General features: G+C 49.7%; 4 protein-coding genes across 18 annotated transcripts in view; 2 read left to right on the top strand and 2 right to left on the bottom strand.

Annotated features, from left to right (window-relative positions):
• LOC116946687 (receptor-type tyrosine-protein phosphatase kappa-like) overlaps positions 1–2,007 on the top strand; it is a 181,240-nt gene extending 179,233 nt beyond the window's left edge. For all 3 annotated transcript variants that reach the window (XM_032961896.2, XM_032961899.2, XM_032961900.2), the window contains one exon: positions 1–2,007. This exon is cut by the window's left edge and continues 7,216 nt beyond it. The gene's annotated coding sequence lies outside the window, so the exon portion shown is untranslated.
• A 34,052-nt stretch (positions 2,008–36,059) lies between these two features.
• Positions 36,060–72,779, bottom strand: ARHGAP18 (Rho GTPase activating protein 18). Of its 3 annotated transcripts, none has more exons than XM_076069987.1 (15): positions 72,330–72,779; positions 53,726–53,898; positions 53,048–53,340; positions 50,653–50,716; positions 50,099–50,256; positions 48,217–48,427; positions 46,930–47,021; positions 46,324–46,401; positions 45,308–45,467; positions 42,624–42,706; positions 39,648–39,848; positions 38,833–38,967; positions 37,581–37,702; positions 37,075–37,136; positions 36,060–36,219 (listed from the first exon to the last, which is right to left on the bottom strand). In XM_076069987.1, the coding sequence occupies exons 2-15, from the start codon at positions 53,889–53,891 to the stop codon at positions 36,125–36,127; spliced, it is 1,920 nt and encodes a 639-aa protein (XP_075926102.1). In that variant the 5' UTR covers positions 53,892–53,898; positions 72,330–72,779; the 3' UTR covers positions 36,060–36,124. The 3 variants fall into 3 exon arrangements, with proteins under 3 accessions (XP_075926102.1, XP_032817792.1, XP_075926101.1); XM_032961901.2 differs by lacking the exon at positions 72,330–72,779 and adding an exon at positions 63,517–64,068; XM_076069986.1 differs by lacking the exon at positions 72,330–72,779 and adding an exon at positions 58,021–59,122.
• Positions 72,780–78,764: 5,985 nt separating this feature from the next.
• TMEM244 (transmembrane protein 244) lies at positions 78,765–91,248 on the bottom strand. 4 transcript variants are annotated; one of them, XM_032961912.2, is made up of 6 exons: positions 91,072–91,248; positions 90,311–90,396; positions 89,445–89,515; positions 88,725–88,850; positions 84,227–84,271; positions 78,765–82,248 (listed from the first exon to the last, which is right to left on the bottom strand). In XM_032961912.2, the coding sequence occupies exons 1-6, from the start codon at positions 91,108–91,110 to the stop codon at positions 82,151–82,153; spliced, it is 465 nt and encodes a 154-aa protein (XP_032817803.1). In that variant the 5' UTR covers positions 91,111–91,248; the 3' UTR covers positions 78,765–82,150. The 4 variants fall into 4 exon arrangements, with proteins under 4 accessions (XP_032817803.1, XP_075926104.1, XP_032817802.1 ...); XM_076069989.1 differs by lacking the exons at positions 78,765–82,248; positions 84,227–84,271 and adding an exon at positions 84,286–84,481; XM_032961911.2 differs by lacking the exons at positions 78,765–82,248; positions 84,227–84,271 and adding an exon at positions 84,488–88,419.
• Positions 91,249–94,699: 3,451 nt separating this feature from the next.
• L3MBTL3 (L3MBTL histone methyl-lysine binding protein 3) lies at positions 94,700–142,723 on the top strand. 8 transcript variants are annotated; one of them, XM_076069985.1, is made up of 23 exons: positions 94,700–94,839; positions 100,917–100,996; positions 102,569–102,738; positions 108,353–108,440; positions 108,856–109,036; positions 112,022–112,139; positions 115,793–115,874; positions 116,721–116,812; positions 117,471–117,575; positions 118,107–118,242; positions 120,492–120,583; positions 121,082–121,233; positions 121,476–121,552; positions 123,135–123,220; positions 123,838–123,948; positions 125,836–125,950; positions 127,338–127,440; positions 128,993–129,166; positions 131,231–131,425; positions 132,966–133,036; positions 138,235–138,404; positions 139,273–139,335; positions 139,753–142,723. In XM_076069985.1, the coding sequence occupies exons 2-23, from the start codon at positions 100,948–100,950 to the stop codon at positions 139,882–139,884; spliced, it is 2,562 nt and encodes an 853-aa protein (XP_075926100.1). In that variant the 5' UTR covers positions 94,700–94,839; positions 100,917–100,947; the 3' UTR covers positions 139,885–142,723. The 8 variants fall into 8 exon arrangements, with proteins under 8 accessions (XP_075926100.1, XP_075926095.1, XP_075926097.1 ...); XM_076069980.1 differs by having other exon boundaries at positions 94,706–94,839; positions 100,914–100,996; XM_076069982.1 differs by lacking the exon at positions 94,700–94,839 and adding an exon at positions 95,666–95,791.
• Positions 142,724–143,620: the final 897 nt, after the last annotated feature.

Here is a 143,620-nt window from a genome sequence, read left to right as displayed (position 1 = left end):
ACCTGAATACTTCATTTTACCCTAAACCCTCTCGTGATGAAGGGTATTGGACTATGTAGTGAGGACCACTTAGTGAAGAGCCAACAGTGGTCATCCTATGGAAAGACTATGTCCTGTCATGGGAATGTGGAATCTCCACCATTGGCTCAGTAGAACGTCGTATATTTGACTCACACAGACATTTTTTCGGATATGCAAACGTCTGATTTGTGAACATCTCCAGCAAGATGACAGACCGTGCACAAGTACTATTGCACTGGGCACGGACCGTTATTGTACAGGGCGGATACGCGACGTCGCCCTGTTCGCCAGTGTGAGCCGGCAGACGTTGTGGTGCCATGGGCTGGCACGGGTCGCAGCAGCGCCGTGCCTCACATGCCAAAGAGACATTGCTCACCGCCCTGCAACTCGATTGTCCACCAAGCTTCCTGCTGTCATCATTCTCCACTGTAGTGCCAAACTGTGTTACCTATTTATTTGTGACATTAAAACCAAACGTACATTTGTTTACATCTGTGTGTGTGTGTGGGCCATCGTTGAGAACGCTGCTACATGCTCAACCGTGACATGCGCCGTACATGGACAGAAATATTTTCAGTTCAGTTTCGAGAGAGACGGGGAGAGAGAGACAGGGAGAGAGAGCTGTGCGTGGGCCCGGCTGGTAAGCAGGCAGCGCGCCATTCCAAATCCGAAGAGAAACATTTCGTTGCCTGAACAAAAAAACTTGGCCAGGTCCCTAGGCACTCCGTCGCCTCGCCAAACAATCCGAATTGAATAATAAATTTGGCTGTGAAACCTACGCGTTGAAAAACGTCGTGAATACGTACAGCACACTTGAACAACAAATTGATCAAACATCCGCATAGTATCCTCCGGTTAAAGAACGTCATGAGGCTAAATAAGACTTTCTCGACGAATAAATTACATCAATATTATTTGACTGTGATATCCCGTTCATTATTACAACTGGTAACATCATCCGAACCCAACAGCTGATTTTACCACTGGCAGTGACGCTTGTGCCAGGCTAGGTCCACTTTTAGGCCACGTGAACGGTGGAGGCTCGCAGGATAGACCCAAATGTTGTGCGTTAACTGCCCCACGTGTTGCACTACCACCGCCTGGGCTCCCATCTTTAGAAACTCATTAGTACAGATGTCTGCCTCACTGCCACGTGGACACGCCGACTCGTACCGCGTGCACTTCATTGTTTATTGAGAGATTCGGTGACGCTGCGGGCACAGGACGCGAGGCGGCAAAGCCTGACGGGACCACCACACATTGCGGAGTCGCACGTGAGCCAGCCAAACCTAGCGCCAGCCATGAGCTGCGAGTCACCCACGAGAAGGAGCTCCACACCTACCCCAGCCCAACTAATCAGCCCGATCCTTGACCACAGCTGGTGAGTCAAGCCAACATGAGTGGAGCTCTGCTCTTCCTCACCCGAGCCAACAGATCCCACTGACCCAAACCCCGACGTCCTCGCCCAGCGCCGTTGAAATGTTTGGTCCATTCTATAAATGTTTGGTTCAATCTGTAAATGTTTGGTGGTTCTCCGCTCCCAGTCCGTGTTCGCTGCCGGGTTCGCCATCCGGCGAGTGGAGTTTGTCGGCCACGCTGCGCGTCAGGCCACAGATCACGGAGCGTGAAGCATCCTTTGTGCGGAGCGCCGCGTCTCGGCGCTCGATTCGGATCCGCGTCTCCCTCGCGATGCCGCGAATCCGTCTCCATCGCCGGGCGCCCGGGGGCCCCGAGCGCCGCGCTTCTCCCTCGGGCGCGACGCGCGAGGAGCGCGGGCGGCGCTTGGGGGCCGCGGCGCTGCCGAGGGCTCCCGGGGCTCGCTTGGCCTCCTGCCGGGGGCCACTTTGGGGAACGACAGCCCCGGCGCAGATGATGATTTTTATTTTGTGACTATTGCCTACGCCAAACGCTATCGAGAAAACAATAATTTGATATTGTGACTGTAAACACTGCGCATGGTTTATATAAAAACAAATTTGAGGTGATTATCGGGGTTCTTATGAGTTGTGAGTTAAACGCCCCTTGTGCTGCTGCTGCTGCTGCTACTGATTATTTGCTTGGTGCCACATCACGACGACAATGATGCATGTGTGTCATGAAGATGAAAATTATGATGATTGGCTGGTGTCGCATCACAATATTGACGGCGATGATAATGATGCTCCAAGATGATTATAATGCATTTCTAAACCCTACAAATTCAATTAAATATGTATTTGATAAGGATAATGATGATTCACTCGTGCCATATCAAGAAGATGATGATGAAGATACAGTACTGTATTTTGCAGTCATTAGTGACCAAGCTAGGCCCGTGAACGCACTGCACCCGAGAACCCAAGGTGATCACGGGTGATTTCAACCTGAATTATGAGACTGTACAACAACAACCGCCATTCGCCACTAAGTGGCGGTGACGTCACCACGACGCTTGTGCCAGGGTATATGCACCTTGAGGCCACGTGAAGTGTCGAACGCCCGCTGGCAGGAGGGCACGGGGCAGACCTAGGTGCCACGGGTCGACTGACTGAGATGACTGGCTGATGCACCACCTGTGCCCCCTACTGTGCCAACCTGCTGTGCTTTAGCCACCCGGCGCTCCGCTCGTTGTTGTGAGCGTCGCTCCTCCGCCCTCCGTTGTTGGAGGGCGACTGCCTCCAACTGCCCAGTAGCGTCCTTCACGAGCCTCCTCCACAGAGGCCGATCTTGACACCGCTGGTACCAGTCATCGGCAAGTCCACTTAGCTCCACGTCCTCCTATACCACATCACTCCATCTCTTCTCTAGCCTGTGCCGCGCCCATTTAGCCTCTTCTATCCGGCCGAACAAAAGCTGTTTCGGCATGTGGGCTACATGACCCAGCCAACGTAGCCTTGCCTGTCGGAGGAGTTCACCGATGGACTTTACCCAGATCTTCTAGGATTTGTGAGTTCCTCACACAACCCAGCCTGGTTAAACCCAGGATGAATCGTAGGCAGGCCAGCCTAAATGTTTCCAATCTGCGAAGATGCTCCATTAGGGGGGTCCACATTTCGCAAGCGTGGAGAAGGGATGGAATGACTGTGGCCGAGAAGACTTGAAGCTTCCACACAGCGTTACGCAACTGATGAAAAGATAATGCCGCTCGACTGATTCTGAGTGAGACCTCTGCTGTCAAACCGGAGCCAGTCATGAGCACACTGCCCAGGTATGGGAAACTCTCCACTCTCTCCACAACTGCTCCATCACCGATTGGGAGTTGTGTGGGTGGGTTGCCCGATGGCAAAAAATACCCAGGCAGGTGCTTAGTTTTGGTGGGGCTGATGGTAAGGCCCCACCTCTTAGTGGCACGCTCCAGGTTCAGCAGCAGTGCCTCCAACTCCTCTGAAGTGAGCGGCAATTACCAGATCATCGGCATACGTAACATGGTTGACCAATAGGGAGCCATCTCTTGACCGCACCTGGGCATCGATCAGCCTCCCATTGTACAGTATCTGTACCAGATGGAAATTCCTCTGGTACAGCCATCAATGGCCTCACGGATTACGTGGTCGAAAAAGATGTCAAATAATGTGGGAGCCAGAGGACATCCCTGTCGCACCCGATGGTGAACAGGGAATGACTCCGACTCCCGGCCACGTAGTTTTACCCGGGCCCGCTCACCACCATGAAGGTCCTTAATGATCGTGGTCATAGAGTCAGGGACTCCAAAAGCACGAAGAACAACCCAGAGCCCAGGCCTACTGATGGTATAATAGGCCTTGACCAGGTCAATAAAGCAGAGACGTAGGTCTTGTTGGAATTCCCTACACTTCTGCTGTAGCAAACGGACAGAAAATATGGCATCTGTGCAGGACCGCCTTTTCCTGAAACCACATAGGGGCTCCGCAAGCCTCTCCTCAACGTGTCTGGCAAGGCGATGTTGAATAATCCTTGCCACCACATTATACACAACACTCTGTACACCCCACCTTACACACACCACTCTGTACACCCCACCTTACATACACCACTCTACACAACAACAAGCCGTCATCCATCATTGAATGACATTGACGTGACCACAGCGCTTGTGACAGGCTAGACACATTTTGAGATGCACGTTAAGGCCGTCACGTGAAGTGTGAAAGGTTCGCTGCTGGCAGGTCACGGGACAGACCCCGGTGCTCTGCGCTAAAAGAGAGAGCTCACTGAGAGCTGACAGAGCTCACTGAGAGCTGACAGAGCTCACTGAGAGCTGACAGAGCTCACTGAGAGCTGACAGAGCTCATTGAGAGCTGACAGAGCTCACTGAGAGCTGACAGAGCTCACTGAGAGCTGACAGAGCTCACTGAGAGCTGACAGAGCTCACTGAGAGCTGACAGAGCTCACTGAGAGCTGACAGAGCTCACTGAGAGCTGACAGAGCTCACTGAGAGCTCACAGAGCTCACTGAGAGCTGACAGAGCTCACTGAGAGCTGACAGAGCTCACTGAGAGCTGACAGAGCTCACTGAGAGCTGACAGAGCTCACTGAGAGCTGACAGAGCTCACTGAGAGCTGACAGAGCTCACTGAGAGCTGACAGAGCTCACTGAGAGCTCACTGAGAGCTGACAGAGCTCACTGAGAGCTGACAGAGCTCACTGAGAGCTGACAGAGCTCACTGAGAGCTGACAGAGCTCAATGAAAGCTCACTGAGAGCTGACAGAGCTCACTGAGAGCTGACTGAGAGTTCACTGAGAGCTGACAGAGCTCACTGAGAGCTGACAGAGCTCAATGAAAGCTCACTGAGAGCTGACAGAGCTCACTGAGAGCTGAATGAGAGTTCACTGAGAGCTGACAGAGCTCACTGAGAGCTCACTGAGAGCTGACAGAGCTCACTGAGACCTCACTGAGAGCTCACCGAGTTCGCTGCACTCGAAAGCAAGCATCCTGCACAGCTCGCTCGCCGCTCCGTCTCACATCGTTGCCCGACCTCCACCGCTGCGCCACGGATTCTCCCGATCGCCCCCAAAGGCTCCTTTCCCCAACTCCACAGCTCCCTTGACCTCGCAGGCTCACCATACTCCTCCCGTCATCGCGAACTCACACCTCCTACCCACCCACCAGCTCACCGCACGCACTCACCACGAACCAATTAATATTCTCTCGCATCCTTTGCTCGGTGCTGTTCACACTTCCGCACTCGCCCAATCAACCGACACCGAAGAACCGACACCCTTCGGCTGAGTCGACCTACGGGAAGCACACACCACGTTCAAGTGTAAATGTCCACCGGTATTGTGCATCACGACCTGTGTCGTGCCACCTCCTGCCAAGGTACTCAGCGATCACGGAAGACCTCTCAAGGTAAGCAGGGTTGAGCCTCGTTAGCGCTTGGATGGAAGTCTGCCTTGGGAATTCCAGGTAGCGTCGGCTTGGGCTTCGAGGTGATCAGGAGATGGCAGTCGGAGTAATGGATTCTTGAATCCATCTGTACGAAGCCTTGATTGTCACCCCGGTGTGAGGTAGGCATAGAGGGTTTTCCCAGGACAATGCTATTGCCTCCCGTAGAAATCCACTCCTGAATTTGCTAAACATCCCCAATGCAACTTGCGTGGATAAATGAACAGCATCATAAATAAACAACGTGATTATTATGAGTAGATTTCCTCACCTAGACGTGACTTGAGGTGCACACCTATACGGGCACATCAGCCATTAGCACGGTTAGCTACGTAAGGTGCGAAAGAAGTTCAACATACATTCATACATGGTCATCATCAGCGTTGTGGGAAATGGACGCCCATCCCCGGGCCTGAATGACGCAGTTTCGCGTGCCCACTGGCCACGTCAGATATACAAACACGTGTGCCGTTTTATCTTTTAATTATTGCGCTTGTGCCGATGGCATTCGAGAGGTGAAAACCAATCAATGGGTCCCAGAGTGCGATCGGGAGCGCGAACGAGAGAGGGAATGGGAGAGAGCCCACAACACACTTTCTGAATTCAGAATCAAATTCTGCTGATAATATTTGGACTCCCTCTTTAAAAATGTTTGTGGCGCAAAAGTTAGACTCGTCCTTCGCCGATTGAAGCTTCGGCGAGTCTCAAGACTGAGCTTCCGAGAGGGTCCTGCTTCCGATGTTTGGGCAATTTCATTTTCTTCTGGACGAACCCCACGCGTATGAGGATATAATCGTCATGCGTGTGTGTGACACAACGCAGTCATCAGCGTCGTTGGAGGCAACATGAGTAACACAGTAGATGAGCAGACAATACAATCCTGTCATAAATCCGGCTCTCCATTTAATGGTAATCTCATAATGTTCACTAGTAACACGCCGCCGAACAATATTCGCTCGCTCTGGCAGAGAGACGACTCGTGATGTGGTGAGCAAGCGCAGGCGAGCGGGAAAGACGGCAGCAGGCAGGTCCTGGGCCTCCACTAAGTCAACTCAGTCTTAAATAGGTACCCGATGCGATGTGTAAACAACGTGGCTAGGGAGACAAAGGGGGCCGGGCATGGTGCTGACCACCCACCCCCTCGTGTGCCGTGCCAGCCTACTCGCGAGCAGCACTTTCCCCAACAGTCTGTTAAGGCTACACGGGGATCTTTGTTTTTGTGATGATGATGATGATGACGTAGCTGCTGCTGGTGATTGTGCTGCTCTTGCTGCTACTATTACAGCTGCTGAAGTTGAGGGTGCAGGGAGGTGGTGATGAGGGCCCGGGAGCCCTCGCCTCTGGGTCGATAGCAATGAGAGAGGAGGGGTGAGAGACGCCGCCACGCGCCCCTGTCGAGCCGACATCGATTGCGCCGCCACCGCCGTGAGTCGCTGACCGCGCCGCATCTCAGCCGGACTCAACTTGGGTCCCGTGGGATCCTTGACTCCCCCTGAACCCCCCCCCCGCACCCCCCACTTTCCCCATTATCATTATCCCCACCCCTCTGCCAATCGACAGGCTCTCGCGGTAGGGCTGGGATAAGACACCGATGTGTATTATAGATCGGGGCGCACGTGGACGGAGTGTGGGCGAGAAGATTGGTGCACGCGATGAGTTGGGTAGCGATGGGGTCGTGGGGTCTGGGCTAGAGGAATGAGGCGCCTTTCCGAGCCAGATCATTTTTAGCCAAATATCAAAATGTATTTGTGGGGGAGCGGTGGCGCAGTAGTTGGCGCACTGTGCTATGAACCGGGCAACATGAGTTCGGTTCCCGAGCACGGCTAACATCAATGACGAGTTATATCTGAACCTACCCTGGACAACCCCCATTCATCAATGTGGTAGAGTATGGTCAAGCAATGCTCATGGGGAGACCTTCATCAAGCAGCAAATTGAATTTATTTCGCACCGTGCGTCGCCAACCATCAACAAGTAACCAGGCAAGAGCAGAGTTTCACTTTGGGTTCACAGTAAAGACAAAGATCACCAGTGTAGCTTTGACAGGCTGTCGGAGCAAGTGCTGTTAACGAGCACTTGTGAAGGCCGACGCGACATACGAAGCGGTGAGTCGCCAGCATCACGCCCGGCCGCTTTTGTCTCCCCAGTGGCGATGTTTACGCACCGCATCAGGTACTCATTTCAAGCTGAGTCGACCAGAACCGATTCAGATATATAATCGTCACTGGTGTTAGCCGTGAGCAGGAATCGAACCTAGATAACCGGGTTGGTAGCGCAGCGCGCTGACCGTTGCACTACCGCTCTTCATTCGGTGGGTTTGCTCCACAAACATGAGGCGGTGATCATTTGTTGCTCACAGCCCTGAGCCAGTGGTGGAAATTCCATGTTCCTATGGCGGGAACGATCCACTTTACAAAAGCAGCAGCAGCAGCAGCTATGGTCAATCTACTGCTGGATGAATGCCTCCCCAAGCTAACACGAGCTTCTTTCGTCGCTCCATCTCCTTGGGGGGATGTTTCGCGGATGCATTCAATTGCTGAGATACAACTCCCTTGTTTTAGATAGCCCTGGTAAATATAATTGCATTATAATCGTGAATCTTAATCTCTTCTCCTTTGGCATTTGATTATGCATTAACCATTGCGATCTTGTGTTAAATCTAATACAGTAATTATTCTCCCGGGTTCTCTGTATTCTGTTTATATATGCACACACACACATTTATATTTATTTTTATAGTAACTGATAGAGGGCGTTAACCGCTCTCTATCGACTATATTTTTTCACTCTACGGGAGGAATTACTTGGTTCACCGGTGATAGGAGTCGAAGACACAGTGTGTCAGTGGTGATAGAAGTCGAAGACACACAGTGTGTCAGTGGTGATAGGAGTCGAAGACACACAGTGTGTCAGTGGTGATAGAAGTCGAAGACACACAGTGTGTCAGTGGTGATAGAAGTCCAAGACACAGTGTGTCAGTGTTGATAGAAGTCGAAGACACACAGTGTGTCAGTGGTGATAGGAGTCGAAGACACACAGTGTGTCAGTGGTGATAGAAGTCGAAGACACACAGTGTGTCAGTGGTCATAGAAGTCGAAGACACACAGTGTGTCAGTGGTGATAGAAGTCGAAGACACACAGTGTGTCAGTGGTGATAAAAGTCGAAGACATACAGTGTGTCAGTGGTGATAGGAGTCGAAGACACAGTGTGTCAGTGGTGATAGGAGTCGAAGACACACAGTGTGTCAGTGGTGATAGGAGTCGAAGACACACAGTGTGTCAGTGGTGATAGGAGTCGAAGACACACAGTGTCAGTGATGATAGAAGTCGAAGATACACAGTGTCAGTGTCTTGGAGCGGTGTGGAACTCTCGGCTGGCTCGGCGCTGCAAGTGGAACCAATCCAAATCCAATCTATCATTTGTGGGGTGCACAAATACATTTAGATGTCTAATTATAAGCCTGGACTGTACTGCATATGTGCAAAATCTCAGCTTTCTAGGCCTTCTCGAAAACTGCTAGAATTTGGATCACTCAGTCGCAGAGATTTGTATATATATATCAGCTACAGCATTGATCGTCTACTCGTTTGCATTGATTAGTTTCCTGGTGATTACTTGCAGTGTTTTTTGTTTTTATTTCACGTATTGCCCGCGGAGATAGTCACTGAGCTCATTCCGTGGGCAGATACGGCTGTGAACATGCGCTGAATTGTCGACGGTGATGGTGACGAATCACGCGCGGTACATTCACCAATCAAGGTAATTGCCTCGGCAGTCACTTGAAGAGGCGCTCTGGATCAGGAGCATCAGCTGGCTCTGTGAAGCCGAGGGTCTCTCTTGCTGGAGAGACAAAGACTCGTGATGAGCAGTCGTCTGCTTACGTTGCAAATAGCGCGTGTGCAACGGAAGCCACCTGCCTCTAATACCGGCACCAGGGCCCTACATTGCTGCATGCACGGGCATCTCGAACGCATGGGAGTTACGATTCCACTCATAAGAACAATCACATTGATGATGATGATAATGGTCCAGGAGTGACGTGGGTCTCAGAACGAGGCTACAACACGAGCAGTAATAGGAGGCGACGCTGCCATGCAGAGAGAATGAGCCGTGGCCCTGGTTCAGTCGCTGCGGCTCCTCCCGTCCTCCAAACACCCGATCCCTCGTGTCCGTGTGCACACTCCATCGTGATGCTGCGCGCTCCCTTCACTCGCCCTGCCACCGTGCCCACTGTGAGTGGAGCCTGCGAGCGGGTTGTCGTGAAGATGCACAGCCCCCTTTGACTATACCTCACCACGCAACGCAGTGCAGGTTAGTGAAAGCTGGGTGCATAGACGTAGGAGTATAGTGCAGTATAACAATTGATTTTGCTGCAATGCCCTCTGCTGATGACGTAGCCCCGCAGTAGGGTGTAACGCTCGTGAAGGTATGCGTGGTGGTGGTCGCCCATTCAACACTCCCCAGGCTCAACCCCGCTTAGCACCCGCGATGTGACGAGGTGGGGTACACGCCGGGCGGGTTGGATGCTGTGTCTTTGTCTGTCTGTGCAATCGACGGCGCGAGTGAGTTCCTTGACGCGTAGATGTGCGCTCACAATTTCGCGAGCTAAATTTTTATTTGGAAGTCTGCTCGACCCATCAATCCCACCAGTCAACAGTAAGGAAATTCTACGTCGTGAGAATATTATTGTGTTATTTTATTCTATCAATTTATTATTTTATTCTCATTCTACGTGACTTTACCGAAAGAACCAAAGAAGAAGAATCCAACAATAGACGTTGTTTGGAAGAAATTCCTGCTCCTCATATAGGAATTGGAAAATCCCAGCACCAGTGACTTTGGGATCGCGAGACGAGCAGAGCCCCCGCGCCGGCTCTGACGACCGCCCCTTTGGTCTGCACTGTGGACACGAATTCTGTCTCCGTCCTTTACAAATACAGGAATTCTGCAAATTACAGAGGCGATGTTTCTTCCATTTCTCAGCACATTCATCTAGCGCCTTGACAATAATAACACGAATGGCATTTCCCAGAAAGGTCGACAACAACAACGTAGGCACGTGAGAGTTAAGACTTCATAATATGCTATTTGGGGGCTGTGGGGGCTACTTTTGGTTGCTTTTCATTTGCACGGGGAATCATCCTCAATCCAAATCATCAACGTCCATTAATAGATTTCGAGCTCAAGACACCGATAAGGACATCGGCCACTTTGCCTCTTACCTTCATCCCTCCTCCCTCCCCTTTCCTCTACACCAAATCCACTTGAAGAGCGTGGCTGGCGAGAGGGGAGGAAGGCGGAGGGAGGGATGGAGGCTGTGGTGCCCTCTGCACCTGGAGCCTGTGCACCTTTGAGGCCGAGAGGCGCTCTGTGGACAATCTTGGCGCAGGCTCGAAACCTCCGCAACGAAGACTCCGCTATGAGATGGGCGGCTCACGTGCTGCTACTGGGTGTGGAATGTCGCAGGAGCGTGACAGACGGCGCTCTTCGTTTCGCGGGTTAACGAAGAGCGCTGCCGTGCGTTCACGACACGGCGGTTGGCAGCGCTCGACCGTCACGCTGGGCGACCCGGGACTTGTTCGACGGCTAACATCAGTGACGAGTGATCACTGAATCTGGGCACCTCCCTTCAGACGATACTGACCTGCGTGGTGAAGTATGGTCAAAAAAATCAATATGACTGACACGGCATGGGGAAACCTTCAACCAGCAGTGGATCGATCGTGGCTGATTGTAATAATGATGATGCTCAAATTGGAAAACATGCACGGCAGCAGACTGGTGTGGATGCCTCGCGGCGCAGCTGTCCTCTGCACAACTTTTCCCGTGCAGTCCCGTACACGCTCGTACACACACACACGCATTCACACTTCGATGGATTTGTTGATTTGCTAAGGAAAATTTAACCAATCTCCCCGCGTTGCGTCCCGCTGAGTAATTTGTAAGAAGGCCCGCGAACGCACAACGACTGATTGGCAATTTGGGCGGCAAGCAGCTTACACTGATGTATTGCCTTGGTCTGCGTTGCCACCATAAGTCGCCCCCTGGGTTTGGTACAGTCAGCCGTGCATGGCCTCGCTCTTAAAGTCGCTAGCGCAGCAGTGAATTAAATTGTTGCTGCTTCGACGATTACCCGAAGGTTGATGTTGACTCTGAATATAATATAGGAAGAAAAAGTCGAATGTCCTGCTGAAACGAGCATTGTGATGTGGCTGTCCGCATGTCCCGTTTACAGGCCTGAGCCAGTGGTGGGAATTCCACGTTTCGATGGCAGGGGGAGAATCTAACCGTAGGACAACCACTGTTGACTTCCCCAAATTTTGTGGAACGTATTTTATCAACCCCGGAGATATTATGGGCTGAGTCAACCCCCCAATCAGGATTTTAACTCGCAAATTTCCGATTGCGAGCCACTTGCTCTACTGCTGAAACGAGTACAGTCGTAATCGCAACCCCAATAACACCACAATATACACGTGATTGTTTTTTTGCTGCAGCGAAGTCTAATTAACTATCTACTGTATTTGTTGTCGAGCAACTGGCCATTAGGAAGGTTTAGTGGTGGTGCTGAGAGGTTATGTATTTCTGGGAAGCCCCTTTCAATTGATGAACGCTTTTGAGACGAGAGATCTGTAGACGAGAGGTAAGAGAGAAACGTGGGCAGAGACGTGTCATGGGATTGCAGAAGAGAGAGCGGCAGATGAGATAGATGTAATGAGATGAGATGTAGTGAGATGAGATGTAGTGAGAGGAGATGTAGTGAGAGGAGATGTAGTGACATGAGATGTAGTGAGATGAGATGTAGTTGAGATGTAGTGAGATGAGATGTAGTGAGATGAGATGTAGTGAGAGGAGATACAGTGAGAGGAGATATAGTGAGATGAGATGTAGTGACATGAGATGTAGTGAGATGTAGTGAGATGAGATGTAGTGAGATGAGATGTAGTGAGAGGAGATATAGTGAGAGGAGATGTAGTGAGATGAGATGAAGTGACATGAGATGTAGTGAGATGAGATGTAGTGAGATGAGATGTAGTGAGATGAGATGTAGTGAGATGTAGTGAGATGTAGTGAGAGGAGATGTAGTGACATGAGATGTAGTGAGAGGAGATGTAGTGACATGAGATGTAGTAAGATGTAGTGAGATGAGATGTAGTGAGAGGAGAGAGTGCTGCGGACGAATGTCAGAGATGAATTTATTATTACTGTTCATTTATCATATTAATTAGGATTTTAATTCGTGCTAATATTTGAGCAATCCCTGTATCGCCATGAAGCCGGTACCCCTTGAGTTTCTTGGTGCACTGAGTATTTGCTTAATGTGCCCTCGCCCAACTGTGTCCAATGTAATTGTCTCCATCAAATACCACTTGTGTGTGATCAAGTCCACTCCGCGTGGAGCCCTGGCCGTGTTGATCCCTAGTTAACTGAGAATATCGGGTCGGCCTTATTTTACACGCAAAAAAATTGGACTACCTTTGTTTGTTGAACTAAACGATGGTGAAATGCTCACGTGATCCGATCAATATCGTCTCAGCAGTTGCTTTTCTAGGAATGCGATCACGAATCAATGTTTAATTAATTTAAATCTGCAGAAATTACGATTCGATTCACATCGAGGATTTTAATTAAGCATTCCGTGGTATGGAGCGGTGGCACAATGGTTAGTGCGCTTTTCTTTGAACTCGGCTGAGTTTGATTCCCGGCCACGGCTGACATCGGTGGCGAATGATCTTGACCGCTCATGTCCTTGCCTGCTTCACCAACCCACACTGATCAGCATGGTGAAGTATGGTTTACCCATCTCCCATAACCAGAACGGTGTTGGGAGGCCCGCATACATTATTCGATTGACCGTGGCTGATGGTGATGAAAGCGGATGTCTGTCAATGTGTTGGCGTGTGTGTGCGTGGCGCTGTGCTTATGATGAATGCACGCATACACCAAGGTATGCGCATTTGTATTGACGCGCGTGTGTGGGTGCGTGTGTTTGAATGCCTACGACCGATTTGGCCTATGACCTAATCACTCAGCATGTGTCCGATATCGTCAGATCTCGGCAGCTTAGCAGATTTGAGCATAGAGAGTGCTTGGATGGGTGGACCACAATGCGTAACAGGTTGTTATAGGCTGCTGCGGGCCTACGTTGCGGGCAGTGCAGCAAAATCAATTGTACCGTACTTGTAGGGCCCCCACGTCTATGGACCATTAGAGGGGTGGCGCAGTGGTTACCGCACTGCGCAACGAACCCGGTGACCTGAACTCTCATCCCCGCTACGACTGACATCGGTGGTGAGTGGCCTGTGGACGGATCGTGGCCGACGCACCTCATCACCAATCTGCACTGACGGCGCGTGCTGCATGTCGCCAAACAGCCTTGCGGCACGGAGAATCGGACAGGAGGCCTCAACCAGCAGGGGATTGACACGAGGGGCTGCGCGACTCGTGCCCCCACCCTTGCTGATGCCCCCCCTGCCGTACATTAACCCGCACGCTCCGCGACCATAATTGCGTTCGCCTGATAATGGAAACGGCGCAGCGGCCGTTTTGACGCGGGTATCCGTAATCATCGCGGGGTAACGCGGTGCGTTATTACGCGTCCCGTTAGCGAGGGATTAAGATGGATGTCTGTGTCGTCAACCCACCCCCCTCCTCCTCCTTTCCCGACCGTCACTGTTATTACTGGGAGCAATGAGTGTGCGTGTGTCCGCCGTCTTAGCCAGTCGTCTCAACCCAGAGAGCCTTCGACATTTCACGTTGCCTCGAAGTGCACCTAGCCTGGCACACGAGCTGTTGTGACGTCACCGCCACTTGTTTTTGAACCTGACCACGAAAACATTCCGTTCTGTATGTCTGAAGCGTTCCCGGAGTTCTCACTAGGTTGACTCACACTTAAAAGAGCATCTGATGCGGTGCGTAAACATCATAGCAGGCGGGGCCGTGCGTGGTACGAGCCATGCCACCCCCTCCAAGGTGGACCGTGTCGGCCTTCACAGATGCTGCTGCAGGCTCAAAGTTTGCACGGTTACACTGAGGAACGCTGTCTCTTGCATTGTGTCCATGTGCAACGCACCTGCAGGGCTAGCAGTCGGTGCATGTACGAGGCAGTACATCAAATAGGTTGGTGACTTGACGTTACTCTAGTACTCCCTCACTTGCATGATTTGCCTCCAAGTACCTGCTTATTCAAAATGCTGTCTGGATAAGCAATTGGTCTAACGCCTCAAGCGGAGCGGTTGTGCAGAGGCAGAGTGTGGAGGAGACTCGAGGGCGAGTGGGGACCCCGGGGTGATATTGGAGTGGAACCGGAGCCCGGGCGGTGTACGCGATGATAAATCGAGATCGGCTTCTTCGCGTAATTCGTGCGCACGTCACATCCCGACTGAGCCCGTGATTTAATGAGATCACTCTCAAATTAAGGACGTCCAAGGGCAGACGCAGCGAACCCTGCGTTATTACAAACGCAAGCACCCCGTCCCATCCTGCCCCCTCTCCTCGCCGACCCCCCCCCCCCCCCTCGTCTCCCTGCACTGCTCCCCACGTGGATACCGCCCAGCAGCAAATAGGCGGCGATGGCAATAAATAAATTGGCCACGTCCCGCTCACCACAAACAATTTTCCCTGACAGGGTTTGCAGCGCTCTGACGTGTCCACCATTTCAGGAATTAAAGAGGCCCCATTATTATGTGGATCTGAAACGTCGAACATCATGTCCACCAACACACGGCACAAGCCGAAGATGGCGCAGAGCAGCAGCGACAGCCCAGCTAAGCTCCGACGCAGCTCTTTAGCAAAGTTTGGGTCCAACCGCTTGGACGTGGACCTCCTCGACAAATGTTTTCCAACGGCGTTAATTTTCTTTGATTCTCTCGCGGCTCATCAGCAACAAGTATGGCCTTTACGCGTGTACGTGGAAGAGTGCGTTCCTTTGCCCTCCGCTATGATGGGGGCAGTTCCATAATTCCAGACAGTCTCTGTGAATGTGTTGGGTAATCTTTGGTATGGAGATGACACGGCTCTTTCACCCTCGCGTAGAATGTCTACGGGACGTCTGACAAAACATGAGCAAGCTGCAGCGTGTATAACATTCTTTGGCACTGCAAGTCCTCGCCATGTCCGTCCGGTGCTCGCTGAGCTGCATTGGCTTCCGGTTGCCGAACGACTATATTGTAAGGTCGCGCTTGTTACGCACAGCGTGTCTGCCACAAGTGAACCACACCACTTTACTGATCTCGTCAAGGAGCAAAAACCATCACAGGAACTCCGGTCATCCTCGCAGCGGCTTTTGGCTGTTCATCGAACAAAGACGGTCACAGCATCGCCCCCTTTCAGATGCGCTTCTGCGGCCTTCTGGAACGTTCTTCCTTGCGATATCAGGAAGCCACTGGGGTTATGCACTTTTAAATCATCTATATGGAAAACTCATTTCGTTAGCACTACTTTCTGTGTTTAGTGTGTTGTGCGGTTGGCTACGTACGGTGCGAAAGAAGATCAACCTTACACATATATACAACCAAATATGACTGTAATTTAGTCCCTGAGAGTAACACAACTTGAAACTCGAATGCCTCGTATATGGGATTATCTCGACGAGATTTACCATGCTGACCTCCCTCGTTGCGGGAGACAGGCGGACAGAGGTGACGCATCAACGCTTCCTGATCGTGCTACTGGAAAGCGTCGTGAGAAGAGTTGCAAGCAGAGCGCTGCGCCATCGGCAAACCCCGCAGAGGCGCAGAGCGCCTCGTGGTCTGCACCTGGGAACGACGCCCCCCGTTTCCCTTCCAACATCTCCCTTCTCCTCCCCCTCCACATGCCCTGGAGTGTGGCAGTCAATCTCACACGTCCTGCGCACCCTGTCGGCGCAGCCACTACGTTAATTGCAGGCTGTGGGGGTCACAAAAGTTGTTCCAATGCAGCCCCCCACCAAAAAAAATCTTTCACGTCATGGACTTGATTCGCGGTCAATGTTCTTAACTTTCCGCCCTTTTCAAGTTGCATGCTAAGCACGCGCGGTGTCTCTCTGTGGTGTCTTAAGACGCGGTCGATTGTTGCTGTCAACATTGTGAGCTTTTGGGAAGAATACGGAACACGTGGAGAAGCCGCACGTATCAGACGGGAGAACGTTCACAGATCTACCCGGACAGGTTCGCCAACCCACTTGTTGTACTGCCATCTCCTCGTCACCTCACAGCCCAGCGGCGGCTTTGGGAGTACTGTATCACAAATCTCTACGTGATTCACCAACCCCCGTCTGCACAGCGTCGGTTCCCTGGCGTGCTCCGCCAACACTCCGCTGGTTGCGCAGGCCACTCGTCATCATCAGCCATCGCCATTCCACTGCTGGATGAAGGTCTCCCTTGCATGCGATTAAAATACAAATGTAAATATCACCCGTATAGCCTCAAGATAGTTTTTGGGCAAGCGCTGATAGCGAGCACCAATGAAGGCTGCTTCAGTACCTACCGGGGGAGCACGCTCGCCTGCTGCCCCCCACTGCACGCCTACTCCGTACTCGCCGGAACGGCTCCCGTGCCAATTATTTCCAAATGCCAGCTGAGTAAAGGTTGGCAGCAGTGGCGCAGAGCTCAAAACTTGCAGCCAAAAGTTGAAGGTGCCCGGAGAGGTGTGTGGGGAAGGGTGATGGTGGGGTAATAGTGTGTGTGGGGAGGGGTGATGGTGGGGTGATGGTGTGTGTAGGGGGAGGTTGATGGTGGGGTGATGGTGTGTGGGGAGGGGTGATGGTGTGGTTGGGGAGGGGTGATGGTGGGGTGATGGTGTGTGTGGGGAGGGGTGATGGTGGGGTAATAGTGTGTGTGTGGGGAGGGGTGATGGTGGGGTGATGGTGTGTGGGGAGGGGTGATGGTGGGGTGATGGTGTGTGTGTGGGGAGGGGTGATGGTGGGGTGATGGTGTGTGTGGGGAGAGGTGATGGTGGGGTGATGGTGTGTGTGGGGAGGGGTGATGGTGGGGTGATGGTGTGTGTGGGGGGAGGGTGATGGTGGGGTGATGATGGGGTGATGGTGTGTGTGGGGAGGGGTGATGGTGGGGTGATGGTGTGTGGGGAGGGGTGATGGTGGGGTGATGGTGTGTGTGTGGGGAGGGGTGATGGTGGGGTGATGGTGTGTGTGGGGAGGGGTGATGGTGGGGTGATGGTGTGTGTGGGGAGGGGTGATGGTGGGGTGATGGTGTGTGTGGGGGGAGGGTGATGGTGGGGTGATGATGGGGTGATGGTGTGTGTGGGGAGGGGTGATGGTGGGGTGATGGTGTGTGGGGAGGGGTAATGGTGGGGTGATGGTGTGTGGGGAGGGGTGATGGTGGGGTGATGGTGTGTGGGGAGGGGTGATGGTAGGGTGATGGTGTGTGTGTGGGGAGGGGTGATGGTGGGGTGATGGTGTGTGTGGGGAGGGGTGATGGTGGGGTAATAGTGTGTGTGGGGAGGGGTGATGGTGGGGTGATGGTGTGTGTGGGGAGGGGTGATGGTGGGGTGATGGTGTGTGTGGGGAGGGGTGATGGTGGGGTGATGGTGTGTGTGGGGGGAGGGTGATGGTGGGGTGATGATGGGGTGATGGTGTGTGTGGGGAGGGGTGATGGTGGGGTGATGGTGTGTGGGGAGGGGTAATGGTGGGGTGATGGTGTGTGGGGAGGGGTGATGGTGGGGTGATGGTGTGTGGGGAGGGGTGATGGTAGGGTGATGGTGTGTGTGTGGGGAGGGGTGATGGTGGGGTGATGGTGTGTGTGGGGAGGGGTGATGGTGGGGTAATAGTGTGTGTGGGGAGGGGTGATGGTGGGGTGATGGTGTGTGTGGGGGGAGGGTGATGGTGGGGTGATGGTGTGTGTGTGGGGAGGGGTGATGGTGGGGTGATGGTGTGTGTGGGGAGGGGTGATGGTAGGGTGATGGTGTGTGTGGGGAGGGGTGATGGTGGGGTGATGGTGTGTGTGTGGGGAGGGGTGATGGTAGGGTGATGGTGTGTGTGTGGGGAGGGGTGATGGTGGGGTGATGGTGTGTGTGTGGGGAGGGGTGATGGTGGGGTGATGGTGTGTGGAGAGGGGTAATGGTGGGGTGATGGTGTGTGGAGAGGGGTAATGGTGGGGTGATGGTGTGTGGGGAGGGGTAATGGTGGGGTGATGGTGTGTGGGGAGGGGTGATGGTGGGGTAATAGTGTGTGTGGGGAGGGGTGATGGTGGGGTGATGGTGTGTGTGGGGAGGGGTGATGGTGGGGTGATGGTGTGTGTGTGGGGAGGAGTGATGGTGGGGTGATGGTGTGTGTGGGGAGGGGTGATGGTGGGGTGATGGTGTGTGTGTGGGGAGGGGTGATGGTGGGGTGATGGTGTGTGGGGAGGGATGATGGTGGGGTGATGGTGTGTGTGGGGAGGGGTGATGGTGGGGTGATGGTGTGTGTGGGGAGGGGTGATGGTGGGGTGATGGTGTGTGTGGGGAGGGGTGATGGTGGGGTGATAGTGTGTGTGGGGGGAGGGTGATGGTGGGGTGATGGTGTGTGTGGGGAGGGGTGATGGTGGGGTGATGGTGTGTGTGTGGGGAGGGGTGATGGTGGGGTGATGGTGTGTGGGGAGGGATGATGGTGGGGTGATGGTGTGTGTGGGGAGGGGAGGGGTGATGGTGGGGTAATAGTGTGTGTGGGGAGGGGTGATGGTAGAGTGATGGTGTGTGGGGAGGGGTGATGGTGGGGTGATGGTGTGTGTGGGGAGGGGTGATGGTGGGGTGATGGTGTCTGAGGAGGGGTGATGGTGGGGTGATGGTGTGTGTGGGGAGGGGAGGGGTGATGGTGGGGTGATGGTGTGTCTGGGGAGGGGTGATGGTAGGGTGATGGTGTGTGGGGAGGGGTGATGGTTGGGTGATGGTGTGTGTGGGGAGGGGTGATGGTGTGGTGATGGTGTGTGTTGGGAGGGGTGATGGTGGGGTGATGGTGTGTGGGGAGGGGTGATGGTGGGGTGATGGTGTGTGTGGGGTGATGGTGTGTGGGGAGGGGTAATGGTGGGGTGATGGTGTGTGTGGGGAGGGGTGATGGTGGGGTGATGGTGTGTGTGTGGGGAGGGGTGATGGTGTGTGGGGAGGGGTAATGGTGGGTGATGGTGTGTGTGGGGAGGGGTGATGGTGGGGTGATGGTGTGTGTGTGGGGAGGGGTGATAGTGGGGTGATGGTGTGTGTGAGGAGGGGTGATGGTAGAGTGACGGTGTGTGTGTGGGGAGGGGTGATGGTAGGGTGATGGTGTGTGTGAGGAGGGGTGATGGTGGGGTGATGATGTGTGTGGGGAGGGGTGATGGTGGGGTGATGATGTGTGGGGAGGGGTGATGGTGGGGTGATGGTGTGTGTGGGGAGGGGTGATGGTGGGGTCATGGTGTGTGTGGGGAGGGGTGATGGTGGGGTCATGGTGTGTGTATGTGGTGAGAGGGTAGTAGCGGTGTGTGTGAAGAGGGAGTGATGGTTTGTGTTTTTGAGAGGTGATGGTGTGTGTGGGTGGTATCGGCCACCCACCCTCTCATGCCGGCCTTCATAGGTCCTCGCTAACAGCACTTGCCCCAACAGTCTGTTCAGGATATATGGGGGATCTTTGTCTTTATCTTTGTATCGTGGGTGTTGGTGGGGTGTGAATGGATGTGAATGAGCGCTCTCACATTGCACCTGCGCGCGCGCAGCTTCGTGTGGGTGGATGAGACGGGTGAAGAAGCGCAGGTGATGGCAGCCACATTGCGGTTTTCGTTTAACTCGAAAGCCTTGCAGAGCCTCGAGACCCTTCGACAAGAGGGTCCTGCTTTGGTTGGGATGTCGAGCACGCGTGCAGCACGTGTTAAGGGACTGGTTCAGTTTGGGAGGAAAACGGAGTGCCCGAATATATCCCATCGCGCTTACGAAGGCAAAACGCGCGAAATGTCCACACGGATGGGTTAATGAACTCGCTTGCTGTGCCACTTCCGATGGCCAGATAGTTTTGCCATTTATTTATCCACTCAGTATTTCCTTTATAAACATACGACACGACTGTACATTACGAGGTGTTACGTTCAGATTTTTGCGCTGTGCCGCAGGGTAGCGTACTGGTGACACTCTCGTAACAAGACAGCGTTTGGGTTCAATTCCTGACTCGGGCGCATTGTGGAGTTTGTGCTTCAACATTTCTACAAGGAATTATTTTGGATACTCCCACAGGAAAAAGAAACCCCACAATGTAACTATTAGATTCGAAGCAATGTAAAAAAAAAAGTACCTGCAAATAATGTAATTGTTGGCTATGTACGGTAAAAAAGAAGTTCAACATACAATTGGGATTACACTCGGCAGCAGCATCGAGTGTAACAGGACCCCTCCTTGATAAAAGTTGAGATTCGGTGAGGCTTTTCTGTGTTAACTTGCGGAATAACGATGGTAAAAATATATGCTTGGCCAGGTGCATTTGTTCTCAAACGTCGAGTCCATCGCACGTTTTGCGAAAAAGCGGCCGTCTCAATCCCCAAGGATCCATCAAATCCCTCAGGCGGTGCTTCAAATGATGTTTCTTCAAGATGTGAATCTGGCTTCGTGTACTAATTTAAGGCTGAGTTTACCTCGGGGCATGTCCATGACTGCTTCAGCTATCGCTCGCCACCGATGTTACAGCCCATGAGCCGCAGAGATTGCGCGGTACCAACTTCGATGGTAAACACCGCGAACATCCACCATGGGGGTGGTCCAACAAGAGCAGAAGCATCGTGTCCACACGGCGTTTTAGAGACACTTCCTACTCCCATTGTTGCTATTCTATACGCGTTTCACGCCACAATTTCCATAAACAATATTCTCTCAAACATACTGCAATGCCATTCTCTTCATAGCATTTCCTCACATACAAATGCCGTCTTTACGTTGTTACAAGACACATTTGTGATCTGGATTAAAAAAAAGACTCCAATAAAATATTTGGTAGCATTTGCCATCCTCGGTGGTCCTAATAAAATAGGAATAAAATAGGAATACGCCAATGGCTCAAGGACCCTTAGCCGTGACAGGAAACCAAACTCAGGTAGCCGCGTTCACAGCGCAGCATACTAACCGCAGCGCCACCGCTCAATTAAACCACCACGATACTCCTACCTCCTGCCACTACCTCCTGCCACTACCTCCTCTTCCTACCTCCTGTCCCTACCTCCTGCCCCTACCTCCTGCCCTTACCTCCTGCCCCTACCTCCTTCCCCTACCTCCTTCCCCTACCTCCTTCCCCTACCTTCTGTCCGTACCCCCTGTCCGTACCCCCTGTCCGTACCCCCTGTCCCTGCCTCCTGCCCCTACCTCCTTCCCCTACCTCCTTCCCCTACCTTCTGTCCGTACCCCCTGTCCGTACCCCCTGTCCCTACCTCCTGTCCCTACCTCCTGTCCCTACCTCCTGCCCCTACCTCCTGCCCCTACCTCTTGCTGCTACCTCCGCCCTCCCACGCACGTGCAGCCGGGCAAATGTGCCACGCACGCGCGCTAATTGGAAGGTGTTAAGAGGCGCTCCCCGTGGACTCGCGGCGCTGGGTCGCCCGACCGCCTCCTCCTTCATCAGCGCTGGCCTCGGGGAGCGAGCGCGGCGCGCCCCACGGCGCTCATTATGTATTTATTTAGACCGCGGGGAGTGGGGGGAGAGGGCTGCGTGGGGCCTCCTTGCCGCGCCGATGATGCCTGCGACTCGCAGTCTGCGTGGTCGTAACTCGTGCGGCAGTGGTGACACTGAAGGTCCGAGGAGGAGAGATGGGAGGTAGGAGAGATGAGATGATAGAGAGGGAAAGCATGTTTGTGCCCCGTGTAATAGGCCACAAAGACCAGTTGATTACAATGGGATGGTGGTCTCTCACGGGGGACACCTGCGAACAAAGCACTATTGGGCTATATTAACACAAGTTTTGCTGTCTGGCTGGCTGGCTGGAGGGAGGGACGGACTGACGGTCGGACGCTTACGTCCAAAGGACGTGCGGGTTGTAAGTAAGAGTAAAAATCAAGAGAAAATCTAAACAACAAAAACATGCTTTTAACGTACCAAAGCTAATACTATGAAACATCTGCACGTACATTCCAGCCATGTTTCCATGCTGTGATATAATACACATGGAATCCGGCCACCAGTAGTGCCAACAAGGGATAGTTTCCATAGTTGCCTGCGTTGTGGAATTTCCGAAACAATTGCAAGTAATGAATGCCAGTGACTCAATCCGTGGGAATATAATTGACAGGGCACGTCCGGATGTGGCACAGATTACGCATCTTCCCACAGCTATAGTTGATGTGTGCCAATAGCACCATGCCAAACGATGAACATTCCATCGAGAACTCTCACTCAGCAAAACAATGCCATCACCTATTTTTGTAATCCCTTCGGCAAGTCTCAATATAAGCAGCCCCGTGCTCTGACATGGCCATTGTGAACCATCAGAACTGCCTTCGCTAAATTAGTTTTCAAGTCACTGCAGCCGGCCCCTGTATTCGCCGCTCAGTGCTCCTCTGACTCGGCCATTGTGAATTCCTGTCAATCGCCTTTGCTACCTCTTCTGCTCGAACAAATCTTACGTTATTGTGGACACATTTTGGGCTTGAAGCCAAACGACTTTAATAGCCGGGCTCGACCACTGAATACAGCCTGGGAACAAAAACCCAGCTCTGGGCATCATGGAAAAGCAAACTCATTGGGGCGGCGTTGGTGGCGTCTTCATGTCACGTACCCACCAGCGCGCAAACGTCAGGTGCCAACTCACTCGGTGAGCGCTCACGTAGTCCATTTCCTTAACCATTCACTAACCCGCAATCACCTGCGTGGTGAAGTATGGTCAAACAACCCCCATTACTGACACAGCGTGCGGAGATCTTCACTCAGCAATGGATTGACTAGAGGCGGTACATTAAAATGACTTTCACTGAATTTGACAGCCCTAACCCAGCAGTGGGAACCATGAATGCGACGTTCGTATGGCAGGGGAAAGCAATTTTCTCGGTGCACCGTTGTCTGCCGGTATTTAATTGGGAAGCCTCGTGTGGCGCGGTGGTTCGAGCGCTGCGCACCGAGCGTCAGAGAATTCCACGCACCACAGATTCTGCATCCAGAGTCAGCTTGAGTTTAATTACTCAGGGCCAGGACAGGTCCCCTGTACGAGACGGTAATTGTGACAGACAGATTAAATCTGGAAAGCCAGCGTGGAGTCTCATTGGTACCTGTTTCTATCGTGCGAGGATTATTTTGAACAAATGTTACACCGATGAGAACATCGGCGATATGGAACCAATTTCACAACGTGCGGTCCGCGCACATGTGATCCGGCGCATTGGAGGACAGGGTTGATGGATCGCATAGAGATTTGTGAAAATTTCAAATAAACTCGGGTTTGTGGTGGTGAGGAGGTGTCAGTACAACAAGTGCAGTGGGTTTCTAAACCCGTTTGTGCGTACTTTTGAGTGGTATCGATTCCTCATATGCTTGGCGATTCTCCAGATACTGCAATGAACAATGATTAACGGAAGTGGTCAAACAACTCCATGAAGAATCCTCCTGAGAGTGGAGTGAGACGCATTAAGGTTTTCCTGGATAAATACATGTCAATTTAACTTAACAATTAACTTAACATGTCAATTTAACGTAACAATTAACTTAACATGTCGATTTAACTGGGCGCGTCAGTGTGGGATCCAGAGCAACATTGAGCTCTGACGCAGTTTTGTCAGAACAATACAAATCAGAGGCGGGCGGGCGGGTGGCTCGGCATTGCTGAGATCCGGAGTTCAAATTCGGGCTTCAGCTGCCCAACTATGATTAGAGTAGGTCCCCCAAGTGATAACACCACAGGTCCCCAAAGTGTAGCGAGTTGACGATCTCAGCCTGGTTACCTATTGTTACAGAGATAAAAAAAAAAACATTCATTCATTTGTGACTTAATTTGGCGACAATTCTAACTCTGAATGAGAAAGCTGTGTTTTATTTACGAGAGACACAATTGTATTAAATCGCGTTGCGTAATAATTTACTCCGATTGGCGATCTTAAGTTGTCGGTACAACTCAAGAGTTTCCATCTTGGGTGGCACCAGAAAGTCACTTATTTAGCCTGGACCCATTGACCTAAATAGTTCAGTGCGGTCAGCTTCTAGGGTCGATCTCTGACACAAGATTGTGCACTGCTCGCTGCTCGATCAATTTGACAAAAAAGCAACAAAACGAACCCAGCGTTGCGAGAGCGCTCGGTGACCTCGCGAAATCTGCGCGGTGTGCGTCCGTCCGGCGTGATGCATTGAGCTGTCTGGACTGCGTCTCGCGTATAGATTAGTAAACAAATGGGGCAGACGATAAATGTCCGCTTGTGTTTAAAATGCGCGACTTGGCGAGGAGCGCAGTGGGAGGCGGTGGTGAGGAAGTGGCCCTGATCTTGCCGTGATCTTGCCGTGCGTGATCTGGCCGTGATCTTTCCGTGATCTTGCCGTGGTCACAGGTTGCCGAGGCAACGCAGAACCAATGCTGAATGCGAGCCGGTATAGTCCGCAATGCTGTCCCAGGATTTGTTTTGACATGCCACATTCATCTCGAATTATTTTGACCTCAGTATTATAATAATATGGGGTACAATGATACTTGATTATTATGGTTAGGCGTAACTTGCACTCTCGTGGTAGTGCCTTACGCCGAAAAACCCGACTACTTTGAGCCGGCCGAGTAACTTTTCGAGAGGGAGGCCAGATGAAGGACGGGAACATCGGACTCAGGGCTGGGTCCCCGTGTCCGAGTTGCTGCGAGCACGCACCACTGTTGAATCTCATCGCTAGCAATGGGACGTGTGTACTGTATGTGTGTATCTGAGGTGCGGTTGCAGGACAACAAACATATTGTCAAGGCAGCAGTGGTGTCGGTGAGAAGCGGCTGACCCCTCTTGTGATCTCAGTTCACAAACACATCATGCGGTGCCGTGGAGCGTTACCAGTAATGCGCGGTAATGCCGTCTTTGTAAGCAATGATCCACGGCATCGCATAATGTGCTTGTGCAAATAGAAGCGAAACTCCGCTGTCTCTCCACACGAACAGGTTTACTTTTAGTCTGTCACCCTATTGGCTTCCCAGACCAATATTTTCAAGCATCATTGACCGGCTTCGACCCTCGAAGTCTCACCAGCAGAGGCAGGCTTGTGAACAGATGCTGCTGTATGACCGGGTGTCATTGACAAGAGCGCTCCCTCTGAGCTGCGCACGCCGCGCGAGTAGACTCGTGCACGGGCCCGTGCCGATGGGTCGGTGTCGCGCACGCAAACACGGGCGCCATAGGGAAGGTGACTGCACCCCGTCCAGAGGAAGGACGCCATCGATAACCCGCATCATCCTCCAAGCCGTTCACGACTCAGGCGGGCCGAGCAGTCGTGCTGCCACACGCCACATGCGCCGTTACAACCCTCTCCACAGCGCTCGCACGCCACTGTGTTAAAATAAAAAATCACCATCAGCCATGGTCAATCCACTGCTGGCTGAAGCCCCCCATCTCCAAGTCGCTGCCACCTCTCGCTACCCCCGATGTAATAATCGAGGCAGCACCTACACGTGAATTGATCACCGTTCTTGTGCATGACCATCGGCCATGAATCCTCCCACGGCGTGCCCTGCCCACACGCGCTTCCCTTAGCAGCGTCATTAACCTGCGATGATCTCGAATCCATTCTCTCCATGTAATTCCAAGAATGCATATTTAAGACGCAACGCTTACGCTAATTGTGAAATTAAATAAAGTGCTCCAAGTGTTGTGTGTATTTTAATCCAATTTGCATTTGCTGTGCTGCCAAAAACCGACGTGCTAATTGTGAGTCCGCGGCTAGATAATTGCATCGGCTTTTCAACACCAATCACGTAATTAAAACCCAATTCGTCGCATTATTTTTAATTTGCAACTATTACAGTGTGTGTACGGAGCTGGCGGTATTTTGTGTTGTGAGTTATGTCATTTGTAAAACGAAGTGACTTCTAAACGTGTTCGGCGGCGTTCAACAGTTGTAACAAACTTTTTGGACAGAGTCAAGGTTTCTTTGTAATGTCCGTAATTATTTTCGTGTCAATTTCCCGTCTGCGTCCCAGCATCAATTATCGCGAAGCGGTGGCACCAGCGACAAACGTCGGGAGGGATGCTACGCTCGCCCACGGCCCTCCCGTTAAATCTGTCCCCGTGCTTGCAACAAACCCCGTGTTGGATTCCAGCCCGGCTCTCTCTCTCTGTCTAGCTGCTGGAGCGTCTTATACTGTTTTCTGCTTTGACAGAAACACAAAGGTGGCTCTTGAGGCGAACGATAATTCTCACTTGAGCGCTGCCATATGTAACATTTGTGCTTGGAATTAGCAAACATAATTAAAAACCGACGTCGTTTCTGTAGACCACTGTTGCCTGCTTATGTTTGGTGTATTTTAAGCAGCCTAGGTACGGTTGGCTGTGTATGCGAGAACGTGGCTGTGTGTGTGTGTGTTTATGCTTGTGTGTGTGTGTGTGCTTGTATGTGTAAGAGTGTTTGTTCGGTCGACTCAGCCTCAAATCAGTACCTGGTGCGGTGTGTCAACATCGCCACGCGGGAGATAAAGGCGGCCGGGCGTGGTGCTGTTCACCAAACCCCTCCTGTGCCATGCTGGCCTTCATCGGTTTTCGCTCACAGCACTTGTCCCAAATGTATAGGAAGGCTATACGGGGGATGTCTGCGTTTGTGTGCTGTGTATGTGTCCGTTCGTATTTGTGTGCGAGTGTTTACATGCCACGCGTTTCTGCGTGCGTTGTGTGGATGTGCAAAGTCTCTTGTATTATTGATGTGTCTGTGTGTGTCCATGTATTTCTCTGTGTGTGGTGTCTGCTTATGCATTATGGCTGTGTTTGCGCGTGTACGTGTGTTTGTAACTTAATGGGGAGCGGTAGTGAAGCGGTTATCGCGCTGCGCTATGAACCCGGCGACCCGAGTTCGATGCCCGCTCATGGCTACCAGCATCAGTGACGATTATCTGAATCGGTCCTGGGCCTCCTCTAGATCGACTCATCCTCAAATGCGTACCTGGTGCGGTGTGTAAACATCGCCACTCGGGAGATAAAGGCGGCCGGGCGTGGTGCTGGCCACCCACCCCCTTGTGTGCCGTTCCGGCCTTCATAGGTGCTAGCAAACAGAACTTGCCCTAACAGTCTGTTAAGGCTATACGGGGGATCTGTCTTTTGTATATGAATGCGCGCATTTGTACGTGCAGGTGGTCCATCAGCCAGTCATCTAGTTCACTAAATTCATGGCACCTGGGTTTGTCCCGTGATCTCCTGCCGACGAGTCTTCGACACCTCACGTGATAGCCTCAAGGTGCACCTAGTCTGGCACAAGCGCCGTGGTGGCGTGACCACCACCTAGTGGAGAACCGCGGTAGTAGTTGCCGCCGCGTGTGAGTGCGCTCCAACTGCGTGTCCCACACGCGCACGCGCGCAGCGGCATCTCGATGCCTGTGAATGACGCCGCTTCTCCCCACGCACCTACAGCCCAATGGGTCCCGCGAGGCTCGTCCATGGATTTAATTTAGCGACAGCCCCAGGCACTTGTCTCGACACCGACACCCCTCTACGAGTCTAGAGGGACCACCCAGCCCCTCCCCCATCTCCTCCCCTAAGGCTGAGTGGGCTGATATGAGATTGAGTTGGGGGGGAGGGGGGCTCGGTTTAGAGGTTCGATGGGAGATGGACATTGGGGGGACGAGAGAGGTTGCGTGCGGAGGGAGATCGTGGGGGAGGGCCGGGGTGGTCGGGTTCCCTGCTGTTCCCAGCGGGGCTCTCCGTGTCGACTAAATTAGTGGCAGTAATTAATGATGGGGACGTGTTTTATGAGCTAATTAAACGTGGCGAGGAGAGGGGCGCCTGCGATCATTCTGTCCCGCGACGCGTGGCTACGCGTTCGCGAGCAGTGCGCGTGCACGCGCATTCCGCGTGCCATGGCCGCCACTATGAGCCACGGTACATCACGTGGTGGGAGCTGACACATTCTCTCCGTGATCCACCAACCCTTACCTCCGCAGCACGGTGGATCGGTAGGCTCGGCTTTGAAGTGGGGGAGTAATTAGGTTCGTACAAACACAGTGAGTAGGCTGCGGCCGGGCTATGCGTGCGGTAATCCTCATGTCTTCTGTCTTCCCTTGCATGCGTGCGTTGGTTTTGGATTAGCATCGGAGTCTGAGCCTCCTGTGATCAAGCCGGCTGCTCCGAGGTAGTGAGTTGGTCTCCAATGGCTGCATTGAATTTCATTTTGGACTTAAGCTGAATCCAGGCTCTGAAATGTGTGAGTATTGGTTTGACTGCCATGCGACAAACACCTGCAGCAGGGCATGCGAGGACATGTGGAGAAGAGGCCATTGGAAGAAATTCAAAAGTAGTTGTGTGATATCATCTTCCAGAGGCCGTTCTCTGACACAGGGTGGTACGCTGCTTTCTGCGAGAGCGTTTATTTCGTCGTCATCACGTCAGTGGCACATCCGGGCTGTAATTGAGAGCAGAAAGCAATTAAAACAAAACAGAAGGGATTTTCGCCGTTTTGTTTGTGGGTGTGTGGTTGTTGTTGACGCCTGTGCACAACCCCAACAGCCACCCTCAGTGTGAGCCGATACTTCTTCAAGACGTTCAGAAGTCGGAACACGATCCCTCTCTCTTAATTACGTCGCAGTGGGATCATATCAGATTTGCTTTGCGGGAAAAAATGCAAATAGCAAAAGGAGACGTTGGCATGCGTCCGTGTGTACAGCATGTCTATCAGAGCCTGCCATTAATGAGAAGAGGGCCCTCAGAGATTAATTATCTCTCTCGCAAGGGAGGTGATGTAAATCTAATCACGGCAACCAACGCAGATCATTGAACACAATACACTATTCTTGGAACCGTAATTCCACTTGGCTCATGTGGCAAAAACCTCACTCCTCCCCTTCTCCAAAGTTGGGCCTACGATCCAGCGCTTTGGAGGCAAAGGTGAGTGGATCACGGAGAGATGTGAAAGGTACAATGCATCTGGATTTCAAGTAGTGGGATATTACAGTACAGCAAATCATATAGAGACTCACCGAGGCTCTCCCGGCGAAATAAATAAAGGGCATCGCAAGGAAGGGATTGTCGCTTGTGAGAGCTGGAACTTTGCCCTGAGAGTCTTCCTGCTCAAACAAGCACTCGGGCCCTACTCATTTTAATTATTCATCAGTGGAGGAAATTCTACATTCCAATGCCGGGAGCCAGCTTTTCCAAACTACCGACCCCGGGTGACTTCCCTCGTGGTGTAATTTGCCCTGCAAGGATTATTGGTGGGGGCCAACTCCGACAAGCGAACTGGAAGTGTAACCCTCGACTCCCCTGCGTGTTAGTCGATCGTGACCACCTGGATCTCGCTTGAACGTCTTTGTACTGACCACAACGCCGCGTGCCAATAGCCATCCCTCGACGAACATCCATCGTGTGCTCGGTCAATGTGCGCGGTAAACCACACGGGGTCCTTTCAGCGGCTGAGTCCCTCCCTGCTGTCTGCCTGAACATCAACAGGAATACATCGCGTCACTTGCGCAGCTTCAGACGGCCCCGCACGCCCGGCCCAGTTGTGCAACCTGCGTGATGAGAGCTGTTTGCTCTTTGCGAGGCACCGTCCTTTAGGAGTAATTAACGAGTTTGTCTGCTGCACAGATGATTTGCTTCCACCGCCGAGCCCCCGCGGCTCTGTGTTGACATTTAAGCATTTGACGGCCAATAATGTGCGATGCGAATGCCTCTCAATTATTAACGCGTGCATGTGAATTGATGTACATGATCTCTACGTATGTGTGTGCGCGCATGTGTCAACGTGTCTGCGAGTTGCATGGTAATCTGATCTGGTCATCCCTTGGGTTGACTCAAGGGATGACCTAAAATGAGGCGGCTTCCTGGCTCTGCGTGGTCAGATTGCCAAAATGTGACCCGGAATTTGTGGTGCTGCCCTTAATAGGTGCTCGCTGATAGCAATGCCATCCTCCTGTCGAATAAGATGTTTTTTTTTTCCTGACGAGGACTTTACACCCAAGTACAAAGACAACACACAGACGTATGAACCCCACACTCCCACAAAGATTTCGTGTAGCCTACAGCGCTTTCTGGGGCAAGCGCAGTTAGCGAGCGCCTCATTAAGGTCAGGAATGGGCACGAGCGGCTGGTGTGACCAGCCTCACAAATGGGCAGCCACATCTGTGTAGTCGGTGCTAATGTTCACATACGGCACCGTGTAACTCATTGAAGGCTGAGTCCAAGTAGGCGAGGCCCAAAATAGTTTCATGGAATACATGAAATTGTCATCCTTCACCCGTAATCAAACCCAGGTCACCAGGATCACAACAAGGACAACAAATAATCAGAGGCGGCTGACTGCAACTGAATGATATAAATTCTAACGATGCTCTACAAATGTAACTCCAGTGGCTTGGTTCATCATGCAGTGTGCTAACCATTGGGCTACCGTATTATCCACGTGGTGCATACTGGTGAAGCGGGGGGGGGCAGGACACGTCGAGGGATGATGATCAGTGTGTAGGAATAACAACTGCATGGTAGCCCAAGCAGGGAAGCGATTAAGGGGTCATCCGCCGTGGAGATGGAGCGATGAGATCCGTTCAGAGATGGATCGCAGCAGCATTTTACCGTGAGAGATGGCGACGACGTGGGGCGGCCTTCATCCAGCAGCAGATGTGTGTACACACACACGACACGAGCATGAGAATGCTGTCCCACACTCGGCATCGCTTCTGTCTCGACCCACAGCAAACGCGATGTCGTCGTCGTCAGCAGCAGCGTCAGGAGGTAATGGACGGCGCGGGCAATTGGCCTGGCATTGATTTATTCTGCTCCTCTTGTCGCTTGGCAGCGTCGCCCGGGCAAATCTGTCGCCCCGGGTCGAGTGACGGAGTGCGACTCGACTCGTGGGGTGGAGTCCGAGCGACTTCTCCCCGAGTCACAGTCGCCCGCCACGTGGGGTCACGCGAGGCTATGGGGGTCCGGGGTGCAGGCGAGCCGACTGGTCACAGCAGCCCCTACCCTGGGCAACCCTGCAGCGTGACCTTTCTTAATGGGGCAAAGGTAAACTCGAAACAACGTTAAACGCGAGACGGATTCAGTAACGATGCAATCTACGTCCGTCTATCGTTCTCTGTGTATTAAATTACTTGCCTCTCAGAATGTAAAAGGAGTGCTTGAACCTTCAGCAGGGTGGGGGCTTTGGGGTCAGGGGGCCCCCCAACCCGACGGCACGGGGCTGATGGCCTCGCTTGACTCGCCGACTTCAGTCAAGGGCACGTGGCGGTGTTGCTGCAGCAGGCGAGGGCTCGGGGTGGAGAATTGGACGAATTTTATTCGAGGAATCACCACCACCACTACCGCTCCCCCTCGCAGCTCGAGTGTGATCAGGCATGCCGCAATGCTGCGCAACTCCCGCACAAATCCCCCACTTGTTTAGCCCCCCCCCACACCCCCAATTTTTTTTTTATCAGTTTCTCTGTCGGTTTGTGCGTGAAATTTTCAGTCCGCCTCGATCTGTTTTTTTCCATTTCAATCTAATGCTCTGGTCGGTCTCAACGTCCGTCTTTGTATTTCATTTTCCCGTTTTTTCTTCGATGCAACCTTCTCCATGTGCGTCTCCAATTTGTCACACTCATCTCCGTTTCTGGCTTTCTCGTGCCAGTGTCTGCAATTATATGCATCTTTGTATCGAGATGTAGCAGATACTGTCCTCAACAACACACAGCCATATGTACTGGTTCCAATCCACACACAACTCCTTCCTTTATCCACAGCTCTCTCCTTTTCATCCATAGCGTAGTTCTCGCTTCACAGCTGCCGACGTCCCCTCTCATGCCAACGGCCCCTCTCCCATTACCTCCACCTCCCTTCATCCTCCTCTCATCTCCAGCCACCAATGTCCTCTCTTCGCACCTCTGGGTCACTCCTGGGCAATTCGGTGCAGGGATTGAATCAGCGTGTAGGGGTAGGGATGACTCGTACGTCTCTCCCTCCCTCCACATCTGTCTGCATATGTGTTCATGTCTCTCCGTCTGTGCACGTCCCAATGCCCTTACCGACGGTCATACCTTAAGTGTTGATATTGATCCGTTTGGGGTTTGGTCCCAGGTATAGAGACTGGGCGTAGACGCATCGCCCAAAGGCATTGCAGTGCATTCAGCCGGTTTTACATGACATTCGGCGAGCCGATAGGAGGGCCGTGAACGGCTCACAGAACGTTTCAAGTGAATAAACCACTTCCAGGTAAACTTTTGCCCAAAACAATGAGAAATACATTTCTTCCACCGCTTTGTCAATGCGCGGTTCCTTCCGATCCGGGTTGACATCCCTCGTGTGAACCTTAGGGCCCAACTCCTGCGACCGTGGCTCTTGCTGCATATCTCGCGCCGCTTGCGTAAATCATCGCACGCCGCGTACAGCGAAGGAACCGTTTTATTGACAGCAATGACACAACACGTGATAAACAACGCGAGAAACTAAAGCCACTGTAGTGTGAAAAAATATATAACTTGAAAAATGGACAATTTTGCGAGTTTGTTGCCATCAGTAATAAGTTACACCAAAACTTATGTCCAGGAACAAGAATCTGAGAGGTGGGCTGGAGGTGTCTTGTAGACTGACAACAGATTAGCACGGCGCCCCCCTCGTGACACTGGCTTTGAGGAGTGGGTGATTATGGGACTCGAAGGGTTGAGCGCTGATAAGAGGCATTTAGATGTTTAAAGAAATAATATCTCAACTGTGCTACCGGTGTCATGGAATGAATAATTGTTCATTCGGAGCTCTCGCAGAGCAACGTAACATCACCCTGTCGGAAGGTGATGCCACGGCAATTTGTGAGGTCTCTTCCATTCTCTCCTCAAGCTCTTTGGTCTCATCGCTAACAAGCTGACGTAACCCTCACAGCTGCAGTGTTCCACATCAATTTAGAACCATGATTATTATTTTAACACCGTCATCCCACGACTCCCGAGAACCCAGTTTAATTATGGGCGGCTGAACCCCGATTTGAACGCAGGGTGTCAGCGGTGTCACCCCAATGCTCTGACACAGCCATTATGAACGCCCCGAGCCATCTCGCACCCTCCACGAGTGAGGGATGCGAGCATCTGAGCTGCATCAGTTGGCTTACCAGCAGAGAAGACCCTTTGCGGTCGCTCTCTTTACAAAAGCGCTTTGATCCCAATGAATGCAGTGCCCAGTAGAGGAGCTTTTCGACAGCTCCCTCAAGCGGAGGCCATTCCTCTTCTCACCTGGGATAACAAAATGAACGTTGTCCGCCAACAGTGCTGTGAATAAGCAATTGCAGGGCTGCACTTTAACCCTGCCTAACGCAGCACCTTCCACATTCACCCTGGCAGCAGCAGCCGGATGTCCTAAACACAACATGCAACTCGTGGGGACTGCGCCGCTCACCGCTTCACCACTCTAACTTTATTCCACGGCTTTCGCAGACATTGGAGCCACCTAAGAAAGCAAAGCTCCAGCAGCATCAATTTTAGGCAAATAGACGCAAATGGAGTATTTCTCACCCAATATTTTCCAGGTTGATAAATCAGGCAGGTGGCATGGGACCGGCAGGCACAGCCACAGCGACAGCGACACTGGGTGAGGTGTGCCAGGTGTGGAACTATTTTCCAGGTCACCGACACGCACAGACTCGGGTGAGAATGTACCCCATGTAATTTGGGCCACAGGGTCTGAACTAGCGGGTTAAAATAATATAGTATTTTTACCCCAGGCACAATTTAGTTGTATTGGCCACATAGAAAAATGTACCACTCATGATTTACTTTATTGCTTAGTATTGACAAGTTCAACATCTGCTTTGGGTCCAAAAAAAGACATCTATCCGTACCGAGGAGTGACTGGACAAGCAGTCCTGCATTAGATTGGCTACTCGTGGGTGCCAGTGGGTGCTCGTGGGTATCCAGATACCCACGGGTGACCCACCAGGCAGACCGGAACCGAGTCGATTTGACGGCATGCCGTCGGGGTGCGGGTCGGGCGCAGCGTGGTGACCGTGATCCCACAGCGTGGTGACCGTGACCCCGTAGCGTGGAGACAGTGACCCCACAGCGTGGTGACCGTGACCCCGCAGCGTGGAGACCGTGACCCCGCAGCGTGGAGACCGTGACCCCACAGCGTGGTGACCGTGACCCCGCAGCGTGGAGACCGTGACCCCGCAGCGTGGAGACCGTGACCCCGCAGCGTGGAGACCGTGACCCCGCAGCGTGGAGACCGTGACCCCGCAGCGTGGAGACCGTGACCCCGCAGCGTGGAGACCGTGACCCGCCCCGAGCGACTTGGTCCTGGACGGGACCCAGGACTCCGTTCCATACCAACACGCGATTCGTAACATCGTCCCTGCGTCCGCTCGGACCGTTTGGAGCGCATGCCGGCGTGATCGGATAATTGGCTAAACAATCGGAGTGTGCGATTATGATGGACAGTGTCAAATAATCGTGGGCTCCGAACACGTCGCGTGGATGCCGCGTTGTACGGACACACGCACTGCGATTTGTAAAACAAATCCCACGTACAGCAAAACTGCCTTTCAGAAACGGCGATAGACAGCTTTTACAAAATGCACTGCAAAATGTCCCCCTTTTTGCTATTTAACAATGTCCCGCTTATTGCTATTTAACAAGTGCATGCAGCTCAGAAGAAAAACATCTCGATTCCTCTGTCCGTGTGTAATGGAATGGCTATCGTACAGACGGAGCACGCATCCCTGTGTGTCAACGGGAAAATTACAAATCCCACTGACAATGACTTTATACAAACAGTAATGGCCATTTCAATATATGGAGATGAATTCATTCCCTTTGTTACCCCTAAACGAGGCTGGAAAAGCAATAAAGGCGAAGGCATCTCCGTGCAACTGTACAGGGATTTCCTGCAAGCGATGCAGCAAGAAAATATTTTAATGAAACGTCGAGGCAGCTGTTAAACTTGAGAAACGAAAGCAGCTGCCAAATGACGGATGTCACAACGCCGCCGCGACGCAGACCGCCGGCGCCGCGGGAGGAGCGATGCCCTCGATTGCCGCCAGCCTTGCCGCCCACGCGCGCCAGCGCGGTCTGCTCCGACATACGCGCAACGTCGGCCACGTTTGACAATGGCCACGAAAAGTAAAAAAAACGGCGACATTCTAAACTCCACGGCGATAAAGCGACGAGGCAATTCAAAACTGGGGTTTCGCCGCTAACGGGGATCGTCCCGGCGGCGTGCGAAGGCTGCCACCTGCTGCTGGATTCTCGCGTGGCGCCTCCAGCCGCAGACAGACACCGCCCCCCCCCACCCCAAAACCACAATGCGGGTCAGGCAGCAGCAGAGAAACAAGCAGAACCGTGCCCCCCCTTCAATTCTAATGCAGTTTATTTTCTTCTTCATGTTTGTACAGAGTCTTGAGATGTGATGAGATCCAATTGAATTGTATGGAAAGTGTAAATTGTTGTCGTGGCGCCGCTCTTGAGATGAGCACTGTGGTCGGCTTCCTGGGTCGGGGTGCGTCTGTGGCGAGGGAAAAGGAGGCTCCTGGAGGTGGTGCTGTGCCCTCCGCCCCCTCCGCCCCCTCCGCCCCCTCCGCCCCCTCCGCCCCCTCCGCCCCCTCCGCCCCCTCCGCCCCCTCCGCCCCCTCCGCCCCCTCCGCCCCCTCCGCCCCCTCCGCCCCCTCCGCCCCCTCCGCCCCCTCCGCCCCCTCCCGTGGAAAAGGAGTCCCCGATTCGTGAGGGTCCAGAGGTCGGCGTTATGCGCTCGCCTTGGGCTTGATGACCCAGTCGGCGTGCGGGTTGGCCTCGTACAGGGCCCTCATGTGGGTCTCCGCGTCCAAGCAGCGGTCTCCTGTAGGGCAGGGGGGACACGGGAGATAAGGGATGGGGTACGGGGTGGACGCGGAGGGGGGTGCCACAGGAAGGAGGGCGTGAAGGATAGGGGACACGGCCGGGAGAGGGATAAGAGAGTTTGGCGCGTGTCTGCGTGCGTCACCGGGGCCATACACCATGGTGGAGTCACCGTTTCCCATCATGCCTCTGAAAGGCGGTAATTTACATTTAAATGAAGATTGTTTATTTGAAATGAACACCGTGAAAAATGACATTCCGGGCGCAATAACTCGCGCTTAAAGGGACTGTCGTAAAACACGATGACTTTCAAACGCGTTGGCCCTCAAGCCCCTCCACTTCAACATTTCACTCCCACCACAAAACAGACGGCTCTCATCTTGTAGCTACACAGCTCTGCTGCACATCCCTCACCGTCAGCCATGAGTTTAAATCTTCGTTCATGAGAAGAGGACACTTAAAGCGACTCGCAGGAGCACCCCGGTGACGTCACGATGGGGTGACTTCCATCACTTTCAATACAGAACTGCAATTATATTATTAGAGGGTCAGTGAAAGTCCTGTAAAGGTTTATGGGACCCTTTTTGGTGTTATTCAAACACCAAACCTCTTGTAATGCATCAAATCTGCGTTAACCACACGCGCCTGCAGTAAAACATGCAAAGTAGGTATTGTCTATGCAACCGCTTGTCCTTCACCAGAGAGCCTCCTGCAATTGCTTGCTCGTGACACTGCGACTGGAAGGATGGTCCACTCGAGGGCGCAGGACAGCCCTCGCGATATGGTGTTTGGCCTACTCTTCCCACGATATGAGAAAACTGCCCATTTGTTGGGTGGAACGTTTGAGGAGGCTCACCGATGTTGCCGCCAATCTCGTGCAGACAATATTCCTGGTGCTCCACGATTTTTCCCCCCTCGCTGTGGGCAAAACACAGTTGGCATCTTTTACATCACCGCACCACGGCACCTCAGCACCACGGCGCCACCAGAGCCACAAGCGGTGAGGCAGCAGCTAAAGCAGAAATGGCACTCGGCAGCTGAAATAAAAGTCCCACAGTCACTCAAGGTCAAAAGTTCATCACTACCTTCCTTCTGCTAGACCCCACAGGTTTTGCATGTAATCTCCAAAGTCCGCTCTCGGGAGGACAAATTGACGAGCGAAGTTGACAGGAACGGGTACCAATATTAGCATCATAATATTAGCATGATTATAAAATCGTAGTATAATTTGAGAGAAGACCAAACAGCAACCGAGGCGAGGAGACGCTAATAAACAATGGCATCTCCCTGCACCCCCAACTCCCATGGCCCTCCTCCCCTCCCCGCCCCCCATGGGCAGGCGAGGCGGAGGCGTCGCCGTACCTGTCGGCGAAGAAGCGCGCGACGAGGTCTCCGGCGCGCACGCCCTCGTCGAGCTGCACGGCCATGGGGAGCTTGGAGAGGAGTGGCGCCGCCACGCGAATCGTGTATGACAGCGGCTCCACCTGCACGCACACAGACAAAGACCCCCCCCCGTAGCCTTAGCACACCGTCGAGGCGAGTGCTGTTAGCGAGTAGCACTCATGAAGGCCGGCACAGCAGACGAGGGGGTGGGTGGCCAGCACCACGCCCGGCCGCCTTTGTCTCCCAATTGGCGATGCTTATGCCCAAGGGGAGGCCCAGAACCGGTTCAGATATTCGTCACCAATGTTCGCCGCGAGCAGAAATCAAACTCGGGTCGCTGGGTTCCTAAGCACAGCGCGCTAACTGGTGTGTGTGTCCACATGCATACACACACATCACTGCATGCACATAGCATATAGTGTATGCAGCATGCACGTGAAATTGTTTTTGCTCAGATTTACATTTGCATAATCCTGGTCCCTTTAGTTCCCACCTGGTTCAACAAAATACAGAGCATACACGGTGTGTGTGTATAGCAACCAGTGTGAACTGACACTCAAAGCATGTGCACAGTAGTCAAAGTATGGACACAGTACATAGCACACACATATAGCATTTACGCATGCACATAGCACACACACTGAGTATGTTCACTCAGTGTGCAAAGCACACCAAGCGCACACGGTATAGTATGCATTGCATGCGCATAGCAGACATAGGAAAATGCGCAAAACACACACACGTACACACGTAGCAACACAGTGCAGCACGCCCAGGCTGATGCACACACATTGGTGCAGAGCGAGCGTACACGATACCACAACAACGCACACTAATACACCATCAGAAGCCCACGCGTGCTGTGCGATTAGCTGCGGCCCAGAGCCAGCAGGCAGCTGTGCGTGCTGAGGAAGTCCGTTTACTTATTTGGAAACGGGAGTCGCCGTTTTGTCTCAAACCATTGGGAGCAAGACGCATTGGCGAAGGCCATTTTCTAAAAACGCGTTTGGAGAGCAACTCTGCTTTCATGGTCACGTTTCAAAGTCAGCACAGAGTTCCCTCCTCATTTTGTGTACACACGCAGCGTTCCACAGCCGGCCTGCCCCACACAAACAAACAACCGAGTTACCCTGCCATCAAACAGCGGGAGTGGGGCAGATAAAACGGGCTGGGGAGGTGCCGGGCGCCGTGCCGCGGGAAGCGATGGGTTCGTTATTTTTAATGGCCTCACCTCGCGCCTCTCCGGCTTCTTGTCCTTGTCGATGCGAGTGATGCGCAGGAATCTCCTCACGCCGCGCTCCTTCTGAGGCTGCCGCTTGTTGGCATCGTTGAGCTCCCGCACTTGCCTCAGCAGGAACGGCGGAATCTGTGAGCGCACGACATAGCGGGTTCGCCGTGCGTGCGGGGACTACCGAGGCTCACGCTCATTAAGGGCGGCGCGGCACACGAGCGGGTGGCGACGAGTAGGGTCGCCATCTGTCCTCGTTTTCTTCTTACTGATGAACAATATAAATAAGTAAAGTCCCCTTCATGTATCCATTTCGTCTGGAAAAAAGCTGGCAGCGCACCACCTCGGCAGCATTGTTTCAAGAAAGCAAACTCTGGACTGGTTTTGACATACAGCGTCTCATCAGCAGTGTCAGGCTCACTTGTTGAGGTAGTTGCTGTCGTTGAAATCTGCCTTCAAGAAGAACATTAAATCTCCCGTGTTTTGCCGGTTGAGCGATCATAAAGAGATGGATTCACTACTACGATTAATCCACACGCAGCTCTCTGCTTTTCTGACAACGCAAGATATTCTCTTTCCCACGACGTGTCGCAGTTCGTAGCCCAAAGGTGGCCAATTTCTTAAGCCTTCCTGTTCCTTCCCAAGGTCGACTCAACCTGGTATGTAGTGCACTGGTTAAAAACGTCAGCAAATGGGGAGGTAAAGGCAGCCGAAAATGCACGAGCGTACCATACGCCGGCACTTGGCGACTCGCGTGCGTTAGGGTCCACGCAGCCTGCACCTGTACCCGCGGCGAGCGTGTGATCGAGGGTGCTTACGATCCAGAGCTTGCGCTGATCCTTGATGAGCATGCGCACAAGCCCCGCGTACGCCGCTGCGAACTGGCGGTTGAGCGGCTGCAGCAGCGCGCTGCCCGACGACATGAAGAGGTTGGGCGCCATGATGAGAGACACGTTCCACAGGTCCATGCGTGTCGCCGTGCTCGCCTCAGACACCTTCAGTAGCAGCTCCAGGATGGCCTGCAGGAACAGCAGCGGTGGCAGCACCCTCCCATTAGTTTGAATGCAATCAATTCTCCCGTTTAGAGCCCTGAGACGGTGGTTGGAATTCCACATTCCATTAGAAAAGGGAAGTGCCTCGATAGAACCACTGTTGATCGTCCCAAAAAGTAGTATCCATTTTATCGACCCCAGAGGGATCATGGGCCGAGTCAACCACCTCCACCCCCCAATCCAGGATTTCAATCTCGACCTGCCAATTGCGAGCTGCTCACTCTGCCGCTGAGTCACCCCGCCGGATTGTAATCTTGCTTTGCCGATTAGCGATTTTGAATACTCAGCAAAAAAAATGTCTCGATAGTTCCCACGTGTGCTGCTGGATGGGAGGTAATGGTCGTCGTTTGGCATAATCAGCTGCGTTATTCTGGGCGCGGCTTGTAGGGGGTTTCCTACCTTCGGGATGCAGGATGTGGGGGCGCCAGCAGAGTCTTAAAGGGGCCCGAGTATTCTACAACAAGTTGTTGATATTCTATGGTTCTTTCGGCAGATAGAAAAAAATCTAAATAAAGCAATTTTAAAATATCACGACGTTTCGACCACAACACAAGCGGTCGTCATTAGGAACAAGGTTACACTCAGAGGGCAAGCTGTTTATAAAGGTTTAGAGGTGGGCGGGGCAGCTAATGTTAATGTAGGAGAAAGCCCCGACACCGGCAGTAGGTCTACACCAATTAAAGCACTGCACCTCGCTCCACACACCCACACTGCTAACGGTGGAGGTTGATAAGAAAAAACAAATCAAGTCAGGATCCAAAGTGGTTGATGGCATATTTCCAGTGATTGCTGAGCTTATAACTATCCTCTCGGTTGAAATTGTGTCTGTCTGGAAATTTGGATGGCTTCATGAACGAATCTTTGTTGATAGTCAGTAGGCTTGTAAAGTACCATCGTCTTAGAGAAATCTAATTCGTGTGAGCCAGCTGCATTAAAATAATGATCAGCCACGGCAGAAGTATTGGTCCTACCGTGTTTCCAATCTGCCTTATGCTCACGAACACGGTCCGAGACATGTCGCTTAGTTTCCCCAATGCAACTACTGCCGCAGATACAGCTTAGTTTGTAGACGCCGGGATATTGCATGTGAGGAATCTTGTCCTTCACAGATGGAATCAGATCACGAATTTTATGTACTGTGTTAAATCGGACCTGGATCTTGTGTTTGTTTATGATTTTGAAAATCTTTTTGGTTACCCCTGCTATGTATGGCAAGGTAATGTTTTTGATTGGATCCTCAGATGGCTCGTTTCTCATGGTTGGGGTGATGGCTTTGCGGATTGTGTAGTCAGAGTGATTACTGGTTGTACTGGTTGTATGGGACTGATGTGGTTGAGGAATGGGTTCAGAGCCAGTCGGCCATGTGGCCAGATGACAAACATGGCATCCACATACCTCTTCCACAAGAACGGGCGTAGAGTGGATGCCTGGATGGCGTCCGTCTCAAATTTTACCATGAAAATATTGGCTACATCCGAAGATAAGGGAGAACCCATTGGGGTGCCATCAGTTTGTTTGTAGAATGTTATATTCCAGGTGAAGTATGTATTGGTGGGGCAGTCTCACCATGGCCAGTACATCAGCATTCAATCCTTGTTGGACCAAATCTTCAATGATTGCAATGGCTTCGGGCACAGGAACTTTGGTAAACAAAGAAACTACATCAAAACTAATGAGCAAACACCTGGGGACAGTGAGATGTCTTTAAATGACGATACCAGGTGAGCTGCGTTAAGTACAGAAGAGGTGGTCTTACCAGTGAATGGCTGCAAGGTCTCAGACAGATATCGGACCAGTTTGTAGGTGGGTGAGCCAATTGTGGAAACGATGGGACGAAGGGGTGTGCCTTCTTTATGGATTTTTGGTAAGCCATCTAATCTGGGTGGTCTAGCAGCAGAAGGTTTTAAGGAGAACCATTTGGTCTGTTCAATTAAGGAAGCTGAATTAGTGATGATACTGATAGTTTTTGTAACGAGGCTGTTGGTGGGATCTCTTTTAATTTTTGTGTATCATTAAGAAGGTCCTGAATTTTGTTATTATACACGGTTTTGTCCATGATGACCGTGGCATTGCCCTTGTCGGCTGAGAGGATGACGATATCATCCCTCTATTTCAATTGAAATAACTCAAAACGCTTATCCTTACTGATGTTGCTGACTGGTATCTTAGCGCTTTTGAGGGTTGCAGCGATTTCAGATCTGTTGATTCCAATTGTAATGTCGATATAAAAATCCACTTGCATCCATAACCCAGATCACTCTTGCAAATTATTGTCTTGGTGTCTTGAGTTCTCACTGGTTAAAAAATAAAAACTTGACTCGACTAACTTTAAAATGTGCCCTTGAACCATTGTGTTTTAGCAGCAAACTTGACTGGTTTTGACTTTTATGATTGTCATCAGCTGTGACCGGTCATACGCTGCTAGGTTGCCCGGTGTCATAGGGAGGGCATGCATTGCTCTCAGTTGCACGGCGAATTGGAGAGTGCTGTCCCCCAGTGAGTGAGCCTGAGATCACTTTAAGGGAACTCAGGGTGGCTCTGCGATATCCGTTCACGTGCGCCATTTGCCAACACGAAGCGTTACCCCGCTATACGAGAGATGCGACGGATCCTTGGTCACATGGTACCAGCGGCGCGAATGGTAGCAAAGGCTTCAACCTGACAGATTGGGCCCTCGGCCAGGACCGCAAGGCCGACCGCAGGAGAACGGCCGTCGGCCGTGACGGATGGCAAAACGCTCACCTTGAGCACGTCTCGGTTTGCTGCGGGCAGCAGGATGATGAGCAGGTTGAGAGCTCTGATTCTTTGCTTTCGAATTTCAATTTCTGTAAAATGAAGGGGATAAAAAAGTAAGAAGAAAAAAGACCCGCCGCGGTTATTGGACGAGCAGCCGAAGTGCGGCACTGACGATCGGCGCTGCGGTGCGAGGGCATGGCCCTCTCCTGGGCCTCGTTCAACCAAAACCCACATCCCACGTGGAGACTTCCCAAGAGACCAACTATAAAAGATGCACATTCCTCAAAAAGAGCTGTCGGTCGAGATGCCTATTTAAATTTTTTTATGCAGCAGTTGATTTACTTTCTCAATTTCAATATTTTTTATTAATGTCTCTGCTTTAGAGTAAGAGACAATAAACTGTAACACATTGCTGTAATAACAGTAATGTAAGATTACATGCCAAATCATCTCGCTTGGCGAGTGATGGAGTCAGCCCGCTTGTCGCCTGACGAGACGCAGGGGAACAGAACCCCTCCAAAATTACGACTGCCCCACAGCAGCGACACACAACGTCTGGTGCTCGAACAATTAATGAGAATTTCTCCGTGTGTGCATGTGTGCAGATTTGCTCAGCATTTCTGTGAGGTCTTGGGGAAGGGGAAATCCCTCAGCCTGGAAAACATCATGGGGCAAATTGGGGATGACCCTGCCGAGGATGCGGTGCCTCAAATATTGGGAGAAGTAGTCACCGCCTGTGAGTGGCTGGCTGAGTTGCCATCTGCTGAGGAAGTACTGAAGGCGATCCAGAGTCTGAGACCAGGAAAAGCACCGGGCAGAGATGATCTCCCAAGCTAAATGTTGAGGTAGGGTGGCGTTTGTGCACAGACTGCCCCACATGACATCATAAACACAGTCTGCACCACTGGACGGGTTCCGCAGGATTGGAAGGATGCTCTGGTGGTCCCCCTCTTTAATAAGGGGGACCGCACAGACTAACAACTACAGGGGAATCTCAACCCTCTGTGCCGGGAAAAATCCTGACAAGGATTATTCAACATCGGCACGCTGAGGAGAAACTTGCGGAGCCCCAATGCGGTTTCAGGAAAGGGGAGTCCTGCATAGATGCCATATTTTCTGTCCGTCTGCTACAGGAGAGGTGTAGAGAATTCCAACAAGACCTACATCTCTGCTTTATTGACCTGGTCAAGACCTATGATACCATGAGTAGGCCTGAGCTCTGGGTTGTTCTTCGTGCTTTCGGAGTCCCTGACTCTCTGCTCAAACATTAATGACCTTCATGATGGTGAGCGGGCCCGGGTAAAACTACGGGGCCGGGAGTCAAAGCCAATCCCTGTTCACCTTAGGGTGCGACAGGGATGTCCTCTGGCTCCCACATTATTTAACATCTATTTCGATCACATAGTTCGTGAAGCCTTCGATGGCTGTACCGGAGGAATTTCCATCTGGTACAGATACAATGGGAAGCTGATCGATGCCCGGTGCGGTCAAGGGATGGCTCCCCATTGGTCAACCATGTTATGTATTCCGATGATCTGGTTATTGCTGCTCACTCAGAGGAGGAGTTAGAGGCGCTGCTGCTGAACCTGGAGCGTGCCACTAAGAGGTGGGGCCTTACTATCAGCCCCACCAAAATTAAGCACCTGGGTATGTTGTACCATCAGACACTCCACCCCACAACTCCCAATTAGTGATGGGGCAGTTGTGAAGAGTGGGAAGTTTCCCCCATACCTGGGCAGTGTGTGCTCATGACCGGCTTCGGTTTGACAGTAGAGGTCTCACTTCGAATCATTCGAGTGGCATCTTTTTATTGGCTGTGTAAAGCTGTGTGGAAGCTATCTGGTCTGTCACTCCACACTAAACTTCAGGTCTTCTCGGCCACCGTCATGCCCTTCCTTCTCTACGCTTGCGAAACGTGGAACCGCCTAATGGAACATCTTCGCCGATTAGAAACATTTAGGCTGGCCTGCCTACGATCCATCCTGGGTTTAACCAGGCTGGATTGCGTGGGGAGCTCACAAATCCTTGAAAGATCTGGACAAAGTTTTATCGGTGAGCTCCGGCAGGCAAGGTTGCGTTGGCTGGGTCATTTAGCCCGCATGCCCAGCCACCGCATGCCTAAACAGCTTTTGTTCGGCCAGATAGAGGGGGCTAAACGGGCACGGCACGGGCTAGAGAAAAGATGGAGTGACGTGGTACAGGAGGATGTGGAGCTGAGTGGACTTGCCGATGACTGGGACCAGCGGTGTCAAGATCGGCCTCTGTGGAGGAGGCTCGTGAAAGACGCTGCTGGGCAGTTGGAGGCAGTCGCCCTCCAACAACAACAGAGGGCGGAGGAGCGACACTCACAACAACGAGCAGAGCGCCTGGCAGCTAAAACACAGCAAGTCGGCACAGTAGGGAGCATAGGTGGTGCATCGGCCAGTCATCTCAGTCATCTCAGTCAGTCGACTCATGGAACCTGCTGGGTCTGCCCCATGACCTCCTGCTGGCTGGCATTCGACACTTCACGTGGCCTTCATGTGCACAGAGCCTGCCACAAGCACTGTGGTGACATCACCGTTACTTAGTGGCGAATGGCGGTTGTTGCATGTTTGTGCGCCTATGCACGATTGTACTCCCGTGTGTGCAATCGCGCGAGTGCACTTGTGTCTGTGCGCACAACTGCTCGTCGGTGCGTGCGCGCGTACTCTCCACGCTGGTGAAGGCGGTGAGGTACTCGGCGGTGAGCAGCGGCGCCGGCAGCTCGCGGATGAAGAGCTTGAGGAGGCTGGCTGCGTCGTGTGGCCTCACATCATCCCAGGTGACGGCGCCGTCATAGAATCCGGCCTCCAGCTCCTGCCGCAGACTCTGAGCACGGGGAGAGGAGCAGGAGCGACCGGCGGCGAACGAGAAGGTGAGGGAGGAGGTGAGAGGGGGGCAAGGGAAAGGGCGAGGCAGCGGACGTGGCTGAACGATCGCCGCGAGGGGTCGTTCACCTGTGCAGCATAGCAACCTCAATCTTGATTTGAAGCTTTTGTGACTGCAGGAATCCATACACTCTGGTTCTTTCGGTAAAGTCACGTGGGTAGAAGAAATAGCAACTCCTCAGTTCGATTGGCTCGGACTTCACTCGAATTATCTTGACCACGTGGCTCAGGGACTCCAATTAGTCGGCGCATGGCCGACTTCCACGGCAATCGGCTCTGGCTACGGCCGATCTGCTTCTGGCAGTGTGATCCCCAGTTCCAGACAATCTTCTCTGATGTTATAGAGACATTTTGTTATCCCTGAACACCCTCTGATCGTTGTTCTACTGAGAGATATCTCTCGTCCAATCGAACTGCGTGAGAAAAGGTTGTCTCCTTTGGACGAGGTCTAAGATGTCCCTTTTTAAACCCAGAATTGGTGCTTGAACACTCAGATACAATACCGGATTCATGACTATGACGGCAATGATGATGGCAATGATAGGAATGGATGATGAATATTACTATCGTTATACTACATCGTGACAGAGATGGCGATGACAATGAATATGATGATCATCGTGAAATGACAACAATGACCACTGCAAAATGACAATGCGAAGGACGATGCATCCTGACCGCAAAGCTGCATATGATGTAGCGGTGTGTTGGATGACGATGATGGTTGACGATGGATCGGGCACCTCGGTAGGGGCGATGCTACGTGCACCACGCCCGTCACCTGCGGGCCACGCTACCTTAATACGCGACGATGATCCGGGGATCCTGAAGATGCCCTCCGTATCCAGCCCGGTCTGCTCCAGGTGCGTCAACAGCTGCACGGGGACACGAGGGCCGGTGGGGGTGACCGCAGTGAGTCGAGAGCCGCATAAGTGTGTGCGTACGTGCGTGCGTCCGTGCATGTGTGCTAGGTGTAATGAGTCGATGAGAGGCACCGGAATAAATATCGCTCAATTTTTCCTCCAAATCTTAATTTAGATCGTCATATCACTGTCGTGTCATATGACAAGCCATTGTTTAGAGAATGGCCGACAGAAGTGTACCTCAGAGAACTACTCCTTAAGATGCCTTCAAGTATTCTCTCGTCCATACAGCAGAGGGCAGCAATTTCACCCGCTCGGCACATGAGAATAATGTACACGTAAGATTTGAATCACCGAGATAGAATTGTCAGATTAAATTAACAACACATTTTATTGTGATGGGATTTTCTGGGTGCAGTCATTGGTAACTCCATTTAATCACAGGCAGCAAAACCTGGATTTGAACCCAGAATTTTAGCGGTGCCGGCTCAGCGATCTGACCTCTCCAAATACTCCCAACCACCTCTGGGAGCCACTCACCTCTTGAAGAAAGAGCGGCACTTTGACACCGGGCGAAATTTTCTGATCCTGCTCCAGCAGAGTGCTTAAAGGAACCCCAAAGAGCCGCGAATCTGCCACCGGTCCAGAGAAGGGAGAGAGGCGATGGGCAGAGTGAGCACCACGGCAACGGTCCGCCAGCTTTGACGTTCTACGCCACCAAACCTCAGCGCCTTCTGACCTCGTCCGCGGGGTCCAGGCCACACAACATCACAGTGACGGCTCTTTAATAACAACTTGGGCGAGCCTGTAACGTCGTAGTTGAGACATCTCAGGTCGAGAAAGGCAAAATTCCATTATCTCGCCGTGTGTGAAATTGCTTCGTGGAGGGCAGGTGCCAGGATGGTTTGAGAGGTTGGCAGACTGGCGCAGGGGTTGCGGAAGCGTCCCCGACAATGCAGACGCTGTTACCGCAAACGATCGGCGTGGGCGCCAAGGGGGACCGTTTTGGTTTTATTGCAATCACCAAATACCAGCCCGCAGATGCCGCATGGCAGTGAATGACGCAGAGCGAGGTCAGAAGGCCTCCTCCAGGAAGAGGGACGTTGGGATAGGTTTCACGGTCGCCGAGCGGAGAGATGAACAACAGGAACAAGAAAAATGTCGTGTCCCTGAGGCCTTGCATTTAAAGCCTGGCACGGATAAGAGCAGTCAGTCTTGTAGGTCATGTCTCTGGTAAGCATGGGGCTATCAACGGGTGAATGTCAAGAGAAAAACGACCGTGGTTTGAAAGTTAAATTTAAAGGCCTAAAATTGAGATCACTGCTGGTGGAACAGCCTCAATCGAGGGTATCTGGTCTGCTCTCCCACACTGGCCAGACTTGTTGGAAGAGATGGCATCCTCTATAGTTAACCCCACCACGTGCGACCCGGTGGACTCTCGTGGTGCTGTGCCCATGGTCACTGCTAGGTGGGCACAGGTGGCAGGAGCGGGGATTCAATAAACTTGTGCCGCTGTTTAAACTGCAGTGCCGGAAAGTTGTATTTAACCGTCGCCCTCTATGGCACGTCCGGTATGCCGATTACCACCACAGCTCTGCTCTAGCAGCTCACCTCATTTCTCGGGTCAACGTCAACAACCGTTACTGCTCTGGACATTCCTCAATGTGCGGCGACCGGTATTTTACCGATATATTGGCATTCTACCAATATACTGTCGTCACCGGTAACAACTCTCGTGCTAACCGTTAATGCCATATTAGTAGCGTTCAAACAGTGACAAGGAAGCGAGCGGACAGGCGTCCGGGCATGGGGGCGTGGGGGTAGCACCTTTGGCGCGCACTTTGACGGGCCTGTTGCGCGTGAAGTCAATGTGCAGCGCATCGAAGAAGGCGGCGAGCTCGATAAGCGCCACGCGGTGCACCTTGCGCATGTCCTCGGGGGACAGGTCTCCGATGCGCGTCACGCCCAGCTGGTGCTGCAGCAGCATCGCCGTCACTGCCGTCGCCGCTGCAGTCGCTGTCGTCGTCACCGTCGTCGCCTGCAAGGGGAGATGGCGAGCGGCGTCATGAGGCCCCGGCGAGTGGTCGTGCGCCACTGCGTCGATCGGGGAGACGCGACCCACACGTAGTAGCTGCTCGTCTGGTAGCGACACCTTGGCTGCATGTCCCACGCTGCCCGACAGCATGGCCGAGTCACTTTTAAGAGCAACGTTGTGGGGCACTCGGTGATGTCACCGTGGTGATGTCACCGTGGCAGGGATTTTAGTGCGGCTACGTCGCAATGCCAGGCAGTGCGACATCCATGACGGCGGTGCTACAACGTGCGGTACAGCACGGGAAACCTCAAACCCACAGTGGCGACACTTGGGGTCTTCGCACGTGAGGGGCTCACAAGTGACACCATCACATTTATCCCTGTATTTCAGGAACGATACAGGAGGATTTCTCCATAAATCTGGCTGTCGCCTGATGCTAGTTGTAATTACTGGCGAAACGTCGTACTCGGATTGTAAATGTTGTGGATTTAAATCTTGACTCAAAGCTTTCGTGACTGCAGGAATTCATATTCTTTGGGTTTTTTGGTCAAGCCACGTAGATAGATACTTGGCTTTACCGAAAGACCCAAAGAATATGTTGTGGATTTACTCTCCAACACACCGGTGTGCTGTACTAGTGTTGTATCCTGTAACTAACCACACGGAGACTTGGGCTGGAGGCAACGCGATTATTGTAACAACTCTTAAACTCTGTTAACACTACTCTGTTAAACACTACAGTAACACGAAGGGTTACGGCCCCATTCACCCGATAGCCTAAGGGACAGAGCCTCCCTTCTAGCGTACTCTACCCACTCCGGGCTACACACACGCCGGTCCCTTGCAACGGCGGCTAGGGGAAGGCTGGACCAACCGACCCACCCGGGTTACGGGACTCGCCCTGAACCGCTTCAACCCCGGCTTAGCGAGAGCCTCGGGAAGGGTCCCAGGGGGTCCGAGCGACCTCGGCTCCGCTACAGCCAGCTTCACGAGAACCATGGTTGAGGGTCCCCGGGTCTTCGAGCTTGAGTTGGCGAGTACTGCCCCGATCGTCCCGAGGGCTGCCCTTTTATCCCCAGGTCGGGGTCACCCCTCCCCTCATGACCCCCCCCTAGAACCTTCTGGAAGGTCTTATCTTAAGGGGTCTTAGGAAGTGGTGGGGGGGGGGGGGTCTCCCTCAGCCCCCACCCCTATCGGCCCGTGAGCGTGGTGGCAGGTCAGCTGCCCACAGCGCCTTATTACGGTGCAACACTAGTAATGAATTGGCACGTTCTATTAACGTGACAAACCTTACTAATTGTATGTGTCAGGTGGTGGCGGATTTAACGACACATTTATATTCATGCGATCTCAACCAAAAAATGTGTATTATGGACTTGGGGTCTGTTCGGCAATGTTTTGGCGGGAATCAAATTGGCGATCCTTAATTTTAAAAGTGGCCAGAATGAGAAATGCCACCACCAGACGTCGCCAGCGCTTTCTAACTTCGGCTAAATCCGGCAGCTGCTGTCCAGTCGACACACGACTTTGTCCCCTTGGTCACTGAACTCAAGGAAACCACTCCAATGTCATCATGCACAGCGTGACATTTTGCTGCTCATACCTACAACACGGAACGTTGGACTTCCAATCCCCACACACGGCAGGCACAGGGAAGACTCGTGGTGGACTCACGTTCGGTGTGCCGGCAGCGGCGGCGTTGCCCCGGTGTTTGTGCCGCCCCTGCGATGCCTCCTCCGAGTAGGGCACGTCGCAGATGATGTCTGTCTCCGACACCACCGAGTTGCGTGACCGTTCCCTCTGCAGCGCCGCCGCCGCTGCCGCCGCCGAGTCTAGTATGAGACAACCACAATCATCAAACGGCTCCTACACTTTACTTTGTACCGGCTTGATTTAACATTCCGTACGCATTCACCGATGCTATATTAAGTTGGACTACGTCGGCCGTTACCTGCAATTTACGAAATTGCTTCCGAAGTGCCACTGATGCCAGCAGTTAAAACCTTTATCATAGAGTTCTACTCTCTTCCTCCGTAGTTTCTCGAGCTGTCCGTCCTCCTCCCCAGGGGTTGGTTAACTTTACACTAATGCCGACGTGACGGGTTAGCTCCGATCCAAGTTAGCTCCGTGTGCCGGGGGAAGCTGGTGGGCGGAGCAGAGCGTCGCGGCCGCTTGCCGGCTCGTGCGAACGATGGAGCGAGCGCAACGCAGGACGCGCGATCACTCACCATCGTCCGACAGCTCGTCCTGTGAGCTGGGCTGCATGCAGCTCATTCCCATCCCGTCCGTGTCCTGCCCGACAACAGAGACAAGACAGCGTCGCCTACGATTCGCGAGAACCCAACTCCACATCGCACCGAGACCCAGGAGCCACCGAGGGTGACACATTTAAAATCAACATGCGTTGAGTATTTGGCTGCTATAAATTTCCACATGATAAACTACTTAATTGAGCTATCCTTTGTAGCCAGGTCGCTTCTGAAGGAGCTATATAGCTCAGTGGGCCTTACCTGGTAAAATAAAAAGTTTAGTTTCTATTTTATTTTGGGGCAACACTCGTGTCTGTTGGCTCAAGTCTGGGACTGCAGTTCGTTACTGTCGCCACTCGGGGGCGGTGTCATCACGGCGAGTGAGCAAGGACGGAGAGCAAAGGGAGACGGGGATCTAGGCACCGAAGTGTGTGCAACAGGTCGCTCCCCCAACTATCAACGGCTTCCACGCCCCTGCGTCCCTTGCGCTTCTTAAGCTTTCATTTCTACCACTCAAGGGCCGTGAGCCTGCGGTGGAAATTCTGCATTCCTACAGCGAGCGCAAGTGCTTCCACGTGACAATCACAAATAATGTTTTCACAAAGTGGTACTAATTTGATCGACTCTGGGAGAAGATGACGATGCATTGAGTCAACCTTTGAAAACCTTCAGAATGTGATCCAAGCACACAAGGCTTTTTGATCTTAGTTCTTCGATTTCATATTGGACTTTGTGTAAGCGCACGATTGAGTCCCGTTGCTGCTGCCTATCGGTGAACAGGAAACGGCCCCTGCCATTGCCAACGGTCGATTCCAGTTGGAGGCCAACCCAATTTCAAATCCCACTTCAAATTCTTAAAAGCACTTAATTTATTTTTAATGACGGTGTGTGTGCATTTCAAATATTCCTATGCTGAAACCTTTGGGCAAATATCCCAAAGCAGAATCCTACTTTATGTTTCTCCAGCCCTTGAGAGTATTTGGCTGGCTCCTGGTAAAGTTTTTGTTATTTTATGATTTTGTTTCATCTGGAAAGAGCCGCGAGATGTTTATTATGCATTTTACATTTTTAATTCCTCCCAGTCTTTTTTTAACGACGGCACCTCGTCTCTCCGGGCTGCGAGCCACGATAATTTACTGCGCCACTAGAGGAAGCGGCGTGCGTGGCTGGAGGAGATAAGCGGTGCCGAGCGAGCGGGGAGAGTGAGCAGAATGGCAGGCGACTCGTGTGGCGCGTTCGTCTGGAAGCTCCAAACCAACAAATCACCTCGGGCGATGGGAACCGTTCGTTTGGTGGAGACCAGGCCCAGAAGGACAGTGGTGCCTTGTGGGGTTGCTACATGAACGACAGGTTGAGAAGCCACGAACCAGAAGTTCCGACGGTTACGAGACCACCAGCACCGATTTGTGCAAAGTCCTAGACCAGGGAAGTATGACGGTCACGTTGGCCGAGTGAACGCGACTTTGTCAAGCCCCAAACTCGGATAATGCCCACGTAAACAAGGAGCTATACTGCTTAAAGCTCCACGCAGATGGATTCAAAGAGGCTATTTCTGTACTGCCATTTCCTGATCGCCTTACAGCCCAAGCCTACAGCCCCTGGAATTCCCAGCCCATCTAAGTGCGTAATTAACTTGGCTCAACCTGCAGGTAACAGGCCGTCAACAGGATGAGCTCACGAATGGCTTGGTGAATCCCCACCACGTGGCGAGCGTTCTGTCACGCGAGTAGGAAGGCAGCGCCGTGCACGAGCGGCACAAAGCACGAGCGGCGCAGAGCACGGCCACTGCGCTGCACCCCGTGACACCATCTCGGTAATCGGTGATGCTCAATCTCGTTACTTTGCCATTTTCCCAAGTGACAAATCGACAGAATTTGTGAGAGAAGGATGTGATGTCGATTTAGGAGTCGTTCCAGGTGAGTGTTGAAGATTCTTTATTAGTTCCCGAGGGGTAGTGCCAGGTAAACTGTTGAGTGACATCACGCCGGGCCCAAGCTCCTCTCGGATTGGGGGGCCAGCAGAGCTGTGGTGTGGGAGAAGCCACCAGTCATTCACCGCTGACGAGGAGAGCAAACTTGGGGAGGACAAACGGACATTTGTTGATGCAGTGCCCACGCCAGCACGCCCCTAGCACAGGCCTGAATGACGCGATCCCAAGTAGGTATCACGGGTCCTGTGTCCGTTCACCACGTTTAATGCCTGTTCTTGCCGAGCGAAGTATATGAGAGCTTGGGCGGCCTTTCCGACCGCATCGAAATACTTGTTCGGAGTTCGTTTGGCGACACCACACTGTCCGGAAATCTGAGGAGCTGGCGAGGGATCGGGCACCACCAGCAAGGGCGCGGTTTGTCCGCGGCAAGGCCGCGCTGCTCACCACATTGCTGCCGAAGATGTCGCGCACGTCGCGCACCGTCTGCTTGTTCTTGCGCCGCATCGTCTGCGTGTACGTGTTGATGCGGCGGATGGCGGCGGCCGCCTGGGTGCGCGTGAGCGTCGCGAGCAGCGCCTCGGCGTCCAGCGCCCGCTCTTCTTCCGCGGCGGCGGCAGCGCCGCCATCATCGGCGCAGCTCCCAGGGCCCTCGGCTGCGGCCCCCCCCGCCTGCTGCTGCTGCACGACGAGTGTGGAGAGGCCTGTCTCGTGCAACCAGTCCGCCTGCTGCTCCTCCTCTGTGAGAGACGCGTGCATGCGAGGGGCAGGGAGAGAAGGGGGAGGCACACACATTCATGCGAGGTGTGTGAGAGTGGTGGTGCTGTGGTTGGCGCGCCGCACGGGAGATCTTTGGCTTTGTTACACAAACTCCAGCTGGGAGCACTGGTGGCGCATCTGCCAGTCATCTCAAACTACCTGCGAGCGGTTTACACTTCAAATGGCCTCAAGCTGCACCTAGCCGGCTGTAGTTGTGTTTACAGGTGCATGTCATGTGTTCGCTAACAGCACTTCCCCTCAAAGTGCATGAAGCCTCTATGGGATGTGTGTTTGTCACAACATGAAATCACTCCTCGGCATCTCCGACACAGCCAGTGGTACCCGCGCTGCAGCGGGCCGCCTCACCGTCCGCGGGTTTGATGAGGGCCTCGTCGTTGCCCCGGCTCTCCTTGATGTCGTGGACCTCGGTCCAGAAGTCTCGCTCCGAGAGCTCATCCAGCGAGTCCTGGGAGCTCGAACGGTCGAAGGAGGGACGCGCGGGCGACACGGAGCGCCGGGAGGCCGGAGTCATCACGTCCCTGGTCACCACCCAGGAGAGGGGCGGTGGACCGGACAATCCAGGTGAGTTGACATTGTTTGTAAACAGTTTCCGATTTTATGAGACCTCCTTTGCCAGAAACAAGATATAGGAATAGGTTTTACCCTTTTAACTGGCACAAAAACTGACACCTTTATTCAAGGCATCATGTTTGCAATGACCACAACACAAGCAGTCAAAATGCAAACAAAAAAGACAACTCTGATAATAATATGCACTGTCCTTGAATTTGATTGGTCCACACCCGAGACAGCTTTTCTTAGAGCCTAGGTCCAACACCAATGGAGACTAGGCTCTAAGAAAAGCTGTCTCGGGTGTGGACCAATCAAATTCAAGGACAGTGCATATTATTATCAGAGTTGTCTTTTTTGTTTGCATTTTGACTGCTTGTGTTGTGGTCATTGCAAACATGATGCCTTGAATAAAGGTGTCAGTTTTTGTGCCAGTTAAAAGGGTAAAACCTATTCCTATATCCAGTTTCCAATTTCTTCTGTAACGTGGTTGCTTTCACTCCGATTTATATTTGCTTGATTGTTGTGCTTAATTTAATGTTTTATAATATATATTTTTTTGTAATTTTGGAGACCCAGACAACCCTTGCATCCGGCATGTGGAACAATTCCCCACTTTTCATTCTTATCCTCACAAGCTCGGTGCAAGCTCACTACCACTGGTCCTCTGGTGCCACTGCAACATGGAACTCCATTGCTGCTTCGCTGCCTGTGCGTGACTGCCTCCATAAAATTAAAAACGCCCACTGATTCTGTGCAGCTTCTCGAGATGCGTTCCAGTTTAGAGACCGTGTGTCTGGCAGCAATGTAAGGACACAATGCGGTCTGGTTAGCGACATCTACAGTCGTAGCTGTCTATTGCGTGGGCCTCACAGAGCCCACGGCTCCATCACCGGGGAGGCAATGCTCCATACCGCTAACGCGTCAAGAACGCAGCTGCGTGTGCCACGGGAGGCGGAAAAAAATCGTTTGCCCGCTGTGCTTTATTCTGCTGCCACGAGCAGTGAACAGCATGGCCACTGCACGAGCGGCACAGCCAGCGCGGCGAGTAGTCTCTACAACACAGGCAAGGCCGCCCCCTGTACACCGGACGCATAGAGCAGCTGCACATAGCCACCACGATCTAACGCGCCGTCATGATTCAGGGCCATCATTTTGATTCGAGAATCGATCCTGTTTCTCTGCAGCATCTCATTCGTACCGTTCTAAACTCCATCTCATTCCATAATTTGTACTTTTTTCTAGTCTGTAGTGACCGTTTCATTCGTACTGTTCATCTAATCTGTATTCATCTTCTTGGTTCTTTCGGAAAAATCACGTAGAATGGAAATAAAATAAAACATGTATTTTATTATGTTTTATTTTTATTATTTTATTTCCATAATGCGTGACTTTACCGAAAGAACCAAGATAAATCCCTGCAGTCACGAAAGCTTTAAATCGAAATTTAATCTGTACTCGCCATCTCGTTTGTACTGAAGACTAGCAAGCGTATCGTGGAAACGCACGCACGAAGCGAGTAGTTCAGTACGTAGTTTGTGTGTATGTAGTAGCGAGTGAACATGTGCTTATGAAGTCGTGTTTCAGACGCGCTACTTAAATATCCATGGGGCATGGGCATGGGCCCCATGGATATTTAACCACCGGTCCCCACTCCCAAACCGTCCCCATGCATCCAGACACAGCCCTGGTCGCTCTAGGACAGGGAGTTGCGGTGTGGCGATGACAACCCCCGGCGAGATGGAGCAAGCTCCGTCAACTTGAATTGAGAATGCGGTACATCCGTACCTGCCACCGGCAGGTAGTGTCCACTGCAGTGGTCAGCACGACGGCACTTACACATGCACTAGTCATACACACGCAAGACAGCACTTACACATGCACTAGTCATACACACGCACACCACGCACAACCACACGACACACAGCAGCAACACTACACACACACAGCAGCCACACAGCCACACTACACACATCAGCCACACTACACACATCAGCCACACAGCAGCCACACAGCCACACTGCCCACACTACACACAGCAGCCACACTGTCCACACTACACACAGCAGCCACACTGCCCACACTACACACAGCAGCCACACTGCCCACACTACACACAGCAGCCACACTGCCCACACTACACACAGCAGCCACACTGCGCACACACAGCAGCCACACTGCGCACACACACAGCAGCCACACTGCCCACACTACACACAGCAGCCACACTGCCCATACACACAGCAGCCACACTGCCCACACACACAGCAGCCACACTGCACACACAGCAGCCACACTGCCCACACACACAGCAGCCACACGGCCCACACACACAGCAGCCACACTGCCCACACACACAGCAGTCACACTGCCCACACACACAGCAGTCACACTGCCCACACACACAGCAGCCACACGGCCCACACACACAGCAGCCACACTTACACTACACTCCCACAGTCACATTCCACGTGTTTACTCCCAACAAGACGCAGACACCTGCGCTCACAAATAGGTACATACCTGAGAGCTACACACTCACAAACACGTTACGTCCATATTTACACACACACATCGACACGCAAGCTGTGCATTACACACAAAGATACCCGTATAGCCTTAACAGACTGATGGGGCAAGTGCTGTTAGCGAGCACTTATGTTAGCGAGCAGTATAAAGACAAAGATCCCCCGTGTAACCTTAACAGACTGTTGGGGAAAGTGCTGTTAGCGAGCACCGATGAAGGTCGGCACGGCGCTTTCGGCGGTGGGTGGCCAGCACCACCACCGCACACGCGCGCGTTGTACACGTGTTGATACGTACAACAACAACCGCCATTCGCCACTAAGTAGCGGTGACGTCAGCACGGCGCTTGTGCCAGGCTATGTGCACGTAGAGGCCACATGCATACACACGCGCGCTGTGCACATTGGCACACATGAACAATGTGTACAGTACCATAACTGTCCTAACTTGAACTGAAACCGTTATCAACTGAACATGATTAGATCAACATTTCACACAACTGGCCTCCCTGCCTACTGCTCTCAATGCAATTCTTTACCTGAACCGTTAGCCAACTCTATAGGCTATAACATCTGGAACTTCACCAGCATTGGTTCAAGCGACCGACTGCGGATTAGACACTGTCGAAGCCCGCCCAGAGTTTGCTTGTATTTAATGGATGCTGCTGAAATGCACTCCCAAAAAGCCTTGTAGACGATGGGAGGTGGAAAAAAACCGCACCTCGTTTTGCACCGAGGAGCACGTGCGCGGAAGAACACGAAGTGTCTGCATATTTGTTCTGGGTTATTGATCACGTCGGAGTGTTTGGCAAGGACAAAGAAAGTGTAATGGAGGCGCAAGGACATATTAAGGCTTCCCTGAGAATATCCTGACAACCCGCAAATGCTTACTGGAAATTATTGAGCATTTGGGAGTTATCAAATACTCACGTATGCTCCCTTTAAGTCGGGTGCTGTGGGGGTGAGGGCATGATGTGGATGTTGAAAGTGGATGAGCTCTTGGTTATTTCCGGCCAGCACTTCCCCCCCTTACTGTCAGTTTTTAATAATTTTACACGGAACATGGCACGTGCATCGCGTTCTTGACCAGACGCGATTTGTCAAGTTATTTCGATGAAGCTAAATTAATAAGCAGACAAATCGCCTCCTTCCCACGTTTGTCTCTCAACATGAAAAAGAAATTGAAATATCCGACACCTCCCATCAGCAGCAGTGGTTTTGATGAAATTCAACTCTTTACGGGTGTCAACGTTCAGTGTCTCGGAATAGATCGACGATTAAAACTGCGGCTTTCAAAAGTGTTTATGTTTATCCCCAAGGCATCCCTCGTGTGCGTCTCCAGCCAAAATGCGGAACACGAGGGTCACGGTTCAGGTGTTGTCGTCATGCTTTTGCAGTCGAAACGTCGTGAGAATGTTATTGTTTTATATTTTTATTTCATTGTTTCCCTTCTACGTCACCTTACCGAAAGAACCAAGACTATATAAACCGGAAGAGTTTACATCCGAAGCCCGGGGAAGTCACCCAAATTGAAAGATGGCGCCGCGCCCGCGAGATGTTAACGACCTCGCCTGGTATGGAGGAGGTCGTGGGCCCGATCCCGACGCCTGCTGGATATTTGGAGTCTGCATGTTCTCCTCGTGGCCACGTGGATTGTTCTCCTCGCCTTCCCGGTTTTCCCTCCACATTTAGAAACACGCGTTTAGAGTATTTGGCTGCTATATACATTTCTACATTATAAGCCACTTTGTTGAGCTATTATGTGACCAGGTATCTTCTGAAAAGCACTATATATAGCTCAGCGGGCCTTACCTTGTAAAAAAAAGTTCGCAGTTATGACACGAAAACAATGACTCCCAGGGGTGCGGGGATACACGTGGCTGTTGCCTGGTTGTTTCAGCCGTCCCGAAGTGAGACCCGGATCCTAGCCACGTCTCCATTTGAATTACACCGTAAGCGTTTATCGTGTAAAACAACATGTCACTGAAGACGTAGCTACAGGCTCAACCACTTACACCCAGCATCCTTTGGGTACTGTGCCGTGACTGGATTATAGTTAGCAGTGAGCAGCGTTATGAGAGGTCCATTTTATCATCTTCAGCAGTAATGGCCCAATGAGATAATTGGCTCTTTTTCATGGGCGTCTTGCGAAGCGATATAGATGATGTACAGTTGAGATCTTCGTGACAAGCAATGGAGAGCACCCCACGGGGTGGTGCTTCAGCACTAACCACTTGGCAGGCAGAACATCGGATGAGCTGGCGAGACGGGTTGATGAACGCACAAGCAGATGAACGATTAACACGCCACCTTTGTCAACCTAGTGCTAGGTGAAGGCCTCTCCACGCCGTGTGTTGGGAGGGGAGGGTCATACTTCACCACGCTGGTCAGTGCGGGTTCGCGATGGCTAGGGAAGCCAGGCCTAGTCACCGGTTTAAACATCACCAGCCACTGAGATTTAGCCGTGGCCTAGAATCGAATACGGGAGCGCAGTTGCATGTAAAAACCACCGCCCACCACACACGAATATCGCAAACGGATACACAGGTAGACGACAGGCGGGCAGGTGGGTACATGGAGAGACAGGTGGGTACATGGAGAGACAGGTGGGTACATGGAGAGACAGGCGGGTACATGGAGAGACAGGCGGGTACATGGAGGGACCGGTGGGTACATGGAGAGACAGGTGGGTACATGGAGAGACAGGTGGGTACATGGAGAGACAGGTGGGTACATGGAGGGACAGGTGGGTACATGGAGGGACAGGTGGGTACATGGAGAGACAGGTGGGTACATGGAGAGACTGGCGGGTACATGGAGAGACAGGCGGGTACATGGAGGGACAGGCGGGTACATGGAGAGACAGGTGGGTACATGGAGAGACAGGCGGGTACATGGAGAGACAGGCGGGTACATGGAGAGACAGGTGGGTACATGGAGAGACAGGCGGGTACATGGAGAGACAGGCGGGTACATGGAGAGACAGGCGGGTACATGGAGAGACAGGCGGGTACATGGAGAGACAGGCGGGTACATGGAGAGACAGGCGGGTACATGGAGAGACCGGTGGGTACATGGAGAGACAGGTGGGTACATGGAGGGACAGGTGGGTACATGGAGGGACAGGTGGGTACATGGAGAGACAGACGGGTACATGGAGAGACAGGCGGGTACATGGAGGGACAGGCGGGTACATGGAGGGACAGGCGGGTACATGGAGGGACAGGTGGGTACATGGAGGGACAGGTGGGTAGACAGGTGGGTACATGGAGAGACAGGCGGGTACATGGAGGGACAGGCGGGTACATGGAGAGACAGGCGGGTACATGGAGAGACAGGCGGGTACATGGAGAGAAAGGCGGGTACATGGAGAGACAGGCGGGTACATGGAGAGACAGGTGGGTACATGGAGAGACAGGCGGGTACATGGAGAGACAGGCGGGTACATGGAGAGACAGGCGGGTACATGGAGGGACAGGCGGGTACATGGAGGGACAGGTGGGTACACGGAGGGACAGGTGGGTAGACAGGTGGGTACATGGAGAGACAGGCGGGTACATGGAGGGACAGGCGGGTACATGGAGAGACAGGCGGGTACATGGAGAGACAGGCGGGTACATGGAGAGACAGGCGGGTACATGGAGAGACAGGCGGGTACATGGAGAGACCGGTGGGTACATGGAGAGACAGGTGGGTACATGGAGGGACAGGTGGGTACATGGAGAGACAGACGGGTACATGGAGAGACAGGCGGGTACATGGAGGGACAGGCGGGTACATGGAGGGACAGGTGGGTACATGGAGGGACAGGTGGGTAGACAGGTGGGTACATGGAGAGACAGGTGGGTACATGGAGGGACAGGTGGGTACATGGAGAGACAGGTGGGTACATGGAGAGACAGGCGGGTACATGGAGAGACAGGCGGGTACATGGAGAGACAGGCGGGTACATGGAGAGACAGGTGGGTACATGGAGGGACAGGCGGGTACATGGAGAGACAGGCGGGTACATGGAGGGACAGGCGGGTACATGGAGAGACAGGCGGGTACATGGAGAGACAGGTGGCTACATGGAGAGACAGGCGGGTACATGGAGAGACAGGCGGGTACATGGAGAGACAGGTGGGTACATGGAGAGACAGGCGGGTACATGGAGAGACAGGTGGGTACATGGAGAGACAGGCGGGTACATGGAGGGACAGGCGGGTACATGGAGAGACAGGTGGCTACATGGAGAGACAGGTGGCTACATGGAGAGACAGGTGGCTACATGGAGAGACAGGTGGCTACATGGAGAGACAGGTGGCTACATGGAGAGACAGGTGGGTACATGGAGAGACAGGTGGGTACATGGAGAGACAGGTGAGTACATGGAGAGACAGGTGAGTACATGGAGAGACAGGTGAGTACATGGAGAGACAGGTGAGTACATGGAGAGACAGGTGGGTACATGGAGAGACAGGTGAGTACATGGAGAGACAGGTGGGTACATGGAGAGACAGGTGGGTACATGGAGAGACAGGTGGGTACATGGAGAGACAGGTGAGTACATGGAGAGACAGGTGAGTACATGGAGAGACAGGTGAGTACATGGAGAGACAGGTGGGTAGACAGGTGGGTACATGGAGAGACAGGCGGGTACATGGAGAGACAGGCGGGTACATGGAGAGACAGGCGGGTACATGGAGAGACAGGCGGGTACATGGAGAGACAGGCGGGTACATGGAGGGACAGGCGGGTACATGGAGAGACAGGCGGGTACATGGAGAGACAGGTGGCTACATGGAGAGACAGGCGGGTACATGGAGAGACAGGCGGGTACATGGAGAGACAGGTGGGTACATGGAGAGACAGGCGGGTACATGGAGAGACAGGCGGGTACATGGAGAGACAGGCGGGTACATGGAGAGACAGGCGGGTACATGGAGAGACAGGCGGGTACATGGAGAGACAGGCGGGTACATGGAGAGACCGGTGGGTACATGGAGAGACAGGTGGGTACATGGAGGGACAGGTGGGTACATGGAGGGGCAGGTGGGTACATGGAGAGACAGACGGGTACATGGAGAGACAGGCGGGTACATGGAGGGACAGGCGGGTACATGGAGGGACAGGTGGGTAGACAGGTGGGTACATGGAGAGACAGGCGGGTACATGGAGGGACAGGCGGGTACATGGAGAGACAGGCGGGTACATGGAGAGACAGGCGGGTACATGGAGAGAAAGGCGGGTACATGGAGAGACAGGCGGGTACATGGAGAGACAGGTGGGTACATGGAGAGACAGGCGGGTACATGGAGAGACAGGCGGGTACATGGAGAGACAGGCGGGTACATGGAGAGACAGGCGGGTACATGGAGGGACAGGCGGGTACATGGAGGGACAGGTGGGTACACGGAGGGACAGGTGGGTAGACAGGTGGGTACATGGAGAGACAGGCGGGTACATGGAGGGACAGGCGGGTACATGGACAGACAGGCGGGTACATGGAGAGACAGGCGGGTACATGGAGAGACAGGCGGGTACATGGAGAGACAGGCGGGTACATGGAGAGACAGGCGGGTACATGGAGAGACAGGTGGGTACATGGAGAGACAGGCGGGTACATGGAGAGACAGGCGGGTACATGGAGAGACAGGCGGGTACATGGAGAGACAGGTGGGTACATGGAGAAAACCGGTGGGTACATGGAGAGACAGGTGGGTACATGGAGGGACAGGTGGGTACATGGAGAGACAGACGGGTACATGGAGAGACAGGCGGGTACATGGAGGGACAGGCGGGTACATGGAGGGACAGGTGGGTACATGGAGGGACAGGTGGGTAGACAGGTGGGTACATGGAGAGACAGGCGGGTACATGGAGGGACAGGTGGGTACATGGAGAGACAGGTGGGTACATGGAGAGACAGGCGGGTACATGGAGAGACAGGCGGGTACATGGAGAGACAGGCGGGTACATGGAGAGACAGGTGGGTACATGGAGGGACAGGCGGGTACATGGAGAGACAGGCGGGTACATGGAGGGACAGGCGGGTACATGGAGAGACAGGCGGGTACATGGAGAGACAGGTGGCTACATGGAGAGACAGGCGGGTACATGGAGAGACAGGCGGGTACATGGAGAGACAGGTGGGTACATGGAGAGACAGGCGGGTACATGGAGAGACAGGCGGGTACATGGAGAGACAGGCGGGTACATGGAGGGACAGGCGGGTACATGGAGAGACAGGTGGCTACATGGAGAGACAGGTGGGTACATGGAGAGACAGGTGGCTACATGGAGAGACAGGTGGCTACATGGAGAGACAGGTGGGTACATGGAGAGACAGGTGAGTACATGGAGAGACAGGTGAGTACATGGAGAGACAGGTGAGTACCTGGAGAGACAGGTGAGTACATGGAGAGACAGGTGAGTACATGGAGAGACAGGTGGGTACATGGAGAGACAGGTGAGTACATGGAGAGACAGGTGGGTACATGGAGAGACAGGTGGGTACATGGAGAGACAGGTGAGTACATGGAGAGACAGGTGAGTACATGGAGAGACAGGTGAGTACATGGAGAGACAGGTGGGTAGACAGGTGGGTACATGGAGAGACAGGCGGGTACATGGAGAGACAGGCGGGTACATGGAGAGACAGGCGGGTACATGGAGAGACAGCGGGTACATGGAGAGACAGGCGGGTACATGGAGGGACAGGCGGGTACATGGAGAGACAGGCGGGTACATGGAGAGACAGGTGGCTACATGGAGAGACAGGCGGGTACATGGAGAGACAGGCGGGTACATGGAGAGACAGGCGGGTACATGGAGAGACAGGTGGGTACATGGAGAGACAGGCGGGTACATGGAGGGACAGGCGGGTACATGGAGAGACAGGTGGGTACATGGAGAGACAGGTGGCTACATGGAGAGACAGGTGGGTACATGGAGAGACAGGTGAGTACATGGAGAGACAGGTGAGTACATGGAGAGACAGGTGAGTACATGGAGAGACAGGTGGGTAGACAGGTGGGTACATGGAGAGACAGGTGAGTACATGGAGAGACAGGTGAGTACCTGTCTGCGGCGGCTGAGTCGGGCGGGTCGCGTACGTGGTAGGATTTGAGCACCACCAGGCTCGGGGCTGTGGGGGTCTCCATCCGTGCGGCGGTCGGCTCCCTCCCACGGGTCCCGCGTCTCTCTCCGTCTCCCTGCGCTCGCTGTTTCTCTGTGCGCTCTCGTGTTGTTGTTATTGCTTGTGAGTTGGTCTGTTTGTGTGTACTTCAGTACTCGTCACTTCGTGCGTGCCGTCGTTTTTGTACTCTTGACTCCTGTGTGTGTCCCAGATCGCGTACAGGTGGCGCTCGTGACTCTGCGCGTGTCTCCGCTCTCGTGGTGTCTCTGTCTCGGTGTCTGTGTCTCTGTCTCGGTGTCTGTGTCTCTCTCTGCCTGTCTCTCTCTGCCTGTCACTCGCTGTCTGTGACCCGAGTGTCTCCTCTCGCCCCCGCGACGCTCGACTTTATAGGCGTGACGTGGCGATGACGCAGCCCGTCCGAGCTGCCGGTCACGCGGAGACGGCCACGCCGCCTCCCCCACCTCCACCTGCCGCCTCTCCCACCTCCACCTGCCGCCTCCCCCAACCGCCTCCCCCAGCCGCCTCCCCCACCTCCACCTGCCGACTCGCACGGCGCCCTGGGGGGGGGGGGTTGAATGAGCCTCGGCTATGGTCTGGGTTACGCGTTGTGTGGGTTAGGCGTTGTGTGGTTATTTCTGTCGCGATGAGAGAGAGAGAGGTGCCCTGGTCGGTAACACGGCCAATGCGACACAATAACAATGACGTTATTCTTTTCACGGTTGCTACGTACGGGTACAAACGCCCAAAAACGCAAGACGGCCAGCAACACCCAGCACTATCAAAGTTATAACACATCTGGCGTGAACGCGTTCATTGTACAGTACTGAGCAAAGTTATTATAAAAAACTTGGGGGACCACGATTACGGGCAATTCCAAAGTGGAAGAGTGCGATGAGCAGTGGTGAGTGAGTGAGTGGTAAGTCGCCCAGTGTGTTGTAGTAAACTGCAGTGTGGTGAGTTAGTGGTAAGTCGCCCAGTGTGTTGTAGTAAACTGCAGTGTGGTGAGTGAGTGGTAAGTCACCCAGTGTGTTGTAGTAAACTGCAGTGTGGTGAGTTAGTGGTAAGTCGCCCAGTGTGTTGTAGTAAACTGCAGTGTGGTGAGTGAGTGGTAAGTCACCCAGTGTGTTGTAGTAAACTGCAGTGTGGTGAGTTAGTGGTAAGTCGCTCAGTGTGTTGTAGTAAACTGCAGTGTGGTGAGTGAGTGAGTGGTAAGTCACCCAGTGTGTTGTAGTAAACTGCAGTGTGGTGAGTTAGTGGTAAGTCGCCCAGTGTGTTGTAGTAAACTGCAGTGTGGTGAGTGAGTGGTAAGTCGCCCAGTGTGTTGTAGTAAACTGCAGTGTGGTGAGTGAGTGAGTGGTAAGTCGCCCAGTGTGTTGTAGTAAACTGCAGTGTGGCGAGTGAGCGGTAAGTCACCCAGTGTGTTGTAGTAAACTGCAGTGTGGTGAGTGAGTGAGTAGTAAGTCGCTCAGTGTGTTGTAGTAAACTGCAGTGTGGTGAGTGAGTGAGTGGTAAGTCGCCCAGTGTGTTGTAGTAAACTGCAGTGTGGTGAGTGAGTGGTAAGTCACCCAGTGTGTTGTAGTAAACTGCAGTGTGGTGAGTTAGTGGTAAGTCGCCCAGTGTGTTGTAGTAAACTGCAGTGTGGTGAGTGAGTGAGTGGTAAGTCGCTCAGTGTGTTGTAGTAAACTGCAGTGTGGTGAGTGAGTGGTAAGTCGCCCAGGGTGATGTAGTAAACTGCAGTGTGGTGAGTGAGTGGTAAGTCACCCAGTGTGTTGTAGTAAACTGCAGTGTGGTGAGTGAGTGGTAAGTCACCCAGGGTGTTATAGTAAACTGCAGTGTGGTGAGTGAGTGGTAAGTCGCCCAGGGTGTTGTAGTAAACTGCAGTGTGGTGAGTGGTAAGTCGCCCAGTGTGTTGTAGTAAACTGCAGTGTGGTGAGTGAGTGGTAAGTCGCCCAGGGTGTTGTAGTAAACTGCAGTGTGGTGAGTGAGTGAGTGGTAAGTCGCTCAGTGTGTTGTAGTAAACTGCAGTGTGGTGAGTGAGTGGTAAGTCGCCCAGGGTGTTGTAGTAAACTGCAGTGTGGTGAGTGAGTGGTAAGTCGCCCAGTGTGTTGTAGTAAACTGCAGTGTGGTGAGTGGTAAGTCGCCCAGTGTGTTGTAGTAAACTGCAGTGTGGTGAGTGAGTGGTAAGTCGCCCAGTGTGTTGTAGTAAACTGCAGTGTGGTGAGTGAGTGGTAAGTCGCCCAGTGTGTTGTAGTAAACTGCAGTGTGGTGAGTGAGTGGTAAGTCGCCCAGGGTGTTGTAGTAAACTGCAGTGTGGTGAGTGAGTGAGTGGTAAGTCGCTCAGTGTGTTGTAGTAAACTGCAGTGTGGTGAGTGAGTGAGTGGTAAGTCACCCAGTGTGTTGTAGTAAACTGCAGTGTGGTGAGTGAGTGGTAAGTCGCCCAGTGTGTTGTAGTAAACTGCAGTGTGGTGAGTGAGTGGTAAGTCGCCCAGTGTGTTGTAGTAAACTGCAGTGTGGTGAGTGAGTGAGTGGTAAGTCGCTCAGTGTGTTGTAGTAAACTGCAGTGTGGTGAGTGAGTGAGTGGTAAGTCACCCAGTGTGTTGTAGTAAACTGCAGTGTGGTGAGTGAGTGGTAAGTCGCCGAGTGTGTTGTAGTAAACTGCAGTGTGGTGAGTGAGTGAGTGGTAAGTCGCCCAGTGTGTTGTAGTAAACTGCAGTGTGGTGAGTGAGTGAGTGCGTGGTAAGTCACCCAGTGTGTTGTAGTAAACTGCAGTGTGGTGAGTGAGTGGTAAGTCGCCCAGTGTGTTGTAGTAAACTGCAGTGTGGTGAGTGAGTGGTAAGTCGCCCAGTGTGTTGTAGTAAACTGCAGTGTGGTGAGTGAGTGAGTGGTAAGTCGCTCAGTGTGTTGTAGTAAACTGCAGTGTGGTGAGTGAGTGAGTGGTAAGTCACCCAGTGTGTTGTAGTAAACTGCAGTGTGGTGAGTGAGTGGTAAGTCGCCCAGTGTGTTGTAGTAAACTGCAGTGTGGTGAGTGAGTGAGTGGTAAGTCACCCAGTGTGTTGTAGTAAACTGCAGTGTGGTGAGTGAGTGAGTGGTAAGTCGCCGAGTGTGTTGTAGTAAACTGCAGTGTGGTGAGTGAGTGAGTGAGTGGTAAGTCGCCCAGTGTGTTGTAGTAAACTGCAGTGTGGTGAGTGAGTGGTAAGTCGCCCAGTGTGTTGTAGTAAACTGCAGTGTGACGAGTGAGTGGTAAGTCGCCGAGTGTGTTGTAGTAAACTGCAGTGTGGTGAGTGAGTGGTAAGTCACCCAGTGTGTTGTAGTAAACTGCAGTGTGGTGAGTGAGTGAGTGGTAAGTCGCTCAGTGTGTTGTAGTAAACTGCAGTGTGGTGAGTGAGTTAGTGGTAAGTCGCCCAGTGTGTTGTAGTAAACTGCAGTGTGGTGAGTGGTAAGTCGCCCAGTGTGTTGTAGTAAACTGCAGTGTGGTGAGTGAGTGAGTGGTAAGTCGCTCAGTGTGTTGTAGTAAACTGCAGTGTGGTGAGTGAGTTAGTGGTAAGTCGCCCAGTGTGTTGTAGTAAACTGCAGTGTGGTGAGTGATTGTTGCTGTAGCCCGGATAATGCACGCTCATTGCCGGGCTATTTGTTCGGGAACGAATTACTTTCTCTCCAATCCACGACTCTTCGCATGACTTGCTCGCTGTTTTTAATTGTAAGTTGGCAACAGCAGCATCATCATCATCAACAGCAGCCATCATCAATCCACTGCTGGATGAAGACCGTCGCGTTCCCGCGTGCGATGTGCCGGGCTGAGTTAGGGTGGTACAGAGAGCGGCAGCAGCTGCAGGCTGTGTGGAACCACGGTGATGGAGAAAGCGACACGAGAGGGAGGGAGACTCTCAACAAACACAAAACACTCAACCACAACATCACAGCCTGATGATGACCACCCAACTACAGGGCACATTCTGTTTAATTGAATGAAACAAATATAATCTGCCGATAATTTTACTGATTAATATAATAAATGAATCGATGACGCGTTTGTATGTATGTGTATAATTGCTGTATATCCAATGAATCAAAGAGGTCTGAGAAGACATCCACCGCAGAGATGGAGCTATTAAATCGGCTCGCGTACGGAGATGTTACAGCAGTAGGTTGACCATGGCTCCTGATGACCATGATTATAGCCGAGCGATCCAGCAGCTATTGTTCTTGGCAGGTGGGTAAATAATTTGCTGCTCTCCGTTACACAGCGAGTGGGTAGGTAGTTGTGGATGGTGGTGGCTGTGACTTGGTGAAGTTGGTGTGTGTATGTATGTATCTGTTTCCGGGCCGGCACAGTTGTCAACAACGTGAGACTTTGCAAACCATGAAGAAGGACCCTCTTGAGGAGCCTTTCAAAACCATCACTTAACCCTACATTGCGGGGATCACAAAAAAGATCTCCAAAATCTTGAATAAACACAAGATCCAGGTCCGTTTCAACACATTACATAAAATCCGTGATCTGAAATTTCGATTTAAAGCTTTCGTGACTGCAAAGATTCATTTTCTTTGGTTCTTTCGGTAAAGTCACGTAGAATGAGAATAAAATAATAAATTGATCAAATAAAATAACACAATAATATTCTCACGACGTTTCGGCCACAACACAAGCGGCCTTCACCTCCAGCGCTGTCCTACCAGACAGTCTCGTCCCTTCACCTGATGAAGGCCGCTTGTGTTGTGGCCGAAACGTCGTGAGAATATTATTGTGTTATTTTATCAATTTATTATTTTATTCTCATTCTACGTGACTTTACCGAAAGAACCAAAGAAAATGAATCCGTGATCTGGTTCCGTCTGTAAAAGATGTGATTCCGGACATACAGTACCCTGGTGTCTACAAACTAAGTTGCCTCTGTGGTAGTAGTTACATTGGAGAAACCAAACGCCATGTCTCGGACCGCATTCGTGAACACAAAGCAGACCTTAAACACGGTAGGACCAACACCTCGGCCGTGGCAGATCATTGTTATAATTCAGTAGGCTCACATGACATTGACTTTTCCAAGACAGAGGTTCTTTGTAAGCCATCTGGCTACCATGAGAGATTCGTTCATGAGGCTATCCACATATACAAGCACAGAGACAATTTCAACCGAGAAGATGGATTCTGGCTTAGCAATCATTGGAAAGATTTGATAAACCATTTCAGGTCTTAATTGATTGTTCACGCTTACAGTGGCTTTCAGACAGCATACATTATTTTTTCGTCTCCCCCCTCCTCTTTTCAGAACGTGAGACTTGTTTTTGAGCGCCACGTCCTTCTCGCCTCATGGTGTCCTAGTGAGACTTCATTGTTCCTAATAGGATTATAGTAATATAGGAGCATTATGAGCAGGCTTACGTTGTACTATAGTGGTAGTGCCATACGGTCATAACTCCTGCTCCCAAACCAGCATAGCAGCATTCACACAGGCGACTCGGAAAAGATGCGGTGAGGAACGAGGCCGTGAGGAGTCTGAAGAGCTGGCGGTGTCTCTGGACGGTGGTGGCGGTGACGCGAGGCGAGACTGCTTTGCACTCACTAGGGTCAAAGTTTCACGTGAAGCTATTTCTGAAGCGGCCAAACAACGACACGAGACCTCGCCCCGCCAGGTACTGTGGTTGTACTCAATCACTCACACACGTACCCACACACTTATACAAGTGTACACAGTCACACACGTACCCACACACTTATACAAGTGTACACAGTCACACACGTACCCACACACTTATACAAGTGTACACAGTCACACACGTACCCACACACTTATACAAGTGTACACAGTCACACACGTACCCACACACTTATACAAGTGTACACAGTCACACACGTACCCACACACTTATACAAGTGTACACAGTCCCACACGTACTCGCACACTTTCAAAGACAAAGTCCTCCCTATAGCCTTCGACTGTAGGAGCAAGTGTTAGCGAGCACCTAATGAAGGCCGGCAAGGCACACATGGGGGTGGGTCGCCAGAAACACGCCGGCCGCCTTTGTTTTCCTAATGTTTACACACCGCATCAGGGACTCGGCTGAGGCTGAATCGACCTATTCGTCAAGTACACTCACATAGGCTAAACATACACGGGCCCCCACACACTCAACACAAGGACCCCTGTAAACTTGACAGACTGTCGTGCTAAGTGTTGCTGGCAAATAGCACCTATGAAGGCCGGCACTGTGGCACACGAGGGGGTGAGTGGCCAGTACCACGCACATGCGGTGTTTACTGAACTCGTTCCACGTGAAGCGGAGTGTATTATGATTGGGATGAGGGACGCAAACTCCACCACATAGGACACACGGGGATTCGCCTCTCTTGGTCTAAATCAGCGCTCTCTATTTCACTGCGCGTCGTGTTTATCAATCATCAGGCATGCGAAGCGTGTAACGACTTAATGAATATTTGAACAGACAGCATTGGGAGATGCGGGATGGAGATTTGGGAAACCCAAGCCTTCGAAATCTCAGGCCTCCTAAATCGAGCCGCTTCTGCATGCATTTCCAAACATCTCAACGCATCTGTCAACAACACAGTGGCCTTAAAAAAGAAAAGTATATAGTTGACGATTCAGAAAATGGCCCTTCTTCACAGCACATAGGTCATTATGCTTAATCTCTTCTCCTGGGTCTCCCATGATGGAGCCCACCTCTCTACCCTTCCACCGACCTTCAGCTACATAAGATCACATATTTGAGGTAGCTCGGAAATAAGAGGGCTAAAGTGACATCATTGAGATCGTGGGTTTAAAATTAGGTTTCTGCCGCCTTTGATTAAACCTGGTTCTCAAATGGAGTGACTTGATGGTTTCAGCCCGTCATCGTCATGTAAAATTTGGTTCTGCACTTAATTGGCTATATTCCATCTCGAAGAATAAAAAATGTCAGTTTTAATCACGAGACGAACATTTCTATCGGTGGCAGAGCGGGTGGGAAAGTGAAGGGATCTCGGAGGTAGCTCTGCAATATCTTATTCTGTGGGTCTTTTTTCTAATAAGGGGGTTGTGCTGTTGAGCGAAATTTCGTAATGGATCAATTGTCCCATGACATGATGCTCACAACACGGGGATCAAATTGGAGAAGCGTTTCAACATGTTTTACACGACATAACATACTCTATTTATACAGTATGTAGGGATAAAACCTCTCATCTGGTATCTGAGATATAATAAACAGCCCTTGTCACAAAGGGTTCCAACGTGGCCGTGACGTCACAGCAACTTGAGAGCAGAGGGCGACTGTTCCACTCGAGGGGGTTAAAGGTCGTGGTGCTGCGATTTGAGTGTTTCTGCCGTTACACTCTTTCTCCTTGCAGCCAGCACATGGTAGTACAGCAGTAGATTACTTTATCTATAACTGAGCTTTAAGTGGTGTCATCCCCTCGAATGCGTGATGGGTTTTCTCTGGGTTCTCCAGATTTCCTCCATCCAAATCCAACTTCCCATGAATTAAATTGGACAAACCTCCCAATGCAGGAGAATCCTCCCTGAGGTTTTACTTGAAGAATCAAGTGGGCTTAGTTGATTTACATCATCAAGCGTTAATTTGGCGATGTGAATGCCAAAAACGAAACCAGCCAGATATTGAAAAGGCGACAGGTAACAGTGGGCTGAAACAGAGGGCAGTTTGGGACACAGCAAACTTGCCAACCACATTCAAGCCTCAGGTTTATTTTGTTTCCCGAGGTGAGAACGCACAGCCCAGGATATGTCTCGTGTGCAAGAGTAACCCGGGTCCCCAAAATAACGGCAGTGAAATAATGCACAGCAATGAAACAAAAAGACATCAGAACAAAACCAGCTGCGATACAATAGAAATCGAAAATATTGTACTGCCATCAATCAAATTGATGGTAAATACCTTTCTTGCAACGAAGATTGGCTATGAAATGGTACGTTTAACCCGTTCATATGACAATTGCGTTACAGAAACATGACATTTACATTGATTATTGCACTGCAATCAGACATGTAATCAGAAAAAGATATTTGTTAAATGCTTTTGTATATAATCGCGGCCCCTACCCATAATCTTCACCAACTCGCCAATCAGACACTAGTACCAGCCCGACCTCCAATCTTACACAACCTGCTGTGGCATCACGTTTTGAAACGTGGGCACTGACAAAATTTAACAAAAGCTGAAAAGTGTGTATGGAAGCATGGAGAGGTGCATGCTGGGCATTACACCGAGTAACAAAAAGTGGAACTTATGGATTAGGCAACATTTCCAAATTAAACCCTTCGATTAACTGAGCTTGAGGAGATGAGAGTCTCAAACAAGATAAAAAACACGCGTAAAAAGCACTCGCAATTTGCGTATTATGTAAAAACAATCGGCAGTTCCTGAATAACTCAATTGTTGGCCCTCGTGTCTTGGGCCATCATACAAATGTTAGCAAATGTGAACGAGTGACATATTTATTTCTGTTGTGTTCGGTGTCTCGTCATGTACAGCTTTGATTGGTGAGCGAGTCTGTCGGTGGACGCACACGTGCGAGGGTGGATGCGTGGGCGGGCTAATGGGTGAGTGGGCGAGCGAGTGTGTTGCGAGTGCGTGTACAGATGAGTTATTGAGTAACTTGGTGCGTTTGGGAGTAAGTGGGCAGGTGAGTCAGTGAGGACGTGTACACGCGAGTGAGCGAGTGTACAGGCGAGTAAGCGATAACGTGTACAGGCGAGTGTGCAGGCGAGCAAGTGAGTGAGCGACCCAGCGAGTGCACACTTACTATTTTGACGCCCAATCTCGTGGGCACGGGCTCCAGGTGTCAATGGCTGTCGCTCGCTGTCGGACAATGTCCAGCCGTGTTTGCGCCTCCGATCTCTCGGTCGCTATGGAACCTCCTCGGCTGAGACGATGAACGGCAAATGCGAGCTGGGCAGCTTCGGGGGGAGTGGAGGAGGGGGCGGCGGCCCGGTTTCTCTTGAGAAATGAAACGGCGCTGTGAGTGTCGCGTTACGAGTTTGCTGAAAGATGACACTTTCAGCAGCGCGCCGTGACGCCCGCGCGCTCTCCCCGCTCTCACTCAGTCCCCCCACTCTCTCTCTTCCACTCCTCTCTCCCAGCTCTCTCACTCTCCCACTGCTCTCTTTCCTCTCTCACTCTCCCTAAACTCTGCTCTCTCTCTCTCCCTTCGCTCCCTCCTTATCTCCCGTCTCGTGTTCTTATCGTCTTCCCTCACATGCACTCTCCTCTCCCCCCGCTCTCTCTTTTACTCTCCCTTCCCTTCTCCCTCCCTTCTTCCTCACCCCGTTCTCTCTCTCTGTGTGCACACTGTACACCCGGCTTTTAACAACCGCTGCACACAAATCACACAGCAGCAGATGTCTGAGCGTCCCTGGACAAGAGGCCTGCCCCCGCACAGACGGAGCCATGAAATCAATTCCCGTGCAAGTTCTAAGTGGATTAATCCATCGCAGGATCGTGTAATGTGGTGGAAATTTTGGGGATCCCTTCGTCCAGCAGTGAATTGACCATGGTTGATGATTCATTTTTGTTCGGCAGTGAACTGTGGGGGTCCTTGACCGCGCGATTAGACACAACTACTGGATCGTCCTCCGTAATTTTACGAGAATTATTACCGCAAGTAGCCAATGCGGGCAATGAAAACACGCGCACCTCCTGTAAGATTCCTCTGCTAAGTGAGTAGCAGCAAGCGGGCACTTAGACCGCGTAACGCGGGGTGGGGGGTGTCCTGCTAGAGTCACAGAGTCACGGATGAGCGGAATTGCGGGTACGGAGTGGACAAGCAGCGTGGTGTTTATGTGATGGGGGGAGCGCTACAAATCCGGCAAACCGGGTTTGATTCCCTCTCACGGCCAACACCAGTGACGATTGTCTGAACAAGTTCTGGGCCTCCCCTAGGTCAACTCCGCCTCAAGTGAGTACCTGGTGCGGTGTGCGAACATCGCCATTAGGGAGACAAAGGTGGCCGGGCATGGTGCTGGCCACCCACCCCCTCGTGTGCCGTTAGCGATGACCTTCAGAGGTCCTCGCTAACAGCACTTGCCCCAACAGTCTGGTAATGCTATACGGGGGATCTTTATATTTTCTTTTTGCTATGTATGTGTATGGGGAGGTGGAGCGGAAGTTAGCGCACTGCTCTCCTAACCTCGCTATTTGGGTTATATTCTCGGCCACAGCTTATAACTATAAGTGGTGGGTGATATCTAAACCAATCCTGTGTCTCATCTAGGTCGACTTAGTCCTAAATGAGTACCTGGTGCGGTGTGTAAACATGAGCATACTGGGTATGGTTCTGGCTGCACTACCCTCTTCTCGGCATGAATCGGCGCTCCCTCACGTCACTCGCCCACCAAACGAGACGACTGGGAGGAGGCCTCAGTGTGGGTGGAGGGAGGAGGGAGACTGGGCCGGTATATCCGGCCCAGTCTGCTCTCAAACCCACGCACAAGGACTCGTCATGGTAACGTGCTGTTGTGGAACAGCTGGCCAAGCCGAGTGGCGTCTTCCCCACACATACTTCCCGATCACTCATTCCTCCTTTCAATCAATCCATCATTCATTCCATTGTATATGTTTAAATGTGTGTTATTTAGAAAGCTAATATTGCAGAAGTCCATTCTTTCTCTCCACGTGTGAATATACATTTTATCCGTTTTATTAATCAGTGACGACACGTTTTCAATGAGGAGTAATTAAACAGCACTACAAATTACACTCAATTACAGAGCAACGCAATACGTACACATGTAACCACAAGTAAATTATAAAAACAATCGGACTCTTATAACCACACGAAGCAATTCCACAAAAGCACACATTTTAAAAATATATATCTGTTTTCTTGGAAAATGTGCGTAATCATTAACATTAAAGTAGCCAGATCCAATTTACAAAGAGAAAGGAGAATAACCCACGCTTTGGCAGTTTGTGATATCACGGCGGACATGGATGTTGAACTTCTTTCGCACTTTACCTAGCCAACCATGCTAATCGGAGGTGCAGGGGAAAGACAAACTAAACACACACATAGACAAGCACAGAGTCAGATGAGGTGGCCTCGATTTCCGAGTTCACTTGCTGCTGAAATCTCACAGCAGCTTTGAGCGAAACGTCATCGTGCCTCTTTCTGGAATTCTGTCGTGGGAAGCGCGAAGCCACCAGTGAGGAAGAGGAGGAGGAAGAAGAGCTGCTGTCAGTCAGTATTTGATCGATGCAGTGACATGGTATAAATAGTGATATCATTTTGAACGTGAAAATCTTGTCGGTGGTGGAGGGTTTACAAAAAATTGGTATAAACACCACCACGTGGCATTACCAAAAAACGTATTCAGATAATCATATTATGAACTTTATTCCAGTTCTTCTGAAAAATGTTCTGTGGCGCAATAGTTAGCAGTAATCACACTGCGCGAGGAGCCCGGCTACCTGAGTTCGATTCCTAGCCATGCCTAACATCGCTCGAAGGCCAGCACGCCCAGCTGAGCACAAGGCAGACCCTCTGTGCCCGTGTTGCCGCACGGTTACCGTTAGTCACGTGAGTCACGGTAGCCCTGAGAGTCGCTCGCTATGCTCGCTCTCACGCAAGCGGGAAGGGCGTGGAGTCAACTTGGGTTGCAGCAACTCCGTCAATGCTGCGCCTTGTCTCCCTGTGGCGAGCGCCAAGGTGGCCGCTGCCCCCATTCAGGAGCTGCCTGCTGCCCCCATTCAGGAGCTGCCCGCTGCCCCCATTGAGGAGCTGCCCGCTGCCCTCATTCAGGAGCTGCCCGCTGACCCCATTCAGGAGCTGCCCGCTGCCCCCATTCAGGAGCTGCCCGCTGCCCCCATTGAGGAGCTGCCCGCTGCCCTCATTCAGGAGCTGCCCGCTGCCCCCATCAGGAGCTGCCCGCTGCCCCCATCAGGAGCTGCCCGCTGCCCCCATTCAGGAGCTGCCCCCATTCAGGAGCTGGTCCCATTCAGGAGCTGCCGTAGTCTGCAGGAACTACTCCAAAGGGAGCTTCTCCTTAAGGCAGCGGCCACCAAGGACGTTGTCCCCCTACAACAGCCGTCCTCTCGAGCGGGTGTTTACAAATGCGCGGCCCCACAAAGGTGTTTGAAATTCCTGATCTGCTCTCATTAATGAGAGGTTTCTCTGTGCTACGAGTCAATAGACGGCAATGGCCGTGTGTGCCAGTGAAGTTGAACCGGAGCCAGGAAATGCGATGTTTTCATAACAGACTGAGCGAGGGAGGGAGGGAGACGGGGCGGGTCGGGGTTTATTAATTAATGGATGAAGGGTGTCATTTGTTTCTGTTCTTTAATTCATTTCCTCGCTGGAAATACAAAGACAGAGACACGTGGCACGTGCCTAGTTGTGCGGCTTCTTGAACCAACTTTATATTCGTCGTGTTAGTAACTTACCAAGAAAAGTCTCACCGAGTCGCACGACTCTCTTGTAACGAGAGTCCTGCCACACGTTATGATATTTGGCCAATTCCTTTGTAAAACTAGCGTGTTTTGCTTTGTGTGGAAGGAAACCGGGGGGGCCAGAGAAACCCCATAGACGGCCACACGAACCCGCTTGCTGTGCTGTCATCTCCTGGCCACCTCGGTTTGAGAGTTTCATAAAGTTGCAAACATCCCGACGGGATCCACCAAACCCTGCCTCCACAGTACTGAATCACACCGTCTTTGGCTTTCTGTTGCTGATTTGGACATATACATTCGGTACACATTTTAATCTGAGCCGACCTAGAGGAGGGTCAATACGGCTTTCCCATGCTGTGCTACATCAGGGGTGGGGAACCTTTTTCTTACCGAGGGCCAAACTCATTTTTAAACATTGAGTGGGCCACACGCTGTTAACACGCGCGCACCACAGACTCGCGTGTCACATTGCAGTGGCGAGGCTAAAGTTATAAACACGGTATGGTTGCCGGTTCAAGCTTATTCCCCTCTAGCACCCGATTAGTGCGCATAAGACGCTTGCAGTGATGGATACGGACTGGTCGGGGACCGTGTAGACGCGGCAGGCCTCGTGTGACCACACGCCCTGCGAAACGAAGCCGCGGGTTGCTCGTCCGGAATTTTAGGGCCAGATTTAGTTTGAAGTGGGGCCCATCGTTGCAAATTCAATCCATCCCCTTCACTCGTTTTCCAAAATCTACATTATTATTCATCTTTGTTGGGAATATAAATGTGATGTACGAAATGCAAATTTAAATTAAGGTTAAAATTAAGGTTAAAACAAAATTATTTTAACTTCGACAGATAGCCGGAAGTAATAGTGATGCTTTGGCTTTAGTTACCAAACTGCACTGGGATTAATCACAGTGGCACAGTATTAAGTTTCAACCAAAATAAATCCGTATATATGCTGTGTAATTTGGAGGGCCCTCAGAATCCGATAATCCGACCATGATGTAGCACTCAGCACGACAATCAGCCTTGAGTTAACATCCTCGCTATATCCAAGGCTCTCCCATTAATAACGAGTTAAACAGTTTTCCACGAATAACAATCTGTCACGCTAATATGAAAAATGAGCATGTTCAAACAGTATAAGTGATGCAAGTGCACGTCCCATTGCTCGTGATGGTCCTGCCCTCCAATGTTCACATCTCCTGGAGCCTCTGTCCCAGCGGCGGCCCAGAGTCCCGAAGGACCCTTTCCCCTAGGTTCCCGCGTCCCTGAGATCCCCCGACTCCGTATCCCAATCTCCCAGCGGCTTCATCGCCCTGTGTCCCCTTGGTCCCGTGGTCCTCGTCTCGGTGGCTGCTGTCTGTGATCTGGCCCTGCATGTATTGAGAGGAAATCGGCCTCGCGTCTCCGTCTGCTCTGCCACGGCTCCGGCCAAAGGTGCGCAGTGCGGTGGGGGCAAAGGTGAGGGACGACGACGTCATAGGCATGGCGCGCTCCGACGTGAGTGAGAGCTGCTGCTTTTCATATTTTAAGAGCCATTCACACCTGCGCTTAGATGTGCACCGGGCAGTGTAGAGATGTTAGGCGATTGTGTAAGCAGCACTTTCCCCTGCAGTCTGGATGTAGGTTCGTGTGTCAGTTGACACTGTATACAACACATTGTGGTGCATGAGCCAGTCATCCCCCGCACCTTCGATTGGCATGGTTGGTTACGTACGGTGCGAAAGAAGTTCAACATACATATAGCGAGCTTTCCACACTTCGCGTAACGACTTCAAAGTGCACCTCACCTGGATCTCGCCTTGGACGACTCAGCCAAAAATGTGTAAACATCAGCACTGGGGAGGCGAGGGGGATGGGCGTGGTGATGGCCACCCACCCCTTCGTGTGCTGTGCCGGCCTTAATGGGCGCTCGCTCACAGTAGTTGCCCCAAGAATCTGTCGAAGGCAATACGGGGGCTCTTTATCTTTGTTTTTGTATGTGTGTATTATGATCCAAAGTCTCCTTTGATAAAGGTGACTCTTGTTCTCAATGGGCTCTCACGTGCTTCTTAAATATATGAATGAATGGCAATGAATGTGTACGTGCAAGTGTGTGCATGCGCCTGTCCGTGTGCATGTAGACACACGGATCTTTGCGTGTCACGATCTCCATTCCTCACCGTGATGCACATCTCTCAGAGTCAAAGTGATTTTATGCTCATATGAACATTGAGGCAGTGATCATCTCCTCTTTAGAGGCCTGAACCTGTGGTGGAAATTCCACTTTCCTACTGTGGGGGTGAGTCTACCTTGAAGACAACCACTTGCACTCCCCACAAAGCGGTGCTCCCCACAAAGCGACGCATCGAGGCCGTTGTGACGAGGGGCAGAGTCAACCCCCAGCCAGGATTGAATTCGCGACCTTGTGATTACGAACCGCTCGCTCTCCCGCTGAGCTACTTGGCCGGACATCACGTTTACAGCAGTGACAATTGGTATCTGAACTTGGCCTGAGCCTCCATTGGATGAACACAACCACAATTCAGTGTCACTGGAGTGACAAAAGCAGCCAAGCTACTGTGGTTCTAACCACACCACCAGTTCTCACGAGTGAATTGCTAGCTTTAAAAGACACTTGCCAACTGCGCTCGCTTCACTGCCTGTGTGGTTAAACCGAAGGTCGTGGTCACCGTTTGTGCCGCCTGCCCCTAACCGCGTGCTTCTGTAACCCTTGTGCACTAAATACCGCAACGTGACACTAAAACAGCGGTCGCAACCTCGATCCGCAATAAAACTCGCACAGAGAGGAGGACAAGGATTTCAAAGTATAAATAACTTTTATTTTTAAATATATCGACAAAAGCGCCTTTGTACGTACAGGGTATAACGATTTGAAGGAAACTCACTGCAGAACACAATGCTATTAGCACGGTTGTGTGCATTGCGTTAGAGTGCGTCCCAGCGCTGAAGCGGTGGTCTCAAGCCCTCTTGCGTGTCTGCTCTTCACGCCGCTCGTTTCATTTTCCAATCACCCACAAGTGATGAGATTCACAAGGGCAGCAGTCAGAGTTCTGAGAACAGCCTGTCCATTGACGTGCATACATCATAACGTCATATTCTTGGGTCTTTCGGTAAAGTCACGAAGATAGGTTCAAAGAAGATAACAAAAAACTACAACGCAAACAATCGTCCTGATGACGATTGCTTGCGTTGCGATCGAAACGTCGTAGTTTTTTTGTTATTTTCTTTGAACCTATCTACGTGACTTTACCGAAAGACCCAAGAATATGAATTCCTGCAGTCATGAAAGCTTTAAGGTGGCCGGGTGCTTCGGAGGTCACAATGATCTGTGGCATCACCGAGACCCAGGGTTCGAATTTGAATTTCAGCCGCGAGTTTAATAGTCTTAGCTCGGTCACTAGACCACACAAGTACAGTATACTCCATTTGACTTTGCACTTAATTCGGCGTATTTCAGGTGTTATGACTGAATATTTCAGATTGATTTTCAAGCAGCGAACCACAGGTCAAAGAACACTCTTTGTCGGGCCCACGCAGAGGCGTGCCCCGAGTGTCGATGAATAGGGCCCGATTGAAGTGATGTCAGAAGTAGTTCTGTAACATCATCTTCCGGTTCCGCTCTGGTGGTGCAGTGCTTGCTATGATAGTTCCACAAGAAAGCGAATTTGTCTCATGATACAGTAGTCGAGATATGAAGCCTTTCGGGCAAATGTTCTCAGGATGTTTTGACCGCTCATAATCGTCGTTCTCACACTGCACCAAGATGTCAACAAACTGAGTTAGATTCCTGACCGTCCACAACATGAGTGACAAGTGATGTGAGCCGGCCCTGGGCCTCCCCTAGGTCTACTCAGCCCTAAATAAACAATGCAGTGTGTAAACATCAGCATGGGGATACAAAAGTGGCTGGGCAACCGCGCACTATGGGGCTGATGTTGATCAGGCTCTGTAAACACTGTTCAAATGGCTCCATCATTCATGTACATCCTTATAGTCACCCTTTACATATTCCACTCATAATGGGCATTACCTCCGAGTAGTTTTTAAAGGGTTTATTCACGAAAAAGTTATATTTAATAAAATATCTCAAGCATTAAATCCACACATGTGCTATATAATTGGAGAGGACCACCATGCGTTAATCAGACCGCTACAGTGAGGGAAAAAAGTATTTGATCCCCTGCTGATTTTGTACGTTTGCCCACTGACAAAGAAATGATCAGTCTATAATTTTAATGGTAGGTTTATTTGAACAGTGTGAGACAGAATAACAACAAGAAAATACAGAAAAACGCATGCCAAAAATGTTATAAATTGATTTGCATTTTAATGAGGGAAATAAGTATTTGACCCCCTCTCAATCAGAAAGATTGCTGGCTCCCAGGTGTCTTGTATACAGGTAACGAGCTGAGATTAGGAGCACACTCTTAAAGGGAGTGCTCCTAATCTCAGCTTGTTACCTGTATAAAAGACACCTGTCCACAGAAGCAATCAATCAGATTCCAAACTCTCCACCATGGCCAAGACCAAAGAGCTCTCCAAGGATGTCAGGGACAAGATTATAGACCTACACAAGGCTGGAATGGGCTACAAGATCATTGACAAGCAGCTTGGTGAGAAGGTGACAACAGTTGGTGCGATTATTCGCAAATGGAAGAAACACAAAAGAACTGTCAATCTCCCTCGGCCTGGGGCTCCATACAAGATCTCACCACGTGGAGTTGCAATGACCATTAGAACGGTGAGGAATCAGCCCAGAACTACACCGGAGGATCTTGTCAATGATCTCAAGGCAGCTGGGACCATAGTCACCAAGAAAATAATTGGTAACACACTACGCCGTGAAGGACTGAAATCCTGCAGCGCCCGCAAGGTCCCTCTGCTCAAGAAAGCACATATACATGCCCGTCTGAAGTTTGCCCATGAACATCTGAATGATTCAGAGGACAACTGGGTGAAAGTATTGTGGTCAGATGAGACCAAAATTGAGCTGTTTGGCATCAACTCAACTCGCCGTGTTTGGAGGAGGAGGAATGCTGCCTATGACCCCACGAACACCATCCCCACCGTCAAACATGGAGGTGGAAACATTATGCTTTAGGGGTGTTTTTCTGCTCAGGGGACAGGACAACTTCACCGCATCAAAGGGACGATGGATGGGGCCATGTACCGTCAAATCTTGGGTGAGAACCTCCTTCCCTCAGCTAGGGCATTGAAAATGGGTCGTGGATGGGTATTCCAGCATGACAATGACCCAAAATACACGGCCAAGGCAACAAAGGAGTGGCTCAAGAAGAAGCACATTAAGGTCCTGGAGTGGCCTAGCCAGTCTCCAGACCTTAATCCCATAGAAAATCTGTGGAGGGAGCTGAAGGTTCGAGTTGCCAAACGTCAGCCTCGAAACCTTAATGACTTGGAGAAGATCTGCAAAGAGGAGTGGGACAAAATCCCTCCCGTGATGTGTGCAAACCTGGTGGCCAACTACAAGAAACGTCTGACCTCTGTGATTGCCAACATGGGGTTTGCCACCAAGTACTAAGTCATGTTTTGCAGAGGGGTCAAATACTTATTTCCCTCATTAAAATGCAAATCAATTGATAACATTTTTGACATGCGTTTTTCTGGATTTTGTTGTTGTTATTCTGTCTCTCACTGTTCAAATAAAACCTACCATTAAAATTATAGACTGATCATTTCTTTGTCAGTGGGCAAACGTACAAAATCAGCAGGGGATCAAATACTTTTTTCCCTCACCGTATGTAGCGCTCAGCACGGCACTGAACACCCTGAGTGAACATCCTCACCATATCCACAGCTCTCCCGTTAATAATGAGTTAAACAGTTCTCCACGTATAGCTATCCATCACGTTAATACAAATTAGCATGTTCAAACACTGTAAGTGATGCGATTGCACGTCCCATTGCTCATGATGGTCCTTCCCTCCAATGTCCACATCTCCTTGGGGCCTCTATCCCAGCGGCGGTGGCCCGGAATCCCCGAGAAGCCCTCTCCCCTAAGTACCCGCGTCCCTGTGACCCCCCTCCCCCCGACTCCACATCTCAATCTCCCAGTGACTTCATCGCCCTGTGTCCCCTTGGTCCCATTTCCCTCTGTCTGCATTATGTCTGAGTCTCCTTGGCTCCCATCTCGCCATGTTCTCCGTGTCCCCGTTCTCTCTGCCCTTACACCCTGTCCTCGATGATGGGGATGGCGGGCAGCTCTCGGCACACAATCAGCGCCATCAGCTGCCCCGACGTGACCATGAGCACCAGGCCACAGCCTATGGCACAACCAGACGCACCTGGGTGAGCGGGCACCTGACGGTATCTCAACTCACAAAGAGCAGGAGGCACTCACCACCAGCACCATCAGCTCACACCACCAGCATCTCTCCATCAGCACCATCATCTCACCCTACCTGCACCGCCATCTCATGTCACAAACATCACTGACATCTCACCATGAGTATCGGCATCTCACCAGTGAGGATCTGCACAGTGGCAGTCATGATCACAGCAGTGCTCTGAGCACCAACAGTGGAGAGTGAGCACAGCGTGAAGGAGGGGACTGGGTGAAGCACCGCTCGCTCGTGTCTGGAAACAAAATCGGCTGGGCCTAGCAACATCACTGCGCATATACAGCACAAACACCTGCGGTGGTTCAGTTTTGTTGTACGAGCCCGACACATGGAGGATACTGAAGGCCCACTCGGACAAAACGCAGGCTTTCCAGATGCAATGCTGTTCGGACGTTGTCAGACATACGCCCGTCGGAACGCCACCTCACGCTGCCCTCAGCCTATGTTTCTACCGAACGACGTGACACGACACCTGGCAGTGGCTGCAAACGGCTCCCCATGTCGACCCAGAACCCAACCAGCTGCTAATGCTGTGGTAAGTCGAGATACACCCTCGAGCCTCGACGTGGATGGAGGGCGCTACGACCGCGTGCTGGCCACGTGTGCCAGCAGTGCACGGGGGAGTGGAGCCCGAGAGATGAGTCTCGTGTTAGGAAAAGTGCCAGGGATAGGGATGGCGCTCGGGGCTAAATGGGGTGCCGCGGTGGCGAGATGTTAACTCCCTCGCCTGGTATGCAGGAGGTCATGGGTTCGATCCTGACCCTGAGGCCTGTCTATTTGGAGTTTTATGTTCTCCCGGTGGCCGCGAGGAGTTTTCTCCGGGTTCTTCAGTTTTTCCCTCCACATTTAGAAACATGCGTTTAGAGTCTTTGACTGTTATAAATTCCCACGTGATAAACCACTTTGATGAGCTATCATTTGTAATCAGACCGCTTCTGAAAAAGAGCTATGTAGCTCAGTGGGCCTTACCTGGTAAAAAAAATATATATATATAGTTTAAGCTAGTCTGTTAGGGCTGAGGGTTATCTGGTTGTAATTTGGTTGGCTCACGTGCTCCGCCCCCACACCTATCCACACACCTACCAGTGCCAAGTACTGCTCCGATTTTTGCTTTTGTTCTCTTTGCACTTTCGGTCCTCTCATTGTGTTCACGTGACCACAACCACACACTAGAGTCAGTGACCAAAACCACAGCAGGATACTTCAAGTGTATTTAGTTTAACTAGGTGAGTGCTCAAGAGACCAGGAGAGTCTCATTCACAACAGTGACCTGGGTCACTAAAATGACAAGCAATGAGATAAAAACAAGTACTGTACAACAATGAAGTAAGGCGAAATCAAAGAGCAAACTACACTTGGGAAGGTGGACATTATTTGGTGATGCTGTGTTGGTATTGGTGTACAATAACATGAATGCACGAATGAATGAAATTAAAATGTTGTGGGGGTCTCGTATCCATATATTAAAATTATGGGGTATCTGGACACCCACAGTAGCTGCACATCTGCCATTCAAGTCACAGATATCCACAAGGGCAGAAGCAGCAGCACGTGGTTTAGCGCCGTCTGCTGGTGAAGGCTCCTACACAATTTGATATCGTTGCCCTAAACTTCACCACATCACGGTAGTTTCCCCTTGTATGGCCACACAACAGCATTATAGACGAGCGTGTGGAGTCTGTCTTGGTTGTGTTTGTGCATCATCACCAACGCAGACTCATTCAAATGTTTACTCCCTCGATAATAACGACACCCTAAGTGCCAATTTAACAGCCGTCAGATTCACGATGAATGAGTTACAGGGGTACAAACAATAATTGTTGCAATGCATTTGTGGTTACACGGCGCGTTTACGTGTCACCGCGTCTCAAGACGCTGGAAATTATTTCACTGTACTCACCGATCGCTGCCCACCAATGCCAGACCAGCGGGAAACTGAGTGAGACTGCAATGAATGAGACATAGAAAGGGAAGGTGTGGGATACATTTATATTTTATTAGGAACAATAATAGCCCCGCTCATCAAAACTTCGTTCAAACTGTTCGGCGGCCAAGGGGAAGACTTAAGGGCAGACGGTGGGAGGCTGTCCGGGCAGTCGGTGGAGGTCTCTGCCTGTCGAATGCGCGCAGCAGCAGCCCCCAGCAGCTGCGGGCTCTGGCCGGGGGTCGCCGGCGAGGAGGTGCGGTGGCATCAGAATCTTTATTTAGACTGGAGGAATCAGATGAGCTATAAAGCTCTTTTTCACAGACGTCCAGTATGGGCGGCATCAACGGCTTTGGCCACGATCTTGATCTAGAATAATCGATAACGATGCCCTTCATCAAGGAAAGCCTCACCGACTCTCAAGCCTCGTTTTTGAGAAAGTCCTACATTATAATGTTTGGCCAATTCCATGAACGAGTGTGTGGCTAAGTGTGGGAGGAAACCGGATATACATACGAGGGGGTAACTAACACTCAACACTCTGCACAGGCAGATTTAAGAATTAATTGACGTGCTGCCGTCTCATGGTCTCCTCGCAGCCAAGGCCTAGACCACATAGGATTCCTACCTCAGTACTAACCAGGCTCAAACCTGCTTAGCTTCTGAAATGTGACGAGATCGGTGCATTCAGGGAGGTTTGGTCGTTTTTTGTCGTGGGGAAGCGAGTGTGCACGGGTACAGCTATGGGACACGCAGTACAATTTCTCACAATACATGAAATATCTGTTGATTGTGTGTGATGTACAGTATTATGTGATATTGCATTATTCCATACAAAGAATATACACGCACATCTACGAAGTTGTGCGTCCTGAGCTGTCTGGAAAGTTTCAGCTTCATTACTGGGGAAAAAATAAGTCGCAAATGTGGCCAAAGCCCTAAAGTCCAGGGGTCGGCAACCGCTCGCGAGCCAGATGTGTCTCTTTTGATGACTGCATCTGGCTCGCAAATAAATCTTAGCTGACATTTCTTAACATGATAAGTAATGAATAATTCCGCTGACATTAAAGTAAAACATTACAGAAATGACAGTGTTAAAAATAACGTTTAAAATATAAAACATTCTCATGCATTTTAATCCATCCATCAATTTTTCTACCGCTCCTGCTCAGGGTTGCAGGTGGCTGGAGCCAATCCCAGCTGTCCGACACCAAAACTCTATTTTTATTGGATAATGCGGTAGCCTACGGGTCGTTGTGAGGTCAAGAAGTAAACTTCCGTCCTTTTAATCAAATAGTCAGCTAGCTAATTTATGCAGAGCAAACCCTTTTGATGAAGAAGATGGCGAAAAGAAAAAAAGATGAGGAGTACCGCACATTTCAGCACGAATGGACAGAAGAATTCGCCTTTGTGGAGAGGGCAGGTTCTGCGGTGTGTCTAATATGCAATGGTAAAATTTCATCGATGAAACGGTAAAATATAAAGCGGCACTTCGACACACGCCATGCTACATTTTCATCGAAATATCCAGCGGGGGACAGCAGAAAGAAGGCATGCCAAGAGCTACTGTCCAGAGTGCAAGCTAGTCAGCAGCAACTCCGTGCATGGACCAGACAAGGTGACGGGAATTCGGCTAGCTTTGCTGGTTCTTTAGCAATTGTGAGGAACGGAAAGCCATTCACAGATGGCGAGTATGCCAAAACATTCATGCTTGATGTGGCCAACGAACTTTTTGACGACTTTTCAGATAAAGACAAGATAATCAAACGAATAAAAGACATGCCTCTGTCAACAAAAACTGTTCACGATCGTACCATAATGCTGGCAAATCAAGTGGAGGAAACACAAGTGAAGGACATAAATGCAGCGCCATACTTTTCCCTTGCTTTGGATGAGTCAACAGACGTAAGTCATTTATCCCAGTTCAGTGTGATTGCAAGGTATGCTGCCGGTGACACACTGCGTGAGGAAAGTCTTGCTGTTTTGCCAATGAAAGGTTCAACAAGAGGGGAGGATTTATTCAAGTCTTTCATTGAGTTCGCTAAAGAAAAAAATCTACCGATGGATAAGCTTATTTCGGTATGTACTGATGGTGCTCCGTGTATGGCGGGGGAAAACAGAGGATTTGTAGGGCTTCTTCGTCAACATGAAAAAAGACCAATCCTAAGTCTTCACTGCATTCTACATCAGGAGGCGCTTTGTGCTCAAATGTGTGGCGAGCAGCTTGGTGAGGTGATGTCACTGGTCATTCGGGTGGTCAACTTTATTGTTGCCCGAGCTTTAAATGATCGCCAGTTTAAAACACTGCTGGATGAAGTTGGGAATCATTATTCCGGTCTGCTTTTGCACAGCAAAGTGCGTTGGTTGTCAAGAGGGAAGGTGCTCAGCCGTTTTGCGGCTTGCCTGAGCGAAATCCGGACTTTTCTTGAAATGAAAGATGTCGAGCATCCTGAGCTAGCTAACACTGAGTGGCACCTGAAGTTTTATTATCTTGTAGACATGACTGGACATCTGAACCAGCTCAATGTGAAAATGCAAGGCATTGGAAATACAGTCTTATCCCTTCAACAAGCAGTGTTTGCATTTGAAAACAAGCTGGAACTCTTCATCGTGGATATTGAAACAGGTCGTTTACTGCACTTTGAAAAACTGAGAGAATTTAAAGATGCGTGCACAGCAAGTGACCCCGTTCAACATTTTGATCTCCAGCAGCTATCTGATTTCACATCTGATCTCCAGCAGTCATTCATAGCACGCTTTGGAGAATTTCGTGAGCACACTCGTCTTTTCAAGTTCATCACTCATCCACACGAGTGTGCAGTGGACAAAGCCGACCTGAGTTACATCCCTGGTGTCTCCATTAGAGATTTTGAGCTGGAAGTTGCTGACCTGAAGGCCTCAGACATGTGGGTGAATAAGTTCAATTCACTGAATGAAAATTTGGAAAGACTTGAACGACAGCAATCAGAGCTGGCGAGCAAACACGAGTGGACAGAAATGAAAAAAACGTCAACCCGCAGACCAGTTGATTGTCAAAACATGGAACGCGCTTCCTGTCACATACCACACACTGCAGCGTGTGAGTATTGTTGTATTGACCATGTTTGGTTCTACGTATTCACGTGAGCAGTCGTTCTCACATCTAAAAAACATCAAGACCAACCTACGATCCCGTTTAACGGATGAAAGCCTCAACGCCTGCATGAAGCTTAACCTCACCACGTATCAACCAGACTACAAAGCCATCAGCAAAACCATGCAGCACCAGAAGTCGCATTAATGGTATGAAGTATTTTATTTATTATTGGTTGTTGGTATAACGTTATTAAAAAGGATACATTCAGAGACTTATTATATTCAAAAATTGGTGGTCTTAGTTAAAAATACACGCATTTAGTTGTATTCAGTGTTAAAGAAATATGATATGGCTCTCACGGAAATTGATTTTAAAATGTGGCTTTCATGGCTCTCTCAGCCAAAAAGGTTCCCGACCCCTGCCCTAAACAAACAGGGGATATAAATCCTCTTTTCCTAAACTTGTTGAACGTTTTTTACTTAACGACTTTGAACTGTTTAAAGGTATTTTTTCTGTGCCGACTTGGGTTGCAGGACAATGCTGTTTCTGTGTAAGAGTTGGTTCACGCTTGACCAGTACATGTATTTCCGTTTCCCCTGTAACGCGGTCGTGTCTTCTCGGATTCCTGTTCTCTCCACTGCTGGATATCGCTATTGTCGTTTTGGTGACCCAGGTCACTCTTGTTAGCGAGACTCATCCTACTCTCCCGGTTCAACTAATAACCTTGCATTTAACTTGGGATCTTAAGGAAATAAGTACCGAAGCATTTGGCTACTGTACACCCACGGCGTATAAACCAGCAGGGCTGTGCGGTGGGCAGCAGAGGGCAGTGCAGCGCAAACCATTGCTGAAAGTTTCTCGACCGGACTCCCACGTCCGTGCTGCCCGCAGCACTAACCCGCAAATACCAGCGTGGTGAAGGTATGGTCTAATAACCCCCATTACCCACACGGCGTGAGGATTTGGCAAAGTGTTCGACTTCGGGATGCATTTGGTTGTCTCCTTCTGCACGAAAACTTCTCGCCCAGTCTCCTCACTGCACTGCGTAGCTTCTCCAGATCCCGGTCGCTTCTCCTCTGTGGTGCTCGCAGCGCTAACCTCACCCACAAAGGTGGTGGTGATGCCGATGTTGGTGGTGATGTAGATCATGTGGATGTTTGTTGGTGGTGGTGATGATGTGGATGATGGTGATGATGTGGATGGTGTTGATGATGTATATGACGTGAATGATAGTGGTGATGATGTGTATAATGGTGATTATGGTGGTGAAGATGTAGATAATGGTTGTGATTATATGTATGAGATAGTGACTTGTGGTGATGGTGATGATGATGGTGGCGATGTGGATGTTGGTGATGAGGTGGATGATGGTGGTGGTGCTCCTAGCGCTACACTCACCGATGCAGGTGGTAATGATGTGGACGACAGTCACGGAGACGGCGTAGTCCCAGAGCCAGCCCCGCACGACGATGGCAAAGAGGAGTCCACTCAGCAGAAAGGTCACCTCCGTGGAGATGAGGATGGCTGACGCAAGCACACATTCACAAAATGGTAAAGGACTCTCCTAGGGGAACTCAGCCTCACATTCGTGCAGGTGAACAGCAGAGCCGGGTAGACAAACATGGCAGAAGGCAGTCCTGGCCACGTTACCCTATCGGCTTTTGAGTCAACCTTATTCGTTGCTGGCCAACATCGCGTTAACACCTCATTGTGTTAAATGCAATCATTTCCGTCGGATTTCGAACACGAGTCAGGGTTGAGCCTGGTAAGTACTTGGATGAGAGGTTACCTGGGGATACCAGGTGTTGTAGGCTTGGATTGCAAGGTGTCCTAGAAATGCTCATACAGCAATGCATTGTTGAATCTATCTGTTTGGAGCTTGGGGTGTCGTCACCACCTGATATGAATGCGTTTTGTCTGGGTCCTCCAGGTTCCTCCCACATGAAGCCAACATTCATTAATGGCATTGACCAAACATCCTAATGAAGGAGCGATCTGAAAAAAGTATTGAGAGTCGGTGCTGTTTTCCTAGATACATAAAACACTAGGGCCATTAACCGTACACACAAACACTCCTCATCAGTGTGACATCTCAAGCGTCTGAACTGGGAGTCTCACCTATGTAGGAGGGCTTTAGCGAAGGAGGCTCGTTGAAATCGAAGGGCATGAGACCATCAAACTTCTCCATCCTGCAGGGTGGACGATCATGGATACGAGAAAAGTGGACACCACATTTGTTTATTAAACTATTTCACCTGGAAATTCACTCCGAACGGAACATTACACAGTATGCATTTATAAAGTGAATATCATACCCGATAAAAACCAGTGTACATCAAACATCGATGGTCGTATCGTGCAAGACATATTAACTAATTCATGAACTATATCCATTATCAGATGACAGCCCATTGACATTAACTGTCTCTTTTACTCATTAATTCGTTCATTCATGTCCTTTATTTATAACGAGGTCACGGCCCACTGACACTTACCGTCTCTTCTATGAGCTCATTCATTCATGACATTTTCATAACCAGGTGAGAGTACATTCGGAATCAGCATGTGTGTTTTCAAGCAACTTAGTAAACGTGTGATCAAAGATGAAAAACAACAGTTATATCACAACCTTTAGTGACATTATTTATTCGTAATAATGGTAGAACGTGTGTGTGCGCACGTGTGGGGAGCGGCAGCCCAACTGTTAGCACGCTGCGCTACGAAATCGACGACCCGAGCTCACAGAGAACACTGGTGAATCGGTCCTGCGCCTCCCCTAGGTCGACTCAGCCTGAAATTAGTATCTGGTGCGATGTGTACACATCGCCACTCGGGAAACAAATGCGGCCAGGCGTGGTGCTGGCCACCCACCCCCTCGTGTGTCGTTCCAGCCTTCATATGTGCTCGCTAACAGCACTTGCACCAACAGTCTATTAAGACTATACGGGGTGTCTTTGTACGCGTGTGTGGATGAGTGGATTTACCTGAAAACTCCGAGGCACAGGCTGGACACGGTGTAGAAGGCCGAGTAGAAGATTAAGAGACACGTGACAAGTTTGAGCAAAATGGTCTGCAACATAGCCACAAGCAGCACAACGGATGGGTGATGATCAGAATGGCAGACGGATTGTGTGCAGGGTTTCATTTCTCATTCAATATTTCCAGGGGCGCTGGGAGACTGGAAAAGTAGCCACAGCCATAGCGCATCGTCTACTGGATGTGGTGTGCCGGATGCGAACCGGCTGAAATGAAGCCATGCTTATTGTAGATGATGGTTGTAAAGTTCACAGCTCTCTATCAACCCCCTGCTGGACGAAGGCCTTCCCACGGCCGTGATGGTCGTGGGGGTTGATTGACCCTACTTCACCGCGATGGTCATTGTAGCAGCTTCGTGAAGAGGGACGGGGGAGCGAGACCCAAAACCCTTTCAGATATCAATCGCCACTGATGCCAGCCGTGGAAAATAGTCCAACTCTGATCGCCTGTTTCATAGCGTAGTGCGCTAACCGCTCTGCCACCTCTCCGTCCGATTATACAATGAATACACGAGCGAGGAATATAACGCAGCCGTGACGATATCGATAATTGCGATGACACGACAACGCATCTAATGCAAGACCGACTTGACTCGGTACTCGTGACACATTCACAACACAGCAACCATCACTGCGGTAGCCTGCTGTCTGTACGACCGCTGGTACAACTCATCCATCAGCAGCGGTAGCAGCAGCAGCAACAACAGTACCGTGATGCTGGGAGTAGCGCTGAATCTCACAGCTGCCATGGCTCTTGCCTCCGCACAATCCTCTAACACCTCTTAGGTTGACCTATATACAGTCTACCTAGACTGTATGGACGAGCGTATATCCGATTGTAACGGTAGGTCACCTCAGCACGCTGATTTATAATGATTAATCTGTAGACTCACTCGATGGCAGTGTCGTAGCAGGCACGATTAAATGCATGTGTTTTGCGCAGTAGTGTTTGATGTATGCGAATGTTTAGTGTTGTGATGTGGGGAAATTTGCGTTCCAGGAGTTTCTTCGCTCACGTTTACACGCGACTATGATGTAATGACCTCGTTAGCAGCAACGCATTGAGGGCGCTCAAGGGTTGTGAGTGGAAGGGGGGGGGGGGTACATAGGAGGTCGAACCACGCCTAGCCGCCTTTGTCTCCCAAGTGCTGATTTCTATCGTAAATTCACCTGACTCTTATTCAAGGTTCAGTTGACCTAGGAGAGTCCCAGATACTGCTTGCCAACTGATCGGTCTATGTCATCGCCAGGAATAGAAATGATTTGTATTTGGAAGCGTGTGTCAATGCGTGAATGAACAAGACAGCGCTACGTCTACACACAAAATATACATTCCCGTGTAGCTATATAGACTGCTGTATGTATGTTGAACTTCTTTCGCACCGTACGTAGCTAACCGTGCTAATTCGAAGTGTGGGGGAAGTTCAACAAACGAAATAAAAAGCAAGTGTTTATAGCGAACACCTATTAAGGACGACATGTCACACAAGGAGTGGGTGTTATGTTGAATAACCCTGATTTGACTTTTTCACCAAAGTGGTGATGTTTACACACCATACTAGGTTTATATTTAAGGATGAGTGGACTAGGCCCAGGTCGGCTTCAAACACCCTTTGCCACGGGTGTCGTATGTCATGGTCAGCTATCGAACTCATAAATGAATTGAATGCTGCTCGCCAGAGGCTAATCGATCCAATTCAAGGCAATGTCTGCAAGCTGAAGGTTCGAGTGCATGGGACATTGACTCAAGGTTCGATTGCGTGAGACAATGACTCAAGGTTCGAGTGCATGAGACATTACTCAAGATTGGAGTGCATGGGACATTGACTCAAGATTCGAGTGCGTGAAACGTTGATTCAAGGTTTGAGTGCGTGGGACATTGACTCAAGGTTCTAGTCATGGGACATTGACTCAAGGTTCTAGTGCATGGGACATTGACTCAAGGTTCGAGTGCGTGGGACATTGACTCAAGGTTCGAGTGCGTAGGATATTGACTCAAGGTTCGAGTGCGTGAAACATTGACTCAAGATTCGAGTGCGTGGGACATTGACTCAAGATTCGAGTGCGTGAAACGTTGATTCAAGGTTTGAGTGCGTGGGACATTGACTCAAAATTCGAGTGCGTGGGACATTGAATCAAGATTCGAGTGCGTGGGACATTAACTCAATATTTGAGTGCGTGGAACGTTGATTCCCACGGCTATCGCGGTTGATATCGGCAATTGTCACCGTCATAGTCGGGGCAGTACATTTCTCATCCAGGAAACCCCCACCCTCGGATCCTCCCCCCACGCCATCTAGTCCTGTATTGTGTGTGTTTGTTTTAACGTTTCACCATACAAACGCCAATGTACAATATTTTCACATTGAACCGATAACCGCATCTTTTTAGGCGGATTGCAGTCTGGAGCAGAAAAAAGGTTCGTTTCAGTTTTTGGTTTTCGCTCTGGAAAAATAGCAGTTAAAACCGGTTCTTCGCTCCGGGTTTCGGTTCAATGCGCCGGAGCTTCTTTAGTCCTCGCGGCGAATTCTTTCGTGACTGCAGGAATTCATATTCTTTGTTCTTTCGGTAAAGTGACTTTACCGAAAGAACCAAGAATATGAAACCAAGAATATGAATTCTTGCAATTCATATTCTTGGTTTCACATTATTGTTTCTTTCGGTAAAGTAACGTGGCTTTACCGAAAGAACCAAGAATATGAATTCTAAAGAATTTGTTGCCATCAAGCAAGACGTTCCGGCTGCTGACCCACATAAAATCAACACCGGTCATGATCTGATGTAAGGCCTCCCTAAGCCGGCGCCATCAGGACGCTGCGATGTAGTTCACACTCCACACATGCACACGAACTGATTTCATGGCTCCAACTCCTCGGTGGACCTGTTCTCGAAAGCGTTCCATTCCTCGGCTGCCACTCCGACCATCGTCCATCATCCCTTCCGGCGGCGTGGCACTGTACATACAACGTGATGTGATAATGTGTTGGCAGTCAACACTTAAAAGGAAAGTATGGCCCAAACTTGATTTGAAGCTTTCGTGACTGCAGGAATTACTCTTTCGTTCTTTCGGTAAAGTCATGTAGAAAGAAAATAAGTTAAATAATAGAATACGACGTTTAGATTTCAACACAAGCAACCGTCATCAGGTGGAACTAAATTTGAGAGAGAGACAAAACAGACACGGAGACACACAGACAGACACACAAGTACAGAGAGACACACAACATAGACACACAGATACCCAATGCCTCTGTGTCGAGGCCTTAAATAGAGAGAGGGGGAGCAGAGAGACAGAGAGGTGGGTCTGCTGGAGCAGCTGCTGGAGCAGATAAATTAGCATATTCTTGGTTCTGTCGGTAAAGTCACGTAGAAGGGAAACAATAAAATAATAAAATATATGGTTTTATTGTTTTATCTTTTTATTATTTTAATGTTTCCCTTCTATGTAACTTTACCAAAAGAACCAATATGAATCCCTGCAGTCACGAAAGCTTTAAATCAGAAATTAGCATGTCAATGAAAGACCCAACAAGACTGGTACATTTTAGAGAGTTGTGTGGAAATCCACCCCGAAGCGACCGAGGGAGAGAAAGAGCGAATGGACCTATGAGAGGTAAATTTTAGAGAGAAATAGGCAGTTTGAGTTATCTCTCTCTGCTTGTGTGTCTGTGTCTCCGTGTCTGTGTTTTGTCTCTCTCAAATGTAGTTCTACCTGATGACAGTTACTTGTGTTGCAATCGAAACGTCGTATTCTATTATTTAATTTATTTTCTTTCTACGTGACTTTACCGAAAGAACCAAAGAGAAAGTATGGCCCTTAGAGGACATTATTATAACTCTTGAGCCAGGCGCCGTGGCATACGCGTGTGGCCCTGAGCGTTAGGGACAATGGTTGGTGGACCACACACAGATCCGTGAAACTCCCAAATCTGCTTGTATTGCGTGGTTATACAATACAATTGCAAGTGTATTTAGTGAAGCCGTGTGTGTCGCCGCCGTAGTTATTGTTAGCCCCTCGTAGGTGGTGGGCTTTCTTTGCCTATTCCGGCCTCCCACACACATCATCCGACTGCAGGATCCTCCTAAACAGGAGTCTTGGGACTGAGTCTTTCCCGGGACAAATCAATGACATCATTGTTATTTGCTAATCACCTTTTGCACGCACAGCCCATTTTGTCGATCCACTGCTGGATGAGGGCCTTCCCCAGGCCGCTATGTGCGCTGGCCAAGAACGGGAGCATAGATGTGCGGTACAACGGCGCTCCCCACACACTTTGCGTGCAGCAATGCGCGGCACACCGGCCGCGCATCCTCGCTCGCTCCGGCTCGCATTGCATAACATTGCGCGCGTGACGTCACATCCTCTACACTTTGTTAAATTATTTCAGGGTAATACAGTTTGTGTTTCGCGTTAGATTTGTAAACAACTTTAGGGAATATTCACGATCCGGCACGGAGAAGCGACAGCTTTTTTGCAGGTCAGTTCCCGGTTGGCAGTATTAAGGCGTGCCGCGCAGAGAGATCGCGCGCCTCATTTCCACAGCTCCCGTCTTCTGGCGGCTCGCCTCATTTCCCCGATTTGTTTTTTTGTTGTTGCGATTTGGGCCACCCACACGACGCACGGATCGTGCCCGGATTGAGCGAGCGCTCAACCTCGCCGGGTCTTTAACGTCCGCCAGAGCTCGGGCCAGACGTCGCGCTCTGGTGCTAAATTTGCGAACGACGGCGGAGCGCTGGTCTCGTTATTAATGGTATATCTGTGCAGTTATATAGCGATAGCAGCAATAACCTTGCGGCGACAATACCGGATGCCCGTCGCAGGGATTGAACTGTTCTTAGCAAACCGATGCGAATTGCGTTGTGGGCTTGCAGTGCGATAATTGTTATAAAACTATGGACAGTGAATGAGAGAGTGTGCGATGTCAGAGTGGTGGCGGTGGAACATGTCGTGCCTGATGCACTGCATGTGAAGATTGGGTTTCGATTGCGAGTTTCCTGATGTCTCTAAAGAGGTGACTGAACAACGCTTCGGTATTCGCTCGTTAAAAGGGGGTGCGCATAGGGGAGTGGGGGTGTCTTAGTTTAGGGGTGAAGAGGTGAGAAGCGATTGAGAGATAACGCGCATTGGGAACAGAAACGTGATGAGAGCAAAACGAGGAAGGGGAGTATGATGAGAGGGGTCTGGGGGAGCGACGATAGGGGATGAGGAGAACGAGGGTGATGACGTTGAGTAAAGAGGAATGATGGGCGCGGGGGGAGGGGGCGAACACGGGGAGGGGATGACCAGAGATAAGTAAAGGGGGGCGATGAAGAGGTAAGGGGGGCTGTGGGGGATGAGTGCCGGGGACGCGGGGGTCTGCTCGCGCATGCGCAGAGGCCTCCCGAGGCCCATGCCGCTGCTGCCGGGAAGAGGAGGAGGAACCCGGCCGGGTAAGAGCGCAGGGAGGAGAGGAGGTGGTGGTGGTGGTGGACACTCGGGTGGCGGGGAACCCGCGAGATGACCCCGAGCAGCAGCGCGGCGCGCAGCCGCCACGGCGACACTCACTCACACACACAGCAGCAGCAACAATAGCCATCAGCACAAACGACAAATCAAGTAAAGGGAATAGCTGAGCTTGCACATGCATGCGGAGTGCGTGTGTCTTGTGTGCCGGCCTTAATAGGTGCTCGCTAACATAACTTGCCTTCAACAGCCTGCAGGGCTATACGGGAGGCGGGGGATCTTTGTCTTTGCGGCGTGTGTGCAGTTTCTGTGTCCGCGCGTCTCTCCGCTATTCCCACTCGCGTCGCCTAAGTTGGAGGCGGTGGTCAGGCCCTGTTTGCTTCATTTCACACGCACATACTTTTGTTTTTCCTTTTATTAAAGGGGGAGGAGGTGTATTTTGATACACACAAACACGAAATCAATATATTGCTGTTGCAATTGACGTAAAATTAGCGGTTTAAATAATTAAGGAAATATTTTAAAAAAAGAATTCAAAGCCACATTGGCGAGTCGCGCTTTGAAGAGTTTTTCTCTCTCGGTTTCCACCACCGGGAAATTGCGACAGCGATTTTCTGTCACTTGGAGTCGCCCCTCTCGCTGTTGCTCTTCCCAAATCTCAGCTGCCCTGGATGTCTTCCAAATGCTCCGGTTAAAGTTGGCATGTTTTGTCTCATTTAGTTTTGTCCAATTTTATGTTTTTTTTTCCATTTAGGTGAATGTTTTGACTTGGCATTGGCGGGTTTTGCCTCAGTCATGGAAGTCCCCCCACATTTTAACCAATAATGTGTTAACTTTGATTTAAAGCTTTCGTGAGTGCAGGGATTCATATTCTTGGTTCTTTCGGTAAAGTCACGTAACTTTACCGAAAGAACCAAAAATATCAATAATGTGTTGTTAATGTTGGACCAAGGTGGAGTTGTGAAATGGAGATTGCGATTGATTCGAGTTTTGAGGATTTATAGTGACAATTATAAATATATCTCTTGAGAACCAGGATTAGCAGCAGTAACAGCAGGTTGGTTGATGTTGGTGGCATTGCGTGTGCACGTCCAGCCAGCATCATCATCAGCTGTAGCTGCAGCAACAAAAACTAAAATAAGAAGCCAGAGGGAAAGGGCAAAGACAAAAAAACCCTCAAACATACCGGCTAAACAAAATGTGTCAGAGAGAACTGGAGAACCGGGGGAGGAGGAGATGGTAGGTAAGGTGAGAGAGACGCGAGGAGGTGGAAGCGAGTTGAGGGAGGTGAAGAGCAAAACGCGCTCAGGAATCCCTCCTCGATTCCACGCAGCAGCAGCAGCGAGCTCCGCCATTTTGTCTTGAAGGGGCTCCCCACGCTGGCGGCGCGCGTCTCCGTGCCGCCCCAACACCAGCAGTGTGCTGGGTGTGTGTGTGTGCACTGGGTCTGTGCGTGCGTGATGGGTGTGTGTGTGCACTGGGTCTGTGCGTGCGTGATGGGTGTGTGCACTGGGTCTGTGTGTGTGTGCTGGGTGTGTGTGTGCACTGGGTCTGTGCGTGTGTGCTGGGTGTGTGTGTGTACTGGATCTGTGCGTGTGTGCTGGGTGTGTGTACTGGGTCTGTGCGTGTGTACTGGGTGTGTGTGCTGGGTGGGTGTGTGTGCTGGGTCTGTGTGCGTGTGTGCTGGGTCTGTGCGTGTGTGCACTGGGTCTGTGTGCGTGTGTGCTGGGACTGTGCGTGTGTGCACTGGGTCTGTGCGTGTGTGCACTGGGTCTGTGCGTGTGTGCTGGGTCTGTGCGTGTGTGCTGGATGTGTGCGTGTGTGCGCTGGGTTTGTGCGTGTGTGCGCTGGGTTTGTGCGTGTGTGCGTTGGGTCTGTGCGTGTGTGCTGGATGTGTGCGTGTGTGTGATGGGTCTGTGCGTGTGTGCGCTGGCTCTGTGTGTGTGTGCTGGGTCTGTGCGTGTGTGCTGGATGTTTGCGTGTGTGCGCTGGATTTGTGCGTGTGTGCGCTGGGTCTGTGCGTGTGTGCTGGATGTGTGCGTGTGTGTGCTGGGTCTGTGCGTGTGTGCGCTGGGTTTGTGCGTGTGTGCGCTGGGTCTGTGCGTGTGTGCTGGATGTGTGTGCTGGGTCTGTGTGTGTGTGCTGGGTGTGTGCGCTGGGTCTGTGCGTGTGTGCTGGGTGTGTGCGCGCTGGGTCTGTGCGTGTGTGCTGGGTGTGTGCGCGCTGGGTCCGTGCGTGTGTGCTGGGTGTGTGCGCGCTGGGTCTGTGCGCGTGTGCTGGGTCTGTGTGTGTGCTGGGTCTGTGCGTAAGTGCGCTGGGTCTGTGCGTGTGTGCTGGGTGTGTGCGCGCTGGGTCTGTGCGCGTGTGCTGGGTCTGTGTGTGTGCTGGGTCTGTGCGTGTGTGCTGGGTCTGTGCGTGTGTGCTGGGTCTGTGTGTGCGTGCTGGGTGTGTGCGCGCTGGGTCTGTGTGTGTGTGCTGGGTCTGTGCGTGTGTGCTGGATGTGTGCGCTGGGTCTGTGCGTGTGTGCGCACTGGGTCTGCGTAAGTGGGCTGGGTCTGTGCGTGTGTGCGCTGGGTCTGTGCGTGTGCGCTGGGTCTGCGTAAGTCTGTGGGGAGCGGTAGTGTGTTGCAGTTGTCATCGCACAGCGTTCGGAACCCCGCGACCCGAGTTCGATTCCCGCTCACGGCCATCACAAACATTAGTGACAATTATCTGAACCGGTCCAAGGCCTCTCCGAGGTTGACTCCGCCTCCAATGAAGAATACCTGGTGCGGTGTGTGAACATCGCCACTTGGGAGACAAAGGCAACCGGGAGTGGTGCTGGCCACCCGCCTTTCGTATGCCGTGTATGCCTTAATAAGTGCTCGCTAACAGCACTTGCCCAAAGTATGTTAAGACTTTGCGGGGGATATTGGTCTTTGCTGGGAAAATCACCAAACACGTTAAAGACAATAGCTGAAGTGTTCGGCAAACAGCAGCCGGCTGCACGTGGCGGCGCTCTTACAATACTGTCTTGAAAAAGTGTTGCACAGGGGGTCCCATTGCCAGTATGTGTGTGTGTGGTGACACACGCACACATACTGGTGTGTGAGACACACTGCTTGGTAACACGCACACACACTGTGCGCGTGGTGACACCACACACACACACACTGGGTGCGCACACGCGCACGAACACGTGCCGCCGCGTGCAGCGCATGCGAGGCGCGTCACGGCGTGCGTGAGTCCGTGGGTTTTGAGTTGTGTGGGTGACAATTTGTCTCGGGTCTCTATATGAGTGCGCGCTTATGTGAGTAGCGGAGTGTACAATCATGTTGGTCAGTGTACGAGTGTGTGAGTCTTATGAGTGTGTCGGTCCAGTGTGTGCCTGAGAGCAAGTGTGAGGGTGTGTATCTGTGGGTTTCTGTACACCGTGTAAGTACTCTTATCAAGTATCCGTATGTGCGTACTGTATACGTGTGTACATTTCTGTGCGTGAGCACATGATACGTGTGCCTGCGTGTATACTGTATCACCGCATGTGGCAGTATATGCGTGCTTGTGTGTACATTGTATTTGCGTGCCTGTGTGTACATATAGCATGTGTGCACGATTGTGTGTGTAACCCTGCGCGCGTGTGCCCACGTTTTAATGTAATGCTTCTTCAGTCCTCGGCGTGGTTCGTGGTGGTGGCGGCGCTGAGAGCAAAGGCCCCTGAATATCCGGCCAGAATACTTCTCTTTTCCCTGCGTTTTGTCGCCCCCATTGTTTAAAGCGAAGCACGCGCTGTAACACACACACAGCACGTACAAGTGTGTAAATTTAAACACGCACACTTAAACAAAAAGCGCACACACGCACCTTATATATGTATGCGGCCCCGATCGTCAGGCGAGCTGTTCTCCGGCATTTCCAAAAAGGACGTAAGTTGCTTTCATTTCGTTTTAAATTCTGCGTGAGGTTCGAGTCAACAGCCGCGGGTGTGTGGTCATTCGTGTGGCGAGCAAATGTCTCATTGTGTATTTGTTAATTGTTAAACCATGCCGGGGTTGCGTTTGTTTAATCCAAATTTGATGCTGTAACAAAGTGCGTGGGAATTTAATTTGTCAGGCAAAAAAAAATAAGCAGCGACAATTTATTTCATTTTATTACTGTACCCATTGTATGCTCGTTTTAACGAAGCGCAGGTTAGTGTGTGTGAAAATATATTTTATTTTTAAAAATACATGTTTTTTTCTCAAGACCCTGGGACCGTGTAGAGAGGGCACGAGGCATGTTTGGGCAGCTGGGGTTGAGGAACGTGCGTCTGGAGAAGGCGCCGGCGGTGCTGCTGCTGGTGCTGCTGCTTGTGTCGCGCCCACAGACGCCGCCACTAAGATGGGCGCTGCTTGTTCTTTTATTCCGATTGCCACTAAATTCGCGTGTCGCTAACGGACCGAGCGTCCTCCCCTCTTTGGCAAAACTATCACAAAAGTGGATCCATCATCATAGCACGGCCAAAATGGCTTCCGCTAGCGCTGGCCGCTGCCGAATGGAGGAGCTCCATGGGAGATGATGGGAGACCCATGGGCAGCAGCAGCTTTGCGAGTCCTCTCTGCTCTGCAGGCAGATGTCTCCTCTGCACCTCACTGCCCACATTCACTCCACAACTGCAGGAGCTCGGGGCAACTTTGTGCAGATTCCATAACTTCACCCACGGTTGCCCAGTCTCACCAGAACAACAATAACTCGTTTCCAATCCCCTCGGGTTCCGTTTACACCTTGAGGGCCGATGCGTTTGATAACGATTATGTGCTTGGTCCGTTGTGCACTGCTTTAATATTTCTTGTAATATTTTAGAAAAGGTAATGTTGAGGTACTTATTTTTTTACCTACACTTACAATGAGTTGACCATTGTTTTTGTCGCAATGTTTTATTTTATTTATCTAAAACACTTTTTAAATGGCATCAATGCTTGTTTTTCATGGAAAAATATTCAGGTTATTTAGAAATGAACACTTGTTCAACCGTGATTTTTGAATTGTTACATCGCAGGATCGCAGCAGGTGGCAGCACCTTGGAGAGGCCTCCATCTAGCAGTGGGTTGAGCATGGCTGATGATTATGTTGAGCAATTGTCCCTGTCTTTAGCAGGTTGTCGCAGAAGAACGACTCGCACATCACAATGGAATCAGCCCCGGATAAACCACATGCATATGAGATTCCACCCACTGGTGAGGGTTCGTAGTGTCCTTTGCACATACAGCATCTACAGTCACAGCCACAGGGAGAATTAGTGATGTGGGCTCTTACACGTTTATGCATTGTTTTTTTACCTTGGGATTGTCTTTGTCATTTATGCTTTGTGTTTATATTTGTGTAGCTACATTTACTTGTTTGTGGTCAGGTAGACACTGATTCACTGACCCTCGGCAAGGAAGGAATAGCTAAGAATTTAACCAGTGTGTGGAACAATATATTTATTTTGTCCTCATGTATGTGTTAATCTGCCAGCTGGATGACATTTTCCCGCAGATAATGGAGAGTCAACTTTATTGTATCCTGTGAGTGGCATGCTACAATACATCGATTTATCAATTCAAATCAAATTCTTAAGCTGAAGTTAAACAGTGTAACTCCTGTTTAACACGTAGTGTAACCCTTGCAATAATACTCCTTAACACACAATGTTGCTGTTTATGTTGACCTATTTAGCATGGACAGGACAGTGAGTAAATGAAGTTATGCAAAACTCTTCACACCATCTTTTAAGTTAATTTTGAGGCACAAGCGAAGCACACTGTTTGGCTGGACAAGGTAAAGCATGGTATTTTTAAAGATAATGGACACATTTGTTTTCATTTTCTTTGTTTCATATTCTTTACAATGGAAGTTTTTAATTTATACTTAGGCCAAACTGCACCTCTCTTAGCTTAGATGCTCCTCTTGGTTTTTACCTTAATGCCTTGTTTTGTAGGCAAGAGGGGAGGGCAGGGGTCTGGCGTAGGCCTCTGTTTTATTAATGATGAAAGGCAAGTACCATCAGGGACTACGATACATCTGTAATATGCAGCTGTTTTGCAAAATATAAGCAACGCTAGTTCCGTTGCTTAATATTAGATGTTATGAAATATTTAAAAAAAGTGTAACTCAGTTACGTGCACAAACATACCATTTCACTTCAAATTTATGCTTACAATACTTGCACAAAGCTCTGCGCACAACAATTAATAACTTTTGACTTAAAGCTTTCGTGACTGCAGGGATTCATATTATTGTTTTTTTATTTTATTGTTTCCCTTCTACGTGACTTTACCGAAAGAACCAAGAATATAATTGATAACTTATTTAGAAAAAAAATATTTGAGGTTTCCGCAGCCTTGATTAAAATTCACGAGTCACACATGCAGTTATACTGGAATCAATTTGAAATATTAACTTGTTTTTACAAGTTCAAGCAAGCCTGAATACTGATGAGACATTACGTTGAAATTGGTCCAGAGTTTGCTTGTACTAAATCAATGCTACTGAAATTATTCACTCCCAGAAGGACATGGGGCCAATGGGTTGTGTAAAGAATAATATTTTGTATGTGTTATCTCTTTTGTTTTTACCGTTTTGTTTGCTCTATGAGCCTAAATGTAATATTGTAGAATAATTTGCATACAACTTTTATAAATTTTAAATACATTAATCCATTCTGACACACCCATGATGTGATGCATATCTGTTAACCGACGCATCATTACATGCCCAGTAGTAGCAGCGCTGCGTAGTGGTCACATTGTGCTGATTTTATGCCGCAGATGCAGCCTCGTCAAAGGAGGTGCAGGTGAAGCTGGAGGCAGAGGAAGGTTCCCTGCCTGACAGTCCTCTCGGCAGTGATGGGGCAGTTCCAAGCCACCCGGACTTCGACGTGGTGGGAGCCATGGACTGGAGGGACGGTATCGGCACGTTGCCAGGCAGCACGCTGCGCGTGAGTCACCGGCAACCCACTCACAAGCACGACCGCTGACGGAGTTTTGGTTGGCCGGTCAATCACGCACGCTAATTGAAAAAAACTGCAAATTGGAGGTATTAGAAAATAGTAGATTTGTTAGAATTAATGTACGAGTCGTGTCGTCATTTGTATGCACTCTTTCAGAGGCAATGATGGACGTTAACATATGAGCATTGTGTTTGTTCTTGCATTTGTGAATTCACATGCACCACTATTTAAGGCAAACAGTATAATACATATAATTGATATAGCTTCCAAATGCACACTCATCTCAAGACACTGAACAGAAAAAGTGTACACATGTTTTTTATATATATAGAAAGAGCGTTATAGGCAGATAAAAAAGAAACGTCTTAAAATAGAATTAAATGGCAGCTGAAAGTTGATCACGGTTTTCTGAGGGAAGAGAGTTCTATATTACGCAGCACCTCCAATTAGCATGGTTGGCTACGTACGATGCGAAAGAAGTTCAACATATATACATACAGAAACAAGGGAGAATGAGCAACCTTCCACTGAGCAAAGGTTTTATGGAGTCTTCGACGGAAAGCCTTAGCTGCTGAAGCTGGGAGTGTGTAGAGGGGAAGAGTGAGATGATGGAAGAGTTTGGCAGAGGTGAGTCCAAGGAGGATCTTGAATATGGTGAGTGTGAGCTTGAAGTTGATCCAGGATTGGACTAAGCTGGTGGAGGTATTGGAGTAATGTGGTCTCGTTGGTTATAAAAGGATGTTCTCTGTGTCCCCTTTCTGTAATATTTGTTCCTCGGACATTGACCTAATTACTTAAAATTGAGAAAAAATTAGATTTCTGGTTTATCAATTTAAACAATGGAAAGCACTCTCCACTTCATGCCTTTCAGCAACTCTTCTTGCCACGTCTGTATGTCTAAATTAGCTCAAGCCTACGATAAATCACATGACTTCTGTGTGGCTACCCCTAGCCTGAATCCCTCCCTGCCGCCCCCTTTGAAAACAGACACCGCTCCATGAAGCAGCGTAGACGCCCGTATTTTGCGTCTTCCTATCTTCTTTTCTGACACTTGGCTCTTGTTTTAAAATTCTTTTTTGATCCTTTTCCTCTTATTTCTCATTCTTTCTTTCCTCCCTTTTCTGTTCATTTTTATTTTTCCATTCAAAGGCTATACACCCCTTCCCATGGTGGGCCACAGGTAAAAAGTTGAGAGCGATTTTTTTATTTTATCTTAAGACTTTCTTTTTCAATCTCACATTTAATAAGTTGTATAGTCATAGTTTTATCGATTTGTAGTCTCAAGGACGTAACATAGTTTCCCTCGATTTAAAGCTTTCGTGACTGCAGGGATTCATATTCTTGGTTCTTTCGGTAAAGTCACGTAGAGGGGAAACAATAAAATAATAAAAATATAAAACAAGTGGCGTTTTTTTAACGTTAGCACCACGGATAGCGATTTGACAGTTTGTTCAGATGAACGAGTCCATCTATGTTCGGAAAAAAGGAGAGGGAGATGAAAAATAATGGGTGCGGTCTGAAAGCCACCTTAAGTGTGATCAATCAATTAAGACCCGAAATGGTTTATCAAATCCTTCCAATGATTGCTAATGGAGATCTTTTTTGTGATCCCCGCAATGTAGGGTAAAGTGATGGTTTTGAAAGGCTCCTCAAGAGGGTCCTTCTTCATGGTTTGAGTGATAGCTTTGCGGATTGTATAGTCGGAGTAACCATTAGCCTTAAGAGCTTGGTGTACGTGCTTGAGTTCACTGCCTATGTGTTCCTGGTCGGATATGCATTGGGCTCTATGGTACAGAGTCTTGATGAGGGAATTCTTCTGGGATGAATGGTGGTGGTAATCCGGTTTCAGGTAAGCATCCGTATGGGTAACTTTCCTGTAGACAGAGTGGCTCATTGAACCATCAGGTCTCTTTTTTTTATTAGGACATCCAAAAAAGGTAGCTTGCCATCTTTTTCGACTTCCATGGTAAATCTGATGGCTGGGTGTATGGAATTGATGTGGTCAAAGAATTGGTCTAGAGCAGGCCGGCCATGTGCACCATAGAGCCCAATGCATATCCGACCAGGAACACATAGCCAGTGAACTCAAGCACGTACACCAAGCTCTTAAGGCTAATGGTTATTCCGACTACACAATCCGCAAAGCTATCACTCCAACCATGAAGAAGGAACATCTTGAGGAGCCTTTCAAAACCATCACTTTACCCTACTTTGCGGGGATCACAAAAAATATCTCCAAAATCTTGAATAAACACAAGATCCAGGTCCGATTCAACACATTACATAAAATCCGTGATCTGGTTCCGTCTGTAAAAGATGTCATTCCGGACATACATTACCCTGGCGTCTACAAACTAAGTTGCCTCTGTGGTAGTAGTTACATTTGAGAAACCAAACGACATGTCTCGGACCGCATTCGTGAACACAAAGCAGACCTGAAACACGGTAGGATCAACTCCTCGGCTGTGGCAGATCGCTGTTATAATTCAGTAGGTTCACATGACATTGACTTCTCCAAGACAGAGGTTATTTACAAGCCATCTGGCTACCATGAGAGATTCGTTCATGAGGCTATCCACATATATAAACACATAGACAATTTCAACCAAGAAGATGGATTCTGGCTTAGCAATCATTGGAAGGATTTGATAAACCATTTCGGGTCTTAATTGATTGATCACGCTTAAGATGGCTTTCAGACCGCATCCATTATTTTTCGTCTCCCCCCTCCTCTTTTCGGAACATAGATGGACTCTTTTTGATTTAAAGCTTTCGTGACTGCAGTGATTCATATTCTTGGTTCTTTCGGTAAAGTCACGTAGAAGGGAAACAGTAAAATAATAAAATATATATAAAACAATAAAATTCTCACGACGTTTTGACTGCAACACATCAGGTGTGAAAACCAACGGCAAGAACATTTGTTCATTTGTTCTTGCCGTTGGTTTTCACACTTGATGTGTTGCAGTCGAAACGTCGTGAGAATTTTATTGTTTTATATTTTATTATTTTATTTTTCCCTTCTACGTTACTTTACCGAAAGAACCAAGAATATAGTTTCCCTCATTGTTTATCTTTAATTTCATTAATGTAGTTTTAAACTGTTTGTACTTGTTTTAAAATTGTAAAGCAGTCTGGTAGATCGAGTCCTCAATTTATATGCAGCATTTGTTAAGATTTTCACCTTTTGCTGTAATTACAGTGCATCCTCATTAGTGGAGGATGTATGCTCAGTAATCGTGCTGGTTCAGAGAAGCTGTTTCTCCAAGCGTTCTGCGCTTGCATGGCTGTCAACGTAGTAGCGTTCCCTGGTGCGACACGGCTCTGCCAACGTAGTCCCAGAGCCGCGTGCAATTGCGCGCGCATGCCTTTGTACTTGCCAGACATGCTGGGGCACCGCGCTCTGCTTGCCGAGTAAATGACACGTGACCCATTGTGCCTGATGTGTGCCCGGCGGTTGGCGCGACCCACGTGCCATTTATCTCCCATTGCCCAGCATTTTTGTGAAATTGACAGAGTTTGTAGCCACCACTTGCGTCAGCCGGTTATCCCAACTCGACGCTGTCACCCTTTGCCCTAAATGTGGCATTCAAGCTGGCTGACATGTCCATAGCTGTGCTAAAATAAATGGCAGCTTATTTTGGTCGTCCCTTTGTACAACTTGGAAACACCTTGCGTTGCTGAAGGGACAAAACAGGCTGCCGGATTTATTTATTGATGTTTTTCACTGTCTTGTTATGTGTGTATTGTACGTGTCATTTTTGTTATTGGTCTACAAAAAATGTCAGTGCAACACAAAGTCGAGTTGTGTGCAATATTGGTACATTGCAGAATTAAGGTGGTGTTTTATTACATACAGGAGACTGTTGAAAATCATGGGGGTTATGTTCTTGGAAAGTGCCGTGAAAGTCAAAACCGCAAATATTCAATACTTTGCCTTACCTAAGTAAGACACATTATAAATTGAAATAAGTACTATACTGTATGCCAAAAAAATAATTGAAACAAACGTGTAAAAACCTTATACAAAAAACATTGCTATAAAATAAATAGTATTCTAAGTACTGTTCTTTCCTGTGATGGTAATGATCCAAAGCGGATGTGTTGTGTGGTTATCCGTGAGTGGAGGAGCGGTATTGCTTCGGTTAGTGTGCTGCACTACGAACCCAGCGACCCGAGTTCGATTCCCACTCATGCCCAACACAATGACCATTATCTAAATCGGTCCTGGGTCTTTCCCTAGGTACCTGGTGCGATGTTTAAACATTGCCACTGGGGAGACAAAGGCGGCCGGTCTGTTGATAAGTTATGAGGTTTTTTTCTAGGTAGAGTTGCTTTTAGCATTGCAAAGTATCATTTGTTTTCCTGACACTTGGGCACTGCGCTCCCTGCTTGCATAATCCTCACTAACAATATTGATGCTTCAATAACACCCTGATTCACCATCCTTGGCCTTTAAGTCCTCAAACAAACTTGGTGCGTTTGCCTGGATCACCAGTAAACTGAGAGGAATATGGGGCTGATGTTGATCAATCCACACTGATAACATGCGCTCAATATCTCCTGCTGCAAAGCAGCATAATGATTCAAATTTGTATTCTTTAGGTCTCTCGCTAAAGCCACGTAGATAGAAGCATAAAAAAAAATTTCCCTGCCTCAGCAGCTCTCACCCGCTATATGTTTCACCTGATGACGATTGCTTGTGTTGCGATCGAAACGCTGTGATATTTTTTAATTATTATTTTTCTATCTAAGTGGCTTTACCAAAAGACTCAAAGAATATGAATTCCTGCAGTCACGAAAGCTTTAAGTCAAGATTCTAATTTGGTTTACAATGTGATCACCTTCCTCCACATCGCGGCACTTGAAGCAGTAGGATCAGTGATAAATGACCTCCCCATATGAAAACAAAAACAGTCCACAAACTGAGATGAGGGTACTCCGCCGCGTGCTCTATCATTCCGCTCACCTGTGCAGCCCAAGAAAGCGAGGACTCTCGCACTACATTATGGCTGCTTAGAGATACACTGGGCCGGTAGGGGACGTTGCCTAGCAACGTACGTGCTGCGCAGCCGCCTCGCTTTCCGCCGTGGAAAGTAGTTAACCACCGGCAGCGACGTTGTAGTGATACCGCACGACGTTAAATGCATATATGGGTAGTGATTCATCTGCGACTTTGTAGCTAAATAACCTTAAACAGGCCGACGTTGAACGAAGAGCCACTGTATAAGGGACACTTTTTCACTCTTGCAAGATTTCATATTCCTATTATTTCCAAATGTAAAATTTGAGCCACAACATTTTTCAATGCAGTATTAAAATAAGTTACAATCTTGTTTTGTTCCAATGCTTTCTGTTTTAAATAAGGGCCACTGGCCAAACCTCACCTGGTATTATTATGTATTATTCTTCAAATATCAGGCAGCATTTGTGAACGGTAATGACCATGGGAGATTATTTCTAGTTGATGCACAGCAGGCAGTCTGCGTTGCCCATGCGATTGTGTTGAAAAATGCATAATTTGAAAGTTTAAATTATCATGCTGTGATATTATTCTTTCATTGTGTGTTCGCTCATGTGCTCGTGTCGTCATGTGATTCAGTTCCGTATTAACGAGTTCGGCACGCTGGAGATCGTCTCTCCCGAGGAGTCTGCAGCCATGGAGGGCTCGTGGAACGCAGGCCAGGGCGGTGAGCGCTGCAAGCACTCATCTGTTACCGGGGTCTCATTGTCGCCCAATTTCCACACGTAGTTACGTGTGTGCGTGCGTCGTTGTGGGAAGATAATTTTTCTACTAGGTATAAATTGCTGGGTTTATCGATGTTAAATTGAGCCAGGTGGCGCAGGAGTTACAATACTCGACTCGCAACTGAGGGTCAACAGTATGATTTATTTACGGTCAATAAAATGAGGACCACTTTGCGAGACGTTACCGGTCGTTGCTCTATGGATTGACTTGCCTTGCTATAGGAATGTGGAAGTTCCACCACTATCTAAGGGCTGTGAGTGGGAGATTAGCAGTGCAGTTGTGTTCGTTTGACCAGGAAGTCACTCTCACTTTCGTGTCTCATTGGGTTTTACCGTGGCTCCCTGTTCCGGTGCCAGGTCCTCCGGGCGAGGGCGTCGGTCGACCGAAGGAGGAGCCGCCGGGCGGCGCGGAAGAGCTGCCGAGTATGGAGGGTATCTGCTGCTGCGAGCAGTGTGGGCACTACGGTACTGCCGAAGAGTTCTTCCAGGAAGGACGCTTCTGTAGCGACAAGTGCGCACGCATCTTCACTACAGAGAAGTACGCACCCTCGGACCCCCCGCCCTTCTACCTAACCCCTTCGCCCGCCTCTTTGGTGTAATGGTTAGCACACTGGACTTGCTAACCAAAATTCGTCAGTTTAATTTTAGCTTACAACATAGTAGTTTAAAGATTGGCTTTAATTAAATCCCTCCCCACTGCCTCTGTTCATCCAGCAACATAAATTGGTACACCAGAATCAATCGGCAGTTCTTTGGTGTGAGGAAGTGGGGACGCCCACCCATTTTCCAATATGTTGGGTCAGTGTGGAAGAGAAGGCCCCTCAAGTATGATCTCGTAAAGGCCCTTTCCCCAGCAGTGGATTAACAAAGCAGTTGCAGGGCTGCACCTGTAACATCTTTACCTGTCGCCTTCTATTGCTTTCCAACCAAGGTGGAAAGCGTTAATTTACTAACTGTCCATTTGTCTGTAAAGGGAAGGCGTGATACATCTCATTAATATGATACAATACAAACACCACTTGAATGTAAAGTTGTGTTGCTGTAAGAGGCTTGCTTTATAAATGTCTGGCCACATTGATCAGAGGATTACCCAAAACTTGGAGACACAATTCAGCAGCTGATTTATGAGCCTGTTATGGTCTATGGATGTATTGTTTCTGTGCACCTGACAGGCACTACTGTTTAATCGCTTCTTGGATACTGCTGAGGTCAAACGCATGTTAGAAAGTGTCCCAAATACATGAATATTCGTGATATTTTTCCATTGCTTGCTTTATGACTGAAAAAAGACATGCACAATTAACCATATCAAGCAGAATTAAAGACCAAGCTGATGCACAACTGATACATGAACCTGTTACTATAGCAAGTAAAATTAAGTTTTAAACAACAGAAAGTATGCACCCGTGGAAATAGAGACCACACTGAACAAAAACACTTATTTGCGACAGGTGTAACGATTCCTCAGCATCATCAAACATGATCCAGTGCTGAATGAAGGCCTTGCCATCGCTAGCTCTCGCTGTGTTGGGAAATGGCAATGCATCTCGCACCTACCCACAAGTTCATTGCTCCATCGACGGACATCCTCCCGCACGCATTCCACGTCTCAGCTGCCACCGCATCCTTATTTGTTTCCATGCGTAATCCCTGCTAGAGGCTTGAGAAGGTATTTCATCCAGCAGTGGATTGATTACAGCCGATGATGTTGAGTTTAATTGACTTGAAGCCGATTTAAAGTTTGGATGAGTGTGGTTGCTGTTGTACACCGGTAGTGGATCTTTGTTTGTTTGGCAGCGCTAAGAATTCATGCTCTGACTTAATTCTGCAAGTTTTGGTTGCTGCTGTCACTACACAATGCGATACATTTTCACGACTAGGGGTAACAATTAATTAATTATTGAATGTTTGGGTGCATGTGGAATCTATGGTGTTATCAATATATAGAATCTATAATTGTATAAACATAAATAAATCAGAAATAATAGATGTTATACGCAATTTGTTGCATGTTTTATGAGCATAAGAATCAATTTTAATCAATTGTTACATCCTTATAATTTATCCACAAGCATGTAACTTTGGACACGATGACGTCCTGATTTTTATAAAAAATATAAACATCAATCAATGAACACAAAAGCAATTGATACTTGGGCAGATAACCATCTTCTTGCTGAGGGTGTCACAGACACCACATTACACCCTTTCCCTGCTGCATCTTCATACAGGGGGTCGGGATGACTGGCTATGTTGTAGTGGGCCGACCCTATGATCTAATATTCGATCCATGATCGTCCACTTTACAAGATATTGTTATGATTTGTTGTGGGTTTTTTTGATAATGTTATATTTTTTTAATATAAAAAACATTTCTGAGAGTGTATTAAAATTTGTGACAATTAATATAAATAAATAACTACTATCCATATGTGTTTGTCATCGCTGTAGTAAACAAATTATGTTAGTGATGCTTCAAATCAAAATCTTTATTTAGACTGGAAGAATCTAATGAGCTTATGAAGCTCTTTTTCACCGATGTCCAGTAGAGGCGCGTCAGCAATTTGACACTGGTGCTCCTTTAGGACAAATAACAAAAATCTCAACACGTTCGTCAAAAGTCTGTGGTGTAAAAAACATATGTTAATATGCAAAGTTTTTGCCATTGACCCTTCTTGATAGTACGATAGTATTTCATTTAATTATTTGGATAGGTATTGTATTTGCAGTATGTGCGATTTGGCCACAGTGAGTAGTCTGATTTACACGTGAGGGCGTCAAGTGCGGTGATGGAGCTGTGCCGATGTGCGGTGCCCTCGCGCGCCTCCCCTTTTAATCTTCCTGTGCCCCTAATCCTCTTAACTGGCACATGGAGTGGCTCTCAGAGCGGCCCTGTTGCCTCAAACCCACGAGGAATGCCAACCGCGAGCAAGGGAAACCCCACGTCTTGCGCGGTGTTGATGTTTGTGGTATGGTGCCAACGGGCGATGGCTCTCACTCATGATGCTTTAGAGTTGTGTCAGATTTCCCAAGGCAGCATAGATTTGTCTGTCTACAACAGCGATGGGAAATCATTTCCTGACTGAGGGCTGAATAGGATTTTCCAATACCTCGGTCTGCAAATTAACATGAAAACTTCAGCATTATACAATTCTAATGCAAAAAGTACATGTTGACCTAATATAAAGAGGCCCTTGCAGTTACAGAAGTGAGTACGTGCAGCGCTAACATTTTAAACATTGTTGCCAAGTCAAAATATTCCCCGCTAGTACCGAATAGTGTGGCAAGGATGCTTGCAGTAATAGATAAATATCGTTTTCGGACCGTTTGCCAGTGGTGGTCCTCGTGTGGCCTTATGCGGGGCAGTAGGTTTCCCACCCCTGGTTTACAATATAAGAGCTCGTTGAGTGTTTGCATTGTGTCTTACTTTAACGTCGCACGTGAGAGAGGGAATGTGGTAATATTTCTGGGTTTATTATGGTCTTGAGAGCAGGGTGTTATGTGCCTTATTTAACATGTGTAGGCCAGGGCAGGTAAGCAGCGTCGACACCAGAGCCTCGGACGCCAAGAAACGTGGGCGGAAGCTGAGCCTGAACACGCGAGCCGACCCCGAGCTGATGTCAAATGGCGATGATCGGCTGGTAAAAGTCACACCCATCTCCATGCCGGGCAACACTTGTGCAGGACCCTATTTCTATAGCTCCCACAGTTGTCTGCATCTGTCAATGTTTGCATCTTTTTGCATGTCTGTTTGTCTCAGTGTCTGTCTCTCCATGTCTTTGTGTCATTGTTTGTTCGTTTCTCAATCCGATTGTCCTGGTAAGGGTTGCGGTGGCAGCATGTTGAGTAGAGCAGTCGAGACCTTCCTTTCCCTGGTAACAGACTAGCTCTTCCTGGGGAGTTCTCAGGCCAGCTGAGCGACATCGTCCCGCCAGCGTGTTCTGGACCGGCCCCCAGGGGTCTTCCAGGGGGAGTCTATCGGGGGGCATCCTTACAAGGTGCCCGAACAACCCTCAACTTGCTCCTCTTGATCCGGAGGAGCAGCGGCTCGACTCTGAGGCTCTCCTGGATTACCAAGCGCCTCACCTGATCACAGAGAGTGAGCCCAGAAACCCTGCGGAGAAATCTCATGTCGGCCCCTTGTATCCGCGATCACGTCCTTTCGGTTATTACCAAAAGCTCATGACCATAGGTTAGGGTGGGAATGTAGATCAACCTGTAAACCGAGAGCTTTGTTCGAGAGCTCAGCTCCCGCTTCACCTCCACGGAACGGTACAGTGCCCGCAACACTGCAGATGCCCCATCGATCCAACGGCCGATCTCCCACTTACCATCACTCATGAAAGAGACTGAGGTATTTAAACTTCTCCACTAAGGGCAGCTGTTCCCCCCTCACCTGGAGAAAACAATACACCATCTCCCGGGAGTGAACCATGACCTCAGATTTGGAGCTGCTGATCCTCATCCCAGCTGCTTCACATTCGGCATCAAAAGGTTCAAGTACATGCTGGAGATCACAGACTGACGAGGCAAAGAGAGACTGAGGTATTTCAACTTCTCCACTAAGGGCAGCTGTTCCCCCCTCACCTGGAGAAAACAATACACCATCTCCCGGGAGTGAACCATGACCTCAGATTTGGAGCTGCTGATCCTCATCCCAGCTGCTTCACATTCGGCATCAAAAGGTTCAAGTACATGCTGGAGATCACAGACTGACGAGGCAAAGAGGACAACGTCATCTGCAAAAAGCAGCGACGCCACCTCCATGCTCTCCATACCTGGGGCTGCGCCTTGTCCATGAAAATCACAAACAGGATTAGAGACTTGACGCACCCTTAGCGGAGTCCAACACCCACAGTGAACGACTTTGGTTTAACACCAAGAATACGGACACAGCTCTCACTCTGCGAATAGCGGGACTGGATAGCGCACAAAAGCAGCATCGGTACATCATCCTCCCGCAGCACCTTCCAGAAGACATTGCATGGAACATGGTTATATGCCTTCTTCAAGTCTACAAAGCAGAGGTAGACTGGAGAAGCATACTCCCGTGACCCCTCAAATATGTGTGAGAGGGAAAAGAGCTGGTCCATTGTTCAACGACCATGATGGAATCCACATTGTTCCTCCTGAATCTTAAGCTCGACCACCGGGCGGTGCCTCCTGTCCAGCACTCTGACATAGGCTTTACCTGGGATGCTGAGGAGTGCATTTCCTCTCTAGTTGGAGTACACCCTCTGGTCCCCTTTTTTAATAATGGGAACCACGACCCAGTTTGCCAGTCTAGAGGTACTGTACCCACCTTTCATGCAACATTGAAGAGGCTTGTTAACCACGACACTCCTATACTGTCCTGCGCTTTCAACAACTTTGGGCGAATCTCATCCACCCCAGCAGCTATGCCGCTATGAAGTTCCCTTGACCACCACAGTAACTTCAGCAAGCGTGATGGATCCGACCTCAACTATTTCCAGGGCTGCCTCCTGAAAGAAGGGCATGTCCACAGGGTTGAGGAGCTCCTCAAAGTGTCCCTTCCACCTCGACTATATCCCTAGTTGAGGTCAATGTTTCGCCACCCTTACTGAAAACAGCCTGGGCCACGTTCCATCAACCCCTTCCTAAGATGCCAGAACATCTTTGAGGCTGCTCGGTAGTCCCTTTCCATGGCCTCCCTAACTCCTCTCACGCCCCCGGGCCTTTCGCTTCAGTAACTGCTGCAGCTGCCGCCCTCTTGGCAAACCGTTACCTCTCAATCGAGTCGGGAGACTTTTTTCCGAGTAGAGCTCGGAATGCCTCCTTCAACTTTACAGCTTCCCTCACCACTGGTGTCCACCAGTCCTCGGGTTGCCACCATGACAGGCACTAACTGCCTTCATGCCATGGCTTTTCACAGCTGCATCCACAATCGTGACCCTGAAATCATCCACTCGGACTCAATGTCCACGACCACCCCTGAAGTGCAGGATAAGTTTTTCTGGAGGTGGAAGTTGAAATCTTTCTGCACTGGGTCTTCTGCCAGACGTTCACAGAAAACCCGCACTATTCGTTTGGGCCTTCCAAGTCATCTGGTCGGTGCCCCATGCATCGGATCCATATTACCACCAGGTGGTGATCAGTTGACAGCTCTGCCCCTCTCTTCACCCGAGTGTCGAGAACATACGGCCTTAGGTCCGATGATACAACTATGAAGTCAATCATTGACCATCGGCCCAAGGTGCTCTGGCACCAAGTACACTTATGAGTATCCTTGTGTTCGAACATGGTGTTTGTTATTAACTTGCACAGAATTCCAATAACATCTCACGATTTGGGTTCAGATTGGGGGGGGGCATTCCTCCCAATCACGCCTCTCCAGATATCTCCATCGTTTCCCACGTGAGCATTGAAGTTGCCCAGTAAGACTATGCAGTCAGGCGGATTTCTGTCAAGCACTCTGAACTGCTGTTTGGTGCATAAGCACAGAGAACAGTCAGAGCTTCCCCTCCTGAGACCCGAAGTCTCATTGAGGCGACCCTCTCATCCACTGGGACAATCTCCAGCTGAACAGCACCCAGCCGGGGGCTAGTGAGTATCCCCACACCTGCCTGGCGCCTCTTACCAGGGGTTACTCCGGAATAGGAGAGAGACCACCCCCGATCGAGAAGTTTGGTTCCAGTGCCAATGCTTTGCATGGAGGTGAGACCAACTATATCTAGTCTATACCTTTCCGCCTCCTCCACCAGCTCTGGCTCCTTCCTCCCCAGTGGCATGACATTCCACGTCCCAATAGCGAGTGTCCATCGCCAAGGTCTAATCCGTCTGAGACTATCCCTCTCCCTGCCATACTGGCATCGCACCCAACCCTCACCATTCATCCTGTGGATGGTGGGCCCACAGGATGGTCTTTGTGTCTGTTTCTGTCAATGCCTCTTGCCATGTGTATATTTTTTTGTTTCTCTGTGTCTCTTCATGGTTAGCTCATTCTGTGCATTTTCAGTATGTGTCTGTGTGTGTATCTCAGTGTTTGTCTCTCTACGTCTCTCTCCACGTTTCTCTGGCTCTCGGGTTCTTCTTCCCTCTGCACAGGACCTAATTTGTCTTTAGACAGCTCTCACTAGCAATCTGTAGTTACGTACTGAATATATATGTCACGACATATATATATAGGACTTTCCCACACCCCCGATTAACACGGTTGGCTACGTACAGTGTAATATATACACATAGGAACACACGAATGTAAGCACAATCTTCTATTTAAAAGCGGAAAGTTCTAGGTAGACAACATCTCTCAGCTTGGTTGTGTTTGCTGCAGGAGAAGCGAGGAGACCTCAAGATGAAGATCAAAGTCCCCAGCCCTGTGGAGGCACCAATCAAACTGCGCCGTCACTCTGAGGGTAACAACCTAAATCCTGGGCCTCCCTCCAACCCCTGCCCCCCACCATACAGATTTATTTGTGGTACAGTCGTGTGCTCCTACAAATTCCCTTGCATTGTTTAGAAATGTAACTTGCATGGATGATAGAGTTTGAAAATTAAACATCAATATTATATAGGCCACCAAATAAAAAAATAATGTTCCAGAACTGGGCCTTATGGTGGACAGGGCAGCAGATTACCCCCTACAATGTTCTTAGGCCAATTTGTGGTCTTGCTGTTGTGAGGTTTGACAGGTGGATTTTGGGTGCTTGAAGTTCTGGACGAATTCATTGACCATGCATTTTACATTTTTCTGCCATCACATGATTTATGTAATGTTACATTTTACACGGAAGTGATGCAAAATAGCAGCTATTACTTTTAGGGTAAATATAGTAATATGGGATGGAGTGGTGGCACAGTGGTTCACACACTTTCCTACAAACTCCGTGACATAATTTTGATTCCTGGCTTATAGCTAACACCACTGACAATTTATATCTGTATTGATCTTGGACCCGCATGGCGAAGTATGGTCAGATACCCCCATCACAAATACGTTGTGTCTACAACATTGGGGCGTCTCTGTTGCAGCTACCTTTTTAGCCACTTATCCTGTCCAAGTCCGCTTGGTGTGCTTAACACTCAATCAGATGTCAACGACTTGCGCTTGTCCTTTTTGCAATGTTATGTATAACGCTATTGTACAACATTTAATACAGCCTTCACCCAGCAGTGGACGTGTAAGGCAACATCCACGTCTGCTGCGCGGGTGGCCTACGGTCATGTGGGCAAGCGACGGCGTTTGCGTGTCCCTGTTGCAGCGGCGTCGACCACCAAAAAGCGTGCGTGGACGTGGATGCTGTACCTGGAGGAAGACAAGGGCGTCGCAGCTCCCGTGCGTCTTTTCAGAGAGGTGCGTTCCGGCCACCGATGGAGGAGGGGGCTGTCATTGTTGCCCTGGTCAGTTGTACAAAGCAACACGTAGTGCTTTTTGTATTTAGTTTGTTGTCCTTCCCCTCACCTCTGATTAGCACGGTTGGTTACGCACGGTGCGAAAGAGGTTCAACATACATGCATATGTACACCAGCTGAAAACAAGGAATGTTAATCACTGGCGCGTGTGGATTCTGTAACGCTTTGCAACACGCACTTGTTGTTGGAACTATACAATGAGCGATGATAACATTCCGAGCCGCACAGTGAGATTACGCGACATACAATAGCACACAGCCTAAATGTGTGTCTATAAGAAAACTTATATTTAGCTTGTAAGTTCTGCTTTTTAGTTATGGCCTCATGTTTCTCGTTAGTCGATACAGTTTGTACCACTTGGTGGGAAGTCAACAGTGGTTGTCTTGTGGATAAACTCACCCCTGACATACGAATGAGGAATTTCCACTGCTGGCTTTGGGCTCTCAACAGAAGTAAAGCACTTCCCCTCATGGCTGGTTTGAGCAAGAGAGCGCTTTTCACTCAACTCCGGTGCAGTGTTATAACCTGTCTGTGTGTGTGTGTCTATGTATGCGACTGCATGCGTCCGTGTGCATCTGTGTGTGTTTGTCCCGCTCCAGTCTCAGTCGTTCCCCCAGAGCCGGAACGGGTTCAAGGTGGGGATGCGGCTCGAAGGCATCGACCCTAAGCATCCGTCCCTGGTGTGCGTGCTCTCCGTGGCCGAGGTGCGTAGCTGTGTATGCGCATGCGATCGTTCATTGGTACTTGCTTCATTGGTTTATCGCGTTAATTGATTTTTGGTTTAATTTACGTCATAATGTGGCCATATATGTGTCATAAAACCCCCCCACCACCTGACATAGCTAAGCAACTTGTGTTGTTACGTGTGTGCACGTTCATCACGCCAATGAATTATTGCTGTTTTAGCTCACCGGTAAGTTGAAGAACTATTTTCACAACCAAACTGAGGAATTGAATATGCGAGGTTTAATTTGAAACTCTGTCAAGCATTATCGAAACAAGATCCACGAAGTAAGCATAAAATCCAGGAGGTCAAATAATGACATGGTCTAACCCAAAAATATATTATGAATCGTAGCATTGGCTGCGAAAAACCTATGTGTTCCATAATGCCCTCAGTGGCTCTGACAGAGAACAGAGCTACATGAGAACGTAGCTTTATCTTAACCAGAGCCTCAAGCATTTTCAAAGCATATTTATCTCCCCGAGACATCGTGTATGTGTGTGTGTGGAAGGTGTGTGGCTACAGAGTAAGACTCCACTTTGACGGATACTCCGAGTGCTATGACTTCTGGGTGAACGCTGACTCGCCCGACATCCACCCCGTGGGCTGGTGCGAGAAGACGAACCACAAACTACAGCCACCCAAAGGTGCTTGCAAAAAAGACAAAGATCAAATGTATAGTTTTTTTCTTTCTTTTTTTATTAAGAGCCCATTATAAATTCGAGCGATATAGGAAAGGGGTACAGTTATTCTGCAGACTACCTGCTGAATCTCCTCTCTGTTTCAAAGAACAAATTTGATCTCAGGGCTTCGCTCATTTACCAGCTTCACATTCCCTACTGCCGTACAAAAACTGGAGGAAGGGCCTTTGCTATTGATGCCCCCAGGGTCTGGAATGCTATTGCCAATAAACTGCAACTTGAATCGCTACCAATGAGATCTTCTCTCAAAACTGCTCTAGAGGAGTTGTACACCCCTAGCTGCCACTGCTATTCATTGACGTAAAATAAAATAAAATGTTTCGCTACGGATGACGCTGCAAAGTATTATCTGTATTTTGATTTAGCGTGCTGATCTTAAAGGTGCATTGAAAAATTTGATACTCCGACTGATGCTTCTGTTGTTGTGGAGTAACTCATGCAGCCAGCTATGGCTCTAGGATTTGGTGTTACATGTTATTTATGTAGTTTATTGTAAAAATTCGGTCACAGTCCCTGTGATCACTGTTACGTTGCAATTATGGCTTTATTTTTTGGTGATTTCGAAAAGTTTTTTGGTTTGGACATGTTTGTTTTGTTGTAGTACGGAGTTAGACTGATGGCCTTAATCTAAGTTTTCTTGTGGTTGTTCTTATTTGACTTGCATTCCACTGGGATTTTTTTGCACACAGCGTTTGTGTAGGGTGCTTTTTTCAGGAATATTTTTCTGTTTTTTTCATGGATTTTCTGTTTGCACAGTCACATAGTCACTTTAAGATTTTTTTATTGTTCGTGTTTTTGTTTGTTGTGGTTGCACCCGATTCAAGAGCCAAATGGCTCACAGGGCTATACCAAAATAAATAAACTGAAACTGAAAGGTGTCCACGTGATAAGGGGAAGGAAGAGTTATTGGACTCTGCCCCCCTACTCACGTAGGGGTAACGATTGGGAACGTGGTGTTTTTAGAGGAGAGGAAGGAGAGCGAAGGTGAGGGGGAGATAATATACTCAAAACAGATCGCGCGTGTACGTTGGTAGGGGCAACTACGGCTTGGTCGCGCATGCGCAAATGTGTGCTTTGGCGCGCGCTGAGCGGCGTAAGGAAATAAATAAATAATGCTTATTCTATGGGTCTTTTAATAAAGCTACGTAGATATAAAAATTCTATCACGACGTTTCGATCGCAACACAAGCAATCGTCTTCAGGTGAGAGAGAAAGCTGCTGAGACAAGGTCTTATATAGGCCAGATATGGGTGCATCAAGGTAGAAGGGTGGAGCTAGAGATGGTCCAACCACAGAGACTGGGGCAGTGGCCTTTGTGTTGTGAGAGATTAGCCTTTAGGGCGCCACCAAAGGTGTGGAGGTGGCCATTGTATTGTGTGTAGCCCAAGGGTAAGTGGGAGGGGCTAGAGATGCTATTTGCATGTAAATGTAAGATCGGAGGGCGCCCTGAGGCTGTGGAGGTAGCCATTGTATTGTGAGAGATTAGCATGTCAATGTAAGGGAACCACCGCAACGGTGGATGTGCTAGTGAGACATCCAGCTAGTCAATGCAAAGAAATCCAACTTGGCAATGCAACTCAGAGAGTCGGAAATAACAGCTAATATCGGCAGGTAGGATGGAAACATCATAACCAGTTATGACTTAAACTGGTTAATAATGTCCTTCAAATTATTTCTCAGTTTGTACCTATCTTCTCGGTGGAAATTGTGTCTGTGTTTATATATCTGAGCATTTGTTATTTTAACAACTGTTGCGATTTAGATTTATGTCATGGTGCTTGTACGTATGAATGCTGGAGTGTCTACGTGCGTATGTACATACGTGTTTGCGTGCAGTACAACACAATGGAAATATCTTTGTTTACGCCTCTACTTCAACGAGCTTCTTCTTGCTCTTGCTGCTCGTTCTGCAGAATGATGTCCTCTGGCCATCCTATGTAGCACCACAACATAATTATTCCTGTAAGCTGAGGCAAGAGGAAGCCCATGTGCTAAGCACATGTAGAAATGTTCTTGTGGTGATAGTTCTGTTTATTTCCGGCCGCTTGACCTTTTGGGCCTTTGGGCCTGTGGTGAACAACTGTGTTTAAAATCCAAAATATTAAGCAAATATGATCAGCTCCCTACTGCATGACAAAGGAAGCCTTGCCCCAGTGGTTGAAGGGGGATTCCATTGCCCCCGACGTGAGCGACAGGTCACAAGGAAGAGGAGTTTGCGTGGCCGGCGTACCTGAAGACTGTCAAGGCACAGGCGGCGCCGCGGCAGCTCTTCAAGAATCAGAACACGGTGGGTGCTCCTCTCACCCAGGTGTATAGACTCGCACAGAGACCCTCAGGCTCACAATATCTCCCACCGTTGCCTTGTGCCACAGACACATTTGGGTGATTCATGTTGATTTGTGCAATAGGTGAAACGGCTTGGCTTTAGCATGTTAGCCACTTGATGCAGAGGTTACTGAATCGAATCCAGTGGCCACGCTGAATTATTCTGCAGGTGTATTAAATGCAAAAATACGTGCCATCTGCTTCACGGTGAATGTTAAAAGATCCCGTGCTGGCATCGTCCAAATTAGCAAAGTAAAAAAAAATATCTGCAAATTTCTTATTTGAAATTATACGTAGCAATGATCGCCCTTACTGTGAAATCCTTCCAGCACCTTCCTGAAAAAAGAGTCATGAGACTCAGTGATGATTTCCTGGGTACACAATTATAAATTACACGATCTGCGGTGTGACTGTTGGGATTCAGCTGTGTTTAATGTGGGGGAGGAACCCTGTGGTGCAGACCGTGACCCCAATGGGGTTCCGCGTGGGCATGAAGCTCGAGGCCGTCGACAAGAAGAATCCGGCGCTCGTGTGCGTCGCCACCATCACCGACGTCGTTGATAGCCGCTTCCTCGTGCACTTCGACACGTGGGATGACTCCTACGACTACTGGTGAGTGCCGTGCCACGCCACTCCTATACAGCGTGAAGCGACAACACTCCACTTGAGAGTGTACAGCCACGTGTTTGTGTCCTCGCTTATAACCGTGCCTGTCCTTTATTGTGTCTGTGTCCCCGCATTCCATCATATCTTCCTGTCGACTGCATGTGATTATGTCTTTGTGTGGCCATGTCTCCCTATCTCCACTTGTGGCCGTGTCCCCGCGTGTGACCGTGTCCTCTCTTGCGATGCAGGTGCGATTCGAGCAGCCCGTACATCCACCCTGTTGGCTGGTGTCAGGAACATGGCCGCCCCCTCACCCCCCCACAGAGTCAGTCCCTGCACCACAATACCACATGTCCACCACAATACTTCACGTCCTTCACCATCACCGCGTGTCCACCAGAAACAGCCCAGGAAAAGTCCTAGGAACAACCTAGGAATCGTTAGATTCCCAGTCTGCCCTCTGTGCCCCCACACACAGTGGGTGAATACAGTGTGAGGTCACTTTTGGCCACATTTATATACAACATATATCTACAAAATATTGCATATGAGCAAATTAGTCTCCGAGGGCTTATCTCTTCCGAATCCATCTCCAAGTGTCTCTTAGTCCTTGGGCATGGGCATGATGGTCCAGATGTTCAATAAAAGTGTATCTGGACAAAGTTTAATGTTGGCATGTGTAGGGTTGGACTTTACACAGGCCAGGTGGCTCAGCGGCAGGACAGGTGGCTCGCAATCAGAAGGTTGCATATTAATTTCCTGGTTGGGAGTTGACTCGGCTCATCATTCCTCCAGGTTCGATTCAATTTGTACCACTTTATGGGGCTGTTAATAGTGGTTGTTTTATGAAGATATTTGCCCACCACAGGAATGTGGAATGTCCACAACTGTCTCAAGGCTGTAAGCATGAGATGTGCAATTGCCTCAATGCTCATTTGAGCTGTAAATCATTTAAGGATTATTTTAGTAAATATGTATTCAGTAAAGATATATATAAATTTTTACATTTGATTTTTACATTTCCACTTAGTCGACAGAGTTGTTTAAGTCTGCAAGTGACGTCACGCCCTGCGGTTTTATTGGTGACCCCATGTCATCACCACTGGTTCTGCGGTCAGCTTGGCTCTCAGTCGGTAAGGCACTTGGAGGGACATTATCGTGGCCAGGTTCTGGAACCGATTACGATTATATTCAGCCAGAACAAGATTTTCCGTGATAACACGGGCAGGCCAGCTTGGCCTCGAGCCAGCACGGCTCCAGAATGGTTGTTGGTAGTCATGGAAACACGGCATCACGGCGCATCGTTTGGGAAACAACATTCAATGCACGTGTACACTGCCAGAGCTCCGCTCCCAAGTGCAGCACGCTGCATGGCGATCCATCAGTAATTTATAGCTTCACTTATTGATGTGCGTCTCACTAAAATTGTACTTTCCCTTCATTATTCTTTTTACATTCAACTTTTTATAGTTTTTTAATTGACAACAAGCAGTGATTAATGTACCTCAGCGCAAAATGAATCGAGGTTAATGGGTGGTTGGTGTCTCTCGAATGTAAGCGTGTGTTCTAGCCTGGCATTCCGCACAATCCTCCACTTTGCGCTCGTTTTGCTCAGCAGAGTGATTTGACGCGATGGCCATCATGCCAGGGTGATGTCTGATTTTACAAACGAGCGAAGCAGATTGCGGGGCGGGTTCTCGTGCTGCCGTGTCGCTGTCAAACCCTGATAGAGTGCTATGCAGCAGCATTGTCAATTTTCCTTCCACCGCTAACAAAATAAAATTATACGCAGCTCTGAAAAACGTACACAACCACATTAACCTCTGATGCACGCAGCCTGTGCCATGCACAATGGTGACGGCACTGGCTGATGGATGATCTCTTACCATTCCTTCCATCCATTGCAGATTACAGCGAAGGGAAAAAGTTCTCCTGGGAGAAATACCTGGAGGAGAATGGAGCGCAAGCTGCTCCTGCACGCGCCTTCAAGCAGGTGCGTGCGCCTGGCCGCTCTCCCATCCAGTTCCCCTGTGCAGGCCACAGGCCCAGCAGGATCCCAGATAGGTGCCCTTCATCCATGGGTCCCATACACAGGTACCCCATGCCAGCATCACTGAGCCCGCAGTGGTGGTCTTCAAATTGAAAGCGTCTCTGCTCAAGCGCGTGTGTGGCAACGCTCATTACCACCGGCGGTGTTATGCCATTGTTGGAAATTCTACATTACTTTGGCAGAGGTCAGTCACTTTAACTAAGTTGAATAAAAAGGATAATAACACTCATTCCTCATATGAGCTTCATGAGTATTTCGATTTTAGTCTGTGTGCATGTGCACGCATGGATGTGCATGTACATGCTTGTGTGCTTGTGCATGAGTGTGCATGCACGTATGTGGGCATGTGAATGTGCGCATACGTGTCTTTGAATGGAATGTGTATGCATACCTGCATGTGTGTCCGTGTATGCTTGCACTGTGCTTACATATGTGTGCACGTGCGTGTCTGTCCGTATCTGTGTGTGCGTGTCGGTGTGTGTGTCAGTGTGTGTGTGTGTGTGTGCACGTGCCGGTGTGTGTGTACGTGTCGGTGTGTGTTTGTGCGCACGTTTCTTTAGCGGCCCACGCACGGCTTCCAGCCAGGGATGCGTCTTGAGGCCGTGGACCGGAGGAACCCAACTCTGGTTTGCGTCGCGACCATCGCCAACTGCGATGACCATCGCATTAAGGTGGCATCAGCAACACAGACCGTGTCTCTGCCAGCACCGCCACTTATGTCACAGTCATTACCATCAGCAGTAATATAACATTAGCACCTTATTTGCATACATTTAAAAAATATGTAATAGATCCTTACACTTGCAATTGAATGGACATAAATCTTGACTTAAAGCTTTCGTGACTGCAGGAATTCATATTCTTTGGGTCTTTCGGTAGATATAAAAATAACAATATCACGACGTCGTGATGTTGTTATTATTTTTATTATTTTTAACCCATGAGTCCTTACATAATAAACGTTGCTGTCACCACCACCATGTTCAATACCACTGCCACCATCACCATGACCACCATCATGCTTCCACCACCGTCCTTGAGTGCTGTGGTTGGATTTCTGTGCAGGAAGCAGGAGACCCCTGCTGGGCGTTTGTGTCAGTATAGTCGCCTTCCACTACGAGTGCAAATATGTTTCTGGGTGGGTGTGAGCTCACTGCATTTTCAGAAAATTCCATTACATTCTGGGGCTTTTGTTTAAAAACTCGTGTAACTGTGGGCGTGATGCCGACGTGTGTATAATCTGGCAATGCGGAGGCATGGTTGGAAGACCACAAACTCGTGTCAGGCACTCACCTGCAGGGCGTGCTGCCTTACATGCTTGGAATGTACATAATAGGTAAAGGTGCTGCCTTGCAATTGCTGCTGGCAGAACGGCCGTGCTAGGGGAAGCTCTAGAAGGTATTTGGTCTACTCTTCCACGCAGACCAGACTTGTAAGAGATGGCGTACCAAAAATGTATCCCACCACACATGACTTGATGATCACCTGTGGTGTACCTATTTATGCTACTGGGTGGAGAGAGGCGGGGAGTGTTCAAAAACAGGCGCTGTTGTTTCAACTGCTGCGCTGAAAGGTGGAATCTAAATGGCAAGTCCCGTGTGCGAACCATAATACCAGGGCAACTCCATGAATGTTTCAGAAAAAAAACACTTATATTAAATCAAATAACAAACGCAAATCCTGAGAATTCATCGAATCACCTGAGGGGCGATTCGTGTGTGACTACCTGCCAACATATGACCACATCCTATTGTGCATATCGTCACTGTTCTGCTGGCAGCCGATGGCCAAATCTCTCCAAATCAGGCGGAATTCGCCGATCTCGTCAGCACTCGGAATCAAAGCCGAGTTTAGCCTGGGTGGTACTTGGATGATGACCACTGTGTACAGCCAGTGGTTTATTGACTGCGGCACTACGAGGTGCAAAGTCCATTGTTGTGCATTGCTCCTGCATCTGTGCTCCCCGCATTCACCGACTCATACTGACCAGCAGAGTGGCATTGGTTGAATAACGAGTGGAGATGGAGCATTGAGATCAGCTTGTGCGCAGGAGTGCGGTGGATCGTGGCATCAAAAGACCACGACAAACGGCGATGGTAGGTTCAGGCCCTCATCCAGGAGTGGCTTGACCTCGGGCCATACATGTGTAATGACCGAGGCAATAGACCAGTTATCTAAAACAAGCTTACTTGCAAACAGACAGGAAGTCAACCAAGGCCTCGATTGGTGCAGAGAGGCCTCCAGAGTGATTGGTCGGGAGGCAAGGTTCAAAAGGATTGGAGGAGAGATTTTGAATGTAAAAGGCGGGAAGCGAGGGTGGACGGTATGGGCGACGGTTGACAACCATTAAGAGGATGAGGATTGGATTACAGAAGTGGGGTGAGCGAAGTTTCCAGAAAGGGGGATCGAGGGGTATTAAAGGGGAGAGTACAAGGGGAGGGGACGTTCAGGGAGAGTACGAATTTCAAGCATCAAGAACAAAGCCCGGGCCTATTGTTGGTGATGTGTTCGAATAAAAGGCTCCGAATAGCAATGTGTGTTGTCGTCACAATAACTAGGTTCACTTTGACGGCTGGAGCCCCGAATACAACTACTGGCTGGACGCAGACTGCCCTGACATCCACCCTGTGGGCTGGTGCGAGAAGACGGGGCACCCCCTGCAGCTGCCTGTCAGTGAGTATACCCCACTCTGCGCACGTGCAAGCCTGTGTGTCGTGCTGACCATAATGAACCGTATTTGTGGTCCGGCAACTCGGAGATAGATGGGCAAGGTTGGGGGTTTTGTTCTCATTATCCCATCTTGAGTGAGAGATACCCTGCAAAACTGAGCACAGCGACTATGTTGCTGACATTGTCTGTGCAGATTTCTGAGTGCCGTTGCGGAATTTGTGTGGTTTTCTCCAGGAACTCTCATTTTTATCCAACGTCATAAATTACTCATTCAGGAACTTGATAAATGTTGTAAGCTTGACCCTTGTTTATGCATTGACACTTGTAATTATATTCATATTCTATGGTTCTTTCGGTAAAGTCACGTAGATAGAAGATAAAAGAAAAATATAATATATAAAAAATATTTTTTTTTAAACTCATGACGTTTCGATCGCAACACAATCGGTCGTCATCCGGCGGAGAGAAAAAAGGGGGGCAAGCCTCTAACTGCAACTGCTTATAAAGGTCTAAAATGGGCGCAAGAGCAGTGGAACAGCATGAATGGATGAGCTAAACTTGTGAGTGGGCGGTGCACAAGAGTCGTGGTGCCGAGCTCTTTCGGCGTAGTCCAAGTGTGTCAGCAGCATGGGCGGGGCAACTAATGTTAATGTAGGAGAATACAAAGGGGGAGAGAGAAGGGGCAGAGGTAGGGGGAGAGAGAGGGGGTAGAGATAGTAGAGAGGGGGGTAGAGATAGGGGGGAGAGAAGGGGGGTAGAGATAGGGGGAGAGATAGGGGGAGAGAGAGAGGGTAGAGATGGGGGGGGGTAGAGATAGGAGGAGAGAGAGGGGGGTGTAGGTATTTTATTTTCTATCTACGTGGCTTTACCGAAAGAACCATAGAATATGAATTCCTGCAGTCATGAAAGTTTCAAGTCAAAATTTACTTGTAATTATGTAATATTCAGAGTATTACAATACAATTAAAATATATTGCATATCAAAATGCAACATCTCAAGGTGATGAACAGAAGTATGGGGAACAAGTTATGGGGAAATATGACTGAAAGCGTAGGAGGGAGGGCAGAGAGGTGAAGAGAGGCCACAATCAGATTGGCAGTGGAGATATTGAATCAAGCGAGGAAGTTATAGGCCGAGAAATTGGATAGAGTTAGGGAGTTCCATAGCGTAGGTGCAGCAGATGAGAAGGAGCCACCTCCCATTCACAGAGTTGATCTCTGTGTCCACAGGCGGCCTTTCTGGCTGGGACAGGGAGGAGAGGAGACAAGTATTTTCCTTGCTACTCGACTGTAAAATATGGATGACAAAGGATTGCACTCCAACATCTCCCCCCCTTCCACGCTCTCCAAACTCCATCTTCCCATGGCTGCCGTACCTTGCCCCTCCTAGGTTCCGTGGAGCTCGTGTCGAGCCCAGGCCCTGGAGGTTGCCCCACGCCGGGCTGCAAAGGCATTGGTCACATTAAGGGAGCTAAGTACACGAGGCACCACAGGTGGGCTCGCTTATCAAGTCAAATACCGCACGTCGCTCGTTCGCCAGCAGTCAGTCGCCGCCTTATTGCTCTTTTTGCTGCTACTACCTTGGTTACTTTTACTGTGAGCTTCACTCATTTATTTTTTCACCTGTATTTAATACTCGGACTTTTAGACTGACTGTTTATTCTCATCCACACTGTATTCACTCACCACGCTGCAGGTCACAACACTTCTCTCTGATACGTCTCTTCCACTTTGAAATTCACTCCCATTGTCTCTTTTCCATGCTTTAAGCATAACCTTAATCAATTCAGGAAACGTGTTAACTCTGCTTTGTTATACATTTGAAAGCACTGTTTGTTTCTTACCACTTCACTTTTTGTACCTGACACTCCATGCACACTACCACAAAGACAAATATCCTCAGTATAGCCTTAATAGACTGTTGGGGCAAGTGCTGTTAGAGAGCACCTATGAAGGCCGGCATGGCATACGAGGGGGTGGGTGGCCAACACCACACTAGCGACGATGTTTACACACTGCACCAGGTACTGATTTGAGGTTGTCGACCTAGGGGAGACCCAGGACCGGTTAAGATAATTGTCACTGGTGTTGGCCGTGAACAGGAATCGAATTCAGGTCACCAGGTTTTTAGTGCAGCAAGCTTACCGCTACACTACCACTCCCCACCACACACACACCACCACACAAGACTGCACACACCACCACACACATTACACACACAAACAATACATACACACTACACACATCGCAGAACACTCAGCACTCCCCTTTGTCACACCAAAGCCTGATGCGTTTACAGGGAACTCATGAGTGAGCACGAGCTCTTGCGACGTTAAGCACTCAATAGTAATTGGCCACAGGTACCAATGCAGAACTCTCCTGCGGTGAGAAACTTTCACGTATGCACGGAACCTGGGCATAATTCGGAGATTTTTTTTATTTTCCTTTTAAAACTAAAAACAAAATAAATTGAGAAATCCCCAGGCAGTTCAACAAACACAACAATATTTAATTCCTTAATTTAAAATATTGAGATGGACTTGTAGGGATTTATTACATCTTGTGTTCTCCAAGTCATTTCTGGAACTTGTTTCCACGTATAATTTTCTCATGAACCAGACCCCCCCTGGGTGCGGTGTACCTGCTTCCCTTCGCGCCACTCACCTAGTCTGTTGGAACCGAATGATGCTCGGAAGCATCGGTGGGCGAGGCTACGTATTCTAATTCAGAACACGTTTATTGTGTTTCACCTGCATCCATAGGCACCCAGTTATCTCTGGTTACAGTCATTGACAATTTAAAAGTTAACTTCAAATCCTGGCTGGAGTTTGACTTGGCCCTTTACCGCTCCAGTATCGATAAAATGAATACCACTGTCGGAAATTGGCAGTGGCCTTGACAGTGCCCAAGCACCACCCAGATCGATTCAGAATCCTTTTCAGTACTGTTGTTTGAAGACGTGATTGAGGTTCTTCCCAGTGCCGTTGTTTTATCTGCGCCGTTCTGGGCTCTGCCTGCGCCATGCTTCATGTCCCGTGCTTGCAGCGCTTTTGGCTGTCCCTACTCGGAGCTGAACATGAACAAAGAGACGTCGCTGCAGGATCGGCTGGGGGGCGGTAGTACAAGCGGTGGTGGGGAGCGCACCCCCGGCCCCGCGGGTCCCCCACGTCCCCGCCGTCTCGACTCCACGGGTTCAAACGGCTCCACCGATGGCACCCGGTACCACCAAGTGGCTCACATGCTGGCTTGTGCACTCGCTCACATGGTTGTTCGCACTCGCAAAGACAAAGACACTGCTGTCACTGTACAAACTGCTGGGACAAGTGCTGTGGAGTGGCCAGAACCTTCCCCGACTGCCGAGAGGGTTATGGGTGATTGAAAGACATGGTAGATCAGCTCAATAACAATGGTAGTAGGCTGCCAAACCATGCAGCCCATAGAATTGTAATCACCAACCCACCGAACCACTGCACATACGCTCATGCGCATACACACAGATTCCCTATATAGCTGACCAGACTGTTTGGGTAAGTTCTGTTTGTGATTACCTACAAAGGCCATCAAGGCACATGAGGGCATGGTGTGGCTAGAACCACACATGGCCGCCTTTCTCTCCCCATTGCTGATGTTTACAAACGACACTAAGTACTCATTAAAGTTTAATCGACTTAGAACCATTTCAGATAATTGTCACTGGTGTTAATTGTGGCTGGAAAAGTCACTGAGGTAGCCGGGTTCATAGCGCAGTGCTTACACACAAAGACATGCTCACACGCATGCTTGGATGCTAACAACACAGGGTGCGCAGATGGTAGGATGATGATGCGTGAAGAGTTTAAAACTTTGGTACAAAATCAAGGTGGCCGAAAGTAGCCCTTGGGAATTCATAATGGCCATGTCAGAAACCCTGAGTCAACACAGGTGAAATGCTGAGTTTTAATCCGGGTATTTGCCGCCCATGTCATGAGTTGATGGTCTGAACCCAGTCAGCTATGCCTGCACAATCTCCATCATATTAATTTGTTTTTCAGTTAAATTGGCAAATTTCAGCTGTGAGGACTAAAAATGTCAGATGGACGTTTGACACAACCCATTGGCACTAGCAGGTTCTTCAGGCTCTTATGCTTCTTAAGTATATCTAACCAGGTATCGCAATGGTCACAGTACTTTGCACACAATCTGTAATGCCCTTTATTTATCCGTGAAAACCTCACTGAGTCTCAAGACTCTCAGGAGAGCTCTGTATTGTTTCAGTGTGAAATTCCATCTGAGTATTGCGTTTAGGAGGAAACTGCAGTAGTATCTGTGTGTTTCTGTGTGGACAGCGATGCCACCGTGGTTAGCACTCTGCACGACGAACCTAAATAGCTGGAACACATTCCTGCAGAAGGAGCTGGTAGGAACGTTGGGTTGCTCGGTCAATGGCCAGGGTCAACGGCGGCGTGGTGTATTCCGCAAATATGCCCGACTGTGAGGGCGGGCACAAGCCGGCGTGAGAAGGTTAAACGTTGAGTTTTACAAGGGCACCACGGGGTGACCAACCCCTCCCCACCCAGCCCCACCCCCCATCCAGCCCCACCCTCCCCACCCAGCCCCTCCCCACCCTCCCCACCCAGCCCCTCCCCTCCCCACCCAGCCCCTCCCAACCCCCCCCTCCCCACCCAGCCCCTCCCTCCCCACCCAGCCCCTCCCTCCCCACCCAGCCCCTCCCCACCCTGCCCCTCCCCACCCAGCCCCTCCCCTCCCCATCCAGCCCCTCCCAACCCACCCCTCCCCACCCAGCCCCTCTCTCCCCACCCAGCCCCTCCCCACCCTCCCCTCTCCACCCAAGCCCCACCCCTCCCATTTTTGGATGCACAACGGACGGACGGACACAATCCCCCGTGGGCTGGTGTAACCAGGAGGTTCATACCAGTATTACATTTATGGCCATAGTTTGCATCAGTGGCAATTGGTGTCTGAACCTGTCCTGGGCCTCTCCCCGAGCTTGACTCAGTCTTGAATGCATATCCATTACTGTGTGATAATGTCACCATTGGAGAGACAAAAGTGGTCGGGTGTGATTCCGGACACACTACCTTGTGCTCCATGCTGCTGTTGGTGCTAACAGCAGTCTCTATCGCTATGTGGGGGACCTTTGTGTGTGAGCTTAGCGAGCGGCAGTGCAGTGGTTTCTCACCCTGCGCTACCACCACTGGTTTCTTGGGTTAAATTCCTGACTGTGGTGCACGGCGCCGCATTTATACAAGCGGCTGATGCATGCATCTACGTTCTCACTTGAAGCAGCCCGGCGAGTGGCATAGACATTCCCGGGACGGGCAGGGGTGGCCTCAGCGCCGAGCCGGACCCCGACGACCCCGGGGCCCCGTCGGAGCCGCCCTCCCCGCCGTCCCCCGAAGACGACGCTGCGTCACCCCTGTCCAAGAAGGCGTCGCTGATGTCGCCCTCAAGGGGGCGCAAGCCCAAGCTCTACGGCAGGTGAGCGGCCTGCGTTCTCTTCGGCTGACGCGCGTGTGCGGCATGTGGCGGTCACAGCCGACTCGGGCGACTGATGATCTGAGTCATCATTCGAGCGGACAGTGGTTCACCTGCACCGCTGATGGAGCATACCCTGAGGAACATCGCACAGATGTTCCCGACGGAATGCAGGTCAGGCGAGCAGTACAAATGAAACTGAACAATCAAGAGAGACAGTAAAGATGAGATGATACAAATGAGACATAACAGAATGTATTGCTTGTGTCCACATTTGTGATGCACCTCGAGGGATACCCAGTACCTAAGTGATGCTCACATTACGATACTCATCACGGTCTGCAATTCGAATTGGTTGTATCAGCCACGCTTTCCCAAGTTTTCACTGGTCACATCATCATCGTCATCTTCATGCCGATCTCTTAATTTGTGTATTCTATAGTGGGCACGACACGCAAGGTCCATTTTAAATAAATGCATGTGCACATCCTCACACGTGAAGTCCTACGAGTTGCGGGCGTGAGTGTTAACAAACAAGGTATGAATGCCGCGATGCAAAAACCAATCCCGATGGGGCAGCATTATCCAAGGCTGGTTCGTGGCCAGCTCCCACGTCCCCGATTTGCCTGGCATGTAATTGGCTGTTTTTTTGCCGCAAGGTTTGCTTGCAGGAACGGCTGTGTAGTCTGGCGCAAGCTGTACCACGGTGGTTTAGGGGTGTTCTTTCAGCTAAGCAAATTCTGTCTTCGCTTTCACCCCAATTCCTACGCCCCATATGTATGTATGTGGAACTGAATGACATGTTCTTAACTCGTATTTGTTACGTTTGACATGGAGTTTTAACGTTATGTGGCAATTCCAGCCGATGGAGAGTGAGAGTGACTAGTGAGATGCAATGTAAGATAATTGTGCTGGAAACTGAGATGGAGGGCTGGGCCGGTGAGTGGGGTATGTTGCGGAGACACCTTGGTTTTTACTATGGTGACCTTTTAGTCTCTGCATCCCTCGCTTCACCTGGATTCGATTCCGGCGGTAGAGGTCCTGGCAGGGATAACGGCCGAGGTCACCCCTCTGGCGTGTGGGGGTGTAGTGGGCGTGCCTCCGCTCCCTCATAATACATTTTTAGCTTGATGTTTGGGCACTTAATTAACCTCTTCCTGTTTGTGTTTGGCTCCTACGGTTCAGCAGGTTGCACTTTCCGTTATCAATGATACATTGCAGATATATTAAGTTAATACAGGGTTATTAACCTGTAATCTTAATTGCGGCTGTTCTTTCCACGGGCAAATGGGTTTCATATTCCCCATAAGAATGACGCGGTGATGCACGGTGCAGCGGATGGAAAATGTATCGTCAGACCACCAGTGGTTTTACGACCCTGATTGTGGACGTTTAAATAATAATTCTAATTTATTATGGACGAGCGAGCTCGCTTAACAATTACAGTGCTCCGAGCGATTGTGCTCTGTCAACTTTTTTTTTGCTGCTGCGGGAGAACGTCGCTAATGAGCTAATAAACGAGCGAGCGGTGGTTATTTCGCAGGGTTGGCCGTCCGCCAAAATACTTGAAGCTCAAGCGTGAGCAGGAACTGGCACAGCAGCGTGAAGCCAAAGGTAGCACCACCACTACCACCGCCACAGTTGACTCGGTAAACCTAGAGTTCATCTGTAGCTCATGGTGTGTTCGCGTGCCAGGTGTGTCTATGTGCAGGTGTATCTCTGTGCTAGGTGTATCTATGTGCCATGTGTGTCTATGTGCCAGGTGTGCCATGTGTGTGCTAGGTGTGTCATGGCAAAGTAGAGGACAAACGTGGTGCATCTGCCAGCCATCTCAGTCAACCCATGGCACCTGGGTCTGTCCCGTGACCTCCTGTCAGCGGGCATTCGACACTTCATGTGGCCTTAAAATGTACATAGCCTGGCACAAGCAGTGGTGATTTAGTGGCGAATGGCAGCTGTTATGTATCTCTGCTCGGTTTGTCATGTATCATTTGAGTCAAACACAAGAATAAGGACAATTTATATAAAATTGTGTAAAATTTGAGAGGTAAATAAAATAACACGAACGAGACTCGTAAATAGATTTTAGCAATTGACACAGATAACTGTCGGCAATATAAAAAAAAACTTTGCAAGTAAACGTGGTTAAATCGCGTAAATATAAATGAGTCGTTAAACCCGCCACCACCTGAAACAGCCAATTAGTAAGGTTTGTCACGTTAACAGAACATGCCAATTCGTTACTAGTAGCACACCGGTGTGTTGGAGAGCAAAGGCACATTTATAATCTCTCCAACACACCAGTGTGCTGTACTCGTAACGAATTGGCATGTTGTGTTTACGTGACAAACCTTACTAATTGGCTGTGTCGGGTGGTGGCGTGTTTAACGATACATTTATATTTACGCGATCTAACCCAAAAAAAATCTATATTATGAATGATATTGGTCGCGAAAGCCTGCGTGTTTAAAGCAAGTAAACATTATGTAAGTAAAGTAAATAAAGGTAATTTTGCGTGTATCTTGAGGGGCTTAAATAAAGGAAAGAGATGTTCAACGTAGGTGGATGCCAGATTGTAGCAGGATGAGAAGTGTCATGGATGAATGCACTTTACCACAATATTGTTTTTTGCCAACTTGTAACAACAGTTTGTGGCCAGGCTTAGGTTACGTGGTGGTTTATGTTTAATATAAGCGGAGCAGATGAACTAGAACCCATATCTTATAGAAAGGTTCCTTGCCTATAAACATCAGGTGATTCACTAGCATTGGTTGAAGCACACCCAACTCTGCTGATGACACACTGAATGTCGAAACTGGTCCAGAATTTGATTGCATTGATCCAATGCTGCTGATAAGATGCACTCCCAGAAACATGAGAAGGGAGACATTATCATGTGATTAACATTCTTGACAATGACACTTCGAGATTGTTGTGTTGGATTAACTTAAACACAGGTCATTAGTACCTGCTTTGAAAACAAATCGACACCAGTGCATGTATACAAGTACAGCCCATCTTGGTCTTGTGAGTTCTCATGTGGTTTAAAAAAAACTTGAGTTTGATTGTCAATATTCCATGTGAAATTAAGCCCTGTCGATAAGTGTCCATGTGCTAGGTACATTGAGGGGAAAAAAGTATTTGATCCCCTGCTGATTTTGTACGTTTGCCCACTGACAAATAAATTATCAGTCTATAATTTTAATGGTAGGTTTATTTGAACAGTGAGAGACAGAATAACAACAACAAAATCCAGAAAAACGCATGTCAAAAATGTTATAAATTGATTTGCATTTTAATGAGGGAAATAAATATTTGAACCCCTCTCAACCAGAAAGGTTTCTGGCTCCCAGGTGTCTTGTATACAGGTAACGAGCTGAGATTAGGAGCACACTCTTAAAGGGAGTGCTCCTAATCTCAGCTTGTTACCTGTATAAAAGACACCTGTCCACAGAAGCAATCAATCAGATTCCAAACTCTCCACCATGGCCAAGACCAAAGAGCTCTCCAAGGATGTCAGGGACAAGATTGTAGACCTACACAAGACTGGAATGGGCTACAAGACCATTGCCAAGCAGCTTGGTGAGAAGGTGACAACATATTCTTAGCTCTTTCGGTAAAGTCACGTTGAAGGGAAACAATAAAATAATAAAATACATATAAAACAATAACAATTCTCACGACGTTTCAACTATAACACAAACGGTCGTCATCAGGTGTGTCGGTTTGATCAATCTAAACAGTTTTCGTTGAAACCTTCTGCTGCCAAGCCACCAAGATTATACGGCTTACCAAAAATACGTAAAGTAGATACACCCCTTCGTCCCATCGTCTCTACTATCAACTCCCCCACCTACAAACTGGCTCGTTTTTTGTCTGAAATCCTGCGTCTTTTCACTGGAAAAACCACCTCTGCGGTACAAAATTCTACTCAAGGGTATTTCCCTGTCCCCAGACGACCTGCTTGTCAGTTTTGATGTAGTTTCCTTATTCACCAAGGTTCCTGTACCTGACACCATCGCAATCATTGAAGACTTGGTTCATCAAGGACTAAACACTGAGGTACCCCCCCCTGGTGAGACACTGTTTAACCAATACATACTTCACTTGGAATGGAACTTTCTACAAACAAACTGAGGTCACCCCAATGGGCTCCCCCCTATCTCCGGTTATAGCTAACATTTTCATGGAGAAATTTGAGACTGACGCCATTCAGACTGCCACTCTGCGCCCAACCTTATGGAAGAGGTACGTGGATGACACTTTTGTCATCTGGCCACATGGCTGGCCTGCTCTAGACCAATTCTTCGACCACATCAATTCCATACACCCAGCCATCAGATTTACCATGGAAGTCGAAAAAGATGGCAAGCTACCTTTTTTGGATGTCCTAATAAAAAAGAGACCTGATGGTTCAATGAGCCACTGTCTACAGGAAAGCTACCCATACGGATGCTTATCTGAAACCGGATTCCCACCACCATCCATCACAGAAGAATTCTCTCATCAAGACTCTGTACCATAGAGCCCAATGCATATCCGACCAGGAACACATAGGTAGTGAACTCAAGCACGTACACCAAGCTCTTAAGGCTAATGGTTACTCCGACTATACAATCCGCAAAGCTATCACTCAAACCATGAAGAAGGACCCTCTTGAGGAGCCTTTCAAAACCATCACTTTACCCTACATTGCGGGGATCACAAAAAAGATCTCCAAAATCTTGAATAAACAAGATCTAGGTCCCTTTCAACACATTACATAAAATCCGTGATCTGGTTGCGTCTGTAAAAGATGTGATTCCAGACATACAGTACCCTGGTGTCTACAAACTAAGTTGCCTCTGTGGTAGTAGTTACATTGGAGAAACCAAACGCCATGTCTCGGACCGCATTCGTGAACACAAAGCAGACCTTAAACACGGTAGGACCAACACCTCGGCCATGGCAGATCATTGTTATAATTCAGTAGGCTCACATGACATTGACTTTTCCAAGACAGAGGTTCTTTGTAAGCTATCTGGCTACCATGAGAGATTCGTTCATGAGGCTATCCACATATACAATCACAGAGACAATTTCAACCGAGAAGATGGATTCTGGCTTAGCAATCATAGGAAAGATTTGATTAACCATTTAAGGTCTTAATTGATTGTTCACGCTTACAGTGGCTTTCATACAGCATACATTAATTTTTTCGTCTCCCCCCTCCTCTTTTCAGAATATAGATGGACTCGTCCTTCTTAATAAACTGCCAAATCGCTGCGCGTGGCGCTGACGGTTTTTATAAATAAATAAACCGTTCAAAAATATATAAATTAATGCAAAACAACACACCTGATGACGACCGTTTGTGTTATGGTCGAAACGTTGTGAGAATTTTTATTGTTTTATATATATTTTATTATTTTATTGTTTCCCTTCAACGTGACTTTACCGAAAGAGCTAAGAATATAAATTACTGCAGTCACGAAAGCTTTAAATCAAAGGTGACAACAGTTGGTGCGATTATTCGCAAATGGAAGAAACACAAAAGAACTGTCAATCTCCCTCGGCCTGGGGCTCCATGCAAGATCTCATCTCGTGGAGTTGCAATGATCATGAGAACGGTGAGGAATTAGCCCAGAACTACACGGGAGGATCTTGTCAATGATCTCAAGGCAGCTGGGACCATAGTCACCAAGAAAACAATTGGTAACACACTACGCCGTGAAGGACTGAAATCCTGCAGCGCCCGCAAGGTCCCCCTGCTCAAGAAAACACATACATGCCCGTCTGAAGTTTGTCAATGAACATCTGAATGATTCAGAGGACAACTGGGTGAAAGTGTTGTGGTCAGATGAGACCAAAATGGAGCTCTTTGGCATCAACTCAACTCGCCGTGTTTAGAGGAGGAGGAATGCTGCCTATGACCCCAAGAATACCAACCCCACCGTCAAACATGGAAGTGGCAACATTATGCTTTGGGGGTGTTTTTCTGCTAAGGGGACAGGACAACTTCACCGCATCAAAGGGACGATGGACGGGGCCATGTACCATCAAATCTTGGGTGAGAACCTCCTTCCCTCAACCAGGGCATTAAAAATGGGTCGTGGATGGGTATTCCAGCATGACAATGACCCAAAACACACGGCCAAGGCAACAAAGGAGTGGCTCAAGAAGAAGCACATTAAGGTCCTGGAGTGGCCTAGCCAGTCTCCAGACCTTAATCCCATAGAAAATCTGTGGAGGGAGCTGAAGGTTCGAGTTGACAAACGTTAACCTCGAAACCTTAATGACTTGGAGAAGATCTGCAAAGAGGAGTGGGACAAAATCCCTCCTGAGATGTGTGCAAACCTGGTGTCCAACTACAAGAAACGTCTGACCTCTGTGATTGCCAACAAGGGTTTTGCCACCAAGTACTAAGTCATGTTTTGCATAGGGGTCAAATACTTATTTCCCTCATTAAAATGCAAATCAATTTATAACATTTTTAACATGCGTTTTTCTGGATTTTTTGTTGTTATTCTGTCTCTCACTGTTCAAATAAACCTACCATTAAAATTATAGACTGATCATTTCGTTGTCAGTGGGCTAACGTACAAAATCAGCAGGGGATCAAATACTTTTTTCCCTCACTGTATATCTGTTTCTGTCTGTGTGGTTGGCATGTCCATGTGCGTCTGTGTGCCAGGTACATGCGTGTTTGTATGCTCGGTGCTGTCTATCCTTGTGTGAGTTATGTCTGTGTCTTACTAGCTTTGTCTGTGCATCCATTGTGTACTAGGAATATCTCTGCATTATGTTACAAGTGTCGACGTGTGCGTGTGCAGAGCGAGAGGAGCACTGTCTGCAGCAGACATTGCACCAGTCGGTCTTCATGTCGGCGCTCTCGGCGCATCCGGCGCGCGAGCTACCGCTCGTCTGGCAGCAGCACGGCAAGCTGCTGCCAGAGGTGGCAGGGCTCACGGCCAGCCGCGTGGCGTCCTGGGGCACGGAGGAGGTGGCGATGATGCACGCGATAAACAGCCGCACTAATCTACCGCACCCCACTGAGCCACCGCACGGCACTGCATGGCACTGCACAGCCCTCATGCAAAACAACATGACAACTCACTGCTCAACTACTTTGGCAAGTAACGATGCATCAGCTCAATTATTACAATTGGTTAAGCTCCCAATATACATACATAGGAAGTTCAGTGATCTAATATTTACCAAGTATGCAAATTAACTGCTAATGTTACGATTAGGATATTAGCAATCGAGGCTTCAAATTAGATGGTAAAAAACGGGAAATTTAATCAAATGAGGCGGCGTGCTTGGCACAATATGATCGAGTTGAATTTCTGCACTGGTAGTTTCTTCTGTCGTCGCTTGCCGATTAAGAACCACGCTAGGGACTTCTTACACATCTCACACCGCACTCCTGGAACATGACATACCACAATGCTCGAGGTTCAGAGGGAACTAAGCCCACAATCATCTAGGCAAGAAAAAGATTTGAGGTAAATGTCAAAAACAAACAAGACAAGAAACTGACCGGAATAGATGGCAGGTGCCGACGTTCGGAAACCTGACCACATTAACACATCGCTTGTGCGCCATCCATGCACACAATGGCGGTATCGCTGCAATCCATACAGCATCTACTCCCGCCTTGGATTGGTTGAAAGACTTTAACATTCAACTATGACATTTATATAAACTTTCTTACATGGCTTACAAAAGAAGAAGTTCACTCTGGCCGCAGATAGAGCCTAACCGCTGCCAGTTTTGTGGTTTCTCCCGGGAACTTTCACTGCACAACCCACCACCCACCTCCCTCCCCACCCCCCTTGATAACGCTTCCACCGTCCTCGCTCTGTCAGGTGGCGAGTTTCATCAAGACGCTGCCTGGATGCCAGGAGCAGGCACGCATGTTTCACGAGCAGGTGAGTAGCTGCGTCGCTCTGTGCCAGGAAATCTGAGCACCCACGCTGTCGCGTTCCTCCGGCCGAAAGCCTGGCCTATCAGGGAGGTGGCCTTCACGAATTCGGCTACAGATTTGTGCTGTGTCAGGCCAGTAATGAATAACCGTTATTCCTACATTAATCAATAACGTGAGCATCAGTAAAACTGGAGTAAAAAAACTATTATGAAAAAAACTTGCGTTCTCCGTACTTAATTTCGGTGCCCCTCGCAGCTCTGCGCCGTGGCTGGCCGCTCCGATCACCGATGTACAATCGATATCACATGAACGCACCAGGCTCGGTATGTCCACGTGATTCACGGGCAGTGCAAACTTCAACAAACTCCCAGCAGCACACGTGCGTGTGATTTGTCTTTCGCGCGTGCCGTGCTTGTGACAGCAAATTGACGGGCAGGCGCTGCTGCTGCTCAACCAGACGGATCTAGTGAGGATCATGAGCATCAAGTTGGGCCCGGCGCTCAAGATCTACAACTCCATCCTCATGTTCAAGAACTCGGACACCTGCGCTTAACGACCTCATCCTCTGCCTCCTCGGTCCACCCAGCCCAGAGCATGGCGTTACCACTTGGAACAAAACACTCACCCCCCAAACCCACCCTACGGCACGCTCGCTCGCTCGCTCACGTGGGCCGAACACAGAATTATACGCTCGCCGCCTATCGGAGTCACTGGATTCACCGAAGCTACCGGAGCCCATGGAACTTGATTCACCGGGATTTTGGTGACGTTTAGCCCAATGCCGAGAGGCCAAGCGTGACTGCTCGTGAGAATAATTTGGAACAAGCCAAGGAGACGGTGGGAGACCGAGTGAAGAGAAGGGAGAGCGTTGTCGAGTTGTCGAGGGTGCTACACGTCAAGACGTTTGCATCAAACTTGTTTACAAGAGCATACATCCTCTATGCTGGTTCTCACCGTATGCAGAATGAAATCGGTGACTGGTTTTGCCGTGAGCGAGCGTGTGTGTGTGTATGTGTGTGTGTACAGCGTTGCCCGTAACGGATAGGAGGTCGCGTGCACGATGCATCTGTACAGTTTTCAGCAATAATGTATAGCTGAGGTGTTTTGCTTTTAGATTTTTCGAGAATCTGTTTTTTTTTCATTTTAAGTCGGTCGTATCCTTTACTAGTATCCCATTATCACAATATGCAAACCGCCGAAGTGTACAAACGCTAGTTTCCCTGTTTGCCGGTATTTCACAATGTACAAGTTGGGCCTTTGGGAAGTGGAATCGGCCTTGCTGCGATTGTTACGTGTGACGTTTGAGATTTGTACAACAAAAACATTACAATTCATAGCTTTTGCACTTATAAGTATTGTACAGTTAAGAGGTTTCCAACCTTTCTAGGATTGCACACCTTCCTTTATAGGTGCTCTGAGAATCATCTTGGGACCCCTTATTTATCCTTTGGTGACCCTTTTCCCGAGTAGGACCTGTGTTCCCCTCGGGGTCCACCAGCCTCGGCTTGAGAATCCCTGCATTGATGACAACAACGTTGGTGTCCTCATTATGCGTCGCTAACGATGCTTCCGGTTCACTCATTAAAATCAATTATTATGCTCGTGGTACAAGAATTAAATCATGTGTCTCAGAATTATTTTCAATTCTTGTGGTAATAGGGTCACATGACCTCTGCAGCCAATAGGGGGTGCTGCACTTACGTCAACCAATCATTCCCCCCCTCCGCTCCTGAGTCGTGCACCAGAATTTGACGATTCATGGAAATGCGGGGTCTGGGTTGGTTTGCATCGTTATGCACATGGGTGCTGCGGTGTTCTTGAATTATGCGACTAAATGAGCGTGAGGCCTGGTTCGGTGGAGGAAACTGGTGGTGGGGTGACCCTGGGGAGCCGAGCTCATGGCTCCCTGCTCATCATTTTATTTCTTTATTTAATGTAAAATCGCTGCCCTTTGCAAATGGTATTATGGCAGAAATATAAACCCGTCCCGTGTTCGCGTATCGCCTCCAGGTGCGTTTGCACCGGCCGCTGCCACTGCTGCTGCACGGATTACAAATCTACCTAAACAAAACACGACAAAGGTCACCTTGCTTGACCATTTGCTTCCCTGCCTATGCTCTCACTCCCCAAATTAAAAATGCTTCCGTGTAGGTTATTTTCAGTCTCCCATTTAACCATCACATTTTGCCTCTTCTCCAACTTCCCTGGCTTCCGGTTGACTGCACCACTGTCTTTTCAAATCCCTTACACTCGCCTTTAATTATCTTCATGGCCTTGCCCCCCACCTCATCTCGCCTCCATCATCTCTTTTTATGTCCCCTCTCTTCGTTCACCATCTTCTCTGTCTCTCTGTCCCTCCTGTTACTTGGCCACTGGAGCTGGTGTGACAAAGGTAGCCGTTTTCGATCTTTCTCACTCTTTGCACCCCTCCACTGGAATCAACTTCCCCTGCACATTAAGCAGTCCCCCTCCTTAACCTCATTTGATTCCTCTAGTAATGTTCACCTTTTCTCTTATTATTAGTTCTCTTTCCTCCGCTCACCCCTGCACTCCTGTGCCCTTTTGTGACCCCTATATCCCCTCTGTTAACGTCACTCATTCCATGGCCCTTGCCCACAACATCTAAATCACTCAAATTTTCTAGGTTCTTTCGGTAAAGTCACTTAGAAGGGAAACAATAAAATAATAAAAATATAAAACAATACAATTCTCACGACGTTTCGACTGCAACACAAGCAATCATCAGGTGTGAAAACCACAGCAAGAAAATTTGGAAAAAAACCAAGAATAGCTTTAAATCAAAATTTCACTCAAATTTTCTTACAGCTTTTTAACGATGTATATCGGCTTGAACTAAGATGCTCGATAAATATAAAATAAGATAAGAATTCACATTCGCCGTTGGAATTGGCGCAGAATACTGATGCTAGTGGGGTCTCGGAACAGACAGGGTGTTTTCACGTGTTCTCTGCTACTCGCAGGGAACAAGATCCACCTCAGCTTAAGTGCTGGGCCCACAATACTCGGGGTGGGGGGGGGGCTCTCACTTGTGGGCCAAATTTAATCCAGTGTTAGGTCTGTGTTGACCAATAGCAGCCAATGCTGGGTCAATGAAATCCACTGTATATTGAGCCATTGTAGTGCAGTGAATGCGTCTTGACCAAATTCGGCTGTCACTGGCTCTGGTGCGGTCGCTGTGTCGACGTGGTGGATCCCGCTGGTGCGCGTGGGAGTCGCGGGCTGTGTGCCTGCTTTCGCGACCCTCCGAGCCTCTTAATCAAAACCCTCTCGTATACATGGTGCTAAGGAGCGCGACGGACGGCTGTATAGGCGACGTGGCGGTTGTGACCTGGTGGTGGATCTGTCTTTGCATTAAATAACGATGATGGCAAGTGTTGGTTTACGTGTGGGTTATGCTCCCGATATATATTTTTTTTAAATTATCTTATGATTTTGTAACAAAAGAGCAGATGGAATAGTAACAATAACTTGAAAACTGGATTATTTTCAAAGATATACAGTCCGTGGGTTCACAGCTTGTGTTTCAAACCATGTTTATTTCATTAAAACCGTTTGGAAAATGAATTAGATGGAAAATTATACCTCCTTTACCAAGTATCCCACTTATCATTAGGGTAAATGTGCACACGTCCCTGTTAGTTTTTCATCAAGAGCCACATCTTTTATCTGAAATAAATCATGGCAAGTGTATATTTTTCTTATCTATAGACATCTGCATACAATTGCTCCACTACCGTAGTGTTTTTTGTTGTACAATCGTGCTGTTGTGGATTGTATTGTAGTCATAACTACCATCAGCATAATCAGGCAATTATCCAATTATACTTTGAGACTCATCGTCCTGAGACATTTTCATTCCACTGCTGAATGAAAGTTGCCCCATAATATCGCCTTTTGATGGTCCTGTGATGTCACGTTCCATCTCCTGCCTCATAGCTGATCTCACTGCTCCATCTCCACGATGGTTGTACTCGTGGGCGTGTTCTCGACTTTGGCTACCATTCCATCCGCAGCCTCGTCCATCGGCCATCGTGTGATGTCTTGCCCAAGCCACGTGATCGTGTTTATTAAGTGTAAGGTATGTCATTTGCTTTTGTCCCTTGAGCCATCTGTTCATCTTTCTGTCTCATTGTGTACTTTAAAGGATACATCCCCCCATGCCTTGCAGAATTCAAATTATTACATTTTCTTTGTAATTGTGCATGTTTCTGATGCGTTTATCATACCTGGAAAGGATGCCGTCCGTGAACACTAATTAACGCTGTTTT

This window comes from Petromyzon marinus, chromosome 27 (assembly GCF_048934315.1).
Source record: "Petromyzon marinus isolate PM22_M1 ecotype Great Lakes invasive population chromosome 27, UKy_Petmar_22M1.pri1.0, whole genome shotgun sequence".
Lineage (NCBI taxonomy): Eukaryota > Metazoa > Chordata > Hyperoartia > Petromyzontiformes > Petromyzontidae > Petromyzon > Petromyzon marinus.
Note: the sequence above shows the minus strand (reverse complement) of the source record. Positions and strands in the feature narration are given on the sequence as shown.

What these genes read in the sequence shown, in the direction of transcription:
- ARHGAP18 (XM_076069986.1), bottom strand. Translation starts at nt 58,142, where the DNA reads ATGTGGAGGGAAAACCGGGAAGGCGAGGAGAACAATCCACGTGGCCAC. An exon ending in CGCCTTCACCAGCGTGGAGA is followed by an intron (nt 42,707 to 45,307) that starts GTACGCGCGCAC and finishes TTCATTTTACAG; the next exon opens with AAATTGAAATTCGAAAGCAA. An exon ending in ATCAGCGCAAGCTCTGGATC is followed by an intron (nt 38,968 to 39,647) that starts GTAAGCACCCTC and finishes GTGCGCTCACAG; the next exon opens with ATTCCGCCGTTCCTGCTGAG.
- TMEM244 (XM_076069988.1), bottom strand. Translation starts at nt 91,110, where the DNA reads ATGGCAGCTGTGAGATTCAGCGCTACTCCCAGCATCACG. An exon ending in CTGTGCCTCGGAGTTTTCAG is followed by an intron (nt 89,516 to 90,310) that starts GTAAATCCACTC and finishes TCCACCCTGCAG; the next exon opens with GATGGAGAAGTTTGATGGTC. An exon ending in GCTAAAGCCCTCCTACATAG is followed by an intron (nt 88,851 to 89,444) that starts GTGAGACTCCCA and finishes TGCTTGCGTCAG; the next exon opens with CCATCCTCATCTCCACGGAG.
- L3MBTL3 (XM_076069978.1), top strand. An exon ending in CGCATCTTCACTACAGAGAA is followed by an intron (nt 109,037 to 112,021) that starts GTACGCACCCTC and finishes TAACATGTGTAG; the next exon opens with GCCAGGGCAGGTAAGCAGCG. An exon ending in TCTTCAAGAATCAGAACACG is followed by an intron (nt 120,584 to 121,081) that starts GTGGGTGCTCCT and finishes CCTGTGGTGCAG; the next exon opens with ACCGTGACCCCAATGGGGTT.